Genomic DNA, 144,179 nt, shown 5'->3' with positions numbered 1-144,179 from the left:
TGCAATAACCTAATACATGCAGATAGTTGTCATTTAAAAGCATGGAAAGACAACATCCCATATGGACAAACCTTACGTATTAAAAGAAACTGTTCTAGAGCTGAGGACTATGAAAATCAGGTAGTTATCCTAGCAGAGAAATTTGAAGATAGAGGATACGAAAAAGCAATAATTAACAATGCAATTGAAAAAGCTCGACTAACCAATAGGAAAAATCTATTAGAATATAAAATTAAAGAAAAAGAGACCAATGATAAAATTAAAATTCCTTTCATTACAGACTTTAATGCTGACCATATCCTTATTATGGCCTAGATTTGGAGTTCGGCGGTAGCCGCCAAAACCAGCGTTAGGAGCCTCTAACGCTGGTTTTGACGGCCGCTGGTATTTGGAGTCAGTGATTAAAGGGTCTAACGCTCACTTTTCAGCCGCGACTTTTCCATACCGCAGATCCCCCTACGCCATTTGCGTATCCTATCTTTTCAATGGGATCTTTCTAACGCCGGTATTTAGAGTCGTTTCTGAAGTGAGCGTTAGAGCTCTAACGACAAAACTCCAGCCGCCTGAAAATAGCAGGAGTTAAGAGCTTTCTGGCTAACGCCGGTTCATAAAGCTCTTAACTACTGTACCCTAAAGTACACTAACACCCATAAACTACCTATGTACCCCTAAACCGAGGTCCCCCCACATCGCCGCCACTCGATTAAAATTTTTAACCCCTAATCTGCCGACCGCCACCTACGTTATACTTATGTACCCCTAATCTGCTGCCCCTAACCCCGCCGACCCCTATATTACATTTATTAACCCCTAACCTGCCCCCACAACGACGCCGCCAGCTACTTAAAATAATTAACCCCTAATCTTCCGACCGCAAAGCGCCGCCACCTACGTTATCCCTATGTACCCCTAATCTGCTGCCCTAACACCGCCGACCCCTATATTATATTTATTAACCCCTAATCTGCCCCCCTCAACATCGCCGACACCTGCCTACACTTATTAACCCCTAATCTGCCGAGCGGACCTGAGCGCTACTATAATAAGTTATTAACCCCTAACCCGCCTCACTAACCCTATAATAAATAGTATTAACCCCCTAATCTGCCCTCCCTAACATCGCCGACACCTAACTTCAATTATTAACCCCTAATCTGACGACCGGAGCTCACCGCTATTCTAATAAATGTATTAACCCCTAAAGCTAAGTCTAACCCTAACACTAACACCCCCCTAACTTAAATATAATTTACATCTAACGAAATAAATTAACTCTTATTAAATAAATAATTCCTATTTAAAGCTAAATACTTACCTGTAAAATAAATCCTAATATAGCTACAATATAATTTATAATTATATTATAGCTATTTTAGGATTAATATTTATTTTACAGGCAACTTTGTAATTATTTTAACCAGGTACAATAGCTATTAAATAGTTAAGAACTATTTAATAGTTACCTAGTTAAAATAATAACAAATTTACCTGTAAAATAAATCCTAACCTAAGATATAATTAAACCTAACACTACCCTATCAATAAATAATTAAATAAACTACCTACAATTACCTACAATTAACCTAACACTACACTATCAATAAATTAATTAAACACAATTCCTACAAATAAATACAATTAAATAAACTAGCTAAAGTACAAAAAATAAAAAAGAACTAAGTTACAAAAAATAAAAAAATATTTACAAACATAAGAAAAATATTACAACAATTTTAAACTAATTACACCTACTCTAAGCCCCCTAATAAAACAACAAAGCCCCCCAAAATAAAAAATTCCCTACCCTATTCTAAATTAAAAAAGTTACAAGCTCTTTTACCTTACCAGCCCTGAACAGGGCCCTTTGCGGGGCATGCCCCAAGAATTTCAGCTCTTTTGCCTGTAAAAGAATAAATACAATACCCCCCCCCAACATTACAACCCACCACCCACATACCCCTAATCTAACCCAACCCCCCTTAAATAAACCTAACACTAAGCCCCTGAAGATCTTCCTACCTTGTCTTCACCATCCAGGTTCACCGATCCGTCCTGAAGAGCTCCTCCGATGTCCTGATCCAAGCCCAAGCGGGGGGCTGAAGAGGTCCATGATCGGTCAAAGTCTTCATCCAAGCGGGGCAGAAGAGGATCTTCCATCCGATTGAAGTCATCATCCAGGCGGCATCTTCTATGGTCTTCCATCCGGAGCGAAGCGGCAGGATCCTGAAGACCTCCAGCGCGGAACATCCATCCGGACCGACGACTGAACGACGAATGACTGTTCCTTTAAGGGACGTCATCCAAGATGGCGTCCCTCGAATTCCGATTGGCTGATAGGATTCTATCAGCCAATCGGAATTAAGGTATGAATTTTCTGATTGGCTGATGGAATCAGCCAATCAGAATCAAGTTCAATCCGATTGGCTGATCCAATCAGCCAATCAGATTGAGCTCGCATTCTATTGGCTGTTCCGATCAGCCAATAGAATGCGAGCTCAATCTGATTGGCTGATTGGATCAGCCAATCGGATTGAACTAGATTCTGATTGGCTGATTCCATCAGCCAATCAGAAAATTCCTACCTTAATTCCGATTGGCTGATAGAATCCTATCAGCCAATCGGAATTCGAGGGACGCCATCTTGGATGACGTCCCTTAAAGGAACAGTCATTCGTCGTTCAGTCGTCGGTCCGGATGGATGTTCCGCGCTGGAGGTCTTCAGGATCCTGCCGCTTCGCTCCGGATGGAAGATCCTCTTCTGCCCTGCTTGGATGAAGACTTTGACCGGATCATGGACCTCTTCAGCCCCCCGCTTGGGCTTGGATCAGGACATCGGAGGAGCTCTTTAGGACGGATCGGTGAACCTGGATGGTGAAGACAAGGTAGGAAGATCTTCAGGGGCTTAGTGTTAGGTTTATTTAAGGGGGGTTTGGGTTAGATTAGGGGTATGTGGGTGGTGGGTTGTAATGTTGGGGGGGGGGTATTGTATTTATTCTTTTATAGGCAAAAGAGCTGAAATTCTTGGGGCATGCCCCGCAAAGGGCCCTGTTCAGGGCTGGTAAGGTAAAAGAGCTTGTAACTTTTTTAATTTAGAATAGGGTAGGGAATTTTTTATTTTGGGGGTGTTTGTTATTTTATTAGGGGGCTTAGAGTAGGTGTAATTAGTTTAAAATTGTTGTAATATTTTTCTTATGTTTGTAAATATTTTTTTATTTTTTGTAACTTAGTTCTTTTTTATTTTTTGTACTTTAGCTAGTTTATTTAATTGTATTTATTTGTAGGAATTGTGTTTAATTAATTTATTGATAGTGTAGTGTTAGGTTAATTGTAGGTAATTGTAGGTAATTTTTTAATTATTTTATTGATAGGGTAGTGTTAGGTTTAATTATATCTTAGGTTAGGATTTATTTTACAGGTAAATTTGTTATTATTTTAACTAGGTAACTATTAAATAGTTCTTAACTATTTAATAGCTATTGTACCTGGTTGAAATAATTACAAAGTTGCCTGTAAAATAAATATTAATCCTAAAATAGCTATAAATAATTATAATTTATATTGTAGCTATATTAGGGTTTATTTTACAGGTAAGTATTTAGCTTTAAATAGGAATAAGTTATTTAATAAGAGTTAATTTATTTCGTTAGATGTAAATTATATTTAAGTTAGGGGGGTGTTAGTGTTAGGGTTAGACTTAGCTTTAGGGAGTTAATACATTTATTAGAATAGCGGTGTGGTCCGCTCGGCAGATTAGGGGTTAATAATGAAGGTAGGTGTCGGCGATGTTAGGGAGGGCAGATTAGGGGTTAATACTATTTATGATAGGGTTAGTGAGGCGGGTTAGGGGTTAATAACTTTTATTATAGTAGCGGTGCGGTCCCGCTCGGCAGGATTAGGGGTTAATAAGTGTAGGCAGGTGTCGGCGACATGAGGGGGGCAGATTAGGGGTTAATAAATATAATATAGGGTCGGCGATGTTAGGGCAGCAGATTAGGGGTACATAGGGATAACGTAGGTTGCGGCGGTTTACGGAGCGGCAGATTAGGGGTTAAAAAAAATATGCAGGGGGTCAGCGATAGCGGGGGCGGCAGAATAGGGGTTATAAGTGTAAGGTTAGGGGTGTTTAGACTCGGGTACATGTTAGAGTGTTAGGTGCAGACGTAGGAAGTGTTTCCCCCATAGGAAACAATGGGGCTGCGTTTAGGAGCTGAACGCTGCTTTTTTGCAGGTGTTAGGTTTTTTTTCTGCTCAAACAGCCCCATTGTTTCCTATGGGAGATCGTGCACGAGCACGTTTTTGAGGCTGGCCGCGTCCGTAAGCAACTCTGGGTATCGAGAGTTGCATTTGCGGAAAAAATTGCTCTACGCTCCTTTTTTGGAGCTAACGCAGCATTTGTTTGAACTCTCGATATCAGAGTTAAATTTATGGTGCGGCCCAGAAAAAAGCACCGCGGAGCGTTAACAGCCCTTTTTACCGCCAAACTCCAAATCTAGGCCCTAAGAGAATAATAAGAAAACACTGGTCACCCTCCCTTAAGGAGGACAATATAATGAAGATAAACTTGCAGAAAAACCAACTTTCATTTTCAAAAAAGCAAGAAACTTTAGATCCATGCTAGCTCCCAGTGAACTGAAGGTAAAAAATAGGGACAAAAAATCCAGACAGATATGGATGGAAGAATCCCAACAGGTTCCTTCCCTTGTTATACATGCAAGGCATGCAATCACAGGCTCTAAGATAAAGACCCTACAGTTCTGAGAACAATTTTAATATAAAGGAAGTAAATAAGATGCACGCATAGAAACATTATTTATAGCCCTAAAATGCTCGTGCAATCTGTTCTATTTTGGTGAGACTACCAGATGTCTCAAAAATAGGATTAGAGAACACCTTTTGCGTATAGAAAAAGGTAGAGAAGATACATCATTATACAAGCACTTTAAAGAGATACATCACGGTAATACCAAAGCTTTGAAGCTATTGGGGAATACAAAAAATCAAGGGACACTGGAGAGGGGGTAAACACAGAAAAGACACTTTTAATAAAGAAGCTGAATTAATTTACAAGTATGACCACTCTATTTCCAAAAGGTCTTAACTCAGAACTAGACCTATCACCCCTTTTTATTTGAATAGACACTTTTTCATGACATTCTTACTCCTCTATGTTTTATATTTATATTTATTTTTTATCTCTATTTATCTTTCTTTTTATTATTTATTTTTTATTATTTTTTAGTTTTAAACACATTGATAAACAGTGCACCAACCCCTAAATCAGGGGAGAATGTATTAAACATATATATGGTTCTTTTACACAATCTAATAAAGAAAAATATTTTCTTTTGCTCTTTCCTGTGCATACTATTATCACGTTCCTAAAGGGATCCAATAGGACCAACTCCCTTCCAAAACTATTATGGAGTTAGAATTACAACGTTTCACATGATCAGAGAATATAATTAGAATTGTATGTATTAATAAATACTTGACACATCAGTTCTGCATCTTTAATTAACTACCTAAATTTTCCTTTATATTTCACTTCCATTTATTTTCTCTTCAAAGGGAGATTCACAATATATATCGGTATACACCAAAAACCTCACTAATGTCAAATGCCAAGGTATTAAGAAAATGATGAAATATGAACTTTTAAACCGTATGTGACTTAACACTCAAGGATTTTTTACAGTAATTATGAGACAGATGGTAAGATTTTCTTAAAAGAAGGAAAAGTGAACATTAATTACTTTCGTACCAACATTTCTCACTAATGTCAAATACAATGTTTTTAGCAAGTGAAGATATATGAACTTTTATCCGTATGTGACATAAAACTCAAGGATACTTTTCAGTAATTATGAGACAGAGGGTAAGATTTTCCAAAGAAGGAATATATACCACCTTAAGAGATCCAAAGTCTGCAGTCACACAAGATTATAACATATATATGGGACTGTGTCTGCATGTCAGAAACCATCTTGATAAAGCCCAAGGAAGGGCGAAATGCTTCGCCTTGTTTATGTAACACTGCAGCTTTATAACCTAGTACCTATAATCCAGCTTTTTTTAACCCAGGTTAATTTTCATCAGAAAATTGGAAGTGAGGAGGAATTATGTATACCCCACTTTATGTGAGCCTGAGTGTACGACACAGTGGCTGAAACATACATCATCGGACATCTGATCTATCACTTTGAAATTCTCTAGACAGCTGATTGCTAGCGCGCCTGCTCATCTCTTTCACTTTGAAGAACAACGGACAAGGCGTGACGTCAGACGCCATCTAACACGTGTGAAGGTTGGCAGAGCGCACCCTAGGAGAGCGGCTGTGGTCGCTTCAGTGGTCCAAACTCTGACCGACACAGGACACCCAGGATAATTGGTAAAGTACTACGATACATTCCTATTCGAGACTTTTACAATTGTTAATGAGTGAGTATCAAATGAACTATCAGCATATACATTACTCACACACGCCTCTTAGAACTTTAATGAGATTGGATCCTATACTCCACGCAAGATCACTGTCTGACAGTGTGCTAACGAACTGTTTTGTATCTGTCACATACGGTTCCTCCCCTATTTGTACATTTTTATGTGCTCTATCTACTTCTAATCAAGGTGTTTTTACCATATCTCTATAGAGCCTTGCTATTTGTTTTTATACATATATTAACGACACTCCTTGGCATAAGTATACTCCAAATGTTTTTTAATCTGTATGAATACATAGGGAGACGTCCCATATTAAGTTTGTTATATTATTGTATCTTAATAAATATATCTTTTATATATTTTAAACAATTGGTGGTTTGATACTTTTGGCTCCACGGCGCCCTTTCTTCTTTAGCCTAAAGCTTAGTATTTGTTCATTCTACAAGGTCAGTTGCCACTTATTGGGCGTTTAAGAATGAGGCTTTGCTGTTGTCCAAATTTGCAAGGCAGCTACTTGATCTTTTTATGCATATTTTTTACTAAATTCTACCATTTTGATGTTTTTTTCTGCTTCTGAGACAGGCCTTTGGCTGTTGTCTCAGCTTGATTATTTTTGGCTGTTGATTCAGTTTTTAAGTGCACCTAAAAAAAATCCCCTTTTGGTTTCTTGTGGTTTTGTGGATATAGTTTTTCAGTGAAAAAAATATCCTCATATAAATTAGGGCAAATAAAAACCACATTTACTCACACCAGTAATCACTACTAACACAGTGATAACCCTGGTTATTAAACTTATATACAGTAGGTGCTTTGTTTTAAAGAGGGGCTTCTGCACTTAAAAAAAGGGTTTTTGGGGTATCTAGGACTTTTTGATAGCTATTATAAGAGGCCCCTTTTATTTAAAAAAATGCATTTAAAAATTATAAACAAAGTTTAAAAAAAATGTGTGTGATGTTTTCCTTAAACTCTATTTGGAAAGAAGAAAACGTTATCCTCATATAAATATAATAAAATGTGGACCTTTTGGTATATTATATAAACTAATTCGAATAGACAATATAACAAATGTGCGCTCCATAAAATCTATATGTAATCAGGTGCAGTCGCACAATTAAAGGTAGACACACATTCCAGCAGCACTCCAATCACCAGTGTACAGATATTCACAGACCAAAAAGGAAAAAAACAGAGGCGCCGTTTTGTACAGAACTACCAATCCCCAAATGATACTGTTTTGGGTTTGGAAGTTCTGTACAACATAAAGCAAAAGAAGCAATAGGGTATCTACTATGATATATAAATAATAGAGGGTAATACCTAATAGCTAGTGAGTTCAAATGTGGTTATTTGTTATATCAAATAGTGAACATATAATAAACAATTATAGTATGCAAAGAATATAAATGAACTATAAAACAATTGAGTATTGGTAAGAGAATGAGTTTATTCTTAACAATACTTTCTCACAATAAAATATTACAATAAAACAATGATCCTCTACACATAAAAATGACACTATTGCAGTAGTCTATGATGGACCAAGTGGTATAAAATATATAAGCTATCTAAAAATCTTATATATTTAAAAAAAAAGAAAAAAAAAAAAAGATTTTTTTTGTAATTTTAGAAAATCCTAAAAATATCAGATATCAGATCTGCTTTGATGTTGGCAAGCCACTAGTTTTATGGACACTATGGTTGGGAAGTTTTTTTTTTAGATTCCCTCAAATGCTCTCCCCATCTTTTTTTGAGGGGGTCTACCAGGTCCCTACCTACGTACTGTAACCACAAATTGAAGATCACATGCAAAATGATTGAGATGTCAAAAGATTCATTAGTGGGCGAAGGATGTGAAAGTCATTCTAGTACCAAAAGTATAAGAGCAAAGACCACAATTAGTCCTCTTACATTTATAAAATTCTGCAACACCCAATAGATTCAAATATTTGGCCTTATTTCTATATTTTAGATTATCGCCTGATAGTTTTAGTTTGCTCATAACTATTTTACTTGGAGCCAACCTATTTTTTATAGTAGGCTGCTCCCCCTAAAAGTACATATTGGACTAGGACCCACTAGGTCTCTAAGAATTCGGGACACCTCTAATAATATGCCAATATTTGTTAAGGATCTTAGATATATCTCTATGGTTTTTAAATTAAGTAATACACCTCAAATTGCCACCTACTGGGTGGTCTCCACTAGTCATAAACTGAATTTTTGTCTTTATGTAAAATAAACTTCCCCTTTCCATTTCTATAGCTCTATTTTTACTCTTAGTTAGCAAAGCTAAGGGATACATTTTTTCACTAAATCTTTCATAAAGAACCTTAGCCTGATCCTCAAAATCTTTTAAATCTGTACAATTTATGCATTATCTACAGAATTGATTAAAAGGTATGTTTGTTTTTACAGGGTTTATGGTTGTTAGCTATGGTAATTCAAATAGCTGTTGGTATCCACCGTTTTAAAGAAAGTTTTAGTTGCAATATTACCTTCAGTGTCCCAAGAAAGATTTAAATCCAAAAATTCTATGGATTCAAGCCCACATTAGAAGTTTATGCCCATATCATTAATATTAATGTAGGCTACAAACAATAAAGCTTCAGGTTCAGATCCCTCCCATATAAAGAGAAGATTGTCTATATACGCGACCATAAGAAGACCAGATTTTCCCAAAACCCAGACCGGAATAGAAGTATCTATCGTCAAATACCCCATTAAAAGGTCTGCAAAGCTCAGGGCAAATCTGGTCCCCATGGCCGTTCCCCTGATTTGAAGAAAAAAATTGTTCCTGGTATACACAAATAATTGTGTTTGAGTACAAAGGCTATGGCTTTCAAAAGGAAAGACTTTTGTTTGTCCGGCAGAAAAATATCAAGATCTAAAAAGAATTTACCTGGCTTCTAAACCTAAATGATGGTGTCACAAGTGAGCCCAAATTCGATTTCTCCACTGATTTCTTGATGCTTTTCTAATTTAAATAATCAGCAGAATCTTTGATACAAGATTGGAGGGTCACAACCATTTTTTTCAGAACACCGACTTGCACGTTAAGTTGCCCATTTCCCAAACTAATTGATCAACCCAATCTAGTCTTCCTGGGGGGATCAATAAGGGATTTATGCACCTTAGGTAGGTGATAGTAATTTGCTAGATTGGGTGATCGAGGCATCAAAAATGTATTTTCTTTTTTATTTACAATTCCTTCATATAACCTTCATCCACCAATTTTATTAGTTTTTTGGTGGAAATTCAGTGTGGGATTAAAAGTCAATCTCCTATAATATGTCTTGTCTAGAAGAATTCTATCTGCCTCCCTGAGGTAGTCTGTTCTATCCTGTATGACCACACCCCCACCCTTATCTGCTTGCCTAATGATAATATTTTTTTTAGATGCCAATTTGGAGAGAGCTCTCAACTCATAGGGTTTAAATTATTTTTTTCAGGGAGCGCCAGTAGGTTAGTTTCCCAAACTCCTCCAAAACCAAGTTTTGAAACAATTGTGTTTAAATTGTTAGTTTGGGGGTTTCAATCTGAGGGTAATCTCAGATCGGTATGGATATAATCCTCAAACATATGGTCCAACAAATCTTCAGGTTCAAAACATATCAAATCTGAACGAGGTCTTTCCTCCATAGTGTTTGTTAAAATGGGATTACTTCCCGTACATTTAAATTTTTTCTCACAAAAATATTTCAGCATATTTAACTTCCCTACATATCTATTCAAATCCACAAACAGAACGAAGAGATTGTGATTGTTTGAAGGACCGTATGATAGTCCTCTATTTAAAACACAAATCTCCTCATTGTTAAGGACATGGCTTGATAGATTGAAAATACCCCTTCTCATTCTCTCAAGTTTTGTCTTTTTTGTGCTCTTTGCTCTTCCCCTGCTGCCACGTTTGTGTAAGATCTCCCCCCCCCCCCCCCCCGTTCTCTCCTTTCTCCCTCTGCAAAATTTCTCTCTGGTATTTTCTGACAGAACGGGGCATGGCGGAATTGCGGATTGTGGGGTGCTGTATACCAGTCCCCCTGAAAATCCTGAGAGTAATTCCAATTATTCCCCCTGGGTGATCTAACCTCATAATGATGGGACAGTTGTGGCTAAAACTTATGTTTGTGATCTCTATGTGGCTCTTGGGTTCTCCTATTTGGATATCTATCATTCTGATTGTTTTCGGACCATAGGCCCCCTATTAGGCTCATTATGTGATTTACCGTAAGTAATTGGTACTAGACTCTTTTTATAGGATCATTTCAAGCATATCTAGGGTGAGTCCTGATACCTTACCATCCTAACTTGATTTTTTCTCTTTTATCTTTTTGTTTGTATAACTTTGGTCCATCCTTGGTCTACAGGAGAGCCATTTATAAAGGTCTTATTTTCTCTAGTAGAGGGAGTCCCCCTACTAGGCTATTGGTTAGCCCTACAATTGGTCTTTTTCTTTTTGTAGTCATACATATTCCCCTCTTGATAATCTTTGTCATAACAAACTAACTTTTTATTTTTAGTTTGTATGATTTTATTTTGTAACTGTCTGTTTTTTTTCTGAATCTGTTTACTTAGTCTTTGATATTCAATATTATTTTCATGGCTTTTTAAGCAGTTTGGAGTTCATCAATCTCTTTGCTCACTTCCTCTAGAACTCTGTTAAAATCCCTTGCCCAATTTGACAGAAGTGTATTGTCTTGGCTGAATGAGTATACTTAAAGATTCTCAAACCCCTTGGGATTTGTTTTTTTATTTTTATATTTCTTCAAGCTATCCACATCCCATCAATGGTGATGTTCCTTTTTAACTGCTTCCTCTAATTTATAGAACAGCTGTGTCATAGAAAAATCTTGTTCTGTTTTACCATCTATTTTAATAGGTTCATGGCTCAGAAGAGCTTGATGATGTTGTGAAAATAAATAAAAATATAGAAAAATCGAATAGTGTATATACTTTTTAACACATATATTGTGGTGCAAACTATCTGTGAATAAATTCTAGTAGTACTAGAATCCCCCCCCAAAAAAAATTGATCCAATCAGAATACCCTGAAGGGTTTTTAAATGCAGTGCTGTTCAGTGTTTATTATTCACCTGAGGAAGCAGTCCATGTGTAGACTGGGAAATGCGTTTGTGAACTTTTTAATGTTTTAAAACTTTTATTAAAGCCATTTAATAAAAGTTTTAAATCATTTTATTAAAGTATTTAGACACTCAATGGCACGCCTTTGTTTAATGCTTACTAATACCTTCTGGCATTTGACAATATTGTTATCCCTAGCTTTGTTCTAGCAGTTTGCCATATTCAATTCAAGTACACCTGCGCTTGTGGCGGGATCATTTCTGAGATGCAACAGAAGCGAATACGCCTGTGAAAGCTTTCTGAACAGCTAGTGATAGTTCAGCACGCCTATCTGGCACTTTTTAAGTGTTCTGGAGAGTGTGAGTATAATGTTATTACTCTTGTACATACCTCTCATGCATCTGAATGATATTGCACCATTGTGGCGCCTTCTCTTTTTGTTCTTCTTTGCTATCACAGTTCTTTTGGCTCTGGTCCTGTTGCAGTTTGGAGAAGCAAGCAGCCGCATAGAGACACTGTCCATAAGTCCGACATTTTGGGGACTTTGTTCTGATCTCTACCCTTTATGTTCCCGATTTTTGCTTGTCTGTTATTTGCAATACCGGTGACTTTTAATATAACACGTTTTTTTATACATATATTTTTGTATGTTCTGTATATTTTGATTATGGTGATTTACATATATATCTATTTTAAAACACAGTATTATCATAGTATTTTCACCAATTTTTGGCACTAGGAGGCGTTTTTTTGTAAATCAATTTCTTGCGCTAGAAGTAAACTTTTTGTATGCGTCGGGTTGCACTCGTATTATGAGTTGAAAGTAAAAAGTTATCATTCTCGCGTTAACCTGACATGTATAAAAAGCGAAATTTAGAATATTTCGTGCGCAATAATCTATTTCGTTCGAGTCAGTGAAGAAAAAAAAATGAAAAAAACCTAATACCCCACTCTTGCGCTAAGCCGAACGCATATTCTTGTGTGCTAACCCAACATAAAAATATGAATATTTCACATTCCAATGTTCTGCACATAGAAGAAATATTGTTGTTTCAAATTAATGATATAAATGGTTTGGATATGACCATTTACTAATCGGTCCTTGTTTGGATTTCATAATGATTTTCAATACTATTGGAGCATGGTCAGATATAGACGCTGATTCAATGCTTGTGTCTGTAATTTTAGGGCCTAGTGTTGTAGAGACAAAAAATTTGTCAATAAGTGAAAGTGTATAAAAAATAGTCAATAAGTGAAAGTGTATCCTTGGCAGGTGTAACACATGTATAATCTTTCACCTCTGGGTTTCAATCCTTCCAAATATCAGCTAACGCAATCGTTTTTCTAAATTTAGTAAGCATTACGGATTCTCTCTTTGCATTAGTGGGAGATTTTACTTTAGTTTTGGACTCATTGGGATTTTTAAATCTGTCGGCCGTAGTTTGCGGAGCTATCTTAAAGTCTCCAACTAGAATGATAGGAGCATCATCAAAAGTGTAGTGATAAAAGTACTCTGGAATTTTTTTTTAATGGGTATGTGGACCATAAACTCCCCCAACAATGGTGGATAGTTGTCTAGCATTATCTTAGTTACTTTCTTGATCTAAAATACTGTTCACAATTTTGTAGTTTAGATTTTTTAGGGAAGAGGAGAGACACTTTTTATTTTCATATTGGTATAGACTACTCTCTCTCACCCAGCCCTGTTTTAGCTTTAAATGTTCACTAGGAGGTAGGTGCATTTCTTCCAATATCGCTACATCTGTTATGTTATTGTTAAGATATCTCAGAATAGTTTTTCTTTCTGTGCGTGATGCTATGCCATCCTAATTTATATTATGCCTACTGTATCAAGAGCTGGGGTAAACAAAAAGTGAGGTCAACAGCAAAACAGTTAGAGTAACTTATAGTTGCAAAGCGGATGCAACCCAATCCCCCCTCCACCCCCCTTTAAAAAAGGATATTAAAACATGAGTGAATCTCCAAACTTCTTGGATTAAAGTTACTCCACATGTTCTACCTCTACTGACAATGGCCTAGTTTTCATTGAGGTGGTAACGTTTGGAAACTGGTGGTAACATAAAAATTCTCCATAGACTTTAATGGAGATAAATGTTTTTATCACCAGTTTCCACAATGTATCACCTCAATGGAAATTAGGCCAATGTTTTTAGGGATTCTTGTGTTTTAAGAAACATTTGAAAGTGCTTTGATGTGTTTCTGTCTGTCTGTTTATTGCAAATAGTATAGTATTTTTGCATACAGGATTGGAGAGCAAAGGGGAACTCTGAAAACGACTTCTCTTTGGGCAGTTAACACACTAGATGAGAGTGGTATAGTGCATACTCCTTGGAGACTGTATAGTAGGGAACAGGACAAGGAGGGGTTCTTTTACTGACACATAACACTCATTTTAATCCACTCTCTCATCCTTTCACGCCTCGATTACTGCAACTCTGTCCTCTCTGGTCTCCCCAGCTGCCGCCTAACTCCTTTACAATCCATAATGAATGCCTCTGCCAGGCTCATCTTCCTTACACGTCGCTCTTCATCTGCTGCACCTCTCTGTCAATCCCTTTACTGGCTTCCTCTTGCCTCTAGAATTAAACACAAAATTCTCACTCTGACGTACAAAGCCCTCAACTGCACTGCTCCCCCTATATCTCAGACTTTGTCTCCAGATACTCTCCCTCCCGTCCCCTTCACTCTGCTCATGACCTCCTACTCTCCTCCTCTCTTGTTACCGCCTCACACTCCCGTTTACAGGACTTCTCGAGACTGGTCCCATCTTGTGGAACTCTCTGCCTCACTCCACAAGACTCTCCCCTAGTTTTGAAAGCTTCAAGCGCTCCCTAAAGACTCTACTGTTCAGGGATGCATACAACCTACACTAATCTTTCTTTATACCAGTTCCTTTCCTCTATTGCTATCCCCTGAACCCCCTTAGCATGTAAGCCTAAGAGTCCAGCTGTTTGTAGATCACCTTCTTAAGAGCTGACTACAACAGTGCAACTGTTGGCAGGGCCCTCTACGCTCTTGATCCATATAAATGTTTTGTTGTACTCCGTCTTTGTTTATAGCACTGCAGAATCTGTTGGCGCTCTACAAATAACCGATAATAATAATAATAATAATAATAAATTATGCCTTTATGAAATAAAAAAGAAAACCAAATGAGCAATCCAGTATACATGAACACTGAGCAGGGTATATGTTACTGTAGAGCAGAAACAAATTCTTCATGAGAGATTAATATAAAGGAACTGTAGATGATGCTTGTGCTATGGTAGTTGATAATGTATGCAGTTCACCTCTTAACATATGAAAACCAAGCTTAGGTTAGGTAATCCTGTTAACCTAGTGGACCTCAAATTCCTTACAGATCTCCCTTTTACACTTACCTGGTGTGTAATTTCCCTTCCTGCTGGTGTCCCTTGAAAAGTGCAGCAGATATAACTCAATTTCTGTTTTAAATATTGTCATGAGATGCAGGACACATGCAGGACACAGCAAAGATGGTACAACTCTATTTTACTGTAGAGCATGGAAACACACATCTGGTAACATTGATTTCACTAAGTAACTGCGACACAGACAAAACTGACCTAAGCCCCGTCCCCAATCTGGTGACGTCACTTCCTACTCTCATCACATCTTCCCCCTTTTCAAAGGACGAAGCATACTTTTTATTTTAATTTGAATATAACAAACAACAAAGTATACAGCAACAGTTTTGTATAGTATATAACAAATAACAAGTTACAGAAAATATAAACAACATGAATTACATCCTGACTTGAACATCGGGGTAGACTACCCTAGTCCACAGTGACCATGGGATTATTCTGCCCATACTTCCAGTCACTGTTCTAACTAAAGTTAATCCCGATATCGGGCCGGAAGTTTCACCACTCTTCCGCTTGATGTAACTCTACATGAACTGTCCTCTGATACAGAAGAAGGTGATTGAGAGTCTGCTGGAGGCAAAGACATATCCCCGCTGTGATCTTGCTGAGGGGAAGGCACCTCTTTTAAAACAGAGAAGAGCGTTGCGCTGATAGGTCTTAGTCAAGTACTGCTTAAGTTCAGATCTAGCTTGGGTGAGGTTCTGTCTGACATTATAATTATTAAGGTCTGCTTTATGTTTGTTCCAATGTGTTGATTCTTGTTAGTAAATTTGTATATAGTTCTCTAGACTGTTTGTTTATTTTTGCCTTAAGTTTAATTAGTGTCCCTCGTATTACCGATTTATGGGCCTCCCATTCTATTATAGGTGAGGAGGTGGTATTTTCGTTAAGTGAGAAGTATTCTGTTAGACTTTTTTCCAGTTCTTCTATTATTTGGGGGGTTTTCAAGAAGAGTATCGTCTAGTCTCCATGTTCTAGACACTATGGGGAGGTCTGGCCAAGTGATAGAGCAAGTAATAGGGGCATGGTCTGACCATGTAATGTTTCCTATGTCGCAGTGGTCTATGAGAGAAAGGCCAGTGGAGTCTGAAAATATGTAGTCAATTTGTGTGTAGCAGTCATGGGGGAAAGAGTAAAAAGTGTAATCTTTCGCTTTAGGATTTAGGGTTCTCCAGGTATCGTGTAGTGACACTGCGGACAAAGCGTTTCTGACCGATTTAAGGGTAGCTTTGGGAACATTGGTGATGCCTCTAGAGGCGTCCATCAGTGGGTCAAGTGAGATATTAAAGTCACCAGCCAGGAGTATCACTCCTTTAGAGTGATCGAGAAGCAGGTTTGCAATTTTTTTGAAGAAAATACCTTGGTTTTGGTTTGGTGCATAGATATTGAGAAGTGTAATGTGTTGTCCGAAAAGTAAGCCAACTAGTAGTACATAGCGACCCTCTGGGTCTTTGAGTGTGTGTGAGATTTGGAGCGGCAATGACTTGTGAATTAGTATACCCACCCCCCCCTTTTGCATGATCCCGAGGCAAAGCAGGTTAATGGATAAGATTGAGGGGTCCAACGGGGCTCCCTACCTTTTCTAAAGTGAGTTTCCTGAATCATTAGTATCTGACTGTTAAGTTTATTCAATTCTTTGAGCACTATAGATCGTTTGCCCGGACTGTTGAGTCCCTTTGCATTAATTGATGTTAACCTAAATGAGTGTTCCTGGAGTCTACTAAGCCTCGCCGACATTCCGACGGTTATGAGAGGGGGGAGTCAAGGAGGGAGAGAAAGGAAAAAAAAAAAAGAAAAAAAAAAGGGGGAAAGAAAGAAGAGGGAGGGGAAGTGGAAGGGTGAGGAGATTGGGAGAAGAAAGTTGGAGAGTAAGAAAAAAGTGAAATTATAAAGGTCAGAGAGGGCTCCAGAAAGGAGAGCAGAAGAGAGGGTTGAAGTAAAAAAGAATGTTATTCTTCAAACAAGTCTATCTTTAGATAAACTGATCGTAAGGAGAAATTCAAATAGGGGAAGTATCCCCAGCATCGACATTAAATATTTTTATCAAAAAACAGATCAATATTTCTTCCGAGAGCAGGTCGGGGAAGGGGGCGGGTGGGAGGAAAGGGGAGGTGGCAGGGGAAATAGGGGATTTATGGGGGGGGGTAAGAGTCAAGGGAAAGAAGTGAGAGGGAAGGGAGGGGGGATCGGGAGAGAGGGGAGCACCCTGTTAAACACTATATGTGGGTATGGGTCTTGAAACACAAAATGACATAATCAGATTATACAGAGAACAGGTAGGTATCTCCTTGGTCCAATATAATACATATAATCAAATTTTAAAGGCTAATAAGAGACCTATAAGAAAGCACATATATGCGTTACATAATGATTTGCTTTAATCATTGGCTTTACATGCTCACAGGCAGCAGTCGCATATTTAAGTCCTGAGCTCATCTGAAGGGAGAACTATGCAGGTGTGGTGCAAAAAGCAGGACATGATGTGCAAAGTCAGGTAGCAAGTTCAGAACACCAAACTGTTTAAAACATGTAATAAACACAGCAATTAACTATTGCAACTCAAACATTAATAAACCATAATGAGTAACAGAGTATTAACATTATAAAAGGATACGTCTTCTGTTTGGTTAGGTTCTAATAGACCCAGGGTGGGGCCCGATTGGACACCTTGATTCTGACCCCAGGGTACTATAGACAAGTGAGTCCAGTATATAGCTGAATGAGGTCCAGTGGTTGACCAGGTAATCAGAGAGAAAAGTTCCTCCCAAGAAAGATTGATGGAAAGTCAATAGAAAGGACTGTTCAGAGTTGTGTATCACCAAGCAGTGAGGCCCCTCTGCTGTGTGTCCCCGCCATAGGGTCTTGAAAGGGAGAGTCGCTGTCCTCCATCCACGGTAAGGAGAGTTCTTTGAAGAAGAGGTTAGGGTCTGAACCCGGCCGGAAAATAGCTGATTTGTTGTTGTGTGTTGCTATTAGGGAGACTGGAAAACCCCATCTGTATTGCACTTTGTTGTTTTTCAGAGTGGAGGTGATGTGGGAAAGGTATCTCCTCTTTTGTAAGGTGATAGGAGATAGATCTGAAAATAATTGGATTTCTTCTCCCGCATGTAGTATAGGATTCTTTTCTCTTACACAGCGTAAGAGTTCTTCTCTATCTTTGAACCTAAAAAATTTAACAATTATGTCACGTGGAGGAGCCTTAGGAGGTGGTTTGGCTCTTAGAGCTCTGTGAGCCCTTTCTATTTGGATTTCCTCCGCTGAGGGGCTATTTTTTTCACCCTAAAAAGGGCTTGGAGGTATCCTTTGATTGCAGGAGGATGGATAGCTTCGGAAACACCTCTAATCCTGAGATTGTTTCGACGGCATTGATTCTCCAGATCTTCCATTTTATCATATAGCTCATGTATCTTTCTATCCTGCTTTTGAATGGTGGAGGAACTGGATTGGATCGCTGCTTGGTTGGATTTTTGATTTACTTCAAGGGAAGAAACTCTCTTGTCCATCACTCCTAGATCTTTTTTAAGATCCCCAAATAATGTTCTCATTTCGTGTAGTACTACTTTGATATCATCTTTTGATGAAAGGTGCATAATGTCATTCTTGGTAACAAAGGGGTTAATATTGGGGTCTTTGGATTGAGCTGTGCTAGACATTTCTGGTTGTGTAACAGGAGATTCTACAATGCTCACTGTGTCTGGTACCTCACAAGGTTTAAGAAACTGATTCAGTGTCTTTGAGGTTAACGCTTTTTCGCTCTTATTTTGTTTCTTGCAAGGCATCACCTATGAGTTTAGTTTAAGAATACTATCACAGTGCCGTGAAAAAAAAAACAGTCAATAGGAGCGTGTTCCTTTCCCCTTCAATATGTGATGAAATCACACTATAAAAGCTTCTGAGTGAATAGTCAGTGCAAATTATTGTGAGATAGCAGTTTTGCCCCGCTGTGTCACTTTCTCTGGTTTAAACACTTTATTGCATGTCAGCTTTATGATATGGCAAATGGAGTTCACTTCACCCCTACCTTCTCTGCTGCCTCTTTAACCCAATATGATTGCTATAGACAATAACTGAGGCCTGTCAGCTAGTGAGATTTACAATAAAGGGATGATATGTTTTGCTGCCAATGTGCTTCCCAACCTGACAACTTATTGAAAGTGGTAAATGCGCTTATGAAAGGGTTGACAGATGGAGATAAATTGCATGGGCACAGGCTGTGTGTTCATATGCTCAGCCATAGCGTGTACCTGGATGCGAAGCCGGTGAGTAGGTTGGCGTTGTGTGAGAGAGTTCCTCTGCACCCACGTGGTATCTCCGTCGGCCGGTGCCCTTCTAAGTCTTGATCCCAGCACTAGCGTGTTGGTGCGGGAGGAACCGGGTACATCCCAGTACTGCAGGGTCAATGGAGGGACTGCAGGCTGTGTCGGCAAACAGGCTTAGAGAGTGGCGAGTGTTTTTTAGTTTTCCAGAGCCAGCCGTCCGGTGCGCAAACTTTTCAGGCCTCCTCCTCCGCACTGATACAAACCCCCGCTCCTTAATGGGTTCGTAGGTAGATTGCGGTTGTCAGATGGTTACCGCTTGAGTCAGGGTATGTCTGGGATGTGACAGGAGATAGAGGGAAGAGGGAAAGGGGAATCCTGCTCTCAAAATTAGTGATTTGTCGATGCTGGAGATGGGAGCCCTTCTAACTAGTGGCCATCTTCCAGCGTGGCCAGACTCCGCCCCCCGAGGACTATGGACTTTTGTTGTAATTTTCACCAGCTGGGGCTGTCGAGGCAGTTTCATGAATGCTGCAAGAGACATTACAGTGATGTCCGCTCCTGTGTTAATCTTAAAGGCAACTTTGGCTCCCATTAAAGTAAGAGGAACCCTCCAATCATCTTCTGAACCCGGCCGTTCAACAACAGACCCCACAAAGGACACTTCTTGACCCTCCTGGTCGCTATCCACCTGCAGTCTTACACACCACTTCAAAATGGCCCATCCTGTTACATTTTCTACATCTTTTGTCTTTAGCAGGGCATATGACACTTTGATCATGGGCACCGTGTGCATCGGGCATGCTGCGCCCATGCACTTCTGGGCCTATCTGCTTCCCTTGATCTACCGCTAACACTGTGACTTTCACTAGCAGCTCTCCTGAACTGCTGCTCTTCATCCACAATACTCTCAGACCTCAGATCAGCACTTTGCTTTTTCACCAGTTCACTCTGGCGGGCCATTATTATAGCCCCATCTAATGTTAAATCAGTCTCTAACTGTAGCTTTAGTGAGACTTCAGCATCTGCAATTCCTATGACTATTCTGTCTCTGATTTGCTGTTCTTAAGCAACACCAAACTCACAGAATTCAGCTAGTTCATACAGGCTGCGCACAAATGACTCCACAGATTCTCCCACACGCTGATTACGTTTGTGAAAACAAGCTCTCTCATGAATCACATTTCTTTTGGGCACAAAGTGGGCACTGAGTTTATTCATAACTATTTCAAAGTCAAATTCTTCCCCTTCTTGGAAAGTAAAGGCATTGAACACTGGCTCCACATCTTTCCCCATAGAGTATAAAAGAGAATTAACTTGTACTTCACCACTCTCCTTGTCCAGCTTGGAAGCAATCCTGAAGCGCTGAAACCGCTGACACCATGTGGGCCAAGCTGCAGGCTGAGAGAAATCAAAAGGCTCAGGTGGGGTAAACTTTGATATCGTCATTGATCAGGAAACAGAAGCGCAGGCAAGAACTTCTGACACCATGTCATGAGATGCAGGACACAGCAAAGATGGTACAACTCTATTTTATTGTAGAGCATGGAAACACACATCTGGTAGCATTGATTTCACTAAGTAACTGCGACACAGACAAACGGACCTAAGCCCCGCCCCCAATCTGGTGATGTCACTTCCCACTCTCATCACAAATATGTCCCCCCTTTTTCTCTTTTTTATGTAAAGAGTAATAAATTCCACAATGCGGTCTTTATTTGCTGTGCTATATTGGTCTCTCTGTGTTATTATAGGGTGTTTAGAAGGTGATTGCTGTCTGCTCTTAGTCACAAGGACCTGAACTTTATTTAATAGCAGTGGAGAGAAGATGACGGTATTTCCACAAAAGCACTCACCGGCCCTGTACTACATAGCTGACAGTTGTGTTTATGTCACCGGTTAATGTGTTGTCTCTCCAGTGCAGAATGGATCCTACTTGTCGTGGTCACTTGCGTCATAGCCGGGGGATCAGGCAATGACTCCTTGCTAACTCTTGCTCCAGATAGGAAGAGGGATTCCCCTACCAAGAATTTAAACTTTTGGGCTTTACAAAGTGGGCAATTTTTGCCTTTTTAGTAAGTCGGTGGACAGAGCTCCTCTATCCGGCTGCCGCTTTGGTTGCACGCCCCCTGGAAGTCCTAGAGCAGACATCCTCAAACTTGGCCCTCCAGAGGTTTTGGAACTACATTTCCCATGATTCACGGCCAGCATATCAGCTGGCCGAGCATCATTAGAAATGTAGTTCCAAAACCTCTGGAGGGCCAAGTTTGAGGATATCTGTTCTAGAGCATACAATTTTAAACAAATTTCCAATGTACTTCTATTATCACATTGTCTTTGTTATCTTGTTATCCTTTGTTGAAAAGCAGGAAGGTAAGTTCAGGAGTGTTCACATAACAGCACTATATGGCCACAGTTTTGCAACAATGTTAAACATTAGAAAGTGCACTAGATGGCAGCACTATTTCCTGTAATGTAGTACTCCAGTAGTTCTTGCTACCTACCTAGGTATCTCTTCAACAAAGAATAAAATAGGAATGAAGCAAATTCAATAATAGAAGTAAAATGTAATCTTTTTAAAAAAAAATTGTATGCTCTGCCTGAATCACGAAAGAAAACGTTTGGGTTTCATGTTTAGATTGGTTGGGTTTAATGGCCAGAGAGTTTGAGGCTCTTCATTTAATTCTTAGATCTAGGCAGCATACTGTCTTGGCTGGCCCTGTATTGTTTAAAGGGACAGTAAAGTAAAAATAAAAACTTTCATGATTTAAATAGGGCATGTAATTTTAAACAACTTTCCAATTTACTTTTATTACCAATTTTGCTTTGTACTCTTGGTATTCTTAGTTGAAAGCTAAATCTAGGAGGTATGTATGCTAATTTCTTAGACCTTGAAGGCCACCTCTAACCTGAAAGCATTTTGACAGTTTTTCACCACTAAAGGGCGTTAGTTCATGTGTTTCATATAGATAACATTGAGCTCAGGCACGTGAAGCTCCTAAGAGCAAGCACTGATTGGCTAAAAATGCAAGTCTGTCAAAAGAACTGAAATAAGAGGGCAGTTTGCAGAGCCATAGATACAAGGAAATCACAGAGGTAAAAAGTACATTATTATAACTGTGTTGGTTATGCAAAATTGGGGAATTGGTAATAAAGGGATTATCTACCTTTTTAAACAACAAAAATTCTTGTGTTTACTGTCCCTTTAAATACTGCCTCTAATCTGAAAGCATTTTGACAGTTTTTCACCACTAGAGGGTGTTAGTTCATGTGTTTCACATAGATAACATTGAGCTCAAGCACGTGAAGCAACTAGGAGTCAGCACTGATTGGCTAAAAATGCAAGTCTGTCAAAAGTACTGAAATAAGGGGCAGTTTGCAAAGGCTTAGATACAAGGTAATCACAGAGGTAAAAAGTATATTAATATAACTCTGTTGGTTATGCAAAATTGGGGAATGGGTAATAAAGGGATTATCTATCTTTTTAAACAACAACAATTCTGGTGTTTACTGTCCCTTTAAGTATTCTAAAAAAATACACCATTTAGTTACAATCAAGTTAAAAAACAGAAAAGTGAAAAGGGGAGATCAATGGAAGAAGAAAAAGGCCAGTTAAAAATGTAGTTTCATCTTGCTGTCTGAATGAATAACAGATAACAGTAGCTAAACCAGTAAACTGTAGGATTAAAATGTTGGGGCCCTAAAATATGTGAGATTGTTTTAAATAAATAAAAATTCCCCTGATGAGAGGACACAATAGTATGGGATAATACAACAAACTAGAACTTGATGTAAAAAACATAATTTATGTAAGAACTTACCTGATAAATTCATTTCTTTCATATTAGCAATAGTCCATGAGCTAGTGACGTATGGGATATACATTCCTACCAGGAGGGGCAAAGTTTCCCAAACCTTAAAATGCCTATAAATACACGCCTCACCACACCCACAATTCAGTTTAACGAATAGCCAAGAAGTGAGATGATAAAAAAGTTGCGAAAGCATATAAAATAAGGAATTGGAATAATTGTGCTTTATACAAAAAAATCATAACCACCACAAAAAGGGTGGGCCTCATGGACTCTTGCTAATATGAAAGAAATGAATTTATCAGGTAAGTTCTTACATAAATTATGTTTTCTTTCATGTAATTAGCAAGAGTCCATGAGCTAGTGACGTATGGGATAATGATTACCCAAGATGTGGATCTTTCCACACAAGAGTCACTAGAGAGGGAGGGATAAAATAAAGACAGCCAATTCCTGCTGAAAATAATCCACACCCAAAATAAAGTTTAATAAAAAACATAAGCAGAAGATTCAGACTGAAACCGCTGCCTGAAGTACTTTTCTACCAAAAATTGCTTCAGAAGAAGAAAATACATCAAAATGGTAGAATTGAAAAAGTATGCAAAGAGGACCAAGTTGCTGCTTTGCAAATCTGATCAACCGAAGCTTCATTCCTAAACGCCCAGGAAGTAGAAACTGACCTGGTAGAATGAGCTGTAATCCTCTGAGGCGGAGTTTTACCCGACTCAACATAGGCAAGATGAATTAAAGATTTCAACCAAGATGCCAAAGAAATGGCAGAAGCTTTCTGGCCTTTTCTAGAACCGGAAAAGATAACAAATAGACTAGAAGTCTTTCGGAAAGACTTAGTAGCTTCAACATAATATTTCAAAGCTCTAACAACATCCAAAGAATGCAATGCTTTCTCCTTAGAATTCTTAAGATTAGGACATAATGAAGGAACCACAATTTCTCTACTAATGTTGTTGGAAATCACAACTTTAGGTAAAAATTCAAAAGAAGTTCGCAACACCGCCTTATCCTGATGAAAAATCAGAAAAGGAGACTCACAAGAAAAGAGCAGATAATTCAGAAACTCTTCTGGCAGAAGAGATGGCCAAAAGGAACAAAACTTTCCAAGAAAGTAATTTAATGACCAATGAATGCATAGGTTCAAAGGGAGGAGCTTGAAGAGCTCCCAGAACCAAAATCAAACTCCAAGGAGGAGAAATTGACTTAATGACAGGTTTTATACGAACCAAAGCTTGTACAAAACAATGAATATCAGGAAGAATAGCAATCTTTCTGTGAAAAAGAACAGAAAGAGCAGAGATTTGTCCTTTCAAGGAACTTGCAGACAAACCCTTATCTAAACCATCCTGAAGAAACTGAAAAAAATTCTCGGCATTCTAAAAGAATGCCAAGAAAAATGATGAGAAAGACACCAAAAAATATAAGTCTTCCAGACTCTATAATATATCTCTCTAGATACAGATTTACGAGCCTGTAACATAGTATTAATCACAGAGTCAGAGAAACCTCTTTGACCAAGAATCAAGCGTTCAATCTCCATACCTAAAAATTTAAGGATTTCAGATCCTGATGGAAAAAAGGACCTTGCGACATAAAGTCTGGTCTAACGGAAGAGTCCATGGTTGGCAAGAGGCCATCCGGACAAGATCCGCATACCAAACCTGTGAGGCCATGCCGGAGCTACCAGCAGAACAAACGAGCATTCCTTCAGAATCTTGGAGATTACTCTTGGAAGAAGAACTAGAGGCGGAAAGATATAGGCAGGATGATACTTCCAAGGAAGTGATAATGCATCCACTGCCTCCGCCTGAGGATCCCGGGATCTGGACAGATATCTGGGAAGTTTCTTGTTGAGATGAGACGCCATCAGATCTATTTCTGGAAGTTCCCACATTTGAACAATCTGAAGAAATACCTCTGGGTGAAGAGACCATTCGCCCGGATGGAACATTTGGCGGCTGAGATAATCCGCTTCCCAATTGTCTACACCTGGGATATAAACCGCAGAGATTAGACAGGAGCTGGATTCCGCCCAAACCAAAAAAATTTGAGATACTTCTTTCATAGCCAGAGGACTGTGAGTCCCTCCTTGATGATTGATGTATGCCACAGTTGTGACATTGTCTGTCTGAAAACAAATGAACGATTCTCTTTACAGAAGAGGCCAAACTGAAGAGCTCTGAAAATTGCACGGAGTTCCAAAATATTGATCGGTAATCTCACCTCCTGAGATTCCCAAACTCCTTGTGCCGTCAGAGATCCCCACACAGCTCCCCAACCTGTGAGACTTGTATCTGTTGAAATTACAGTCCAGGTCGGAAGCACAAAAAGAAGCCCCCTGAATTAAACAATGGTGATCTGTCCACCACGTTAGAGAGTGTCGAACAATCGGTTTGAAAGATATAAATTGAGATATCTTTGTGTAATCCTTGCACCATTGATTCAGCATACAGAGCTGAAGAGGTCGCATGTGAAAACGAGCAAAGGGGATCGCGTCCGATGCAGCAGTCATAAGACCTAGAATTTCCATGCATAAGGTTACCGAAGGGAATGATTGTGACTGAAGGTTTCGACAAGCTGAAATCAATTTTAGACGTCTTTTGTCTGTTAAAGACAGAGTCATGGACACTGAATCTATCTGGAAACCCAGAAAGGTTACCCTTGACTGAGGAATCAATGAACTTTTTGGTAAATTGATCCTCCAACCATGATCTTGAAGAAACAACACAAATCGATTCGCATGAGATTCTTCGAATGAGAAGACTGAGCAAATACCAAGATAATCGTCCAAATAAGGAAATACCAAAACCCCGTTCTCTGAATACAGAAAGAAGGGCACCGAGAATCTTTGAAAAAAATTCTTGGAACTGAGGCTAGGCCAAACGGTAGAGCCACAAAACTGGTAATGCTTGTCTAAAAAGAGAATCTCAGACACTAAAAATGATCTGTATGAATCGGAATATGCAGATACACATCCTGTAAATCTATTGTAGACATATAATGCCCTTGCTAAACAAAAGGCAGAATAGTCCTACAGTAACCATCTTGAATGTTGGTATCCTTACATAACGATTCAATATTGATAGATCCGGAACTGGTCTGAAGGAATTGACCTTCTTTGGTACAATGAAGAGATAAAATAAAACCCTAGTCCCTGTTCCAGAACTGGAACTGGCATAATTACTCCAGCCAACTCTAGATCTGAAACACATTTCAGAAATGCTGAGCCTTGCTGTGTTAACTGGGACACAGGAAAGAAAAAAAAAATCTCTTAGCAGGAGGCCTTAACTTGAAGCCAATTCTGTACCTTTCTGAAACAATGTTCTGAAACCAGAGATTGAGAACGGAATTGATCCAAATTCCTTTGAAGAAAACGTAATCTGCCCCATACCAGCTGAACTGGAAAAAGGGCCGCACCTTCATGGGTACTTAGGAGCTGACTATAGGTTTCTATAAGGCTTGGATATATTCCAAACTGGAAATAGTTTCCAAACTGATACCGCTCCTGAGGATGAAGGATCAGGCTTTTGTTCCTTATTATGAAAAAAAGAACGAAAAAATGAATATTACCCTGGACAGAAAGGGAAAACAAAGTTGACTTAGAAGACATATCAGCATTCCAAGTTTAATCCATAAAGCTTTTCTAGCTAAAATAGCTAGAGACATATACCTGACATCAACTCTAATGATATCAAAAGATGGTATCACCAATAAAATTATTAGCATGTTATAGAATAATAATAATGCTATAAAATTATGATCTGTTACTTGTTGTGCTAAAACTTCTAACCAAAAAGTTGAAGCTGCAGCAACATCCGGTAAAAATATAGCAGGTCTAAGAAGATTACCTGAACATAAGTAAACTTTTCTTAGAAAGGATTCAATTTTCTTATCTAAAGGATCCTTAAATTTAGTACTATCTGCCGTAGGAATAGTAGTACATTTTAGCAGGAATAGAGACAGCCCCAAACCTTAGGGATTTTGTCCCAAAAAACTCTAATCTGTCAGATGGCACAGGATATAATTGCTTAAACGTTTAGAAGGAGTAAAAGAATTACCCAAATTATTCCATTCCCTGGAAATTACTTCAGAAAAAACATCAGGGAGATTAAACACTTCTGGAATAACTACAGGAGATTTAAAAACCCTATTTAAACGTTTGGATTCAGTATCAAGAGGACCAGAATCCTCTATATCTAAAGCAATTAATACTTCTTTAAAATAAAGAACGAATAAATTCCATCTTGAACAAATACAAAGTTTTATCAGCATCAACCTCTGAGACAGAAACCTCTGAACCAGAAGAACCATTATCAGTATCAGAATGATGATGTTCATTTAAAAATTCATCTGAAAAAAAGAGAAGTTTTAAAAGACTTTTATGTAAACTAGAAGGAGAAATAACAGACATAGCCTTCTAAATGGATTTAAAAAATAAAATCTCTTATGTTTATCAGGAACACTCTGAAAATTAGATGTTGACGGAACAGCAACAGGTAATATAACAGTACTAAAGGAAATTTTATCTGCATTAATAAGTTTGTCATGACATGCAATACAAACAACAGCTGGAGAAACAGATACCAAAAATTTATAGCAGATACACTTAGCTTGGTAGCTCCAGCCCCGGCAGTGATTTTCCTGAAGTATCTTCTGACTCAGTTGCAACGTGGAACATCTTGCAATATGTAATAGAAAAAACAACATATAAAGCAAATTGAACAAAATCCTTAAATGACAGTTTCAGGAATGGGAAAAAAATGCCAGTGAACAAGCTTCTAGCAACCAGAAGCAATAAATAATGAGACTTAAATAATGTGGAGACAAAAGCGACACCCATATTTTTTTAGCGCCAAACAAGACGCCCACATTATTTGGCGCCTAAATGCTTTTGGCGCCAAAAATGACGCCACATCCGGAACGCCGACATTTTTGGCACAAAATAACGTCAAAAAAATGACGCAACTTCCGGCGACACGTATGACGCCGGAAACGGAAAAGAATTTTTGCGCCAAAAAAATCCGCGCCAAGAATGACGCAATAAAATGAAGCATTTTCAGCCCCCGCGAGCCTAACAGCCCACAGGGAAAAAAGAGTCAAATTTTTGAAAGGTAAGAAAAAATGATTAATTCAAATGCATTATCCCAAATATGAAACTGATTGTCTGAAAAATAAGGAAAGTTGAACATTCTGAGTCAAGGCAAATAAATGTTTGAATACATATATTTAGAACTTTATAAACAAAGTGCCCAACCATAGCTTAGAGTGTCACAGAAAATAAGATTTACTTACCCCAGGACACTCATCTACATGTTTGTAGAAAGCCAAACCAGTACTGAAACGAGAATCAGCAGAGGTAATGGTATATATAAGAGTATATCGTCGATCTGAAAAGGGAGGTAAGAGATGAATCTCTATGACCGATAACAGAGAACCTATGAAATAGACCCCGTAGAAGGAGATCACTGCATTCAAATAGGCAATACTCTCCTCACATCCCTCTGACATTCACTGCACGCTGAGAGGAAAACCGGGCTCCAACTTGCTGCGGAGCGCATATCAACGTAGAATCTAGCACAAACTTACTTCACCACCTCCATCGGAGGCAAAGTTTGTAAAAACTGAATTGTGGGTGTGGTGAGGGGTGTATTTATAGGCATTTTAAGGTTTGGGAAACTTTGCCCCTCCTGGTAGGAATGTATATCCCATACGTCACTAGCTCATGGACTCTTGCTAATTACATGAAAGAAAGAAACTTGATTATATTAAGGCCAGTGCGGATCAGGTCCGACAGACATCGCTGAATGGGGAGAGCAATACGATCTCTGCATTCAGCATTGCACCAGCAGCTCTTGTGAGCTGCTGGTGCAACGCCGCCCCCTGCAGACTCGCGGCCAATCAGCCGCCAGCAGGGGGGTGTCAATCAACCGATCTTACTCGATCGGGTTGAATTCCAGCGATTCCTGTCCGCCTCATCAGAGCAGGTGGACAGGGTTATGGAGCAGCGGTCTCGCCAAAAACACGGGCCCTCAAGCTCCGTACGGATAGATATGCCCCCCAGGACTAGATAGCATGAATAGGCAAATTGAAGGAGCAATGTGCTTCTGGGAGCTAAACTCATTGTGCAGCCACCAACCAGCAGATAGCAAATAGTAGTGCATCCTAAACATACAAAGACATGCTTTTCAACAAAGGATACCAAGTGAACAATTCAAATTAGTTGATAGAAGAACATAAGAAAGCTCTTTAAAAAGTTCTATCTATAGCATTAAAAAATGACAATCATGTCCCTTTAAATAAATTGGGTCTGTTTTCTCTAGAGAAGTTGATAAGTGATATGATTACCTTATTTAAATATACAAGGGCTGTATAGGAAATTAAAATGGTCATATGACAAGAAGTCACCTTTTAAAGTGAGAGGAAATTGTATTTTGTTGTGTTAATGCAGTGGCATTTTTTAATGAGATTAAAAGGAAAGTGGAAGACCTATTTAGGCATGTAACAATTTAAGGGTTCATTTATTGAAAGGAAGGAGAAAATGGGATTGTGTTAAAAGGAAGTGTTCCTATCAGGGCAGGGGGGAGGGAGCTTTAGGAGGAGGAGATTCAGAGCTGATAATAGAGCTGCAGAACTGAAAGTAAAACCACTAACCTGTTTCTTGTCTTCCCTCCCAGCCCTCCCTGGTTTTTTGTTGTTCGTTGTGGTTCCTTTACGGGTTCTGAAGCGGATGGAGGTGTGCAGTTCTAAGGCAGCTGGCTTAGTTTCCTTTGGTGGGGGGCTACATAGTCATGTGGACCTTTGTAAGCCCAGAGGAGGTAATTGGTAGTATGGGGTCTCCCTTCGGGACTAACAGTCTTTTGGCTGGGGGACCGTTGACTATCCAGTGTTGGAGACTCCTTTAACCCTAAATTGTTAGGTTGGGGGTCTGCATGGCGGCATGCGTTGCGGAAAGGGGTGTGGCATAAAATTCCAATTGGCCGGTAGCATCATAGAAGGAAAGTACAGCGGGCGTTCAGGACCCTAGTCACGAGGGGCTAGGGATAGGTTGGCTCACTGGTTTACTTATTTAATAAAGCAACCCCTGCCCCCCGTTGGGGAGGTGGATTTTTCTCCCAACCCTGAGTGTTGTGTCTTTATTGCATATATGTAAGTTTGGTATTGTGTAGGGTTGGTATTATGTTGACTGAATTTAGCTAAAAAATGTAATCCCTTAGACGTGAAGGTTGAACAAAATGATTTTTGTCTTTCAACCTAATGCACTTTTGTTACTATTCTAATGTGAAGCATGTAGAAGGGTCATACAAACTGCAGCATACTTAAATATGCTATATGTACTCCTTCCTCTCTGGGAGAATAGATCATGGACAGCTCTCAGAGGTGGAATATACAAAAAGCAGACAAAATAAACAATGTATATTGCATATTTATTTATTTTTATATACAAGAGATTTGATTTTGTATTTTAAAAAGCAATCACTTTGCAATCTTGAGAAACATTTTTTTTCCTTATTAAATAATGGCACCCAAACTAAACCCCTCTAATGTTTTTTGTGAGGCTGTTAGCATCACTGAAAAGAAAACAGACATCAGCTCTAAATAAGGGGCCTTGCTTTTGGGCAGAAACCCACCCTGCAAGATCTTTGGAATTTCCTAGAATTTCCCGCTTCTTTGCACCAACTGAAACCTGCCCCATAGTCAGTCCCAATAGATATCCAAGAGGTCGTCAATTAACCCTTTAACGACGCATGTCGTACAGGGTACGTCGCACACAACCTGGTCTTTAAAGACCAGCGACGTACCCTGTATGACATCAGGGTTTAAAGTGGCTGGAAGGGATCCTGATCGCTTCCAGTTGCTTTCAAGGTATTGCTGTGATGCCTTGATATTGAGGCATCACTGCAATACCTTTTTTCCAAAACCGATACAGAGAGAGCCACTCTGTGGCCCTCTCTGCACCGGTAGCGAAGGGGCCCGATCGTTGGTGGGTGGGAGCAGCTGCAGGGAGGCGGGTGGGTGGCCCATCGCTACCCGGCATCCGGTTCCTGAATGTGCAATGTGCACGCCGGGTGCCGGGAGCGTGCGGAGGCCTGCAGGGAGCGCGCGTGTGCACGATTGCGTAACAGCCACTGCCACCAATGAATGAATGAATGAATGGGAGAGAGGGAGAGAAATAACTGTCAAAAGGATCTGGGAGGGATAGAGGGAGGAGGGTATTGAGGGGGGGGCAGCTACACTACAGAAAAAATGTAATTACATTAAAAAAAATATAAAAAAAAGTTTTTGGGAGGCAAATTGGGTACTGGCAGACAGTACCTAAGATGGCAGCAAATAGGTTGTGGGCAAGGGTTATAGAGCTGTTTGGGGGGGGGATCAGAGAGGTTGGGGGCTAAGGAGGGGGTCCATCACAGCTAAACAGATATTTAAAAAAAAAAAAATTCATAAAAAAAAAAGCCTTTTATATTAGTACTGGCAGACTTTCTGCCAGTACTTAAGATGGTGGGGACAATTGTGGGATGGGGGAGGGAAGAGAGCTGTTTGTGAGGGATCAGGGGGTGGGATGTCTCAGGTGGGAGGCTGATCTCTACACTAAAGCTAAAATTAACCCTGCAAGCTCCCTACAAGCTATCTAATTAACCCCTGCACTGCTGGGCATAATACACGTGTGATGCGCAGAAGCATTTAGCGGCCTTCTAATTACCAAAAAGCAACACAAAAGCCATAAATGTCTGCTATTTCTGAACAAAGGGGATCCCAGAGAAGCATTTACAGCCATTTATGCCATAATTGCACAAGTTGTTTGAAAATAATTTCAGTGAGAAACCTAAAATTGTGAAAATTTTACATTTTTTTTTATTTGATCGCATTTGGCGGTGAAATGGTGGCATGAAATATACCAAGATGGGTCTAGATCAATACTTGGGGTTGTCTACTACACTAAAGCTAAAATTAACCATAGAAGCTCCCTACATGCTCCCTAATTAACCCCTTCACTGCTGGGCATAATACATGTGTGGTGCGCAGTGGCATTTAGCGGCCTTCTAATTACCAAAAAGCAAAGCCAAAGCCATATATGTCTGCTATTTATGAACAAAGGGGATCCCAGAGAAGCGTTTACAACCATTTATGCAATAATTGCACAAGTTGTTTGCAAATAATTTCAGTGAGAAACCTAAAGTTTGTGAAAAACATTATGAAAAAGTGAATTTTTTTTAATTTGATCTCATTTGGCGGTGAAATGGGGGCATGAAATATACCAAAATGGGCCTAGATCAATACTTTGAGATGTCTTCTAAAAAAAAATACATACATGTCAAGGGATATTCAGGGATTTCTGACAGATATCAGTGTCCCAATGTAACTAGCGCTAATTTTTTAAAAAAGTGGTTTGGAAATAGCAAAGTGCTACTTGTACTTATTGTCCTATAACTTGCAAAAAAAGCAAAGAACCTGTAAATATTGGGTATTTCTAAACTCAGGACAAAATTTAGAAACTATTTAGCATGGGTGTTTTTTGGTGGTTGTAGATGTGTAACAGATTTTGGGGGTCAAAGTTAGAAAAAGTGTGTTTTTTTCCATTTTTTCCTCATATTTTGTAACAATTTTTTATAGTAAATTATAAGATATGATGAAAATAATGGTATCTTTAGAAAGTCCATTTAATGGCGAGAAAAACGGTATATAATATGTGTGGGTACAGTAAATGAGTAAGAGGAAAATTACAGCTAAACACAAACACCGCAGAAATGTAAAAATAGCCCTGGTCCTCAAGGGAAAGAAATTGAAAAATGGCCTTGTCCTTAAGGGGTTAAAGCTTTTTTTCCATGTGTTTCAAGATTAAAGGGCCACTGTAAGTAAATATTTTCTATGCCTGTTACTAACTAACTACCCCAAATACGCTTTTTATCAATAGCATTTCATTAACATATCTCTACCGTATATCAGAAATCTTGTCTGCAAATTTAATTGTTTTCCAAACCTACTCCGTGGGTATCCTTTGTTCTGTACCAATCCGTTTACAATACCTAGGTTTCAAAATGGCGCTTTAAACACAAAGTTATTGGTTTAAGTATTTTGAACATGCAGTGCTGAAAATAGTGGGCAGGATAACGTGACATCATCGGCGAATAAAAGATATAACTTTTAGAACGTTATGAAACTTCATTTTGGAGAAAATATAGGTTAGTAGGTTTTAATTAATGTTTATTAACTTTAATATGTTAGTTGTTTTGCTTAAAAATTATAACAGAAAGTAATCCTTTAAGGTAAATGTGCAAAAAAAGAATATCAGTAGATTCCTGTGTCATCCAAGTATGTAAGCTTAAATTTCGAGTTAATGCATTAATTCCCCATAAGAAACAGCAGACAAATAAAGGGACTTAAAACCCAATCTTTTTCTTTCATGATTTTGATAGAACAATACCTATCTCTTTCACAAAATTGTATTCTCTACCTGAATCATGAAAGGACAATTTTGGGTTTCATGTCCCTTTAACAAACAAATTCTGAATTACCCAATGGGCCAATATAGAATAAAACTAAAGAAATTATTTTTTATTACAAACAATTAGTCTGAATTTATCTTTGGCAAACTGAGAAATGGATTCCCTATAAATGGTTTCATTGGTTGAAAAATCTTTCCAATACACCTTTTCTGTCATTTAAATCTGGAATTTGAACAATTTCGGAATAAATTGTTCATCACACAAAAAAAAAAAAAGCGTTAGTTTTGTCCTATACTAACGCTTGTGGTTGTTTGAATTAATTTTTTTTTTTTACAAAAATCTGTTAGTTTGCTATTTTCTATAGGGAACATTTTCAGGCTATTAGTTAAAGTAGCTAGTACTACTGTTACAAGCCAGCAGCAGAAGAAAAAGTTTTTGTGTTTTTTTGTTTCTTTTTACAAATGGAGTCAGGATTATCAAGAAGAAAAGTGAAGCTTACATAATTGGAAGGGCATTGCTGGATTGCTATTAGATAGTATAAAACTGCACATTTGAAGCCTTTCCTGCCTTTACAGTAATATTTTTAACAAACCAATTTTGTTGTTGCATGCATTTGTTCATTGACCTTCATTAAAGAGACAATTGTTTTTCATCTGTCTGAGTCTGCATACATATATCTTGTGCGTTCTATGGGATTCATAACCCTGGCCCTTCAACATGCTGCACAGTGATTGCTTTATCAGTGTGGGAGCTCATTTATACATCTGCCCCTAACTTGCCATGGCCAAAACGAGAAACAAAGCAAATTCTGACATTAAAATTACACTTGGTAACTCCTTCAAAACAGCCACTCAGTCCACTCTACCCCCAACCTTTATTCTTTTTATCTATGGGGAAACATAACTTAAAATAATTACGCAAAATGCCAAAGGCCTAAATTCCTCCACTAAGCGCGCAGTAGCCCTGACTTGGTTTAAAAAGGCAAAGCAAGACATCATCTTCGTCCAAGAAACACACTCCCCCAAAGAGCACCCAACATTTTTCAAAAGGGACTTCCCAACAGGATAGTTTGCATCTAATAAGGGGAAACGTGGAAGGGTTGGAATCAGGAATACTCTACCATAGAACGATAACACTAGCCAATATCTATGCTCCTAATACCAAACAAACCAAGTTCTTTCAAAGGGTCACCCACAAAATACTTAAAATCCAAAAGAGCTCTCTAATACTAGCAGGTGATTTTAACATTGCCATGAAACCCATCTTGAACTACTCCACAAGCCGCAGTTGTATCTCCCCTAAATCCTTATCAGACAGAGGAGCTAACCATCATAATCTATCCCTAATAGACGCTTGGCGTGCCAATCACCCAGGGCAGACAAGTTATACCTTCTATTCCAATCCCCACAAAAGTTACTCTAGCATCGACTACATATTTGTAGACCAACTCAGTTATAGCTTACTTAGAGATTCTGATATAGAACCTATATGCTGGTCGGATCATGCTATAGTCAGCATTACCATGAATTGTAATGACTTCCCCCTGTACCCCTTTGTGTAAAGATTAGATGAATCCTTACTAAAGAATCCCATAATCTCCTCGAAAATATCTGAGGCCATAAAGGAATATTACACCCTCAATGACACACCTGGCATATCCCCACATACCCTATGGGAGGCACTCAAATCAGTGATACAGGGAGAATTTATTAAGCACAAATCGACCCTAACCAAACAATAACGAGTGGCCTATATGGCCACACTAAATAGAATATGCGACATAGAAAGCTAACATATATCTAACCCCCTAAATAATACTCGTATTTTGCAATTGAGAAAGGCAAGGAATGAACTTAATCATTTATTATATAGGGAAGACCAAAAAAAAACACTTTATCTTAAGAAAACATTTCACAGACTCCAATAAAATAGGAGCCACACTCGCTAGAATTCGTAAAAGAGCGGAAATGTAATTAATATATTCACATGCTAGTACATCCCGAGGGGCATCATCTTTTAGGAAGTTGTCAGATAGCAGATCAATTTAAGCCTTTTTACAGTAAGTTATATAATTTTCCCGCTCCGCCAGCTGCAGAAACACCTACAGCATGCAAACAGTATATAATAGATGCCAACCTCCCTGTACTACCAGACGAAATGGCTGATTCCTTAGATGAACCGATCTCCACCCAAGAAATTCATACAGCCATTAAATCCATACCCCTCCATAAAAGTCCAGGTCCAGATGGCTTCTCCAATTTATATTACAAACAATATGCATACATTCTGGCGCCCTACCTCACTTCCATGTTTCACTCTATTGACGATAGCGAATCTTGGTCCAGACAAATTCTAGAATCCCAGTGTCTATCAAAAGCAGACAAAGACCCTACCAAAGTGGAGAACAATCAACCTATTTCATTACTTAATACTAAACTATATGCCAATGTGTTGGCCTTTGGTCTCAATAAAGTCCTTCCTCAATTAATACGTTGATCAGACAGGCTTTATGCCATGGAGAGAGGCACAGGACATTACGATCTGGGTTATTTAATTGATTGGCCATGCCAGCCGGTCGAAACAACCTTCAATACTAATTTCCACTGATGCTGAAAAGGCTTTCGACCTGCTGGATTGGAACTTTCTTAGAATTTGCCTGGCTAACTTTGGATTTGGGAATAAGATGAAACACAGAATTTTAAGTATATATTTACACCCATCCGCAAAGGTTAAAACCAATGGTTTGTTATCGAACAGTTTCAACATAAGGCATGTACACGGCAGGGTTGCTCGTTGTCCCACGCTCCTTTTTTACACTAACCACGGAAGTGCTGGTGTCACATGTTAGGAACAGCTGTGATATTATGGGATTGCAATTGGGTCCGAATACTTACAAAATTACTGTCTATGCGAATGATGTCCTTGGGGGGGGGGACGACTTCCGGGCAGCGGCCATGTTCAGTCGCACAACTGCATGCTGATCCAGCTTTTTAGAATTACTATCATAATATCACCTTACAATAGCACCATCCATACAAATACTACACAGAACTGAAGTCTATTGCAAACAACGCATTGAATGAGCCCGATATTGACAAGATTGCCGTTAGCATCAATGCAAAAGTACCCCTTTTGCCAACCTGATCGGCCCTTTCATTACCTCATCTCAGGATTGATAAGGGGCCATTTGGCCGGATTCATAATGGACTTGTGATGGGGACTCTTACCAGCATTATTCATAACCCCTGATGATATATTTGTACACTGAACTAGGTCATATAATGGACCACTTGCTTCATGTAAGTACTTTTGCCATTACATCATTTTCTCCTGTTGTACTGACCTATGCCTACAATAACAATTTCAAAACTGGAAAAAGAAAAAAAAATGACACTGGTTTATTTGTTTGATGCCTACATAACAATGGCAACAATGCAACTTTAACCTCCAAGAAGAAGATTATATCCATGAAAATGTTTGGTTATTTACTAAACGTTATGGAACTATGAAGCTATTTACTTTGTTATCCTTACATGCAGCTTAGTTGTATGGTATATATAGTTTTTCTGATTTTTACTGTCTGTATTTTGCTTATGTCAATCATAGCTTGTTTAAACAGTGCCCTGGTGCACAAGTCTTTTCCATTTAACAATTTTTTTATGCAAACTATTTTTTATTAATTAGCCCTTTTAGGATATGCACCAATCTCAACCTGTTATGTCCCTTTAATAATAACAAATTGTTTAAATTCTCTGAATGACAATCTGTGCAAGTGCGCCCTCTGCTGATTTTTTACATTATAGGTCCCAAAGAGTGAATGCTCGGTACCCCTGTTTAACAAAAACCTCTAGAACATAACCTAATAAAAAACTCAACTGAAAAGATACAGCCTATAAACCCCATACAGATTCCATTGTTTATCCAAAATATTTACCTGTTAAACATTCATTGTCTCTGCTGTTGTAATTGATGTCTTAAAACTTCTTATGTTTGATATACATTGGACACTTTTCACTTTATGTCTCTGATTCAATGAAACCTGTTTGTAAAGTGAATATTCCATGTAAAAAAATGACCAACATCTCAACCCCTAAACCGCCATTAATCCACGTCGCAATTAACATAATAAATCTATTAACCCCTAAACCGCCAAACCCCACAATGCAAATAACTAATCACTAAGCCCCCTAGCCTAACACCCCCTAAATTAACCCCATTACATAAATTAAAATAATCCTAAAATACGGGGGCGGTGCGAGCTAAAAAACTGATCGGTCACATATTACTTCAGCTCTGCTGAAATTGTACATAAAACCTACTTTTTCGACCATCAGATTCAGCTAAAATCCACTCCAGATATCCTACCAACTTTTGAGACTACCAGCGACTACTTTTGAGCTCAGACAAATATGCTGCAAAGTAGATAATCAAGACTCTTTGGATAACCTGGTACACAGACTACGTATAAACGGCCATCTTCCCAACCACGCGGTAATCCACTAACGCAGAGACGAAACTACAGAGTACCCCTCAAACTTAGACCGGAGATACCAGTCAACAGAAGTGTGATCGGCACTTATCCCTAAATATACCTGCGATATCTAATGTGGAGAGTCTACTACATATCACAGGTACTTTAAGCTACATAACTTCCACTGCTTAGTCCCATACTACTCAATATGGAGGACAATCTAAAGACCATACAGGCTCTCTTTTCGGACATTAAGGGGACTCTGCTCAGGGACCTGGACAGCTGGCTCGTATCATATACAGCTAGGAGGGCAAGGACCCTTACTCTTCTAACTCTCACTTCTTCAATATCTTTACCCACAGGCAGCCAGAGGGAAGGTAGGGAGCAGCACTTAAACCATGTTGAACCGGGTCACTACCTCTTAATATGTGGGGGAATTTGGAGGTGAAGAGCCCTAACACTTTGACTGCACATTCACAGTTAGCCAGGAAAGAGACATCATTACTCTTCTATGTGTGGGGGAAGGTGGATGAGAAGAGCCCTAACACTTTGGCCGCATATGCTGCACTGTCTCTTTGGCAGTTCGCCAGGAAAGAGACACTAACACCAGTTTTCCAGCTCACAAACTTGGAATAGGTTGACTTTACTAACTCTACCAGCCATGAATATAAGATCTTGATATAGTTTAAGTTTTGGACTTTATACTCTTTATTTAGTTTTCCATGTTTTTATTGCCACTATTTAGTTATGTAACAGTGTCTCCAGGTTCATATATATGACTCTAATTAGAGATAATGCTAATATTATGGCTATTCGTTTCATTTTTTTAGTTATTGCCTTTTTTCTGTTTTGATAATATATCCTGTTTGTGGTCAGTCACTCAGCCCTAGGTTGCATAGCTCTAGCCCTTGGCAGTATACTAGAAGCTTTCTGTTAATCAATACCTATGCATTGTTAACGGCACGCTGCTTGGGTATAGGGCCCATACTCAAGTAATATGACCGGTTACTGAACCGACGTTAATAGCTGTTTTGCAGTAATTGAAAGCGACAGTATTCAACCATACTTCTGAGATCATAATGGTATTCTGATATATAGAAAGTTAATTTATATATGTAACAAGTTCTATTTGAGCTGTTTAGTGAAAACATAACAGTATGCTTCTTTCCACTAGAATATAGTTGTGACACATAGGACAGAGATTGCATATCCTATCCTATGCTTGATAGTCTGTAATAAGAATTTTTCCCAAAGCTGTCTGAGATATTTCTTCAAATGTCTTAAAGGGACATTAAACACTTTGGGATGGTAATATAAAATGATAAATTGTATATAATAAAACAACTCTGCAATATACTTTCATTATTTATTTTGTCCTCTTTGCCTGTAATTCCATTCTGAAATTGTGAGCTTTTCAGTTCCTGTTAGAAATGGAAGTGCAGAACACTGTTAAATCCAGCACAACCATTGGCTGCACACTCTAATGACCTATTTATAACTGACCCTAATTGGCCACAGCAGAGAAGGTAACACAAGTTACAACATGGCAGCTCCCAGTGTTTTATAGACACTAAAACTTTACACTTATTTTGTCACTTTTTAAACAACTAATGAAACTTTAAAAAACACATCTACATGTTAGTCATGGACTAATCTTTTCTTTATATGCATCATTCTATCTAGCATGTATTTAGTGTTTAATGTCCCTTTAAGTCGCAGAACTTGGATTATAAAATTTTTATCTGGCGATAAAATGTAGATTCCAATTTTCACCACTAGATGGGAGTCAAGGACTAGTTGAAGTCAGATCTATACAGCAGACTTCATTTAGCTATGTGTGTTTACGAGCTTGATATATTGAGCTACCTCTCATCCCCCAGGTTTACCAGCCATTTAACACTAGATTGACCCCCCCCCCCCACTCCACAACAGTTTACTTTATAAACAAAAGGAAATTATATCCTTAGACCACTATCCCTAAACGATTATAATCTGCACAGATTTCTTATAGAGGCAATTACCTAATTTTTGTGTTTGTTTCTTTGAGGGACTTGGCGAGGAAGGAGTATTATCTCACTTCAAGTGCTATATTGTGTTAAGTCCCATAAGAATATAACTTTGCCTCTATACATACAAATATGTACCCTACCCTAAATTCTTCATATATATGTTTTCTACCTTCTAATAATTATTTCACAAGTTGTCAGGGGTCCGAGAGTGTCTCAATTTGTAGCAAATTGAGGTATATATAAAAAGAAAAAAATCTGAGGTTTCATATAAATTCTCATGTCAGGATTTAGATAGTTTTAAATGATGCTTCCGTATATACCTGACTATACTTATGTAATTTGTATGCAATGTTCTTTTCTTTACTATGTATGACTAAGAACCTCAATAAAAATCTTTAAAAAAAAAAAAAAAAAATCCTAAAAAAAACCCCTAACATTACTTTAAAAATAAACGGCTAGATTACGAGTCTTGGGATATGAGTAAAAAAGCAGCGTTAAGGCTCATAACGCTGCTTTTTTACTACCGCTGCTATTACGAGTCTTGCAGGTTTAGGGGCACCGCACACTTTTTTTGGCCTTACCACAAATCAATTTACGCAATTTGCGTATAGTCTATTTTAAATGGGACTTTCATAGCGCCGGTATTACAAGATTGTTCTGGGAGGCCAAAAAGTGAGTGGTACAGCCTATCCCGCAAGATTCGTAACGCATTCTAAAGTCAGTAGTTATGAGTTTTACACTACAAAGCCGTAGCATAAAACTCATAACTAAAGTGCTAAAAAGTACACTAACACCCATAAACTACCTATTAACCCCTAAACCGAGGCCCTCCCGCATCACAAACACTAAAATAAAATTATTAACCCCCTAATCTGCCGCTCCGGGCATCGCCACCACTATAATAAACATTAACCCCTAAACTCCCGCCTCGAAAACAGTTAAATATTATTAATCCCTAATCTGCTGTCCCTAACATCGCCGCCACCTACCTACATTTATTAACCCCTAATCTGCCGCCCCCAATGTCGCTGCCATTCTATTAAATTTTATTAACCCCTAAACTAAGTCTAACCCTAACACCCCCTAACTTAACTTAATTAAAATAAATATAAATAAAAATGACTCTCATTACCTAAATAATTCCTATTTAAAACTAAATACTTACCTATAAAATAAACCCTAAGATAGCTACAATATAACTAATATTTACATTGTATCTAGCTTAGGTTTTATTTTTATTTTACAGGCAAGTTTGTATTTATTTTAACTAGGTAGAAAAGTTACTAAATAGTTATTAACTAATTACTAACTACCTAGCTAAAATACAAATTTACCTGTAAAATAAAACCTAACCTAACTTATACTAACACCTAACACCACACTACAATTAAATAAATTACCTAAATTAAATACAATTAACTAAAGTAAATACAATTAGCTAAATTACAAAAACAAACAAACACTAAATTACAGAAAATAAAAAACAAATTACAAGATCTTTAAACTAATTACACCTAATCTAATAGCTCTATCAAAATAAAAAAGCCCACCCAAAATAAAAAAAAACCCTAGCCTAAACTACCAATAGCCCTTAAAAGGGCCTTTTGCGGGGCATTGCCCCAAAGAAATCAGCTCTTTTACCTGAAAAAAAAAAATACAAAACAACCCCCCAACAGTAAAACCTACCACCCACACAACCAACCCCCCAAATAAAACCCTAACTAAAAAAACCTAAGCTCCCCTTTGCCCTGAAAAGGGCACTTGGATGGGCATTACATTTAAAAAGGGCATTTAGCTCTATTGCAGCCCAAAGCCCTAACCTAAAAATAAAACCCACCGAATAAACCCTTAAAAAAACCCCTAACACAACCCCCTGAAGATCCACTTACAGTTTTGAAGATCCGAATTTCATCCTCAACGAAGCTGGGAGAAGTCCTCATCGAAGCCGGGAGAAGTGACGTCATCCAAGATGGCGTCTCTTAGATTCCGATTGGTTGTTCCAATCAGCCAATAGAATGCGAGCTCAATCCTATTGGCTGATTGGATAAGCCAATAGGATTGAAGTTCAATCCTATTGGCTGACTGCATCAGCCAATAGGATTTTTTCAACCTTAATTCCGATTGGGGATATATTCTCCTTCCCAACAGGAAGTTGCAAGAGGATCACCCAAGCAGAGCTGCTATATAGCTCCTCCCCTCACATGTCATATCCAGTCATTCGAACGAAACAAGACGAGAAAGGAGAAACTATAAGGTGCAGTGGTGACTGGAGTTATAATTTTAAAATTTAGAACCTGCCTTAAAAAGACAGGGTGGGCCGTGGACTGAACACACAAGAGAAATAAATTTATCAGGTAAGCATAAATTATGTTTTCTCTTGTTAAGTGTGTTCAGTCCACGGGTCATCCATTACTTATGGGATACCCATACCAAAGCTAAGTACACGGATGATGGGAGGGACAAGGCAGGAACATTAAACAGAAGGAACCACTGCCTGTAGAACCTTTCTCCCAAAACCAGCCTCCGAAGAAGCGAAAGTGTCAAATTTGTAAAATTTGTAAAAAGTATGAAGTGAAGACCAAGTTGCAGCCTTGCAAATCTGTTCAACAGAGGCCTCATTCTTAAAGGCCCAGGTGGAAGCCACAGCTCTAGTGGAATGAGCTGTAATTCTTTCAGGAGGCTGCTGTCCAGCAGTCTCATAGGCTAAACGTATTATGCTACGAAGCCAAAAAGAGAGAGAGGTAGCCAAAGCCTTTTGACCTCTCCTCTGTCCAGAGTAAACGACAAACAGAGAAGAAGTTTGTCTAAAATCCTTAGTTGCCTGTAAGTAGAACTTCAGAGCACGGACCACGTCTAGATTATGCAAAAGACTTTTCTGGTCACAGGTTTCCGAGCCTGTATTAATGTATCAATAACCGAATCCGAAAACCCACGCTTTGATAGGATCAAGCGTTCAATTTCCAGGCAGTCAGCCTCAGAGAAATTAGGTTTGGATGGTTGAAAGGACTCTGAATTAGAAGGTCCTGCCTCAGAGGAAGAGACCATGGTAGACAGGACGACATGTCCACTAGGTCTGCATACCAGGTCCTGCGTGGCCACGCAGGCGCTATCAGAATTACCGATGCCCTCTCCTGTTTGATCCTGGCAATCAGTCGAGGTAGCAACGGAAATGGTGGAAACACATAAGCTATGTTGAAAACCCAAGGGGCTGCTAGTGCATCTACCAGCACCGCTCCCGGGTCCCTGGACCTGGATCCGTAACAAGGAAGCTTCGCGTTCTGGCGAGATGCCATGAGATCCAGATCCGGTTTGCCCCAAAGACGAATCAGTTGAGCAAATACCTCTGGGATGAAAAGTCTGGCGACTTAGGAAATCCGCCTCCCAGTTCTCTACGCCCGGGATGTAAATCGCTGACAGGTGGCAAGAGTGAGACTCTGCCCAGCGAATTATCTTCGAGACTTCCAACATCGCTAGGGAACTGGTTCCCCCTTGATGATTGATGTAAGCCACAGTCGTGATATTGTCCGACTGAAATCTGATGAACCTCAGTTTTGCTAACTGAGGCCAAGCTAGAAGAGCATTGAATATTGCTCTTAATTCTAGAATGTTTATTGGAAGGAGTTTCTCCTCCTGAGTCCACGATCCCTGAGCCTTCAGGGAATTCCAGACTGCTCCCCAGCCTAGAAGGCTGGCATCTGTTGTTACAATCGTCCAATCTGGTCTGCGAAAGGTCATTCCTTTGGACAGATGAACCGGTGACAACCACCAGAGAAGAGAATCTCTGGTCTCCTGGTCCAGATTTAGCAAAGGGGACAGATCTGAGTAATCCCCGTTCCATTGACTGAGCATGCATAGTTGCAGCGGTCTGAGATGCAGGCGCGCAAATGGCACTATGTCCATTGCCGCGACCATTAAGCCGATTACCTCCATGCACTGAGCTACTGATGGGCTTGGAACGGAATGAAGGACACGGCAAGCATGGAGAATCTTTGATAACCTGGACTCCGTCAGGTAAATCTTCATCTCTACAGAATCTATAAGAGTCCCTAGAAAAGGAACCCTTGTGAGTGGTAACAGAGAACTCTTTTCCACGTTCACTTTCCACCCATGCGACCTCAGAAATGCTAGAACTATCTCTGTATGAGACTTTGCATTCTGAAAACTTGACGCTTGTATCAGAATGTCGTCTAGGTACGGAGCCACCGCTATGACTCGTGGTCTTAGTACCGCCAGAAGTGAGCCCAGAACCTTCGTAAAAATTCTCGGGGCCGTGGCTAACCCGAAGGGAAGAGCCACAAACTGGTAATGCCTGTCTAGAAAGGCAAACCTTAGGTACCGATAATGATCTTTGTGAATCGGTATATGAAGGTAAGCATCCTTTAAGTCCACTGTGGTCATATATTGACCCTCTTGGATCATGGGTAGGATGGTTCGAATGGTTTCCATCTTGAACGATGGTACCCTTAGGAATTTGTTTAAGATCTTTAAATCCAAGATTGGTCTGAAGGTTCCCTCTTTTTTGGGAACCACAAATAGATTTGAGTAAAATCCTTGTCCCTGTTCCGATCGCGGAACTGAGTGGATCACTCCCATGATTAAGAGGTCTTGTACACATTGTAGAAATGCCTCTCTCTTTACTAGGTTTGTTGATAACCTCGAAAGATGGAACCTCCCTTGTGGAGGAGAGGTTTTGAAATCCAGAAGGTATCCCTGAGATATAATCTTTAACGTCCAGGGATCCTGCACATCTCTTGCCCAAGCCTGGGCGAAGAGAGAAAGTCTGCCCCCCACTAAATCCGTCTCCGGATAGGGGGCCCTGTCTTCATGCTGTCTTAGGGACGGGAGTAGGCTTTTTGGCCTGCTTGCCCTTGTTCCATGACTGGTTGCCTTTCCAACCCTGTCTGTAACGAGCAGTAGTTCCTTCCTGTTTTGGAGCGGAGGAAGTCGATGCTGCTCCTGCCTTGAAGTTACGAAAGGCACGAAAATTAGACAGTTTGGCCTTTGGTTTGGCCCTGTCCTGAGGAAGGGCGTGGCCCTTACCTCCCGTAATGTCAGCAATAATTTCCTTCAAGCCGGGCCCGAATAAGGTCTGCCCTTTGAAAGGAATGTTAAGTAGCTTAGACTTGGAAGTTACATCCGCTGACCAGGATTTAAGCCAGAGCGCTCTGCGCGCCTGTATGGCGAATCCGGAATTTTTAGCCGTAAGTTTGGTTAGAAGTACTACGGCATCTGAAACCAACGCATTAGCTTGCTTAAGGGTTCTAACTTTGCTCAAAGCCTCATCCAATGGCTCTGTGCGAATCGCCTCTTCCAGAGACTCAAACCAGAATGCTGCTGCAGCCGTGACAGGCGCAATGCATGCAAGAGGCTGCAATATAAAACCCTGTTGAACAAACATTTTCTTAAGATAACCCTCTAATTTTTTATCCATTGGATCTGAGAAAGCACAGCTATCCTCCACCGGGATAGTGGTACGCTTGGCTAACGTAGAAACTGCTCCCTCCACCTTAGGGACCGTCTGCCATAAGTCTCGTGTGGTGGCGTCTATAGGGAACATTTTTCTAAATATCGGGGGAGGGGAAAAAGGCACACCGGGTCTATCCCACTCCTTACTAATAATTTCTGTAAGTCTTTTTGGTATAGGAAAGACGTCAGTACACACCGGTACCGCATAGTATCTATCCAACCTACACAATTTCTCTGGAATTGCCACCGTGTCGCAATCATTCAGAGCCGCTAATACCTCCCCTAGTAACACACGGAGGTTCTCAAGCTTAAATTTAAAATTTGAAATTTCTGAATCCGGTCTCCCCGGATCAGAACCGTCACCGACAGAATGAAGCTCACCGTCCTCATGTTCTGCAAATTGTGACGCAGTATCAGACATGGCTCTTGTGTCATCAGCGCGCTCTGTCCTTAACCCAGAGCTATCGCGTTTGCCCCTTAATTCGGGCATATTATATAAGACTTCTTTCATAACATTAGCCATATCATGCAAAGTGATTTGTAAGGGCCTAGATGTACTTGGCGTCTCAATCCTACGCATCTCCCGAGCGGGAGACGCAGGTACTGACACGTGAGGAGAGTTAGGCGGCATAACTTCCCCCTCGTTGTCTGGTGATAGTTTCTTTATCGGTACGGATTGACTTTTATTCAAAGCAATATCAATACAATTGGTACACATCGTTCTATTGGGCTCCACATTGGCTTTTGAACATGATGAACAAACAGTTTCCTCTGAATCAGACATGTTTAAACAGACTTAGCAATGAAACTAGCAAGCTTGGAAATCACTTTCAATAAGTTTACAAGCAATATAAAAAACACTGCAGCGCTTCAAATAATACAGATATAATTAAACAATTCTTAACAAGAAGTGTATTATTAGCAGAGGATTGCACGCATTAGCAAAAGGATGATTAACCCCTCAATACCCAAAAAGGATAAAACGGATATCAATTAAGATTTAACGCTTTTAATCACAGTCAAGCACACTGTCACAGATCTGCTGTGACTGATTACCTTCCTCACAAATGAATTTTGCAGACCCCTGAGCTCTCTAGAGACGTCCTGGATCAAGGAGGAAGAAGCAGGAAGACTGTGCTAGAATTTTAACTGCGCAACAAGGCGCCAAAACAAGGTCCCTCCCACTCCTATCACAACAGTGGGAGCCCTGATATAACGGTTTCCATGCAGAAAAAAATGTTAGCCATGTGGAAAAAAATCATGCCCAAAGAGATTTATCACCAAAGTACCTAAAAAAAAAAAACGAATAACATGCCAGTAAACGTTTTATTAAAAAGCAACATTTTCCAATGTCATGCAAAGTTATCACGAAGCCTGCTACCAGTCGCTACCACTGCAGATAAGGCTTAAGTATTATTTCAGTTTCAACAGTATTTCCCCAGTCAAATTCTAGTCCCTAGAAAATAACTCGACTGCGCATACATTTATCAGCCTGATACCAGTTGCCACTACTGCATTTAAGGCTGTACTTACATCATACGGTAACAGCAGTATTTTCTTAGTCAATTCCATTCCCAGAAAATAAAGTACTGCACATAACTCATTTGCGGAGGACCCTGCATGCTATTCCCAGTTTCTGAAGTTACCCCACTCCTCAGAATGTCGAGAACAGACAGTGGATCTTAGTTACGCCTGCTAAGATCATAGAAAAAATGCAGGCAGTTTCTTCTTCCAAATACTGCCTGAGATTTGCGTATAGTCTATTTTCAATGGGACTTTCATAGCGCCGGTATTACAAGATTGTCCTGGGAGGCCAAAAAGTGAGTGGTACAGCCTATCCCGCAAGATTCGTAACGCATTCTAAAGTCAGTAGTTATGAGTTTTACACTACAAAGCCGTAGCATAAAACTCATAACTAAAGTGCTAAAAAGTACACTAACACCCATAAACTACCTATTAACCCCTAAACCGAGGCCCTCCCGCATCACAAACACTAAAATAAATTTATTAACCCCTAAATCTGCCGCTCCGGGCATCGCCACCACTATAATAAACATTAACCCCTAAACTCCCGCCTCGCAAACAGTTAAATATTATTAATCCCTAATCTGCTGTCCCTAACATCGCCGCCACCTACCTACATTTATTAACCCCTAATCTGCCGCCCCCAACGTCGCTGCCACTCTATTAAATTTATTAACCCCTAAATCTAAGTCTAACCCTAACACCCCCTAACAACTTAATTAAAATAAATATAAATAAAAATGACTATCATTACCTAAATAATTCCTATTTAAAACTAAATACTTACCTATAAAATAAACCCTAAGATAGCTACAATATAACTAATATTTACATTGTATCTAGCTTAGGTTTTATTTTTATTTTACAGGCAAGTTTGTATTTATTTTAACTAGGTAGAAAAGTTACTAAATAGTTATTAACTAATTACTAACTACCTAGCTAAAATAAATACAAATTTACCTGTAAAATAAAACCTAACCTAACTTACACTAACACCTAACACCACACTACAATTAAATAAATTACCTAAACTAAATACAATTAACTAAAGTAAATACAATTAGCTAAATTACAAAAACAAACAAACACTAAATTACAGAAAATAAAAAACAAATGACAAGATCTTTAAACTAATTACACCTAATCTAATAGCTCTATCAAAATAAAAAAGCCCACCCAAAATAAAAAAAAAACCCTAGCCTAAACTAAACTACCAATAGCCCTTAAAAGGGCCTTTTGCGGGGCATTGCCCCAAAGAAATCAGCTCTTTTACCTGAAAAAAAAAAAAAAATACAAAACATCCCCCCAACAGTAAAACCTACCACCCACACAACCAACCCCCCAAATAAAACCCTAACTAAAAAAACCTAAGCTCCCCATTGCCCTGAAAAGGGCACTTGGATGGGCATTGCATTTAAAAAGGGCATTTAGCTCTATTGCAGCCCAAAGCCCTAACCTAAAAATAAAACCCACCCAATAAACCCTTAAAAAAAACCTAACACAACCCCCTGAAGATCCACTTACAGTTTTGAAGATCCGAATTCCATCCTCAACGAAGCCGGGAGAAGTCCTCATCAAAGCCGGGAGAAGTGACGTCATCCAAGATGGCGTCTCTTAGATTCCGATTGGTTGTTCCAATCAGCCAATAGAATGCGAGCTCAATCCTATTGGCTGATTGGATAAGCCAATAGGATTGAAGTTCAATCCTATTGGCTGACTGCATCAGCCAATAGGATTTTTTCAACCTTAATTCCGATTGGCTGATAGAATTCTATCAGCCAATCGGAATCTAAGGGACGCCATCTTGAATGACGTCACTTAAAGGTACCTTCATTCGTCGGGTAGTCGTTGTTGGAAGAGGATGCTCCGTGCCGGATGTCTTGAAGATGGACCCGGTCTGCGCCGGATGGATGAAGATAGAAGATGCCGTCTGGATGAAGACTTCTGCCCGTCTGGAGGACCACTTCTCCCGGCTTCGTTGAGGATGGATGTCAGATCTTCAAAACTGTAAGTGGATCTTCAGGGGGTTAGTGTTAGTTTTTTTAAGGGTTTATTGGGTGGGTTTTAGTTTTAGATTAGGGTTTGGGCAGCAATAGCGCTAAATGCCCTTTTAAGGGCAATGCCCATCCAAATGCTCTTTTCAGGGCAATGGGGAGCTTAGTTTTTTTTAGTTAGGGTTTTATTTGGGGGGTTGGTTGTGTGGGTAGTGGGTTTTATTGTTGGGGGGGTTGTTTGTATTTTTTTTGGCAGGTAAAAGAGCCGATTTCTTTGGGGCAATACCCTGCAAAAGGCCCTTTTAAGGGCTATTGGTAGTGTAGTTTAGGCTAGAGGGGGGGTATTTTGGGTGGGCTTTTTTTTATTTTGTTAGCGCTATTAGATTAGGTGTAATTAGTTTAAAGATCTTGTAATTTGTTTTTTATTTTCTGTAATTTATTGGTTTTTTTTGTAATTTAGCTAATTGTATTTAATTTAGGTAATTTATTTAATTGTAGTGTAATGTTAGGTGTTAGTGTAACTTAGGTTGGGTTTTATTTTACAGGTCAATTTGTATTTATTTTAGCTAGGTAGTTATTATAGTTAATAACTATTCTACCTAGTTAAAATAAATACAAACTTGCCTGTAAAATAAAAATAAACCCTAAGCTAGCTACAATGTAACTATTAGTTATATTGTAGCTAGCTTAGGGTTTATTTTATAGGTATTTAGTTTTAAATAGGAATAATTTAGGTAATGATAGGAATTTTTATTTAGATTTATTTTAATAATATTTAAGTTAGGGGTTAGACTTAGGTTTAGGGATTAATAAATGTAGTATAGTGGCGGAGATGTTAGGGGCGTCAGATAAGGGGTTAATAATATTTAACTAGTGTTTGCGATGTGGGAGTACGGCGGTTTAGGGGTTAATATGTTTATTATAGTGACGGCAGAGTAGGGGTTAATAACATTATGTAGGTGTCGGCAATGTTGTGGGCAGCAGATTAGGGGTTAATAAATATAATGTAGGTGTCGGCGATGTTGGTGGCAGCAGATTAGGGTTTCATAAGTATAATGTAGGTGGCGGCGATGTCCGGAGCGGCAATTAGGGGTTAATAAGTATAATGTAGGTGTTGGGGGCGGAAGATTAGGGGTATTTAGACTCGGGGCTCATGTTAGGTGTAAACATAAAAAAATTTTCACCATAGGAATCAATGGGGCTGCATTACTAAGCTTTACGCTGGTTGATGTCTATGGGGAAATCGTGCACGAGCACGTACAACCAGCTCACCGCTGACTTAAGCAGCGCTGGTATTGTAGTGCGGTATGGAGCACAATTTTGCTCTACGCTCACTTCTTGTCTTTTAACGCTGGGTTTATAAAAACCTGTAAATACCAGCGCTGTAGGAAAGTGAGCGGTGACAATAACGTGCAAGTTAATACCTCACCCCTCATAACGCAAACCTCGTAATCTAGCCGAAAGAAAACTAAGTTTAAACTAATCTAAAATTACACAAAATAATAAACAAACTATCCAAAATAAAAACACCCCCTAATCTAAGAATAAACTACCAAAAGCCCTTTAAAGGGCTTTTTAGAGGGCATTTCCCTAAAGAAATCAGCTCTTTTACATTAAAAGTAAATCAAACCCCCAAAATAAAAAAAACACTAAAAAAACCTAAACTACCCATTGCCCCTAAAGGGGCATTTGTATAAGAATTGCCCTTAAAAGGGCATTCATCTATTTTACTGCCCTTAAAAGGGCATTTAGCACTTTTACAGCGCCCAAATCCCTAATCTTAAAAATAAAAAAAAAACCTAACACTAAGCTCTAAAAAGGTACTCACGGTTCCTGACGTTCTTCTATCTTCATCCAAAGCGAAGGCGGTGCGGACTTCCCAGATATGGCAATCTTCGGCGGCGTGGAGGCTCCTCTTCATGCGATCGTCCAGGGCACACTGAAGATTGAATGCAAGGTATCCCATATTTATTGGGGTATCTTGCATTCCTATTGGCTGATATTTTAAAATTAGCCAATAGGATAAGAGCTAATAAAATCTTATTGGCTGATATGAACAGCCAATAGGATTTCAGTAGCTCTAATCCTATTGGCTGATTTCAAAATTTCAGCCAATAGGAATGCAAAGTACCCCAAATTGGTTGCGGTACCTTGCATTCAATCTTCAGTCTACGACAGACATCAGATGAAGTGGAGCCTCCATGCCGCTGAGGAACGCCTCCGCCGATGACCGCCGCTGAGGATCCAGGCATCGGTAACACAGCTCCGCACTCCTGCTCCGCCTCCACTCCGGATGAAGCTAGATGATGGATCCATCTGGAAGACGACCTCTGCCGGACTTCAGGAATAGTGAGTACCTATTTGGAGCTTAGGTTTAAGCTTTTTTATTTTAAATTTTTGGGGTGTTTTTTTTTTTTATATTACGTTTTTTTTGGGCTTGAAAAAGAGCTGATTGCTCTTTTAAGGGCAGTAAAAAAGCTGAATGCTCTTTTAAAGGCAATGTCCATACAAATGCACCTTTAGAGCCAATGGGTAGTTTAGTTTTTTTTAGTGTTAGTTTTTTTATTTTGGGGGGTTTGGTGGGTGAGGTTTTTTTACTGTTAGGGGGGACTTAGTATTTTTTAGAGGTAAAAGAGCTGGTAAACTTAGGGAAATGCCATACAAAAGGCCCTTTTAAGGGCTATTGGTAGTATAGCATTAGATTAGGGGGTGTTTTTATTTTGGGGGGGGATTTTTTATTTTTATAGGAGTATTAGTTTAAGTTTACTTTTCTTATTTTGGATACCTTTGTTATTTTTTTCTGTAATTTGTGTCACTTTAGCTTGGGGGGTTGTGTAGTTTTTAAACATAGACTGCCCTCTGGGAAGGCTTGTCACCTAGTATTACTGTAACCATGCTTGTTATGCAAAACTGTGAAATGCTAATAATGGGATTACCTATCCTTTTAAACAAAAAACAATCTGGAGTATAGTGTTGTGTGTGTAATTTTTACACATCGCTAGCTGTTGGCCTTTGCAGTGCAAGATATTATGTATTGGGCACCTTATGCTGCTATTTATGTTAAAGGCAGAGAATATAGGTTAAGTGAAGCATGATGTTGGGAACGCATGTGCAAAGCCCCCCCCTCCCTTTTTTTTTTCAATTCAAACATGCCAAAATGCCACAAATCTGATTGGAGAACAGCGAAAACATCACAGGGGAAAACAGCTCAGTGTCGGAGCTGCCAGAACATGCCATAGAATCAGAGCGGTTTTACTATAGTAATTTTGAAATGTTACATTTTTCAGCAATGAAACTCATATTATTTTTTAGATTTTGAACGTTTGCCAGTAAGCAGCCCTTTTGAATTTACTATAACTTCAATGAAGTAACTCATTTTCTGACAATAACCAAGCAAGAAGGGCTTTCAAGCAGAGTGGGTAATGTAACGGTGTAAGTAAACCACTATTCTTTTCAGTCCCCTTTTGTGGAGGCTTTCCCATAATTCAACAAGTGCCCTGAATCACTGTAATAGTACATGAAGAACGCGTCAGAGGCATTAGTTATTAGGGAGACTGAAAAAACAATACATTCTTATAATATATTTTATTAAAGTTGCGATGGCTTTAAACTTCTTGAAGTATGTGGTAATGCTTTGTAAAGGAATTCCATGGTTTCAAACACCACTTGCATGCAGATATCTCCACGTTCCCTTCAGCTCAGAGACCTTATGTGGGTTTCTAAGACAGATATTGGTCCCCTTAGGACATGAAAATTGCAAACAGACAGAAATTTCCAAAAATTTATTTTTTTAGGTTTTAGTTATTTCACACATTCTAATTTGTCGCCTCTCTGTGCTGAATTCTCATATTACTATCAGGAGCTTAAAACACTGCGGTTTATCTTTTACACCAGAGATAAAATTATTTAAAGGCATCAACTAGATTTCACTTTGCTGAATATATTTTCTGTTCTATTGCTGGATATGATTCTAGAAACAAATTACCAAAATATAGCATATCTCCTGTCCAGCATTTCTGTCCATCTATGTTGTCATTGGGTATTTTTCACATTTAGTTGTTCTAGTATGTAAATAATTTAAAAGCCTAGTCCTGCACTCTGCAACTGTATCCTCGTTTGTAGACTGAAAAGCTTATCTTGGTTAATTAAAATACAAATCAGCCCCCTTTGACAAAGATAACCAAAAAGCTAAATAATTAAAACACATATTGAGGGGTGGGGTTGAAGTCTGGTTTTGTGTCTAAATGTAAACGAAAAAGGAGCAGTGTATACAGGAAAGTTTATCTGGAACACTTCAGTGGGATGAAGTGTGATTACCGCAATATACATAATTGAACATGTATGTTTAGTATAGAAAACCAATAAATAACAAAAGGAGACTCTAGCTGGTTGCCTTAAATAAATTCTGTAGATGTCACTGGGGGCTAGAGCTAGTCATAAAGAGATGTGGAAACATTTAAAGCCCCTGTTCTAGTCTCACACGGAAAAGGGAGTTAGGACATACAATGTAACACTATCTGGGAGACCCTTTCCCTGAATGGACTTGTAGACTTGGACATATAGAAGAAATGAAGAAAACTGCATTAAGAGGGTAAAAAAAAAAAAGACGTAATATAAACATAATAAAACAGTCACAACTGCAGTGTTTGTTGTAATCATGGAAATCCATCATCGTCATCCTCTGCCATTTCTTTTGCAAATTCTAGATCTTGCTGCTCTCGCTCACGGCGTTCCTGAAGGAGGAGAGAAAAAAAAAAGTTAGTGATCAGGCCAAATGCAATTTTGAATTCTAGTTAAAGGGACAGTCTACACTAAAATTGTTATTGTTTAAAAAGATAGATAATGCCTTTACTACCCATTCCCTAGCTTTGCAAAACAAATATTGAAATATTATTATACTTTATAGTGGCTTAGAAATAGGCAGAAATGTAGAGGTTTGAATGTTATAAACAGCCTCTTATCACATGCTTTTTTTATTTGCTTTTCACAATAGGAGACTGCTAGTTCATGTGGGCCATATAGATAACATTGTGTTCACATCAGAGGAGTTACTTAACCTTTTGCCGCCGTTATATTCCATCAAAACGGCGCTGGGTTTTAGCGCCGTTATGACGGAATACAACGTCATAGCCAATGGCTGTCCTGAAGCCTACTGCGCTTCCTGGATTTGATCGCGGTCTGGAGGGCGTTCTAGGGATGCCCCCCCAGACCCGATCCAATAATTGAAATCTTGCGATTGTGTGCACGATCACGTGATTTCAATTTGTCTACATCGGGAACAGTTGTTCCGATGTAGACACTTTAACCCCGGCAGGAAAGGGTTAAGATTTAGCACAACACAGTACTAAATGAAAGTCAATAGATAATAAATATAAAGTCATGGGATCAGGGGGTTGTCAGTAGATGCTTGAATACAAGGCAATCACAGAGATAAAAAGTATATTAACCCCTTAATGACCAAGGACGTGCTAGATACGTCCTCCAAAAAACGCCCTTAACGACTGTGGACGTATCTAGCATGCCCTTGGTCAAAATGAGCGCTGGAAGCGATTGCGATCCCTTCCTGCCGCTCTCAGGTAATTGCAGCGATGCCTCCAGTTAGTAACCAATGCAGAGAGGGCCAGCGATGATGCTGATAGTTGGTGGCGTGGGAGGGTTAGGACGGAGGCGGGTGGGCGGCCAATTGCTGGAGGGAGCTTGAGGAGGGTGGGAGCGCTACACTACGGAAAAGAAAAAAAATGGCAATGAGTGGGAAGAGGGGGAGGAAGGGGATCCTATGTGGGAAAGGGATCTTGGAGGGGGGTAGGGTAATGAGGGGGGGCATCCACACGGTAGCAAAAAAATGTTTTATTGATTTAAAAAAAAAAAAAAAAAGGTAAAAAATATAGGAAACATGGCAGCTAATATGTAGAGGGGGAGGGTTAGAGAGCTGTTTGGGGGGATCCTACATTGCAGAAAATATATTTAAAACAAAAATGTATGCTTACCTGATAAATGTCTTTCTTTCCGGATATGGAGAGTCCACAACATCATTCAATTACTAGTGGAAATATCACTCCTGGCCAGCAGGAGGAGGCAAAGAGCACAGCAAAGCTGTTAAGTGTCATTCCTCTACCCATAATTCCCAGTCATTCGACCGAAGGGAAATGGAAAAGAAATAACACAAAAAGGTGTAGAGGTGCCTGAGGTTTAGTAAAAAAAATAACTGTCTTAATAAAGGGTGGAGTTGTGGACTCTCCATATACAGAAATAAATAAAAATTATCATGCAAGCATAAATTTTGTTTTCATTCCTAAAATATGGAGAGTCCACAACGTCATTCAATTACTAGTGGGAACCAAGACCCAAGCTAGAGGACACAGAATAAACAGGGAGGGAACACAAGACAGGCAGACCTAAACAGAAGGCACTACCCCTTGAAGAACCTTTCTCCCAAAAGAGGCCTCTGCCGAGGCAAAATTATCAAATTTGGAAAAAGTATGCAGAGAGGACCAAGTTGCAGCCTTGCAAATCTGTTCCACAGAAGCTTAATTTTTGAAAGCCCAAGGAGACAGCCCTAGTGGAATGAGCTGTAATTCTCTCAGGAGGATGCTGTCCAGCAGTCTCATAAGCAAAACCAATTATACTTCTCAACCAGAGGGAAAGAGAAGTAGCAGTAGCCTTTTGACCCTTATGCTTTCCTGAGAAACAAACAAACAAACAGGGCAGAAGACTGGCGAAAATCCTTAGTAGTCTGTAGGTAGAATTTTAGAGCATGCACAACATCCAAGTTGTGCAACAGACGTTCTTTATGAGAAGGAGGATTGGGACTGAGAGAAGGAACAACAATTTCCTTATTAATATTTCTATCCAAAACCACTTTAGGAAGAAACCCCAATTTAGTACGAAGAACCGCCATATCCGCATGAAAGATAAGGTAAGGCGAATCACACTGCAAAGCCAAGAGTTCCGAAAGTCTCCGAGCAGAAGAGATTGCAATGAGAAACAAAACCTTCCAAGATAGCAACTTAATATCTATGGAATGCATTGGCTCAAACGGAGCCTGCTGCAAAACTTTAAAAGGGACAGTCTACCATAGAATTCTTATTGTTTTAAAAGATAGATAATCCCTTTATTACCCATTCCACAGTTTTGCATAACCAACACAGTTATATTAATATACTTTTTACCTCTGTGATTACCTTGTATCTAGGAACCTTCTTCCAGCCCCCTGATCAAATGACTGTGACTGTTTATTATCTATTGTCTTAAATTTAGCATTGTTTTGTGTCAAATCTTAAATAATCTCCTGTGCCTGAACACAGTGTTATCTATATGGCCCACGTGTACTTTCTGTCTGTTTGTGTTGAAAAGAGATTTAAAAAGCATGTGATAAGAGGCAGCACTCAAAGGTTTAGAAATTAGCATATGAGCCTACCTATGTTTAGTTTAAACTAAGAATACCAAGAGAAAAAAGCAAATTTGATGATCAAAGTAAATTGGAAAGTTGATTAAAATTAAAAGTCCTATCTGAATAATGAAAGTTTAATTTATACTAGACTGTCCCTTTAAGAACAAGATTAAGGCTCCAAGTAGGAGCAACAGGTTTAAACACAGGCCTGATTCTGACCAGGGCCTTTAACGAGTCCCAGACTGCTCCCCAGCCTAGTAGGCTGGCGTCCATGGTCACAATCACCCAAGAAGGTCTCTGGAAGCATGTGCCCTGAGACAGATGGTTCTAAGAAAGTCACCACGGGAGAGTGTCTTGTCGACTGGTCTAGATCTATCCTCCGAGACAGATCCGAATGGTCTCCGTTCCATTGTCTGAGCATGCATAATTGCAGAGCTCTCAAATGGAATCGAGCATCAGACCAATTACCACCATACATTGAGCCACTGATGGCCGAACAGTAGACTCTAGAGAGGCAAGAGGAGAGAATTCTGGATTTTCTGACCTCAGTCAGAAAAATTTTCATAGATAGGGAATCTATTACGGTCTCTAAGAAAACCACCCTTGTAGCTGGAACAAGGGAACTCTTTTTCCAGATTCACTTTCCAACCGTGGGAACGTAGAAAAGACAACAAGATCTCTGTATGAGAGTTTGCTTGTTGAAAAGATGGTGTCTGAACCAATATGTCGTCCAGGTAGGGCGCCACTGCAGTTCCTCGAGGAACTGCAGGGCACTGTGTGACGCCATAGAGGCTTGGGTTGTTTGAGGAGAAAGCTGTGGCATTGCCTGAACAGCAGCATCCTGAAAGACATTGGGCTCAGCGGACAACAATTTATCTTTAAATTGAAGTGTTCTAGCTAAGCATGCAGCACAGAATTGCATAGGCAAAACATATTGTGCCTCTAGGCATAACAAGCATTTGTCAAAAGGCACAGAGTCTTCCATGTCCATAATACTAAATAAAAAATTCCTCACCAAATTGTAGAAATTTTTTAAATACACTGTCACTTTATGAATTTTTAAAGGGACAGTCAACACCCAACACAACTGGATTCCATATGTTTGTAACACAAACGAAGATCCGCCTGCACCGGCTCCCTTTTCTATTACCTCTATCCTTGTCCTAGGAATCCTTCCAAATACATACGTTACTCTAGTCGAAATATGGCAGCCAAACTCCTCCCCCTCCTTCCCCATCTCACTTCCAAATCAGGCTCGTTCATGAAGGGATTGATGATGCGCACAATATGTCACTGCGCATTTGCATTTGTAAATCAGTCAGATGGTACACAGAAATCGGACTTGACGCATCCAATTAATTAGATCAGTGTTAATTAATACGGTACTGTTAAAAATATAATACGTCGGAAACTATTGGGGAGAATAAAGTTCCGCTTTTTTGGTTCCTATTGAATTGCGCATGCGAGAAACACCGTGAACGAGTTTGAAGATTCTGACTGAGGATTCCATTCTGAATGGAGGATGGATTGAAAGAAAAAATTAGTACATAACCGTGGGGGGAGTTTGGCGGCAATATTTCGACTACATTAACATATGTATTTGGAAGGATTCCTAGGACAAGGATAGAGGTAATAGGAGAAGGGAGCTGGTGGTTCTTCGTTTGCGTTACAAACATATGGAATCCGGTTGTGTCGGGTGTTGACTGTCCCTTTAATACCACAGTTGCTTAAAGTTATCCAAAAATTGTTTAAAATAATAAACCAATCAGGCCCCCTACACCTCAGATAGGCTGAGGTGCCTTACCGTAACACTTATACACAATTTGGCTGTCCGAAGTCTCTAAAACGATCATATAGTAGATCGACATTGAAGAGACTGAAATTCAATGACGCCGCTCTGAATATCCCACAGCAGAGAGAAGTTACATGACCGGCAGAGAGAGGATTCTACGCAGCAAGTTAAAGGTGCACGTTTCCCTCTGCTTACAACACCGGAGCTAAATTTACACAAACGCTCAAGCAGTCTGTCAGTTGGCCTGTTCTAGCTAAGCAAGCAAAGAAAAGCAACAGCCAAATTTTAAGTTTATACATAAATCCCTGTATAAAACATAAGTCACACACATACTAATAAAGTATTTCAACAAAATTAGCCCACAGAGGAAAAACATCCCAATAAAGGGAAGTTTAACCCCTAGTCTCAACATACATAACGTGCCTGCCCACTGCCAAAGAGAATCCTGTAAGGATTTTAAAAATGTCCCCATCTACTGCATATGAAATATTCTTCTGAAGTGCAAGTCTCCAAGACCTAGAAGACAAAAGCACTTACCTGCAGTCTAGCTGTCCGGCAAGAAGACAGCTCACAAGATGTGAAAGGACACATACTCCTTACAGAGACCTGTAGAAAAAGAAAGAACAGAGTAACCAACTCTGGCTTTCTGTACCATGGGCAGCAATGTGTTAGGAAGTTGTGAGGTAGTCATTGCTATGTTTCCTAACTGCTTAAAAGCCACCACTACTCTACTGAAGAGATTGACATGGACTCAGCTTAACCCAAATCCTTGCTTGCAGGGAAAAGTACCCGAAAAAAGGAATTAATTTCTTCAGACACCAAACTTCACCTCCTCCATTGACAGAGGCAAAGAGAATGACTGGGGATTATGGGTAGGGGAGTGACACTGAACAGCTTTGCTGTGGTGCTCTTTGCCTCCTCCTGCTGGCCAGGAGTGATATTCCCACTAGTAATTGAATGACGTTGTGGACTCTCCTTATTTTAGGAAAGAAAAAACTTATTTTCACACTGGTAGACTTTATGCCAGTACTTCAGATGGGGTGACCCTTGGGGGGAGAGAGCTGTTTGAGAAAGATCAGGGAGGGATTAGGGGGTGGGACGTGTCAGGTGGGAGGGTAAGTTATACACTAAAGCTAAAATTAACCCTACAAGCTACCTAATTAACCCCTTAACTGCTGGGCATTATACAAGTGTGGTGTGCAGCGGCCTTCTAATTACCAAAAAGCAATACCAAAGCCATATATGTCTGCTATTTCTGAACAAAGCGGATCACAGAGAAGCATTTACAACCATTTGTGCCATGATTGCACAAGCTATTTGTAAATTTCAGTGATAACCCTAAAATTGTGAAAAAGTTAAACACAAACACCACAGAAATGTAAAAGCAGCCCTGGTCCTTAACGGTAAGACAATTGAAAAATCGTCTGGTCACTAAGGGGTTAATATAACTGTTTATGTAAAACTGGGAAATGGGTAATAAAGGGATTATCTACCTTTTAAAACAATACAAATTCTATTGTAGACTGTCCCTTTAAAGGCCTTTTTCTAAAGCAGCATATTGTTTACAATGATGAAGAGTAGTGTGTTGCTGCACCCAGTAAGTACAATCAGCATCACAGTATACCAAATAGAGCAGAGTGTGAAAATGGAACACATTCCAACTTTATAAGGGGAAGTAAAATGTATCATCTCTGCACGCTGTATATTGTTTCATCCGATTTTCTACAGTGTAACGCAGTTTAAAAGAAACAGTCTACACCTTAGTCATCTAGGCACTCTGTTAAATAGCATTGACAGTCTGCTGAATACAACTAGTGAGCCTTTTGTGATTGGACGCCATATGCAGTCCAGATTGTGATGTCATTAGTGGGTGGAGCTTGGCAGCCATTTCAAAGTGGCCAGAAACAATATTCATTTTAAAATAAACTTTTTTTACTGCTCCTGCTGCATGATACAGAAAGAGTGCAGAAGGCTATTTGCAGCTTAATCTAAGGTAAGACTTTAATTAAGATGACCAAGGTGTAGAATGTCCCTTTAAATAAAGATGCAACACTGGCAAGGGAATTAAATTATTTATTTTCATCCTATTTAAATATGTTCTAAAAAGTTTCACATTACCACTGTTATCCTTAAATGAGGTTGCCATTAAGCCTTATGTAACCACAGCAACTCTTGCTATTTTTTTAAATGTATTTATTAATATATTGAAGTATTACAACAAAGCAAAAATCACAGAAATTCAAAAGTAGTCTGTGAGAACGTCACTAAAATGACCATACCAAGTACACCTGGGCAGAGCTATTTATCTTAAAGGGATATTCCAGCCAAAATTTAAATCCACATGGATGCATTTCAGTTTTGAATAGAAGCATTTTTGTAATATACTTGTATTTGCAAAAACGCTTCTTAAAGCGACATTAAACACTTTGAAATGGTAATATAAAATGATAAATTGTATATATAAAACAACTCTGCAATATACTTTCATTATTTATTTTGTCCTCTTTGCCTGTAATTCTATTCTGAAATTGTGAGCTTTTCAGTTCCTGTTAGAAATGGAAGTGCAGAACACTGTTAAATCCAGCACAACCATTGGCTGCACACTCTAGTGACCTATTTATAACTGACCCTAATTGGCCACAGCAGAGAAGGTAACATGGCAGCTCCCAGTGTTTTATAGACACTAAAACTTTACACTTATTTTGTCACTTTTTACACAACTAATGAAACTTTAAAAAATACATCTACATGTTACTCATGGACTAATCTTTTCTTTGAATGCATCATTCTATCTAGCATTTATTTAGTGTTTAATGTCCCTTTAAATACACTTTTGAAACAGTTACAGCTTTTATAAGTATGCATTACTGCAAAAGCAGAGGCTTAATAAAGTATTTTAGAAGTTTGTATTTATCTTTTTGCTGCTGTCACTGACCTACAGGTGTTTGCAGTAATAGGGAGGCACAAAATGTAATCAATTACAAAAATCTGAAAGTACAGTAGGAAAGGTACTGTAACTGATGGTATATCCATTACAACGTATTAAACAAACAGATACAAATAAACAATGGATCTGAGAAATGGTTAACCTTATGCACTTTTTACCCGATTTGTCAATTACTTTCTTATAATTCAGTGTTCTTTTTTATACACACACAATACAAATACCCACAGTATTAGCAAAGTATTTTAATCCTGAATATCGAACCCTGAATATCAATCTAGGAAGAATGTACAATAAAAAAAATAAAAAAAAAGTTTATTAAAGTCACATGCAGGTAGAAAACCCTTTATGTTGTTTGTGACTGGAAAAAGGTTTGGATTTGGAATATTTGCATCTTTAAAATGGGACAGTTGGGAGAAGGGATGGAACCAATTGTACACAACAATATATCATGTCATTTAGACAATATTTAAAGTGATGGTAAAGTCATCTGTTGTGCAGTATATAATCCTTTTTCTTTTACCTTAACTAGCACATCGATGTGCTTATATAAATAAAAAACAATTTATTCACGCTGTAATGATGATTTTATTTCCCCTCCGTAGAGTTTTTTAAACAGCCTCTCTATAATTTTTTCACCGGTGCAGCTTTGATTGACAACGCTTTAAGCCAATCATCAGCTCACCATGCGCCCTATGTAAAATATGAACCGCACGCTCCCGACATCTACACTCTTTGCTACTTAGTGCGCATGCGCACTTCTTACGCTAACTGCGCATTGCTATCTGAGAATACTCAGCTCCTGGTTTTAGCCGATGTAAGTAAACAGTAAATCATTCCTTTCGTAATGATTCACTGTTTGCTTTCATTTCTCTCATCAGCCAGATATTTTTCGATGTCTATATGTTTCAATGTTTGCTTTAATTTCTACCATCAATAATTTCTCTCTTCATATATAAAATAATTGTAAGTATTTTTTGGGCAAAAAATACTTACAATTATTTTATATATAGACTTTACCATCACTTTAAATTTCATAATACAGTTTATACATGTAACCTAAAGTTAGTTTTATAGAATTATTTAATACTTTTGTGACTTACAGGCAGGGAAAAAAAGTAAATTTTGATCATTTTATTTAATAAAAAAAAAAAATATTAGTGAAAAAGTTTGGATTTTGGAATTCCGGATATAGGAATATGTTCCTGTAATATATTATAAGATAGAATACAAGTGGAGAAGGGAGAGACAAATAAAAATGGTATTGAATAGGTTGGAAACATTAAAGTTGTCATGAATATACCTTAACTCAAGTAGCACTTCTTTACAAATACATATTATCCTAAACATGAAGTATTGGAGAAAAAGATTACTTAAAGGGACAGTCAAGTCCAAAAATAACTTTCAAGATTTAAATACGGCATGCAATTTTAAACAACTTCCCAAATTACTTTTATCACCAATTTTGCATTTTTCTGTTGGTATTCTTAGTTGAAAGCTAAACCTAAGAGGTTCATATGCTAATTTCTTAGACCTTGAAGACTACCTTTAATCTAAATACATTTTGACCACTAGAGGGCATTAGTTCATGCGTTTCATATAGACAACATTGAGCTCAAGCACGTGAAGTGACATAGGAGTGAGCACTGATTGGCTAAACTGCATGTCTGTCAAAAGAACTGAAATAAGGGGGAAGTCAGCAGAAGCTTAGATACAAGGTTATTACAAAGGTAAAACCTCTATTATTATAACTGTGTTGGTTATGCAAAACTGGGGAATGGGTAATAAAGGGATTATCTTTAATTTTAAACAGCAAATAATATTCTGGTGTTGACTGTCTCTTTAAAAGGGTTGTCTACTCAAACATTGTTATTGTTTAAAAAGATAGATAACACCTCTACTACCCATTTCCCAGCTTTGCACAACCAACATTGTTATATTAATATACTTTATAACCTTTAAACCTCTAAATTTCTGGCTGTTTCTAAGCCCCTGCAGGCCGCCTTTATTTCAGGGCATTTTTATATCTTTTCACAGCAAGACACTGCTTGTTCATGCGGGCCATATAGATAACATTGTGCTCACTCTCGTGGAGTTATTCATGAGTCAGCACTGATTGGCTAAAATGCAAGTCTGCAAATAGCACTGAGATAAGGAGACAGTCTGCAGAGGCTTAGATACAAGATAATTACAGAGGTAAAACGTGTATTAATATAAACGTGTTGGTTGTGCAAAACTGGGGAGTGGGTAATAAAGGGATTATCTATCTTTTTAAACAATAACAATGTTAGAGTAGGCTGTCCCTTTAACAAGCCTGCACTTATGTTATTCAATTTTTTTAAATTTTAACCTACCAAGATAATGCTTTACCCATCTGCATAGTTTATACATGGAAATTTCGGCACTTGAGATATTTTTTGTATCATGCTAGATGCTATTTACACATAGATATGTGAATTAATGAGGAGTATAATAAAACAATAAACCAGATCCAGAAAAACAGAAGACCTGACAAAAAGCCAGTTTATGAACCAGGACGTCCAGGATTTTTGTTAATCCTATAAAAAAAAAAAAAAAACTACCTCAACCAAAAAGGTATAGGTTTGTATAACCCTCCCCCCAAAAAATATAATAGATTTTAGGAATTGTGGATTCCTGGCTCCGACAGGTTTTGTTGCAATTGTACTTAGGATATACCGTACATGCTTTTTCATTCTGGGATAATGATAAAAAAAAAACATTTTGAAGAGGACAAAGCACACTACACCTCTTCATGATACGTAGTCCGTACCATGTTCTTTTTTCCCCCACTGTGTTTTAACAATATTAAATATTGTGATTTCAGAAGAATGTATTGACTGCCATCTCACAACTTTAATGTAGGGGCAAAATAATACGGTAATAACCGAAAAGCAGGAGAGCCTGTATTTGACAAGTTTCAAAAACTGCATGCAAGTTAAAAATAAAAAACTCAATAGAAAACATTGCAACATTTGATTAACACTTTCACACTGACATAGTGACAAGTATTTTGCTGGATTTTTCTGATAAGAAATGGTTAAAACAAATGTAATTTATGGGCGTTTACAGCAAACTACAACCTGGAAACATTCTATTTCCTTTCACACTCTTTCTGGCCCACCAAATGCATGTTACACCTATACCAGTAACACAATGCTGAATGTCCTTTTATTAAAATCATATGGTTTCAAGTCTCACCTCTGCCGATTCCAGATCTTTGTTGTAGGACTTGGGGGGGAATCTCATAGCCTGGGAAAAAAGAAAGGAGAAAACAATGTTATCAATCTTTGAAACAAAATTTCATATTGTTTTTGCTTAAAGATATTTTATTTAGACCATTGTGGGGAATGGTATATTATACAAACGGGTGGTAATGTGCATTATTTAAAGGCACATGAATGTCAAAATTAAAAATTATAATCAAATTTTACTTCAATCTCTTGGAATATCTTGTTGAAAAGCATATCTAGGTAAGCTTAAGAGCAGCAATGCACTACTGGGAATTAGCTGGTGGCTATGGACACATGCCTCTTAGAACTGGCTCACCAGGTGTGTTCCGCTAACTCCCAGTAGCGCACTGCTACCCTGGAGCTGACTATGTATGGGTTAAACACATAGTACCTGATCACCAAAACCTCGCCAGCATAGAGAAAAATCATACAAGAACTTTGAGGTTATTTTGAGCATTATATTGTAATGTAAGTGTCCCCTCTTCACGTGGATAACAAGGTAAACAGCTACCAAGCTAAAATTTGCCTTTCTAAAACCTCACAGTACTCATCTCGGCAGAGCAGAGAGATTTAGATGATAGAGCCCATTGTTATAAGCACTCAACAGTGCAATAATAAAATGCTATACCATACAATATCTTTTTGCACTTTTATGTCCCTTTAAAAAAAAAAGGGCTGATTAAGCCTCATTGCTCATACCTTAACAGACATATTGTGAATGTCCAAGCAGAATGAGATACGCTGGTGGAAGGCCAACTGTGGCTCTCGTGTGGAGTAGATGTCAATCATTTCTTTGGACTGGACACAGCCCTTCTCATGATTAATACTGGCTTCAATTACCCCATCACGGATAGCCTAAAAACACAGAGTGAAATCATCATATAGAGAAAAAGAAATCTCTTACACCTTTATAACATTTCATGATATAAACTGCCAGTGTTCTACAAACAAAATTGTAAGCTGGGTGGCATTATTAAGTTGCCAGGGGGTGGCAATGCAATACTTTCTAATATTATATCAGTTTCTGACATTTATAAATATTACTCAAGCTATCCAAAGCACAAATTTCATAATTGAACAAATTTATTAAATGATAATTTCAGCAATAAACATTAGTTAATATTAAATATTTTCAAAGTTAGCTTAAAGGGACACTGAAAACACATTTTTTCTTTTGTGATTGAGATAGAGCATGAATTGTTAAAGGGACACTGTACCCAAAATTTTTCTTTCGTGATTCAGACTGAGCATGAAATTTTAAGCAACTTTCTAATTTACTCCTATTATCAAATTCATTCTCTTGGTATCTTTATTTGAAATGCAAGAATGTAAGTTTAAATGCCGGCCCATTTTTGGTGAACAACCTGGGTTGTCCTAGCTAAATTCATCCACCAATAAAAAAGTGCTGTCCAGAGTACTGAAACCAAAAAAAAGCTTAGATGCCTTCTTTTTCAAATAATGATAGCAAGAGAACGAAGAAAAATTGATAATAGGAGTAAATTAGAAAGTTGTTTAAAATGTCATGCTCAATCTGAATCACGAAAGAAATATATTGGGTACAGTGTCCCTTTAAGCAACTTTCAAATTTACTCCTATTATCAAACTTTTTTCATTCTCTTGGTATATTTATTTGAAATGCAAGAATGTAAGTTTGGATGCCGGCCCATTTCTAGTGAACAAGCTGGGTTGTCCTTGCTGATTGGTGGATAAATTCACAATAAAAAAGTGCTGTCCAGAGTACTGAACCAAAAAAAACAACAAAAAAAAAAAAACAACTTAGGTGCCTTTTTTTCAAAAAAAGATAGCAAGAGAACGAAGACAAATTGATAATCGGAGTAAATTAGAAATGTGCTTAAAATTGCATGCTCTATCTGAATCACAAAAGAAAATATTTGGGTTCAGTGTCCCTTTAATATTGGCTTAAATTTTAGCCGGATGGCAAGTAAAATCAGCCAGGTGGTGCATACCCTATAAAGGCTCTGAGGAGAACTCTGACTACTGTCCCAGTAACTAATTTAATGGTCATGTATGAGATACAAATCTGTTACAATTATTGTACATTGATCTAATAATATTAATATGAAGACTTGCATTGGTAACTATTTACGTCACATAAAAATATACTTGTAATTCAAAGTCAATTTATATGAATTTGCAAAAAAAGGTCATATCTAAATCATGGGTAAGCAATATTGCTTTTGGGGTCCCAGCAGGCCAGGAAATCAGATTCTCTCTCCCTGGGCATACTTTAAATAAAGCCAGAATTGAGATGTTTATATAAAGTGTTTAGTTATACATAAACAACTTTGCAATATACTTTCATTGTTTATTTTGCCTGCTTTTCATGTAATTTAGCTCTGAAAATAGGAGGATTTTCTAATTCTAAGAATTTGAAATGCATCCTGTGGATTTCTTAAGGCTTCCTCTGCTACATACCTTTCCATTATTGGCTTTTACTGAACATCTGGCTATTTTCGACACCGGATTTATAAGTGTTAAAATGCAACACAAATACCTAGATTTGTATAGATATTTGTGTCTAACACCAATGAATCCAGAGCAAAAATAGCCAAATGCTGGTGCCCATGGCCCTATTCTGCATTTGTTTTTAACCCCTTAACGACCAAGGACGTACGCCACACGTCCTCAAAAAAAAGTCAGTTAATGACCGAGGACGTGTGGCGTACGTCCTTGGTCTGGAAAGCAGCTGGAAGCGATCCTGCTCGCTTCCAGCTGCTTTCCGGTTATTGCAGTGATGCCTCGATATGGAGGCATCCTGCAATAACCCCCCTTGGCCATCCGATGCAGAGAGAGCCACTCTGTGGCCCTCTCTGCACCGGACATCGATGGCCGGTATCGTTGGTGGGTGGGAGCTTACGTGGGAGGCGGGTGGCGGCCATCGGTGCGCTATGTGAAGTGGAGGGGGGCGGGATCGGGGGCGCGCACGGGGGCGCGCGCGTGCACGGGGGTGGTGGGCGGGCGCGTGCACGGGGCGGGAGCGGGTGGGAACCGCTACACTACAGAAAAAAAAAAAAGTTGAAAAGTTGAAACCCCCCCCCCACTAAAATGCAATCTAAGGGTCCTGGAAGGGGTTGGGGGTTGGTCTCGGTGGGGGGGGGAAAGCTACACTACAGAAAAGGGAATTTAAAAAAAAAAAAGGCACATTTTGTTACAAAACTGGGTACTGGCAGACAGCTGCCAGTACCCAAGATGGCGCCCATTATTGCAGAGGGGAAGGGTTAGAGAGCAGTTTGGTGGGGGATCAGTGAGGTTGGGGTCTAAGGGGGGATCCTACACATCAGCATATGTAAATATGCTTTTTTTTTTTTTTTTTTAAAAAGGGCCAAATACCTTTTATTTTAGTACTGGCAGAGTTTCTGCCAGTACTTAAGATGGCGGGGACAATTGTGGGGTGGGGGAGGGAAGAGAGCTGTTTGGGAGGGATCAGGGGGTCTGATGTTTCAGGTGGGAGGCTGAGCTCTACACTAAAGCTAAAATTAACCCTGCAAGCTCCCTACAAGCTACATAATTAACCCCTTCACTGCTAGCCATAATACACGTGTGATGCGCAGCAGCATTTAGAGGCCTTCTAATTACCAAAAAGCAATGCCAAAGCCATATATGTCTGCTATTTCTGAACAAAGGGGATCCCAGAGAAGCATTTACAACCATTTGTGCCATAATTGCAGAAGGTGTTTGTAAATAATTTCAGTGAGAAACCTAAAATTGAGAAAAAAATAACGTTTTTTTTTAATTTGATCGCATTTAGCGGTGAAATGGTGGCATGAAATATACCAAAATTGGCCTAGATCAATACTTGGGGTTGTCTACTACACTACACTAAAGCTAAAACTACCCCAAAAAGCTCCCTACATGCTCCCTAATTAACCCCTTCACTGCTGGGCATAATACACGTGTGGTGCGCAGTGGCATTTAGCGGCCTTCTAATTACCAAAAAGCAACACCAAAGTCATATATGTCTGCTATTTCTGAACAAAGGGGATCCCAGAGAAGAATTTACAACCATTTATGCCATAATTGCACAAGCTGTTTGTAAATAATTTAAGTTAGAAACCAAAAGTTTGTGGAAAAAAATTTGTGAAAAGTGAACGATTTTTTCTATTTGATTGCATTTGGCGGTGAAATGGTGGCATGAAATATACCAAAATGGGCCTAGATCAATACTTTGGGTTGTCTACTAAAAAAAAATATATACATGTCAATGGATATTCAGAGATTCCTGAAAGATATCAGTGCTCTAATGTAACTAGAGCTAATTTTGAAAAGAAATGGTTTGGAAATAGCAAAGTGCTACTTGTATTTATGGCCCTATAGTTTACAAAAAAAGCAAAGAACATGTAAACATTGGGTATTTCTAAACTCAGGACAACATTTAGAAACTATTTAGCATGGGTGTTTTTTGGTGGTTGTAGATGTGTAACAGATTTTGGGGGTCAAAGTTAGAAAAAGTGTGTTTTTTTCCATTTTTTCCTCATATTTTATAATTTTTTTTATAGTAAGTTATAAGATATGATGAAAATAATGGTATCTTTAGAAAGTCCATTTAATGGCGAGAAAAACGGTATATAATATGTGTGCGTACAGTAAATGAGTAAGAGGAAAATTACAGCTAAACACAAACACCTCAAAAATTTAAAAATAGCCTTGGTCCCAAACGGACAGAAAATGGAAAAGTGCTGTGGTCATTAAGGGGTTAAAGCAAATCTCAGAATAATGAAACATACACATGCTTACTGATCACAACTGCAAACCAATGCATTTTATACTAACATTATGACCTTGGTTATCCTTGTTGTCTGTAGGCTAAAGTCTAGATTGGCTATTACAAATAAGGCAAATACTAGGTGGAGTTTGGCTATTGAAAAATTAACTACATTAAAAAGAATTTCAAATTGTTTTGAAAACATTTAGATTTGGCTTATACGTTATTCTACTGCAACACAACATAAATATCTTGCAATTACCAGGTGTTTACTGTCCCTTTAACAGCACTCAGAAAATACCCTGAAATATAGATCAGACTGTCTCTTTAAAAGGGACAGTAAGGTCAAAATAAAACTTAGATAGAGAATGCAGTCCTAAACAACTTCCATCTAATTTGCTTTTTTAGATCCTTTGTTGAAAAGCATACCCAGGAAGGCTCAATGGCAGGTGCCGATTGGTGGCTTCTGGTCATTGGCTCATCCTATGTGTTCAGTAGTGCACTGCTCCTCATTAAACAAAGGATACCAAGAGAATAAAGCAAATGTGAGAATAGAAGTAAAATGGAAAGTTGTTTAAAACTGTATGCTTTATCTGAGCCATGAAAGTAAAAAACTGGGTTTTATGTAACGCCAGATTAAAAGCCCTTACTCTGTGCCAACATGAAGTGGAACCACCAAGTGTTAAGGAATTGGGCAAAGGCTAAATTATGAGTAAAAGAAAAAAAAAAAAAAGTGTTGTATTAGACCATAAAAACCATTATTAAATAACGGGTATGGAAAGTACATCCCCATAGGCAGAGACTTCATACAATTCTGTAATAAAAATAGGTGCTGAATCTTCAAGTCCCAGCAAGTGGCGAGCTGCCTCCCACAGAAAGACGCTCTCTGGAATGGTTCTTTCAATACAGACTTAAAGGGACATTAAACACTAAATACATGCTAGATAGAATGATGCATTCAAAGAAAAGATTAGTCCATGACTAACATGTAGATGTATTTTTTAAAGTTTCATCAGTTGTTTAAAAAGTGACAAAATAAGTAAAGTTTTAGTGTCTATAAAACACTGGGAGCTGCCATGTTGTAACTTATGTTACCTTCTCTGCTGTGGCCAATTAGAGACAGTTATAAATAGGTCACTAGAGTGTGCAGCCAATGGTTGTGCTGGATTTAACAGTGTTCTGCACTTCCATTTCTAACAGGAACTGAAAAGCTCACAATTTCAGAATGGAATTACAGGCAAAGAGGACAAAATAAATAATGAAAGTATATTGCAGAGTTGTTTTATATATACAATTTATCATTTTATATTACCATCTCAAAGTGTTTAATGTCCCTTTAAGCACGACAGTATAAAGTATGTGTCTTGCCTTTGCACAAAGAAATCTAGTTGTTATAGGTTAAAAATAAACATATAGGATAATGTAGTTCTACGTGAAGTATCATCCTTAAATTTTCATGCTCTCTCTTGCACATTTTCCAATAGTTTTAACTCACTTTGGCCACTATAAACTCTGCATCCTCTGGGCTGTCCAACTGTAGCTTCAGTGCAATGTCAGGCAACGAGATCCGAGAGTACGAGAGGCTTATCATGCGCACACCTGGAGCAGGAAGAGAGTAACATAAAATACTACAGCTATGGAAGTTACCATTGTCTACTCATTGTAACAAATTGTAGGATAACAAGCTCCGAGGATGTAGCCACCGCTACCAATAAAGCATTTTTTTTAAATAAGATTTGGATTTACATTATTTCAAATGAGTGTCTCTAAGCAACAGAACACATAATAACATGCAGCTCCTTTCCCCTACCTGTTTTGATTACATTGTGCCTGAGACGTATGATAAGTGTGTAGGTGCCATCAGCTTGGAACTTCTCACAAAACTGGTCCAGTACCTGATTGAACTTAGACAAGTTACCAGTACGAACAGCTGAAAAAGAAGTCAATTGCAATGATAGGCTACATTATGTGAGGTTTAATTATATGGATACTGTCCAGTGAACCATACTGCATAAACAAAATTTATGTCAAGCATATTTTAGCATCCCCCCCCCCCCCCCCCCAAAAAAAAAACTCTCTTACATTTTTGCTACTTTGTATATATGTCTTTATAGATATTCTAGGCTGAAAGAAAAAAGATGGGTGGAAAATGCGTGGGTGGAAACTGAGTTCTACTGCACATAGAAAAGCCCTTGAATCAGGCTGACTTTTTACCGTTACCTCTATAACTATGAATTCCTATTTTGAAAGAGTGCAAACTTTGAGCAGAAGGAAATGACAAAATACATCCAGTCACAGGTTCATTTACCAGGCAGGAGATGCAGGAAATGCTGTGTCTATTGGATGCTGGCACTTTGATAAAAGGTCTCTGGGTAAATGTTAATTAATATTATGCAGAAACCCCCCCCCAGCTTTTAAATGCTATGCTAAAGAGACTGGAAGTGATGCATAAAACGTAACATACAACTTCCATGTAGGTAAAAAGTAAGTAAAAGACACACAGTATATACATACATAGAAAAAACAACCAATTCACTAATTTAGTGGTTAGTATGTGCAGTGATAAATAACCGAATGCCGTACAACCACAGCTGCATGTTTTTCAAGACTATCGGCTAGATTACGAGTTGTGCGTTAGGGTAAAAAAGCAGCGTTAATAGGTCCTAACGCTGCTTTTTTTTTTACGGCCGCTGGTATTACGAGTCTTGCAGGTTTAGGGGCCCCGCACACTTTTTTGGCCTTACCGCAAAACGACTTACGTAAACTTTGTAAAGTCTTTTTTCCATTGTACTTCCATAGCGCCGGTATTACGAGTCTGTCCTGGGAGGCCAAAAAGTGAGCGGTACACCCTCTACCTCCAAGATCCCTAACGCATTCTAAAGTCAGTAGTTATGAGTTTTACACTACAACGCTGTAGCATAAAACTCACAACTAAAGTGCTAAAAAGTACACTAACACCCATAAACTACCTATCAACCCCTAAACCGAGGCCCTCCCGCATTGCAAATACTAAAATAAAATTTATAACACATAATCAGCCGCTCCGGTCATCGCCGCCACTATAATAAACATATTAACCCCTAAACCGCCACACTCCCGCCTCACCATCACTAGTTAAATATTAACCCCTAATCTGCTATCCCCAACATCGCCGCCACCTACCTACATTTATTAACTCCTAATCTGCCGTCCCCAACGTCGCCACCACTATATTAAATGTATTAACCCCTAAATCTAAGTCTAACCCTAACACCCCCTAACTTAAATATAATTTAAATAAATCTAAATAAAATTCCTCTCATTAACTAAATTATTCCTATTTAAAACTAAATACTTACCTATAAAAGAAACATTAAGATAGCTACAATATAACTAATAGTTACATTGTAGCTAGCTTAGGATTTATTTTTATTTTACAGGCAACTTTGTATTTATTTTAACTAGGTAGAATAGTTACTAAATAGTTATTAACTATTTAATAACTACCTAGCTAAAATAAAGACAAAAATACCTGTAAAATAAAACCTAACCTAAGTTACACTAACACCCAACACTACACTACAATTAAATAAATGACCTAAATTAAATACAATTAAATAACTTAAATACTAGAGCTGCAACAACTATACGTCATAATCGATAATAATTGATTATGAAAATAGTTGTCAACGAATCTCAATCGATAAGTTGGTTTGCAATTTGTTGGTCTGTGCACAACACCAGCTGATTTACTCCAATGAGTTTATGCACATGGTATTGTGTTTTTTTGGTTGTGCCCCAGGTGATTTTGAACTATGCTTTTCATGATATAGTGCCAAGCTTGTTATTTACACCTAGCTACTAGATTGATGGGAGTTATTTAAATTGATGTCACTATTATCTGTTTGCACAATTATTAGCGTATTGCTTGCCATGGCTGATTATATGTACTGTATAAATAAATGTGTAAGGCTTTGTCCTGTTATTGATATAAAGTCCTTAGAGCTTTTGATTTGTTTTTTATTGTTTTTTTTTATATTTTTAATAAATTGTGATAATATGTACCAGATTCAACCTTTATAAGTATATATCTGTTATTTTTAGAGCAGTCTAGATCAGTGGTTTTCAACCTTTTTTTTGCCGTGGCACACTTTTATATTAAAAAATACTGCAGCACACCACCATCCCAACATTTTACAAAATCACGCATTGTAGCCTAATACAGCATACACATATATATATATATATATATATATATATATACACACACACACATATATATACATATACACACACACACACTGTACTGTGCTGTCATGCCTCCTACAAATTAAGTGTTGCGTGGTGCTGCGTGTAGAGCCAGCACTAGGCACGTGTTGTGGTGGGTGGGGGTTCCTTCCAAGTGTGAACATGGGTTGGGGAGGCGAGCTGCCGCTGCGCAGTTACCCTCAGTCATCATCTCACCCAAAATAAAAAACGGCCCAGAATAAAAAACAAGCACAATTTCAAAAATATGTCACACTGTTGTCAGTCTGCCGCGGCACACCTGAGGATCTCTTGCGGCACACTGGTTGAAAAACACTGGTCTAGATATTTCCCCTAACCGTATAGCTGGTTATTTACCATTGCATATAGATATTCAAGATATGTTTTATGTTAGAATGAAGTCAAGGGTTACTTTATTGAGAGGCTCTTTGCCAAGGTGGAAAACACGTTGCATTGGTGAAGAGCTAACAAAGATAAATATCCCACTTTGGTGAAATTGGCAAAACCCTACTTATGCATCTCAAGCACCTCAACACCATCTGAGTGCCTCTTCTCTGCTGCAGGAAATATAGCTGCAAACAGAGAACCAGCCTTAGCCAGAAGCATGTGTTCATGTTGAGATTTTTGCATTTCAATGGAAAGTTTCTGAAAGAGTGAATAACAGAATGTTATTAACAGTGATAGTCTAACTCTTTCTAGTTCTACCTCTTTTCAAACAGGACAAACAATTGTGTTAATGTAAAGTTTTAGTCTGAAGTTTATATTTGTAACACTCAGTATGGGGATTTTTTTTTTAAAATAAAGGAAACAATTATTGATAATTTTTTTTATCCGATTAGTCGAAAAAATAATCGGCCGATTAATCGATTATGAAAATAATCGTTAGTTGAAGCCCTATTAAATACAATTAGCTAAAGTACAAACCCCCCCCACTAAATTACAGAAAATAAACAAATTACAAGATATTTAAACTAATTACACCTAATCTAATAGACCGATCAAAATAAAAAAGCCCCCCCCCCCCCCAAATTAAAAAAAAAACGTAGCCTAAACTAAACTACCAATAGCCCTTAAAAGGGCCTTTTGCGGGGCATTGCCCCAAAGAAATCAGCTTTTACCTGTAAAAAAAAAACAAACCCTGAAGATCGACTTACTGTTCTGAAAACCGGACATCCATCCTCAAGGAAGCGGCAGACGTCTTCATCCAACCGGGCCGAAGTCCTCAACGAAGTCGGGAGAAGTCTTCATCCAAGCCGGGCGAAGTGGTCCTCCAGACGGGCAGAAGTCTTCATCCAGACGGCATCTTCTATCTTCATCCACCCGACGCGGAGCGGCTCCATCTTCAAGACATCCGACGCAGATCAGCTAATAGGATTGAGCTCGCATTCTATTGGCTGATTGCATCAGCCAGTAGGATTTTTTCTACCTTAATTCCGATTGGCTGATAGAATTCTATCAGCCAATCGGAATCTAAGGGACGCCATCTTGGATGACGTCATTTAAAGGAACCTTCATTCAGTAAGAAGACTCCGGATGAAGGGGATGCTCCGCGTCGGATGTCTTGAAGATGGAGCCGCTACGCGTCGGATGGATGAAGATAGAAGATGCCGTCTGGAGGACCACTTCGCCCGGCTTGGATGAAGACTTCTCCCGGCTTCGTTGAGGATGGATGTCCGGTCTTCAGAACAGTAAGACGATCTTCAGGGGGTTAGTGTTGGGAGGGTTTTATTTTTAGGTTAGAGCTTTGGGCCTGCAAAAGAGCTAACTGCCCTTTTCAGGGCAATGCCCATCCAAATGCCCTTTTCAGGGCAATGGGGAGATTAGGTTTTTTTAGTTAGGTTTTTATTTGGGGGGTTTGTTGTGTGGGTGGTGGGTTTTATTGTTGGGGGGTGTTTGTATTTTTTTTTTTTTACAGGTAAAAGAACTGATTTCTTTGGGGCAATGCCCCACAAAAGGCCCTTTTAAGGGCTATTGGTAGTTTAGTTTAGGCTAGGTTTTTTTTTTTTAATTTTGGAGGGGGGCTTTTTTATTTTGATAGGGCTATTAGATTAGGTGTAATTTGTTTATTATTTTCTGTAATTTAGTGTTTTGTTTTTTTTGTACTTTAGCTAATTATATTTAAATTTATTTAATTGTATTTTATTTAAGTCATTTATTTAATTGTACTGTAGTGTTAGTGTAACTTAGGTTAGGTTTTATTTTACAGGTACTTTTGTCTTTATTTTAGCTAGGTAGTTATTAAATAGTTAATAACTATTCTACCTAGTTAAAATTAATACAAAGTTGCCTGTAAAATAAAAATAAAGCCTAAACTAGCTACAATGTAACTATTAGTTATATTGTAGCTATCTTAGGGTTTATTTTATAGGCAAGAATTTAGTTTTAAATAGGAATAATTTAGTTAATGATAGGAATTTTATTTATATTTAAATTATATTTAAGTTAGGGGGTGTTAGGGTTAGACTTAGATTTAGGGGTTAATACATTAATATAGTGGCGGCGACGTTGGGGACGGCAGATTAGGGGTTAATAAATGTAGGTAGGTGGCGGCGATGTAAGGGATAGCAGATTAGGGGTTAATATTATTTAACTAGTGTTTGCGAGGCGGGAGTGCGGCGGTTTAGTGGTTAATATGTTTATTATAGCGGCGGCGATGTCCAGAGCGGTAGATTAGGGGTTAATAAGTGTAAGATTAGGGGTGCGTTACTGAGTTTTACGCTGCTTTTTTGCAGGTGTTAGACTTTTTCTCAGCCGGCTCTCCCCATTGATGTCTATTGGGAAATCATGCACGAGCACGTACGACCAGCTCACCGCTGACTTAAGCAGCGCTGGTATTGAAGTGCGGTAAGGAGCACAATTTTGCTCAACGCTCACTTCTTGCATTTTAACGCCGGGTTTGTAAAAACCCGTAAAACTAGGGCTGTAGGTAAGTGAGCGGTGAGACAAAACTGCTTGTTAGCACCGCACAGCTCATAACGAAAAACTCGTAATCTGGCAGTATGAAAACAAAAATGAAAGAAAGAAAAATGGCAATAGAACACTACGATTTCCTGGTTCACAAGAAAAGCACACAGAGTGCAAGTCTCAGAGATAAACCGGTGGTTTGCTAACAGACAGAATCATTACAATAGGAATGGGCAGAGTAGTGGTAATGATAATTTTAAATGAATGGCAAAGTCTAGAAATGTTTCCACTGTGCATACAGCTAAGCTCAGCCCGTATGAATTCTGTTGGTATGAATGTTGCAAAGAAAATATTTTAAAGAAGAAACCATAAACAATGATATTGTGGTATTATTATTATTTTTTATTTTTTTAAAGTTCTTTACTGCAGTGCTACAAGAATTAAAAAAAAGCCCTCCAATCCCTCGCCAATTCAACCCATCATCTCTTTACTCTTGGTTCTACCTAATATGCGGATTCATGGATGGAGACAGGTAGAGTTTGCTTATCTAAAGGATTTCTACCTGAATGACCACCTGCTTACTTATCAGGATATGGTGACATTCGCCGCATACCTAACCCTACTGATTATGCATTTAAACCAGATAGGTATGTTGCAGTATCTTTATTTTAGTAGATGTCAAGTAGAAGGCTACAGAAAAACGTATCTTGTCATTATACAATTACAAATTGTTAAGAAAGCCATGTTTACTATGCAAAGAATGTACAGGCGTATATTTATGTGATGTCTTTGGATGATTATCTGTTTTCTCTATCACTGTTACTGCAATCTTTACCTACAAAAAAGTTATTTTTTTTTGGGGGGGGGGGGGAGAATTAAAAAAAAAAATATTTTTTGAGAGTATACCCAAACTGGTGACATTTTTCTAAAACATTGTTTTGAAGATATTAGCAACACTGCATGTCATGTCAACAAAATGTTTTTATTTTTATCAGTCTAAGGTTTACTGTGTTAGCTGCTGGGACAACTACAATGCAATGCCTTAGTAATATGCCTGCTTTCCTTATTTAACCATTTTTATCACGTTTTTAGTAAAAATCTGAGATTCTGCAATTTAGTTTATGTTTCTGGAAAGAACATAATAATGGACAACAGTAAATAATTGTCAGGCAATGAGATCAACACATTTTTCAGTTATAAAACAAAACACAGATGAAGGGTCCCCACCAAAAACATTCCTTGCTAAACCAGATGTATCAAAATAATATATGTTCAGCAAAAATACATAAAGAAAGAAGAAAAAAAAAAATCACATACAAAAGAAAATTATATCACCAAATATTGCCAAAGTGAGCATTTTACTTTTGTTTCATATGTAAATGTTAGTGTATTGGTGATATAAAACTTGATTATTTTCATTCAGCTAAACATATTTTTAGAGGGGATCTTCTCACTTTCTCTTCACAAATGGATCAAATTATTATTTTTTTTCACTTTGTATCTTGTTTTTATATTGTGTTTTTAGTATTTTTCAGTTAAAGGGATAGCAAACATACAATTTTAAACAACTTTCCAATTTACTTTAATTATCAAATTTACTTCATTCTCTTGTTAGCCATTGCTGAAGGAACAGCATTGCACAACTGGCAGAAAGCTGAACACATCTAGTTAGCCAATCAAAAGACAAATGTATGCAGGCACCAATTAGCAGTAGCTCCCACTAGTGTATGATATGTGCGTATTATTTTTCAACAAGGGATACTAAGAGAACGAAGCACATTTAAAAATAGAAGTGAATTTAAAAAGTGTCTTAAAATGACATGTTCTATCTGAATCATGCAAGTTTAATTTTGACTTTCCTATACCTTTAAGGAACAGTTTCTCAAGTTTTACTTTGATATTTTCAAAGTAAAACAGATTATTCCCCAGACAAGTCTTGTAAAGTTTGATGTCCAGTAATATTTTTAATAGTGGCTAATCTCATAAGTTTAGAACTCAATGTGCAAGGAATATTTCAGAATAAAATCAGCATTTTCTATGAGAATGTTATTATTTAGTCATGAATGTTTACATCTGAAATAGTCACATATCTGTGATACCATTTTTAACTATAAACAAACTAAATACAAAGTGATAAGTGGGCAAGAAGAGCTCACCTTGGGTAAGCAGGAAGTAGGGCATTAGCGACCTCTTTAGGGAGTGCTGTCTGAACTGAAGGCGGTCTGGGATTTCTCCAAGCAACAGTTCCACGACAATGAGAAGTTTGTGAACCTGATGAAGACAAGTGTAGCATATGTTGAGTTATTTATGCAACCATTTTGTTCTTAGGAGTATACAATAAATACCACTATTATGTGATAGCAATGTTCTTCCACTCCAGAATTTAAACAACATGTCATGAGAAGTTGGTGGAATATTTAATGCCTGTGAATTTCACTTTGATGGAGCATATATATTTTTTCTGTATAATAATAATAAAAAAACTTCTTATGAGGCTTGTACCTATCCACCAGTAAAGCACCAGGAATACTGCTTTGCAGCAGGTGAGCAATCAATCTTTCCTTGCATCTAGTCCTTGGCCAATACCTCTCATTTCTAACCTAAAAAATCTTCCCCAAAATTAAAGAGATGGTAAACTTAGCTTTCCTCGAAATAGCGATTGTCAAGAAAATCCGAAAAAAATGTCACTTTCATTCATGAAATGTTCCGATTCGCTATATTTATTTAAATATCTTTGATTATAATTTAGAAATTCTAACTGCCATCTCCCTCCCGTGCAAAGACCACCATTGATTTTCTCCTGTCACATTTTTTTTTTAACCAATGACAGGGCAGGCCTGTCGGCGACACTCCTACAAAGAAAACGCCCTTCAAGAGATATGCGCATGCGCTAGCACTTTTTTTCCTTGCCTGATAGTGCTATATCGCAGAAACGCATGCTCTTAGCTAAGTGTGAAGATTGACAAGCCAGTGCTCTGACGTAGAGAGGGGAGATACAGCTCTCTCTCTCCGGGAATAGAATATTAACAGGAAGTAAGGCTGGGGGAGGAGCAAGGAGTGGCAACGCTCTGAAAGTAAATTATAATTTTATTATATATTGGAACAACCTAATAAACAAATTAATGAGGCGATTTAGGTTAATAATGGTAGAGTATTAAAATTATAACGTTTAATCATTAAAAATTTACCATCACTTTAAAAGCTTCATCACACAGGAAACTACTAAGATTTAAAGGGAAAGTCTACTCTAGAATTGTCATTGTTTAATAATTTTTTTAGATAATGCCTTTATTACCCATTTCCCAGTTTTGCATAACCAACAGTTATATTAATACACTTTTTACCTCTGTGATTACCTTGTGTCTAAGCCTTTGCAGACTGCCCCCTTATTTCAGTTCTTTTGAGACTTGCATTTTAGCCAATCAGTGCCCTCTTATAAGTAACTCCACAGGAGAGAGCACAATGTTATCTATATGGCACACATAAACTAGCGCTGTTTAGCTATGAAAAACTGTCAAAATGCACAGAGATAAGAGACAGCCTTCAAGGGCTTAGAAATTAGCATATGAGCCTACCTAGGTTTAGCTTTCAACAAAGAACACCAATAAAACAAAGAAAATATGATGAATAATAATCATTTTCAAGGCCCTGAATAAAACTGCAGCCTCCTATATCTCTGCCATTTCCCATCTTGTTGGCCTCTCTGCCTTGCTCTACGCTACATTTTCTTACCCCTGTTCCTCACCCATCTTCACCAACTCCACTTGCAACCCCTTGGCATGTAAGCTCATGAGCCCAGTGTAAATCACCTTTATGCAAAGTGATCTACAACTATTTGTAACTCACAGGCAGGGCCCTTTACCTATTAAAGGGCCATTATACACTCATTTTTTCTTTGCATAAATGTTTTGTAGATGATCTATTTATATAGCCTATAAAGTTTTTTGTTTTTTTAAAAATGTATAATTTTGCTTATTTTTAAATAACATTGCTCTGATTTTCAGACTCCTAACCAAGCCCCAAAGTTTTATTTGAATACCGTCAGCTACCTTCTCCAGCTTGCTCCTGTTTGTGTAAAGGGTCTTTTCATATGCAAAAGAAGGGGGAGGGGAGGGAGTGTCTTATTTCCCACTTGCAGTGGGCTTTCCAGCTACCTTTTCAACAAAGCTAAACTGAGAGCTTCTAAGTAAGTTTTTAAACCATTTTATACTGGATTTTTATATCAGTATCTGTGCATCTTATTCTTTATAGTAGTGTCTATTACATGCAGTTATATGAAAATGAGTGTATACTGTCCCTTTAATCTGGTCTATTATCGCCTCTTATGTTAGAATCTGGTGCAAAATACAATGCTGTTGGTCTTCTACAAATAACTCAGAAAAATAATGAAAAGAAGAAGAATAAAGACTATTTGTAAACAGAAGTTACAATCAAAACAGTTTTAATTAAAAAGGGACATTAAACACCTTGCGATTACATAACTATTACCCTACAATAGATTAGCATATCAGCAGAGTTAGTTTCTGCAACTGTTTTTCAAAGGCCAAACTCCACTCACCACTTGCCTTAGTTGTAGGAAGTTAGGATGCAAAGCTTCTCATGTTTATTTGCAATTTTCTCAGAAAAGGGGTGCAAAATAACTAAACAAATGTATAAGGCAAAGATATTTTACTACACATATGTACCGCATTACTAGGAATCATTTAAAATAGACAAGGTTCATTCATGGAGATTATACATCAAACGTTCCCTATTCTTGCAGCCTCCAGCCAGATGGATTAAAAAAATAACAACTGCGTGCACCAGAGACCATAGTGGATAGATACACACAAAGCAAGAAGCACTTGGGAGTGTGCTGCTATTAACAATAAAGGCATGGACATAGCATCTGAAAACAGTGCAACTCAGACAGACTGCAAGAATACGATTATGCAGTACTATTGTGAAACTGGAAGAAGATACAGGCTCCAATTAAATAATTGTAATAAAACGTTAAGTTCCTTGAATAAATCTGCATTGAAATGAAAGGAACAAGTAAGGGTGTGTTCCAGCACTTACCGTCTGTTTGAAGCCTACAGCTGCATGCTGGGGAGCTTTCCTCAGAGCATTAGTCAGTGTTCTTCTGGCTTCTGAATATTCAAGCTGAATTGCTTTAATCCGACCTTAAAAAAAACAACAGCTGTGTAATTACCCTCTTATAAGGATATAAAAGCTGTAAAAAGTTGGAGCATTTTATTATTGCGCTGTTGCTAGTATATAAACTGTGTATTTATCCTCTACAACAGTGTTTCTCAACTGCGGTCCTCAAGTACCCCCAACAGGCCAGGTTTTCATTATAGCTTAACCAGTGCACAGGTGAAATAATCAGCTCATCACCCGATTATTTCACCTGTGTCAGGTTCAGCTTTAATGAAAACCTGGCCTGTTGGGCGTACTTGAGGACCGTGGTTGAGAAACATTGCTCTACAAAGTCAGCTCTAGAGCAGAAATGCACTATTGGGAGGTAGCCGACATATATAATGAGCCAATGACAAGATACAAATGTGTAGTCACCAATTGCCAGCTAGTTCCCAGTAGTGTATGTATGTGCATATTCTTTTCAACAAAAGATACCAAGATAAAGTAAATTTGATGATATTAGATGTGAATTTAAAGGGGTCTTAAAATTACAAGATCTATCGGAATCACGGACATTTAATTTTGACTTTCCTAACTTTTGAGAGATAAACAAAGCTCAGAACTATTCCCTGGATTACACCTGTAGCATAACCACTATACACTTTTGCTTTCCTAAACTAACTGGCTATAAGGTTATACATTGTTATAATATCAGACTTTCCGGATATGCCTCTGAATATGTACTAGAATTATTACTGAAATTGCACAGATTTAAAGTCTTACCTGTATAGTACAGATATCTGGCCCATTCATTATTATTCGCCAGCTCTGGGAACACCGACTTGGATACAAGTTTTTCAGCCTGATCATACAAGTTGTACTGCAGGTAGTTTCTTAGCAGCAAATTAAGTAGTGTTGCCTGTCCATCTGCATCGTGCCTTAGTGTTGCTGTTCGCAGCCTTGCATGCAGGAAACTGAGAACAAAAAGAGTTCACGTGGTCAGATAAAACATTATGGCTACTCAGTGAGCATGAAAGAGACTTTGGGGCCCATTTATCAAGCTCCGTACGGGGCTTGTGGGCCCCTGTTTCTGGCGAATCTTCAGACTCTCCAGAAACAGTTATGTAGCAGCGGTCTAAAAAGCTGCTGGTGCAATGCTGAATACGGAGAGCGTATTGCTCTCCGCATTCAGCGAGGTCTGGCGGACCTGATCCACAGTCGGATCAGGTCCGCCAGACTTTGATAAATAGAGGCCTTTATCTGCACTGCTCTGTGTACATAATATAATGTCATCTTATTCATCATTACTGCAGGATATAACGCTGAATGCTGGATAGTAAAAAGCCAGTTACAAAGGGACATAAAACCTTAAAAATATATTTTATTAATCTGATAGAGCGTAAATATATATATATATATATATATATATATATATATATATATATATTAAAAAAAATCCAATTTACTTCCATAATCAAATGTACTTCATTCATTTGCTATCCTTTTTTGAAAAGCAGGTAGGAAGAAGTAATATATGGCAGCAGTTTTATTGCAAGAACAGTAGGTGGCAGCAGTGTTTCCTGTCATGTACTGCTCCAGAAATGTGCATGCTATCTATATAGATATTACTTCAACAAAGAATACTAGAAGAACAAATTAAATCCGATAATAAAAGTAAATTGAAAAAGTTTCTAAAATTGTATGCTCTGTCTGAATCACAAAAGAAATTTGGGGTTTCATGTCCCTTTAAATCTAGGTCATGAACAAGGGAGGCATAGTACAGACATTCACCTTCTAATTCCATCCAGTTTGTTTAGGAACTCATAAACACGGGAGTGGTAATAGTAACATTTGGCAACCACCAGGTCCAGTGCCCTACGATTCTGGGGCGTAATCTTCAGCATCAAGTCATCCGATACCTTCTGGGCCTGGACAGAAACAAAGTTGACAGAACGTACAACAGTTAGATGCTATACAGGCACTCTAGTGCACACAATGATTTATGTTGGTTAGAATGGCTTTTATATAGAATATTTCTTCCTAACAGCAAAATATTAAAATTAGCTTGGTTACTAAAATACCATATAAAGCAGACTATCAAGACTCCTCAAAGCCCTAAAGCTGCTCTGGGCAATACGAATGTACAGATAAAAAGTGCTACTAGCAACAGTAGCACTTGTTTTGCAAGCTAAAATAGAGTATAAAGCAGCTGCAATGAAGAATATCTGAAACACCAGGCTTATGTGCACATGCACTGATTGGTTGGTATACACAGCATACTTACTGATCAGTGCCAGTGTTAGCATGGAGATTAGTACTGCAAGCTTGTCTCTGGTGTCAAGTAGACTATTTTGTTTACCCTGGCATTAAAGCAGCTGCAATTTACTAGTATTTACTAGTATGCTGGGACATACTCCTTCGGCATAATACCAACCTATTATATCCATTTAATACAGTTGTTTTGGATCAAAAGCTTGCTAACTAGGTATTAATGCCACAAGGACACGACAGGCACCCTGGCGCATAGGTTTGCCAAGCCCTGAACTACTAACGCGCATGTTTGTTTTGTTAAGTTTAAAGAAGCCACCTATTGTTAAAGACAGATTGTGTCGGTTTACTTATCCTATTCCTCCTTGCAATCAAAACATTAAAGTGAATGTAAACTTGAGCGTACTCGCTCAAGTCATAGGATAGAATTTAAAAAATGAGTGAGACTTTCATTCATCAATTTGGTACTATATACTGATCTTCTGAGATTTTTACCTTTTTAATGCTATAAAGATAAGCGCCTTTGTTTCCCCCCCGGGGTGTGACATTTGTGCAAAGGGGCTGAAACAACAATTAGCGGATTGCAAATTCGGCATCTGTAAATCAATTGAGCAATATGACGGGCAGAGGAACGGCGCTTTTCCTTATAGCATTAAAAAGGTAAAAAAACTCAGAAGAAGATCAGTATATAGTACCAATTTGATGAATGAAAGCCTCACTCATTTTTTAAATTCTATCCTATGACTTGAGCGAGTTCGCTCAAGTTTACATTTACTTTAACTATCCACTTTATCAGACATGTATTGGTGAATCGAGCACATTTAACTAATTTGAACTAGCACTGGGTAGAATAATTACAAGATTTAGGAGCCAGAAGTAAATTTTAGGAATCACGATTCCCTATCAAGCTCACATTTTTAATAAAACTGTATTATTCCATTAACTTTATTTTGTTGCAGCACAGACACAAGCAAGAGGTATAAAAATATATTATTTACCTGGACGGAGGCATCCCCCACCTTATCAAAATGTACAACTAACTACTAATGTGGATTATTAATTATGGCAGGGTGTACAAAGACAAGTACACTCTCTTGCACTGCCATAAAAAGAAGATGTATCAACCCCAACACAGTAATTTCTAGAATATCGAATTTACCTCTGCATAGCGTTTGCTGTTCATAAGATGAATCACCAGCAGTAGTTGTAGATATGCTTCTACCTCTGGCAACAGGGGAGTAGAAGCAGCCTTTCCTGTGCGAGGTCGAAACTGAACATCTCCTTCTGTGTCCATGAGCTGTCAAATAAGGTGATAAAATGTAAACAATCATTTCATTTTCCCATGGAGAAGTATGGCTATTGAAGAATTCTCTCACCTCTTCCAGAAACCCCAGCAAAAAGTCACGTGTGGCAGCATTCGAGGTGAAAAAGCCATTGAATGCTTTGTGTAGGACATTGGGATTAAGTCTACGGGATGTGGAAGGCAGAGCTCGAAGGGGACGCAGTACAAATCTTGGCTCCTTGCCTGACACAGCTTTCTCAATTTGCCTTACATGCTCCTTAATGTCTACAGAGACCATATAGAAAATTATAATATAAGAAGAAAAAAAACCTATATAAAAACATATAAATTATTTATTAATAAAGCACTGCCAAATTCTGTAGCAATAGGCTCATAATACAGATTTGATACAGAGTACACAATAAGATGGATTCATGTAAAACATACTAAACAAAAATAAAAACATGACATTGAGGGCACAACTCTAAAGATCTTACAATCTACAGGGCATAAATATAAATTACACACTCTATATTACATAAAACATATCTATATCTACACACACCTGACAGGCCAGTAAATGCAAAACATAGCAACATGACACAATCAACTGTTAACAACTCAAGTCATAACACACACACACATTAAAATCTCAACAGAGGAAGTATGTATAGAATGTTCCTACAATAAACAGATTCATGGTAAGGTTTACCAGATTTTTGCCAATAGCGTTTGATAGCATGAACAACCCTATATCTTCAATAATTTGAATAATAAACATGGGCACAATCAACATTGCATTTTCCTAAACACCACAGCTAATGATTTCTCTCTTTATGGCCTTGTAAGTAATGCTAGATTAGGGTTTAAAATACAAACTCAAGGTCACGCAATCCCAACAATCTCATCTCCATTAACCCACAGCGCTTATCCCCTCTCTTTTCTTGTGTCCTCTGGAATGCACGCTCTGTCTGTAACAAACTTTCAACTGTTCACGACCTGTTTGTTTCTAACGCTTTCAATCTTCTAGCAATTACTGAAACCTGGCTTTCTTCCTCTGACACTGCTTCCATTGCTGCTCTAACGCACGGCGGTCTCCACTTTAGCCACACACCTAGGCCAGGTGAGAGACATGGTGGCGGTGTTGGAATCTTACTGTCCCCTTCCTGCTCCTATCAGCACCTCCATCCTCATCCATCTCTCTCCTTCTCCTCCTTTGAAATCCATTGCATTCGCATTTTCTCCCCCCTCTCCCTCAAGGTGGCAGTTATCTATCGCCCCCCTGGACCAACCTCCCAATTCCTCGACAACTTTGCTGCCTGGCTTTCTCACTTTCTCTCTACAAATACACCTGCTCTAATCTTAGGGGACTTCAACATCCCCATTGATAACCCATCTACCCCTGCTGCCTCTAAACTTCTCTCACTCACAAACTCCTTTAGTCTTTCACAATCCACCCTATTCCCTACTCACCGTGACGGACACTCTCTTGATCTGGTATTCTCCTACCTCTGCTCTCCTTCTGAAGTCACCTGTCGCTCATTTCCCATCTCAGACCACCATCTGCTCACCTATAATCTCAATGTACAGGCTAAACCTATTTCTACCCCCCGCCTCCGCACCTGTAGATCCTCTCCAACTTTCTAACCTTATTCAAAAACGCCTTCCCCACACTTCCACGGTATCCTGCCCTGACATTGCTACAAACCACTATAACAATACTCTTTCCTCTGCACTCGACACCTCACGTCGTCAGCTCCAGCCCTGGCACTCTCAGCAAACACGCTATCTACAAAAATGCTCCCGTGCTGCTGAACGTGCCTGGAGGAAATCCCGCTCTGAACACGGTTTCCTACACTATAAGTTCATTCTTTATTCTTACTCCTCTGACCTTCACTTAGCCAAGCAAAACTACTTCTCTTCTCTCATATCTTCTCACTCATCAAACCCTAAACGTCTCTTCTCCACTTTCAACACACTCCTCTATCCACCTGCACCACCCCCCTCATCTGACTTTAGTGCTCAAGACTTGGCAGATTACTTTTTCAACAAAACACTTACCATCAGAAGCAACATCCCTCCACAAGACTGTAACCTTTCATCTGCGCCCCCGGTCACCCCCTCCGACACTCTCAGTTCCTTCCCCCCAACCACTGAGAATGAAGCGAGTTCCCCAATATCTTCCTCACACCTCACTACATGCCCCCTTGACCCTATCCCTTCACATCTAATACCATCTCTGTCCTCTACCCTCACCCCAGCTCTTACTCACATATTCAACCGATCCCGTACTACTGGTTCATTTCCATCATCCTTCAAACATGCAAAGGTCACCCCCATCCTCAAAAAACCCTCCCTCAACCCCAATTCTCCTGCAAACTACCGCCCCATATCACTACTTCCGCTTGCTTCTAAAGTCCTGGAAAAACTAGTTTTCGATCGCCTAACACACTTCCTATCCTCCAACTCATTGCTTGACCCCCTGCAATCTGGCTTCCGTCCCCAACACTCAACTGAGACTGCCCTCACAAAGGTTACTAACGATCTTCTTTCTGCTAAAAACAATGGCTACTATTCTATACTTATCTTACTTGACCTGTCTGCTGCCTTTGACACTGTTGACCATCCCCTCCTCTTACGGACTCTCAGCTCCCTTGGGCTCTTTGACATTGCCCTCTCCTGGATCAACTCTTATCTCTCTAATAGGTCCTTTTCTGTCTCATTTGCTGGTGACTCATCCTCTCCACTGCCTCTGTCTGTTGGAGTACCTCAAGGCTCTGTTCTAGGCCCTCTACTCTTCTCTATTTATACTTCCTCACTGGGTAAACTTATTAGTAGCTATGGCTTCAACTATCACCTCTATGCTGATGATACTCAGATCTACCTATCCACCCCTGCACTCTCTCCGTCTGTCCTTTCCCACATCAGCGGCTGCTTATCTGGCATTTCTTCATGGATGGCCTCTCACCACCTAAAAATCAACATGTCCCAAGACTGAGCTTCTTCTAATCCCCCCAACTAATTCTACTCCAGTTTCTAACTTTACTATCACTGTCGGTGACACCACTATCTCCCCATCACCCCAAGTCCGCTGCCTTGGAGTTACACTCGACTCCAATCTGTCCTTCATACCCCACATCCAATCGCTCTCTTCATCCTGTCGCAACCACCTACGCAATATCTCCAAAATTCGTCCTTTTCTGAGTGCTGAAACTACTAAACAGCTAATCCATTCCCTAGTAATTTCCCGGCTTGACTACTGTAACAACCTACTAACTGGCCTTCCTCTCTCCTGCCTCTCCCCCCCATCAATCCATCCTAAATGCCTCTGCTAGGCTAATCCACCTCTCCCGACGCTCTGTATCTGCCGCACCCCTCTGAGAGTCCCTTCACTGGCTCCCCATTCACAGCAGAATTAAATTCAAAATTCTCACTTTGACCTACAAAGCCCTTACCAATGCAGCTCCCCCATACCTGTCCTCACTCATCAACAAATATACTCCAGCCCGTCCCCTAAGATCCAACAACGATCTACTCCTTGGCTCTTCTACCATCACCTCCTCTCATGCTAGACTACAGGACTTCTCTCGTGCGGCACCAACCCTCTGGAACGCATTTCCTCGTGCTGTCAGACTTTCCCCCAACCTCTCCTCCTTTAAACGCTCCCTAAAGACCTTCTTGTTCAGGTAAGCCTATAACCAAATCAGTAACTAATGAATTCCACTTGCCTAATACTTGTCCTCATCTAACTTCACACTAACATCATTCCCACCTTTGCAGTCCCCACCTCCTGTTTCTCACCCTCCTACCCATTTAGATTGTAAGTTCCCACGGGAACAGGGCTCCCAATTCCTCCTGTATTTGTTTGTTAAATTTTGTCTGGTGTCTCATATTGTACTGTCCTTTTATCTTTGTTACCTATGAACAGCGCTGCGGAATCTGTTGGCGCTCTATAAATAAAGAATAATAATATGTTGTAACGGGTGCCAGGAAGAATATTGGCAAGGCACTCCTACACTACAAAAAAGTGTATTTGTATAAACATACATGTAGAATAATAAAAACTTAGTAGCCAGAAATAAAATTGTAGCTAAAGCTGTAGGGGCCATGCTTTGTCAAGGTGATTGTTAGATTACCAAATATTTTGGTTATTTTGATAGCATGTTATTCATACCTCGTGTAATAAGGTTTAAAAGGTACATAAAACCCAAAAGTTTTCTTTCATGATTCAGATAGTTCCCATCATCTTAAACAAATTTCCAATTTACTTCTATTATAAAATGTGCTTTGTTTTCTTGGTATCCTTTGTTGAAGGAGCAGTAATACACTACTGGGAGCTAGCTGAACACATCAAGTAAGCCAATGACAAGAGGCATATATGTGCAACCAACAGCTAACTCCTAGTAGTACTTTGCTGCTCCTGAGCCTACCTAGGTTTTATTTTTAATAAATGATAGCAAGAGAAGAGACCAAAGCAAATTAGATATGAGAAGTAAATTGGAATGTTGTTTAAAATTGAATTCTCTACATGAAAGATATTTTTTTTTAGTTTCACATCCCTTTAAAGTTTGCACCCGATTGGGAATCACATACTAAGTAAGATTTAACTGTTTTGAACACTTCATTTGTTCATAACCAAATATTTAAATTTACCATAAATAATTAATACAATATCTTGTGAATGAACACCAGAAATGACAGTGACCAATGTAATGAAGATTAGACATTGCATGGCCATAATATTGTGCAAAGATGTATAGACATTGCAAAAAAATAAAATAAAGAACAGCTAAATATACCTTCAAAACAAAAGGGCTATATTATAGCTATAAATGACATGATCTAATTCATTAGATGCCATTATCACTAGTGATGATAATACTGCACTGAACCCAAGGAGCACTGCTTGTCAAGTGAAAAATGCCACTTTTTTTTTATCAGCATCACTAAGTCAGTTTATCACTATACTGGCTCGTTAATTACACCAGTGATTAAATTTTGTGGAGTTAAAAAAAGCATTACATACAGTGGCACATCTTTACAAATTATTTAAACTAGTATGTATTAACTATAGCAGTCTAAGAGGATCTGAATAAATTCAATATTTGCAGAGGTTTGTCTACACTCATTTAAAACGTCAGGTCACAAGTCAATTTGTCCTGTCTAATCTTATGGTTTACAGCTAACAGTGAGTTACCTCCCCTACCCATCATAACGTACATAACATTATTTTAGTTTATTGTATGCCACAATTTGATTCCTACTGTGACAGCGTTGTGAACTATGTAGGTGCTTTGTAATTAATAATAATGTTTTATGTATATACATAAAGACAGATATTCATACACACGTCCATCTCAATGCATAAAACCATGTGTAATTATATAGTAATAAAGCAGCACAACACAATAGATATAAACTGCATTATGCACCCTCAAGAGTGACGCTGTCCAGCTCTTTCTTCCCTCCCTCCGCATTTACTGCTGCAGGTTCCTCTTCTTTCATCTCCACGTCCTCCGGTTCACGTCGCTTAGCTACAGCCTCCTTCATGGTTCGGTCCCGGTGCTCACCGTGCTAAACTTCCGCTTCCGGGATGACTAGCAACACAGGCCTTGGTAAGAGCCACAGCGGATCATGGGGGACTGAACGCAGGTGGAAGAATCGAATACAGATAGAATCAAGCTACCCGCTGAGTCACGCTCATAACAAGCTGTGCTTTGGCTGCCATATTAGTTATTGGTTAAAGTATTGGCTACGGCTGCTGTCCATGTAAATTGTGTCACTGTATTTGAATAACTTCCTTCTTTTAAGATTTTCATAAGCCACGAGCATATATAGCTGTTTTAATTCTTTATTATTACATCAAAATAATTACAATGTTTTTATGTCTTTACTCCAAAACAAGAAGTGTTTGTATTATTCTGGCTTCCAGTAACTAACAAGTGATTTTAACATACACATTGAAATACCAGACCGTCCCCTTAAAGGGATACTAAACCCAATTATTTTTTTCTTCAATGATTCAGATTGAGCATGCAATTTTAAGCAACTTTCTAATTTACTCCTATTATTAATTTTTCTTTGTTCTCTTGCTACCTTTATTTAAAAGCAGGAATGTAAAGCATAGGAGCCAGCCCATTTTTGGTTCAGAACCTGAGTTATGCTTGCTTATTGGTGGCTAAATATAAGCCACCAATAAGCAAGCGCTATCCATAGCGTTGAAACCAAAATGGGCCGGCTGCTACATTTAAAATTCCTGCTTTTTAAATAAAGATAGCAAGAGAACAAAGACAGTTTATAATAGGAGTAAATTAGAAAGTTGCTTAAATTGCATGTTCTTTCTGAATAATGAAAGAAAATTATTGGGTGTAGTATCCCTTTAAATACTGTACAGGCACTCACAACAAACCTAATCACGAACAAATAAGATTTAATCTTTCTGTTTCTTTAATAATTCTACTGAACTGAGCACTTCATAGAAATAGATATTCATGGTTAAATGCTCATGCATCACATACAGAAATAGGCAACCATGCTTTACCACATTTTCCCACAGGCATTTCCAGGACCATTTTTTTGAATGTGTCATTGAAACTGGTAATAAAAAAAAAAACCCCAGTGTATACAAACTATATCAATGAGTCAGTTTTCCTGAGAATTGTCTGGTAATGCTCCCCCATTGGCATTCTTTGGCATTGCAAATGGGAAATCCAGAATTTGCAATACTTATAAAGTGGTCTGTAAAGAAGCAAACGGCAGCAATGAAAGAATTGAAGTGCAGGGAAGAGACTGGAATACTGATTCAATTTTTGTTGATCATAAAAATTATTAGTGGTCACATTGAATGGTAAAATTGTAATCTAGGCACTGTCTTATTTTCTAGTAACAACAATTACCTGTATATAACATAATAATACCATAACAGGACAATTATAGAAAACTATGTATTTCATGAGAAAATGGTACATTTTGTTGAGAAAAGTCTTCATATGATTTGCTTTATTTGACTGTACCCCTAAATGACTAAAAGTAACTCCTTCCACAGTGAATATGGCAGAACATTTCCAGATCTATTAGACTGGATGTATTACAATTCAAAGAAAATAAAAAAGACAAACAAACATTACTTAAAGGGACAGTATACACTCATTTTCATATAACTGCATGTAATAGACACTTCTATAAAGAATAAGATGCACAGATTCTGATATAAAAATTCAGTATAAAACTGTTTAAAAACTTTCTTAGAAGCTGTCAGTTTGGCTCTGTTGAAAAGGTAGCTGGAAAGCCCACTGCAAGTGGCAAATAAGACACTCCCCCCCCTTCTTTTGCATATGAAAAGACTCTTTACACAAACAGGAGCAAGCTGGAGAAGGTAGCTGACAGTATTCACATAAAACTTTGGGGCTTGGTTAGGAGTCTGAAAATCAGAGCAATGTTATTTAAAAATAAGCAAAACTATACATTTTTTTTAAAAAAAACTTTATAGGCTATATAAATAGATCATCTACAAAACATTTATGCAAAGAAAAAATGAGTGTATAATGTCCCTTTAAAGGGACACTGAACCCAAAAATTTTCTTTTGTGATTCAGATAGAGCATTAAATTTTAAGCAACTTTCTAATTTACTTCTATTATCAAATTTTCTTCATTCTCTTGGTATCTTTATTTGAAATGCAAGAATGTAAGTTTAGATGCCAGCCCATTTTTGGTGAACAACTTGGGTTGTTCTTGCTGATTGGTGGATAAATTCATCCACCAATAAAAAAGTGCTGTCCAGAGTACTGAACTAAAAAAAAAGCTTAGATGCCTTCTTTTTAAATTAAAGATAGCAAGAGAACGAAGAAAAATTGATAATAGGAGTAAATTAGAAAGTTGCTTAAAAATGCATGCTCTATCTGAACCACAAAAGAAAAAAATTGGTTTCAGTGTCCCTTTAAATGAACACAATTTATTTAAAACTAGTAAACGGCAACCTTTTGCCTTGTCATACACGTGACATATTTTTTAAAATACATTAACCCCCTCCAGGTTATTTCATTAACCCCTTAAGGTGATTAATACTTCCACAAGAAGGTAAGATTTTTTTTTTAGGTATGAATCACATAACTGATTTTAAAGGGACATCAAATTTTAAAGGGGCATAAAACTCCAACATTTTCTTTCATGATTCAGATAGAGAATACAATTTTAACAACTTTCCAATTTACTTCTATTTTTTTATTTGCTTCCTTCTCTTGTTATCTTTTGCTGAAAGGTTTATTTAGGAAAGCTCAGGACCTAGGTTCTAGCTGCTGATTGGTGGCTGCGTATATATATCAATTGCCATTAGCTCACCCATGTGTTCAGTCAGAAACCAGAAGGGCATTGCTGCTCCTTCAACAAATGATACTAAGAGAATGAAACAAATTTGATAATTGAAGTAAACTGGAAAGTTGTTTAAAATTGTATGTTCTAGCTAAATCATGGAAGAAAAAAATGTGTGTTTAATGTCCCTTTAAATTTGCCATTAATCAACTACAACTTTTAACATATTCAATATTTAACATATTGTGTTATCCTGTTGTACGTATTTAAATAATCACTGATTGCCTTTAGCCTTATTGTCTATGAGACCTTCACATTTCTATTGATACCCTGGTTGAGAAGTACTGATCTAAAGCTTCCCATGACTAGCAAAGCAAACAGTATTGACCTTACGCACAGAAATATTTTTTTTAAGACTTTGACATAAGCCTAAATAGGACTTATTTTGCCAGCAAAGCTGTTCAGAACAATATAATAATATGTAAAAGACTTACACAGAGCACAAGTCTATGAAATATTATTATAGTGTTTCTTTGTGTTTTACAAAATATGTATGTTATTCAATTTAGGTTTACGGTAAATGCTAACAGTTTGACTACTATTTGTGCCCTTTGCCTTCTCTTCCCCATAATATTTTTCTATTTAAACCTATTTCCATCATCGTCTAACGTTTATTCCCTTTCTCTAAATAATATAAAAAATATATGGTATACATTTAACTGCTTATTACAATGGTTTAACACATACATTGAGACAGAATACAGACTATACTTAATTTCTATTAACACTGGGGTTCAGAGTAAGGAACACAAGCCCATATATAACCATAGGTTACTTTCACAACTGGGTATCCTTATCTCAGCTACTTTTTAGTACAAAAACAATATTTACTAGTTTCTGTCTTAAAGGGACAGCCAGGTCAAAATTAAACTTTCTTGATTCAGGTAGAGCACACAATTTTAAAGGAATACTTAACCCAAATGATACCTTTTATGATTCAGATGGAGCATTCAATTTCAAGCAACTTTCTAATTTAATCCTATTATACAATTTTCTTCGTTATCTTGCTATCTTTATTTTAAAAAGCAGGAATGTAAGCTTAGGACCCAGACAATTTTTGGTTCAGCACCTGGGTAGCGCTTGCTGTTTGGTGGCTAAATGTATCCTAATCATGAAAGAAAAAAATTGGGTTTAGTATCCCTTTAAACAACTTTCCAATTCACTTCCATTATCTAAATGTGCACAATCTTTTTATATGCTCACTTTCTAAGGCACCCATTTCTACTGAGCATGTGCAAGATTCACAGGATATACGTATAAGCATTTAGTGATTGGCTGATAGCTGTCATGATTCATTAGGAAGGGAAATTTAAAGGGACATTAAACCCATTTTTTTCTTTCATGATTCAGATAGCGAATGCCATTTTAAACAACTTTCTAATGTACTTCTATTATCTAATGTTCTTGATATTCTGTGCTGAAAAGCATATCTAGATAGGCTCAGTAGCTTCTGATTGGTTGCTGCACATATTTGCCTTGTGATTGGCTCACCCATGTGGATTGCTATTTATTTAACAAAGGATATCTAAAGAATGAAGCAAATTCGATAATAGAAGTAAATTGGAATGTTGTTTAAAATTGTATTCTCTGTCTGAATCATGAAATATTTTTTTGCGGTTTACTGTCCCTTTAACTAACTGACATTTGTCAGAAAAAAAAAACTGCTACTCATTTGAAATTCATACTAAGTGCTTTTGTATTGTCTTTTTATTATGCATTTATTGATTATGCAATTATACTGTATTTAGTGGTCCTTTAATTTGAATGTGTCACAATAGTGGTCAACCTAGTGTAACATGATTATGCTGTAGACTGCCAAATCTCTGTTAAATTCCTTAAAGGCACCAATATAAGAAACATTAAAGGGCCATTATAGTGTTAAAATTACATGCTCTAATCGGTTAGCACATGTCATTTTAACACTAGCAACACTGTAATGCTAAGAGCTAGATTACAAGTGGTGCGCTAACGTTAGCGTGGGCGCGGAGTTGGAATATTGCGGCTGAACTGACTTGTGAGCGTATTACAAGTTGATAGTAAATGCATACCACTGAGCGCAATTGAAATTTGTGCTTGTCGTGTTAGTACGACTGAAGACCTCACGTAAAGGGTTAGAGCTAAAAATAAATGTGCACCAAACACAACATATATACATTAAAATAATGTGTTATACACATATATACTCTATTAAATAAAAAATATTCATATAAATATTAATAAAGATATTATATATAAAGGTTAAAATGTAAATATTTTATGACAAGGTGTTTGAATGGAAAGGGCTATATTACATATATATATATATATATATATATATATATATATATATATATATATATATATATTTGTGTGTGTGTATTTATATATGTGTATATATATATGCATATATACACATATAAACCCCCCCACACACACACATTACATTTCATTCCAATGTTCTTCACATACAATAAAATGTTCTTTATATTTGTAAATATATATTCCTATATAGATCTGTATATATATACATATATCACATGCGCTTCATCAGAGATCTAATGGTGTTCACCTGCTGTCAGGTTAAATACTGGTATTAGCCAATAGTGTGTGAGCAAAGCCTAATTGGTGTTGTGTGAACAAACATTGTGTGCAAATATTGGGTGCAAAAAAGGGATCATGAATGTGAGACTCTCAAAAGGAAAAAGTGTCATTAAGCAGTGATTTGATAGGCTATGCATGTAAATCAAAAAATTGACGTGGTTATATATTTCTTACGATTAGGTTTGGAAATAGTGAAATATTACTAAGAACTAAATGCTAAAATTTGATTGTTATGTTGTGCATAAAGATGTAAGCACAACTAGGTTCAAAGTCACCACAGTGATAAGCTAAATTATGCTATAGGAGTGATGGAAAAAAACAAACAAATATTATCAAAGATCACATTATACATGAAAAACATGTAGCTGGGCACAAAAATAAGAATAAGAATAAAAATACAAACTGAAAAGGATAAAAATAGCAACATTGTTGTTTGAGAAAGAATGGGCTTTTTTTTTTTTGCTAATGACTGATACTTAACACTATCCAAGACCGAGCAGTTATTATTATATGTTTTAAATTTATGGTAAATATTTATTTATTTGTTTATTAGTTTGTTTATTTAGTTGCCGCCTAAGTATGTTGGTTGTTTATTTCAGTTTAATTGGGAATTTGACATGGTCTATTGGGATTGGGATAAACTGGCACTACACTAATATTTAGTAAGAAAAAGAATCCATGGATTCCGGTGCTACCCCTTAGAAACCGTTAGTTATCACAGAAAAGGAAGAGAAAGATAGGGGCTATTATAGCACTCATACTTACTTATATGGGTATGAAGTTAGTTAAAGAACTATACTTTAATTAATTATTAAAAAGACATGGGGTAACAACCCCTACCGTTAAACACAAACCACTACCAAATATCAAAGAAACTAAAAACAAGCCAACAGTCACTTCTCTGTTTCCTGGCCGATAGCAGGAAACGTCGGCATCAGGTGGCTGAAGTGACTGAACGGCAAGATTCAAAATATTAAGAGCAAACGCGTTTCGGCTATGACCTAGCCTTTCTCAATGCTATATTTTTACTGACAGTAAACCCGAGGCTGCCGGGTGCGCGGACTTTTATACACATTCTCAAACCGAGAGTTAGCCAATTGCGTGAGTTTCCAGGAAAACGCCTTCTTAATATCCAATGGTTACGCTTGGTGGAAGACGCCTACTAACCGGATTGGGCTATGTGGCTGAGAAGTGCAAATGATGTGTCGCGCATGCGCATTAATCCACAGATAGCATGTTAAAATATATATCTATCAATTGAACGGATAAATATCCTATTCAATCGTGAACTCTTCAAAACGTGAATACCATAAAGTTATAAGATATTGTACTCGATCGGTTCAAATATAACGATTATCCATATACCAATGCTCAATAGTGTTGTAACGTTATAAAACTTACACCGCACCAATATTATTTACAACCATATATCAAACCAAATTACGCTAAACACTGCACACAGGAAGCTGTACTATTGTGATAAGGGATTTTCACATAAGTATCTAGCAAAACTTCTATCTTGGTTATCATCATTATGTTTTGTTACGTACTGGATTATTATGGATCCCAAAATAAAAGCCTTTTTAAATGGTGCTAGAATATTAGACAATTCCTGTTGATTAAATTACCACTTTAAATAGTATCTATGTGTAATCTGTCCCAATCATATAAGCATAATATTAAGTCTGAATCCTAATCAGATTGGATTCGTTATTCCACATATATTAAATAATAATGGGCATAAATATATATACACATACATACATGCTGGTAAAAATCTTTAAAACACCATGTTCAAAACTCTAGGATAAAAAGCTAAAGAAATCCCCATATATTTCTAAAAAATATATGCTAGAAGTTTGTTAATACACAATGGACAAAAAAAAAAAAAAAAAAAAAGTCCTATAACTGCAAAAAAAAACTTATATTACAGATATGGGGCTATCATTAGATTTATTAGGATTTCTATGGATATGATCCAATATATAACTCTCCATGTGTAGCGATACTGATTAGTGTAAAAGGTAAGTCTTAAGCTTAACCCTCACTAATAATGTGTCTACCTTATAAATCACATATTATCTGCTTAAAAATGTACAAGTGACGCAATGGTATTAAATCTATGGTTATAATATAGGTTTTCAATTCCACTATTAACAGCATCAATATAATACTTAATAAATCAATGACTTTGAATCCAACGGTAAATACCTTTTTAGTGATTGTTAAATATTAAATTTATGGTCTAAAAAGAAAAGTATTACTTAGATATATATTTTTTCTGGGTCCCAATCTACAAACATATGATATTGACCAGAATTCTAGAGCATAAGGATCCTGGTTAGACATATATTATATGTAGACTGGGACCAGTAAGACGTGCTATAAACCACATCAGTGTGTACTCATATAGATGAAGGTGTTACTAGTGTCTTTATATATTAACACCAATTCACCAAATTATAAGATTAAATACAGTTGGTTATGTCACTTCATATAAGGAATGATCTCTTGCTGCTATAAATCACATCAGATATATACCCAGTAATTGTTATATTCATTCATACCATGAGGCATGACGGTATTCAGATTGAAAACCCATTTGGTTTCCATCTGTAACAATTTGTCCTCAGTGCTGGTGGCAGCATTGATGGACATGATTGGTATGGTACTTGGGAAAGTGTGAAGTGTGGTGTTCCTGCCAACCTAGGTAGCAAGGTAATTGCTACGGGCTCCAACTATCCTATAAAGAGGGATCTGACTGGTTGTTGGGTTCCTAGGTGGTAGCGAAATGGCCTGAATAAATGTAGGAAGGTGTGTAATGAGGGTAAGTGTTATTGGGGACAATATTCATTTGGCATATATATAGTGAATACTTGTAGACTGCCTATTGTGCTCCAATCCTAGGTGATCCTATCTGTAAGGCACCCAGGTGGTTACCCAGATTGTACATCACACACTTATTGGGCCTATGATGGTGGTAACATCCTATAGGTCCAATATATATAATTTGAGATTTATATATGCAAGGATAGTTGCTATTAAGGGAGGGAGTCACAAAGATGTGCAATGATGTTATAAAGAATGTAGTGAACTGATAATAATAAAATAATAAAATATATTATAATGGGTGGTGTAACCTAAAATAAACCTATATACTTAAAGAAATTAAGATAAAACACATTATTTTTTTGTATATAAAACCGATGAACACTCATTGGTTATTGTTTGTTATATTTTTATGTGTGCCAAGGGGCAATAGGATTGCCTACAATACTTGGTAGGGAGAGAATAATGTACTCTGTACATATGATGCTATTCTAGTGGCAGTAAACAGAGAACTTGTAAATTAATCTATAAATAAGTCAAGGTCTTGCCTCATATTCATGCCTTTTGGACTTTTGGTCTGTAAAGTGAAGATCCAAAAGGCTTCTTTCCTCTGCAATTTGCTGGTTCTGTCACCTCCTCTGATGTCCTTACCTATATGATCAATACCTATAAATGAGAATAAATGTTTGATGTGTACGCCATGAGTTTGAAAATGTTTGGCTACTGGTGTTCTGTGGACTTCCTCTTCAAGTGATAATAGGTGTTGTCTAATACGGTCCTTGAGGGGACGTGTGGTAAGGCCTACATATTGCAGGAGACACTGTTGGCATGTGATTAAGTAAATTACAAATTGACTAGTACAATCTATTCTTTGTTTAATTGGGAAAGTTCTACCTGTATTTGAAGATGTAAACTGATCACTCTTCTTAGTGTAATTACAACTTTTACAAATGCGTCCACACTTGAAGAAGCCTGAATGTGGAGTTAACCAGTTGGTGTTATGTTGGGGTTTCGAGGTAAAGCTTTTTCTAACTTTGTCTCCTACTGTAGGGGCTCTTTTGGCTACACATTTTATTTGCTGTCTAGTTATGTCTTTAAGTTTGTTGTCACTTTGTAAGATGGGTAAATATTTATGTATTATTTTGCAAATTTCATCATACTGTCTACTGTACTGGGTGGAAAAGACAATTTCTCTAGTCGGTGTATTCTGTCTGTCACTAGTGCATTTATTTTTATTTTTCCTATTTGGGCTGGCAAATAGTGTACGTCTGTCTAATTTTCCAACCTCTTTTGCTGTTTTTGCCAAAGTGGCCTTATTGTATCCTCTCTCCACAAGCCGGGCAGTAATTTGATCAGCTTGATCTTGGTACTGTTGGATTTGGAGCAATTCCTCCAGGCTCTTATATATTGGCCCTTCGGTATGCCTCTTATGGTATGTTTTACATGGCATGAATCTGCCCTCAAGATTGTGTTACGTGCTAGTGCCTTCCTGTAGATAGAGGATACAATGTTGTTATTAGTATCTATAGTCAGCTGTAAATCTAAATAGGCAAAGGATCTAGGGTGGACATTGTATGTAAAGCTCAGATTGAAGGGGTTGGCATTTAGTAAATCAACTAAATTTTGGGCTTCTCTTTGGTTAATGGGGTTCCAAACGATTATCAGGTCGTCTATGAAACGCCCATACACTACTACATTTTCTCTGAGAGGGAAATCATCGGCATAAATGGTGTTAATTTCCAGCCAACCCATGTATAAGTTAGCATAGGCCGGGGCAAACTTTGCCCCCATGGCTGTGCCGCAGTTTTGTAAATAGAATTCCCCCCCAGAGACAAAGTAGTTGTGGGTCAATAAGAATTTAGCTGTAGACACTACAAATTCTATAAAGTTATCAGAGAAGTCAGTGTACCGTCTTAGCATATTTCCCAAGGCCTCCAGGCCTTTTTGGTGGGGTATGCTCGAGTATAGAGCTGTCACGTCGATGGTCAGCCATTGGAAAGTGGGTTGCCAATGTATCTTCTCCATTTGAAGGAGTAGGTGGGCACTGTCTCTAATGTAGCCAGGAAGGGCCATTACAATAGGCTGGAGTACTGAATCCAGCCAGGCTCCAAGTCGCTCACACAGGGACCCTATGCTGGCTACAATGGGCCTCCCAGGAGGTTTTGTGAGGGTTTTGTGAATTTTGGGCACAACCCTGAAGGTGGGGACTAGAGGGTCTCTAATGGACAAATATTCCTTTACCTCCTGAGAGATATGCCTCTTTTCCAGTGCCGTGTCCAAAAATGAGAGTAGTTCCTGGCTGAACATTAGTGTGGGGTCATGGCTGAGTTTGGTGTAGGTGTTAGAATTATCAAGGTGTATTTTTAGTTCTTCCACATAATCTGAGGTGTTTAAAATAACCACCGCCCCTCCCTTGTCCGCCTGGGTCACTACTATATCAGGGGTTTCTTCTAATTCTACAAGTGCATTTTTTTCTTGTAGTGTGATATTGTGTTTCAATGTGTTTGTCCCTTTCAAGGAGTCATTTAATGCAAGAATATCTCTCAGTACTGTTTCCTGATATAATTCTATGCTAGTGCTTCTAGCCTGGACTGGATAAAAATAGGACCTATCTTTATGATTGAAATTATGTGTAGGGATAGTGTTCCCTGGAATTGTGTGCTGTAGAGTTAACAAAGTGATAAAGTCACACTGGTCTTTGAATAACAGGCCTGTGTGGGTGTTTTCTGTTTGTGTAGGTGAGGTGTGGGTGTTTTCTGTTTGTGTAGGTGAGGTGGGAAGAGTGAAATAGGGGTCAGTATCAATTCCAGTAAAGTGCTTTCTTAAGGTAAGCTTACGAACTAACCTATTTACATCTATCACTGTAGAAAAAACATCAAAGTTAGTGGAAAGTGCAAAAGTGAGACCTTTATTCAGAATAGATACTTGTGCAGGTGATAATTGGGTACTAGACAGATTTATAACATTGCCTATTTCTTTTTGTTTTTTGAGGCTGTCCTGCTGGGGTATCTATGTGGTTGGCTAGTGCTTTTGGGAGTGCTGGTTTGGTTGGTTTTTTTTTACCAGGGCAGCTAATGTAGTTCTAGGTGAAGCAGTAGTGCCTGGTGAGGCTGTAGTGCCTATGTCTGTATCTATAGGTGGTTCTGCCAATTCAGCAGTTGAGGAACTGGCTGATTGAGGGAGAGAGCTCTCAGAGTCCACTGTTTCTATACTTGAAAAAGTGACTTTCTTGTTAGATTGTGTTCTGCGTTTGTTGTGTTTGGCTTTAGAAGGGTTCGGGTTTCCCTTGCCCCTAGCAGGTCTGTGTTGCTGCCAGGAATAAACTATATTAAGGTCATAGTCTTTAGTATCCCGGTTATACTTAGATACTTTTCTGCTTGACAACTCAATGTCCAATTTATTAATGGTTTCCTCCAATTGTAGTGTATAATCCTTATGCTGGCTAGTTTCCTCAAAGGCTTTAATGCTGTCAGTTATGGTATTAATTTCTGTCAGAATAGATTCTCTCTCTTGTCTCTTATGCCTGAGTAGCTGATTCATCAGGGTAAGAGAACACCTAGTTAGAGTATGGTTCCATTCTTCCATAAACTCAGGTATTTGCTGGGCAAAGGAGGGGAACTTTTTCATTCTCAGGCCACGTGGCACTTTGCCCTCTTTGATGTATAAGTCCAGGAATTCTGTGTCCCACCAAAGATTGGTTTCCTTATACCTGAGTTTTTCTAGGTTTGAAAATAACATCGGCAGGTTGTCTTCCCTTGGCACTATAGGAAGAGTGTTAGTCCCTTGCAGAGCTGTGGCTAGAATGAGTCTACGTTTATCCTCATTCAAACCCCCTGTGGGGGTGGTGTCTACTGATTCTAGTGGATCAGTCATTCTGCTCATATATGATAATGGTATGTCCTGTAGGGTACTGATTGTTTGAGCAAACAAGGCAGTTGAAGCAAATAGAAGGGGGGTATCAGACCCTATGGTGACTAAATACTCCTGTTTGGGATATGTGAGATAAGCGTCCTTGTGTTTCTAATATAGAGATGTTTCCAGTCACAAGGATCAAGCAGTCACTGAGGTTACTGAGGTCACCCAATAGGCTTAAGTATGTTGCTTAGTCAAAAATACCTTACATACAGTGTGTCTGCCCCCTATAGCAGTTTAGGCCAGCAAGCGTAAGAGTTATTACTCAAAAATGAAATGTATGCACTGTCTTGTTGAGATACACAATAAAAAGTGCAAGTGAAACAACAGTTGTGCAGAAATGCTGGCTAGGCTGTGCAGACGTGCTATACGTGAGAACTGGGGCAGTATTTGTAAGTTAAGGGCTGTCAGTAATTGCGGACTAAGTAGGTGTGCTATTGCATAGTTACTATGTTGCTGATTCTTCTTACCGGTCCTGGTTTGGGCTGTCTTCCGAGCTGGAGGGGTGCCAGAATGTGCAGGATCCCAATCTGTGTGGGGCACTTCGTTTCCAGCGGGCCCAGGGTGGCCTTTCTGACAAGCCGTGTCCGTGCGGTGTGAGTGGCAAGGCGGCGCACTTGATGACGTCACTCGTTAACGTGCGTCGCGCCAATGTCCCACTTTGTTGATGCTGGGGCTCCGCTGAGTGAAACTGGCTGTTAGGATGTGGGTCCCCAATTCAATAGCCCTCCAGGGGGCAAGTGCGGGGGAAGTCTCCTCCTGGCTCATGAAAACGTCCCCTCCAGCAGCTGCCGTAAGTGAGGCAAGGACGATCAGAGTGGCGTCCCCAATTGAAAGTCCTCTTACCAGGTGAGTCCGGTGGGTGAGCAGTTGCTCATAGATAGTAGAGTTGCAATAGTCTCTTGTCAGTATAATCAGCTGGTTGCAAGTGCAGTGGCAAACAGGAGATAAAGAGTATTAGTGATTCGAGTTGCAGTCCTCAGGGCAAGCTCTGCCGTATGCAGTATTAGAAGAAAGAAAGACGAGGAACTGCAAACTCTATTCCAAAGTGGTTAGTTTAATGAACAGACAAGTAAAAGACACAGTCACAGTGTGCAGGGCTGGATCTGACGCGTTTCCCGCATGCTCACATGCGCTTCATCAGAGATCTAATGGTGTTCACCTGCTGTCAGGTTAAATACTGGTATTAGCCAATAGTGTGTGAGCAAAGCCTAATTGGTGTTGTGTGAACAAACATTGTGTGCAAATATTGGGTGCAAAAAAGGGATCATGAATGTGAGACTCTCAAAAGGAAAAAGTGTCATTAAGCAGTGATTTGATAGGCTATGCATGTAAATCAAAAAATTGACGTGGTTATATATTTCTTATGATTAGGTTTGGAAATAGTGAATTATTACTAAGAACTAAATGCTAAAATTTGATTGTTATGTTGTGCATAAAGATGTAAGCACAACTAGGTTCAAAGTCACCACAGTGATAAGCTAAATTATGCTATAGGAGTGATGGAAAAAAACAAACAAATATTATCAAAGCTCACATTATACATGAAAAACATGTAGCTGGGCACAAAAATAAGAATAAGAATAAAAATACAAACTGAAAAGGATAAAAATAGCAACATTGTTGTTTGAGAAAGAATGGGCTTTTTTTTTTTTTGCTAATGACTGATACTTAACACTATCCAAGACCGAGCAGTTATTATTATATGTTTTAAATTTATGGTAAATATTTATTTATTTGTTTATTAGTTTGTTTATTTAGTTGCCGCCTAAGTATGTTGGTTGTTTATTTCACATTAATTTGAATGTGTCACAATAGTGGTCAACCTAGTGTAACATGATTATGCTGTAGACTGCCAAATCTCTGTTAAATTCCTTAAAGGCACCAATATAAGAAACATTAAAGGGCCATTATAGTGTTAAAATTACATGCTCTAATCGGTTAGCACATGTCATTTTAACACTAGCAACACTGTAATGCTAAGAGCTAGATTACAAGTGGTGCGCTAACGTTAGCGTGGGCGCAGAGTTGGAATATTGCGGCTGAACTGACTTGTGAGCGTATTACAAGTTGATAGTAAATGCATACCACTGAGCGCAATTGAAATTTGTGCTTGTCGTGTTAGTACGACTGAAGACCTCACGTAAAGGGTTAGAGCTAAAAATAAATGTGCACCAAACACAACATATATACATTAAAATAATGTGTTATACACATATATACTCTATTAAATAAAAAATATTCATATAAATATTAACAAAGATATTTTATATAAAGGTTAAAATGTAAATATTTTATGACAAGGTGTTTGAATGGAAAGGGCTATATTATATACATATATATATATATATATATATATATATATATATATATATATATATATATATATATATATATGTGTGTGTGTGTATTTATATATGTGTATATATATATGCATATATACACATATAAACCCCCCCACACACACACATTACATTTCATTCCAATGTTCTTCACATACAATAAAATGTTCTTTATATTTGTAAATATATATTCCTATATAGATCTATATATATATATATATATATATATATATATATATATATATATATATATATATATATATATATATATATATTATTTATATAGGGATGTATATATATATATATATATATATATATATATATATATATATATTTACAGAGTGTCATATAATTAAAAATATGATACTTAAAAACGAAAGTAGAATAAGAACACTTGTTAAGTGTGAATAGCAGAAATACAATGTATCAGTGCGAGAACAATAATAGTAGATTAAAGAGACATTTATCGTGTGTGGATAGCAGGAAAAAAGAACGTTATTAGAGATCGTTGCTGAAAAATACACTTCTAATGTGCAGATTACTTCTAATGTGCAAAATATAAAGTGAAATGAGCTAATTGGTGTAACGAATAGGAGTAAAGCATGAAAACTATTGAGTAACTTGCTTACGATATATATTGGCCCTTTTACGATCAATACCTAAAAACACCCTAAAAGACTGTTTTTTCGTTCATGAATATGCAATGAGATAGGAGATATATATTAAGAATATTCTTAAAGACCATTCCCTCCTCTTGCATACTAACTGTGATATGCAACTTTTATAACCTGTCTTTATGGGCAATATATTCAACACCTGTAACTTACCTATCGTAGCAATGTACCATTTTGGGCTGCAGTCTAAAATTACTATCTAAATATAATACATAAACAACAAACTAATAGCAAATCTTGTAAATCATAGATAGTAATACTAATGTATATCTAAATCAGTTAAACAATCAAACTTTGCCCACACTGGCGCCCTTATCCAATATGGCCGCCAAACAATCAAAAAATGGTGCAATTCTAAGCCACACCCCTTACAAGCTATAGGTTGTGGATAACTATAAATTCTAGCATATCAAAGGAGTTGGTATTAGTCTTGATAAAGACCTCGTTTAGAGGTTGAAACGCGTTGACGAACCCTGACAGACCAGCCCGAATATTTGCTATAGATAGGTAAGCATAACTCCTATTTTTTGTTTGAAATATTGTTCGCTTTGCCAGTCGTTTTTTCTTTCTCTTGTTTCCAAACAGGTTAACAAGAGACATTTTGCCTTTATACACCCTTGGCTAAATATTCTACTAAAATTTGCCTGTTGAAGTTGGATATCGGCCGTTTGGATATCTGATGTATGGATCCATTTCAGTTTTGACTGTCTTTTAAAATCAGCAACTCTTTGGATACACATGATTCTATATAGGACTTTATTCAGAACTTCTATTTTCTAAAAAGCCTTAAATTTGGGGTTTTATATTGCTATCACAAATTTTGCCCCAATAAGGCAGTCTCTATCTATGTGTTTATAGTCAAATATATATATATATATATATTGTTATTTTTTTTTGTTATTCGTATTTTTATTGTGGTTTTAATATCTCATTGTATAACATAGTCTACAGTTTGTTTTTTGATATCATATGTTTGTATCGGATTGGCCAATCCATTCATATATTGTTGTCATATTTTGTATATTCACTTGAAGAGCGCTGTCTCTTCTATATTTTATTTTAACAAGAAACTATTTACTATACACGTTAACACACTGATCTTTCGCACACTATACTTTGTCTTCTTAGTTACCTACCATATACATTATATATATATTGATCAAAATATCCATTATTTCCAATAATATTAGAAATAAACTCTTCTCTCTTCACGCAGTTACACTATTGTAATGCTTTTTACTTATATAGTCAAAATAAGCATCTACTCTAAGCAAGTTACTCAATAGTTTTCATGCTTTACTCCTATTCGCTACGATGCTCATTTCACTTTATATTTTGCACACTAGAAGTAATCTGCACATTAGAAGTGTATTTTTCAGCAACATTCTCTAATAACGTTCTTTTTTCCTGCTATCCACACAAGTGTCTCTTTAATCTACTATTATTGTTCTCGCACTGATACATTGTATTTCTACTATTCACACTTAACAAGTGTTCTTATTCTACTTTCGTTTTTACACTGATACACTGTATCACTATATTTATTGACTTTCCAAAATACGCTATATGTTACTATTGCTCTATTAGATGCCCTCCGAGTGGATGTACTAGTCTAACAGATATCACAAGATCATTTAAAATTGTGCTTTAGGCTTTTTAAATTGTGTTTTGCGCTCAAAGGGACATGCGCAGATGTTTTCCTAATTTATGTATCTAATTTGTGTTTGATAACCTGAGAATATGTATATGTGTGTATATATATATACATTATTTCTATCCGAACTCATCGTTTATTGTATCAAATATATTTTTAAAAAAACGTATACTTCTGAGTGATTCATTCATTTCTTAGCGAACTAGTGGCTAATCCATTAACTACTTATTATCACATTTAAACAACTTAACAACAGACACTCAAATAATAGTAAAGTAGATAGCCAAACCAGTACTGAAACATATCAGCAGAGGTTATGTAATAGGAGTATATTGTAGATCCATAAGAGCAGGCAAAAGACAAGTCCCTGCAACTACTTTGGAAGGTTTGTGACAACATTTTCCATGAGGTGAGAAAAATCCATACCCCGAATACATCCCTCTGACAAACACTGTACTCTGAGAGGAAAACGGGCCTCAACATAGACTTAAAGTCCCTCTCACTGAAGAATCAAATGCACATCTTTATTCTTCTACCACTTCCAGAGGAGGCAAAGACATGACTGAGGTATCTGTGAGATGGGAAGGGTTTTATAGAGCTCTTGGGGTTTTGGAATCCTTGCCTCCTCCTAGTGGTAGGGAAGAGTAATTTCTTGTAGTAATGGATCGTCGACTCTCACTATCTGTATGAAATAAATATATTTAAAAATAAAAAGAACATTTTCTTCTGTGTGAAGTACATGGTAATGTAAAATATGCATAACTACCTTCAGGTTGAGTGCACTTGTTCTAACGCGGTGTTGGGTTAGCGTGCGAGCGATGTGTTCCTTTTTTCCATCAGCGCACTCCAATAAAGTCAATGGAGAGAAGAAGTTAACTTGGTGGAGATATCCAAAGTTATATTCAACTATACACACACTCGCAATTAAAACTGCTTCGTTGCACAGCATTGAACTTAAAGGGACATGAAACCCAAAAATATTCTTTCATGATTCAGATAGAGAATACATTTTTAAACAACTTTCTATTTTACTTCTATAAGCTAATCTGTTTTATTCTCTTGGTATCATTTGTTGAAGGAGCAGCAATGCACTACTGGCTTCTAACTGAACACATGGGTGAGCCAATGACAATCAGTTTATATATGCAGCAACCTATCAACAGCTAGAACCTAGGTTCTCTGCTGCACATGAACTTACCTAGATAAACATTTCAGCAAAGTATAACAAGAAAAAGAAGAAAATTAAATAATAGAAGTAAATTGGAAAGTTGTTTGAAATAGCATACTCTATCTGAATCATGAAAACATTTTTTTGGGTTTCATGTCCCTTTAACAGATAAATGACAGCTGGAAAAATGTAGTTAACACCTATCTCAGTGGTACTAATCTTTTGGCAACAAAAATTATTTAAAGGGACAATGTTGCAAAAATGTCTTGCACTAATTCTTCATAGCATTTAATTTTTGCTTTACTGACCGTGGCTATGTGTTTAACTCTCGCAGAGGGTTTAAAAGCATAGTTAAAGTCCTTCTGTGCAAACAATAAGGAACAGCAATTGCAAGCAGCCACCAGTCAACAGTGGTCTCCTTCTTGAGAGCTACAAGACTCAGGGATCATGAGCAGGACTTTACTTGTGTATTTAACCCATTTGTTGTGGTTAAATATATATGGCCAGATTACGAGTTTTGTGGTAAGAGGGGTGCAGTACTAACTTGCACGTTAGTGTCACAGCTCACTTTCCTACAGCGTTGGTATTACAGGTTTTTATAAACCCGGCGTTAAAAGGCAAGAAGTGAGCATAGAGCAAAATTGTGCTCCATACCGCACTCCAATACCAGCGCTGCTTAAGTCAACGGTGAGCTGGTTGTACGTGCTTGTGCATGATTTCCCCATAGACATCAATGGGGAGAACCGGCTGAAAAAAAAGTCTAACACCTGCAATAAAGCAGCGTAAAGCTCCGTAACGCAGCCCCATTGACTCCTATGGGGAAACACATTTTATGTTTACACCTAACACCCTAACATGAACCCCGAGTCTAAACACCCCTAATCTTACACTTATTAACCCCTAATCTGCCGCCCCTGACATTGCCGACACCTACATTATACTTATTAACCCCTAATCTGCCGCTCCGGACATCACCGCCACTATAATAAACATATTAACCCCTAAACCGCCGTACTCCTGCATTGCAAACACTAGTTAAATATTATTAACCCCTAATCTGCTGTCCCTAACATCGCCGCCACCTTCCTACATTTATTAACCCCTAATCTGCCGCCCCAACGTCGCTGCCACTATACTATATTTATTAACCCCTAAACCTAAGTCTAACCCTAACTCTAACACCCCCTAACTTAAATATAATTAAAATAAATCTAAATAAAACTTACAATTAATAACTAAATAATTCCTATTTAAAACTAAATACTTACTTGTAAAATAAACCCTAAGCTAGCTACAATATAACTAATAGTTACATTGTAGCTATCTTAGGGTTTATTTTTATTTTACAGGCAAGTTTGTATTTATTTTAACTAGGTAGAATAGTTACTAAATAGTTATTAATTATTTAATAACTACCTAGCTAAAATAAATACAAATTTACCTGTAAAATAAAACCTAACCTAAGTTACACTAACACCTAAAACTACACTATAATTAAATAAATTACCTAAATTAAATACAATTATCTAAATTACAAAAAAACAAACAAACAACCAATAGAATGCAAGCTCAATCATATTGGCTGATTGGATCAGCCAATAGGATTGAAGTTCAATCCTATTTGCTGATTGCATCAGCCAATAGGATTTTTTCAACCTTAATTCCGATTGGCTGATAGAATTCTATCAGCCAATCGGAATCTAAGGGACGCCATCTTGGATGACGTCACTTAAAGGAACCTTCATTCGTCGTTAGTCGTCGGCAGAAGAGGATGCTCCGCGTCGGATGTCTTGAAGATGGACCCGCTCCTCGCCGGATGGATGAAGATAGAAGATGCCATCTGGATGAAGACTTCTGCCCGTCTGGCGGACCAAGACTTCTCCCGGCTTCGTTGAGGACTTATTTCTGCTTCGTTAAGGATGGATGAAGGCTCTTCAAAACTGTAAGTGGATCTTCAGGGGTTAGTGTTAGTTTTTTTTAAGGGTTTATTGGGTGGGTTTTATTTTTAGGTTAGGGCTTTGGGCTGCAATAGAGCTAAATGCCCTTTTAAGGGCAATGCCCATCCAAATGCCCTTTACAGGGCAATGGGGAGCTTAGTTTTTTTTAGTTAGGTTTTTATTTGGGGGGTTTGGTTGTGTGGGTGGTGGGGTTTACTGTTGGGGGGTGTTTGTATTTTTTTTTTACAGGTAAAAGAGCTGATTTCTTTGGGACAATGCCCCGCAAAAGGCCCTTTTAATGGCTATTGGTAGTTTAGTTTAGGCTAGGGTTTTTTTTTATTTTGGGGGGGCTATTAGATTAGGTGTAATTAGTTTAAATCTCTTGTAATTTGTTTTTTATTTTGTGTAATTTAGTGTTTGTTTTTTGTTGTTGTAATTTAGTTAATTGTATTTAATTTAGGTAATTTATTTAATTGTATTGTAAGGTTAGGTGTTAGTGTAACTTAGGTTAGGTTTTATTTTACAGGTAAATTTGTGTTTATTTTAGCCAGGTAGTTATTAAATAGTTAATAACGATTTAATAACTATTCTACCTAGTTAAAATAAATACAAACTTGCCTGTAAAATAAAAATAAACCCTAAGCTGGATACCATATAACTATTAGTTATATTGTAGCTATCTTAGGGTTTATTTTACAGGTAAGTTTTTAGTTTTAAATAGGAATTATTTAGTTATTAATTGTAGGTTTTATTTAGATTTATTTTAATTATATTTAAGTTAGGGGGTGTTAGGGTTCGGGTTAGACTTAGGATTAGGGGTTAATAAATATAGTATAGTGGTGGCGACGTTGGGGCGGCAGATTAGGGGTTAATAATATTTAACTAGTGTTTGCGAGACGGGAGTGCGGCGGTTTAGGGGTTAATATGTTTATTATAGTGGCGGCGATGTCGGGAGCGGCAGATTAGGGGTTAATAATATTTAACTAGTGTTTGCGAGGCGGGAGTGCGGCGGTTTAGGGGTTAATATGTTTATTATAGTGGCGGCGATGTCGGGAGCGGCAGATTAGGAGTCATTAATTTTATTTTAGTGTTTGCGATGCGGGAGGGCCTCGGTTTAGGGGTTAATAGGTAGTTTATGGGTGTTAGTGTACTTTTTAGCACTTTAGTTATGAGTTTTATGCTACAGATTTGTAGTGTAAAACTCATAACTACTGACTTTAGAATGCGTTACGAATCTTGCGGGATAGGCTGTGCCACTCACTTTTTGGCCTAAAAAAAAACTTGTAATACCGGCGCAATGGAAGTCCCATTGAAAAAAGACTATACACAAATTGCATAAGTTGATTTGCGGTAAGGCCAAAAAAGTGTGCGGGACAGCTGTACCTACAAGACTCATAATAGCAGCGGTAGTAAAAAACCAGCGTTATGAGCCTTAATGCTGCTTTTTAACTCATAACGCAAAACTCGTAATCTAGCCGATAGTTATCTAGAATCAGTAATGCAATAATTATATTCTCTAACAAATTAGAGCATGTCATTTTTTGCATTAGGATGTCCCATTTGAGCTGAGTTGGCTAATCCTGAAATTTGAATTTGCAACATTGAAGTTTGAAAATGTACTGTAGGGGACCATTTAGCCAACTTAGCTGTAACACTAGCCAGTAAACCAACTGAGCCATCTTACCAGAATGTCCTTAGCCCCAGTGAAACATTTTTTCCAGGCTTCTCAGAAAACTGGATTATCCCAAATACGGAACAATGCTGCTATAACAGTGCATTCTATGATACAGTTATTGCCTTATGCAATTGATTTGAAAGGGATGTTAAACAGTCAGTATGATTGTTGTATTAAAAAAGCACTAATCCGTGTCTTATCATTGCAACATGTATTATTCATCTATTTAAATTAATTTTACTGTTCATTTATTTTTTGTACACTACATTTGTGCTTCCCGTCACAGCCCTACAAGGAGGAGGAGGCCTTTGCAGGAAGTTTTATCTTAGCCTGATGTCATAAAACTTCTAGGCTAGTGAATAGACTAGATAACAGGGAGTCAGATTTGCTCATGGCCAAAACTGACAGAATAAAAACTTACGCCTAGATTTAGAGTTCTGCGTTAGCCGTCAAAAGCAGCGTTAAGGGGTCCTAACGCTGCTTTTTACCGCCCGCTGGTATTTAGAGTCAGTCAGGAAAGGGTCTAACGCTCACTTTCCAGCTGCGACTTTTCCATACCGCAGATCCCCTTATGCCAATTGCGTATCCTATCTTTTCAATGAGATCTTCCTAATGCCGGTATTTAGAGTCTTGGCTGAAGTGAGCGTTAGAACTCTAACGACAAAACTCCAGCCGCAGAAATAAGTCAGGAGTTAAGAGCTTTATGGGCTAACGCCGGTTTATAAAGCTCTTAACTACTGTGCTCCAAAATAAACTAACACCCATAAACTACCTATGTACCCCTAAACCGAGGACCCCCCACATCGCCGCCACTCTAATAAAATTTTTTAACCCCCTAATCTGCCGACAGCACACCGCCGCCACATACATTATCCCTATGTACCCCTAATCTGCTGCCCCTAACATCGCCGACACCTACATAATATTTATTAACCCCTAATCTGCCCCCATCAACGTCGCCGCTACCTACCTACACTTATTAACCCCTAATCTGCCGACCAGACCTTGCCGCTACTCTATTAACCACTAAACCGCCTCACTCCCGCCTCGCAAACCCTATAATAAATAGTATTAACCCCTAATCTGCCCTCCCTAACATCGCCGACACCTAACTTCAAGTATTAACCCCTAATCTGCCAACCGTACCTCACCACTACTCTAATAAATGTATTAACCCCTAAAGCTAACCCTAACCCTAACACCCCCCTAAATTAAATATAATTTTAATCTAACGAAATAAATTATTTCTTATTAAATAAATTAATCCTTTTTAAAGCTAAATACTTGTACCTAATATAGCTTGTAACCCTAATATAGCTACAATATAACGAATAATTATATTGTAGTTATTTTAGAATTTATATTTATTTTACAGGCAACTTTGTATTTATTTTAACTAGGTACAATAGCTATTAAATAGTTAATAACTATTTAATAGCTACCTAGTTAAAATAATTACCAAATTACCTGTAAAATAAATCCTAACCTAAGTTACAATTAAACCTAACACTACACTAGCCTTTAGCGGGGCATGCCCCAAAGAAATCAGCTCTTTTGCCTGAAAAAAAACCATACAATACCCCCCCAACATTACAACCCACCACCCACATACCCCTAATCTAACCCAAACCCCCCTTAAAAAACCTAACATTAAGCCCCTGAAGATCTCCCTACCTTGTCTTCACCCAGCCGGGTATCACCGATCCGTCCAGAAGAGGGTCCGAAGTCTTCATCCTATCCGGCCAGAAGAGGTCCTCCAGAGGGTCCGAAGTCTTCATCCAGGCGGCATCTTCTATCTTCTTCCATCCGGAGCGGAGCGGGTCCATCTTGAAGCAGCCGACGCGGAGCCATCCTTCCTCACCGATGGACTAACGACGAATGAAGGTTCCTTTAAATGACGTCATCCAAGATGGCGTCCCTCGAATTCCGATTGGCTGATAGGATTCTATAAGTCAATCGGAATTAAGGTAGGAAAAATCTGATTGGCTGATTGAATCAGCCAATCAGATTCAAGTTCAATCCGATTGGCTGATCCAATCAGCCAATCAGATTGAGCTCGCATTCTATTGGCTGATCGGAACAGCCAATAGAATGCAAGCTCAATCTGATTGGCTGATCCAATCAGCCAATCGGATTGAACTTGAATCTGATTGGCTGATTCAATCAGCCAATCAGATTTTTCCTACCTTAATTCCGATTGGCTGATAGAATCCTATCAGCCAATCGGAATTCGAGGGACGCTATTTTGGATGACGTCATTTAAAGGAACCTTCATTCGTCATTAGTCCGTCGGTGAGGAAGGATGGCTCCGCGTCGGCTGCTTCAAGATGGACCCGCTCCGCTCTGGATGGAAGAAGATAGAAGATGCCGCCTGGATGAAGACTTCCAACCCTCTGGAGGACCTCTTCTGGCCGGATAGGATGAAGACTTCGGACCCTCTGGAGGACCTCTTCTGGCCGGATAGGATGAAGACTTCGGACCCTCTTCTGGACGGATCGGTGATACCCGGCTGGGTGAAGACAAGGTAGGGAGATCTTCAGGGGCTTAATGTTAGGTTTTTTAAGGGGGGTTTGGGTTAGATTAGGGGTATGTGGGTGGTGGGTTGTAATGTTGGGGGGGTATTGTATGTTTTTTTTTCAGGCAAAAGAGTTGATTTCTTTGTGGCATGGCCCGCAAAAGGCCCTTTTAAGGGCTGCAAAGGTAATAGAGCTGTTAACTTTTTATTTTAGAATAGGGTAGGGCATTTTTTTATTTTGGGAGGGCTTTGTTATTTTTTTAGGGGGCTTAGAGTAGGTGTAATTAGTTTAAAATTCTTGTAATTTTTTTTTTTTTGTAATTTAGTGTTTTGTTTTTTTTGTAATTTAATTTAGTTGATTTAATTGTAGGTAATTGTAGATAATTTATTTAATTTATTTATTGCTAATGTAGTGTTAGGTTTAATTGTAACTTAGGTTAGGATTTATTTTACAGGTAATTTGGTAATTCTTTTAACTAGGTAGCTATTAAATAGTTATTAACTATTTAATAGCTATTGTACCTAGTTAAAATAAATACAAAGTTGCCTGTAAAATAAATATAAATCCTAAAATAGCTACAATATTATTATTTGTTATATTGTAGCTATATTAGGGTTTATTTTACAGGTAAGTATTTAGCTTTAAATAGGATTAATTTATTTAATAAGAAATAATTTATTTCGGTAGATTAAAATTATATTTAACTTAGGGGGGTGTTGGGGTTAGGGTTAGACTTAGCTTTAGGGGGTTAATACATTTATTAGAGTAGCGGCGAGGTCCGGTCGGCAGATTAGGGGTTAATACTTGAAGTTAGGTGTCGGCGATGTTAGGGAGGGCAGATTAGGGGTTAATACTATTTATTATAGGGTTTGCGAGGCGGGAGTGAGGCGGTTTAGGGGTTAATACATTTATTAGAGTAGCGGCGAGGTCCGGTCGGCATATTGGGGGTTAATAAATATAATATAGGGGTCGGCGGTGTTAGGGGCAGCAGATTAGGGGTACATAGGTATAATGTAGGTTGCGGCGGTGTCCGGAGCGGCAGATTAGGGGTTAATAATAATATGCAGGGGTCAGCGATAGCGGGGGCAGCAGATTAGGGGTTAATAAGTGTAAGGTTAGGGGTGTTTAGACTCGGGGTTCATGTTAGGGTGTTAGGTGCAGACTTAGGAAGTGTTTCCCCATAGGAAACAATGGGGCTGCGTTAGGAGCTGAACGCTGCTTTTTTGCAGGTGTTAGGTTTTTTTGCAGCTCAAACTGCCAAATTGTTTCCTATGGGGGAATCGTGCACAAGCACGTTTTTCCAGCAGGCCGCTACCGTAAGCAACGCTGGTATTTAGAGTTTAAGTGGCGGTAAATATGCCTCTACGCTCCCTTTTTGGAGCCTAACGCAGCCCTTCAGAGAACTCTAAATACCAGTGTTATTTAAAAGGTGCGGGGGGAAAAAAACACGCGTAGCTAACGCACCCCTTTGGCCGCAAAACTCTAAATCTAGCCGTTAGGCTTTCAAAATTCTCCACTCTAAATCACACTGAGGGCTACACTGAAAAATCTAAATGACATTTTTCAAGAAATCAAGTACCAGTTGTTTGCTGTTTATTCACACAAGCCATTCCTTTTATGTTTACTTTGATTTCACATATGTGTTTTTATTTAAGCACTGTTTAAAATCCCTTTAAAGGGCCATTATAGTGGGGAAATGACATGCTGTACTAATGACTGTGCAAATCTGCCTGTTTAACCCTTGCAAAGGTAGAGTACCGCTCAGGTGCCCCAGAGAACTGCTGGTCCAGTGCGGAAATTGCCAGGTAGACAATTATTATTATTGTTTATTTATAAAGCACCAACATATTATGCAGAGGTGTAACATTAAGAGCCAGATTATGAGTGGAGCGCAACCATTTGCACTCAGGTTAAATTGTGCTGGTATTACAAGTTGAAAGTAAACGCGATCGATTGAGTGCAATTCAAGCTAACGCTCATCGGGATTGCACTTCCTCAGAGCTGTGATAAACTGTTTCGCAAAACAAAAAAGTCTCACAAAACACATTAATAATACATTACAAAGTACAGTTACACTCATAATAACACGATCTTATAAAAATTATTTAAAAAAAATTGCATAAAAAAATTACAAGGGCTCAAAGATATGAGGTCTCAGGTGTTAGAAAAAAAAAATACAAATGGCTTTAACATTGAGATACATACAGATACATTTCTAAAGCTATATATAGATATAGATAGAGATAGATATAGATATAGATAGATACAGCAGGGCTCAAAATTTCTACTGGCCCACTAGCCATTGGTGAGTGGAAATTTAACAGGGGTGAGTGAAAGTAGTGGGTGAGATCAAAAGTGGAGAGTAACATTTTGGGATGGCTAGTACCTTAGGGCTTGAAATTTTAAGCCCTGTATACAGTGTGTGTGTGTGTGTGTATATATATATATATATATGTATATAGATGTATTTTTGTATCTATATGTGTATATATGTATGTGAACGATTACCTATTCCCCCATAGAAAAAAAGAAAAAAGTTTACTTCTAGTGCAATTAGCGCTCTTGCGAAAGTGCTAAATATTGCTCCACTCGTGAGCTGGCCCTAAGTGTACAGTTATGGAGTAAAATAATTATACATTTACATAAATCATAAGGGAAGAGGGCCCTGCCCTTGAGTCACTGTAATGTAAACCGTTTTTACATAAAATGATTAACAGAACAGATGGACTCGTGAGCTTACATAAAAATACTGGAGGAGATATTGCTCTCCCTACTGGCTATTAAGGGGCAATGCATTATTAACGCAAAACATCAGATAAAATAAAGAACTGCGATGAAATAATTTCATCTGCAGTAGTTGCCCAGCTGGGTTGTGTGACTACTGTGTCAATGGCCATTTGCACTCAGGACTAGCAGTTCTTTTCAGCTTCGGACCAGAACTTTCACTGTGTTTTGAATCCCTTTTTTGCAGGAGTTATACGCTCAGAATTACCGGGTTGCTAGAGCTAAAATGACATATACTATCAAATAGAGCATATATATGTTTTCACTGTAATGGTCCTTTATGTGCTCCTCTGACTCTCAAACAATGTTTCAGTTGTTTTAATATAAACCACTATTGAAATGATTGCATCACAATTCTTTATTTTATCTGTTTTGTGTAAGTGATGCATTGCCTCTTACTATCCAGTAGGGGGAGCAATATCTGCTCCTGTATTTCTCAGCACATAATTGAATAGTGCTTTGATCTTTATTTCATTGATAGTCTGTGATAGACACAACTTAAAAAATGGCTTAAAATGTTATTTTAAAACAGACTGAAGCTGAAGTTAGTAATAGATATTCTCTGTAGCAGAGCAAAATATTTACTTTTCTAGACGTAATAATATTACAAGTTATGGTATCACTTAATATAAACCGTCATGTTTTGGTTTGTGACATCGAATCATATAAATGCAGTGTTAATGCGTTTACATTATCTCATGGCTCCAGAATACCAAAACATTAATGTTGTCCTTATTGCATTATTACCTGCATCAGGGTTTGCAACAAACAAAAATGTTATCCTATTTGCACCATATACAAAGTGGAGAGCTGGTATACATTTATGTATATATAACAAGCAATACAAGGTAGAGCTGGAATACATCTATGTATATATAGCAAGCAATACAAGGTAGAGATGGAATACATCTATGTATATATAGCAAGCAATACAAGGTAGAGATGGAATACATCTATGTATATATAGCAAGCAATACAAGGTAGAGCTGGTATACATTTATGTATATATAACAAGCAATACAAGGTAGAGCTGGTATACATTTATGTATATATAGCAAGCAATACAAGGTAGAGCTGGTATACATTTATGTATATATAACAAGCAATACAAGGTAGAGATGAAATACATCTATGTATATATAGCAAGCAATACAAGGTAGAGCTGGTATACATTTATGTATATATAGCAAGCAATACAAGGTAGAGCTGGAATACATCTATGTATATATAGCAAGCAATACAAGGTAGAGATGGAATAAATCTATGTATATATAGCAAGCAATACAAGGTAGAGATGGAATACATCTATTTATATATAGCAAGCAATACAAGGTAGAGCTGGAATACATCTATGTATATATAGCAAGCAATACAAGGTAGAGCTGGAATACATTTATGTATATATAGCAAGCAATACAAGGTAGAGCTGGAATACATTTATGTATATATAGCAAGCAATACAAGGTAGAGCTGGTATACATTTATGTATATATAGCAAGCAATACAAAGGTAGAGCTGGAATACATCTATGTATATATAGCAAGCAATACAAGGTAGAGCTGGAATACATCTATGTATATATAGCAAGCAATACAAGGTAGAGCTGGAATACATCTATGTATATATAACAAGCAATACAAGGTAGAGCTGGTATACATTTATGTATATATAGCAAGCAATACAAGGTAGAGCTGGAATACATCTATGTATATATAGCAAGCAATACAAGGTAGAGATGGAATACATCTATGTGTATATAGCAAGCAATACAAGGTAGAGATGGAATACATCTATGTATATATAACAAGCAATACAAGGTAGAGCTGGTATACATTTATGTATATATAGCAAGCAATACAAGGTAGAGATGGAATACATCTATGTATATATAGCAAGCAATACAAGGTAGAGATGGAATACATCTATGTGTATATAGCAAGGAATACAAGGTAGAGATGGAATACATCTATGTATATATAGCAAGCAATACAAGGTAGAGATGGAATACATCTATGTATATATAGCAAGCAATACAAGGTAGAGATGGAATACATCTATGTATATATAGCAAGCAATACAAGATAGAGATGGAATACATCTATGTATATATAGCAAGCAATACAAGGTAGAGCTGGAATACATCTATGTATATATAGCAAGCAATTCAAGGTAGAGCCGGAATACATCTATGTGTATATAGCAAACAAGGTAGAGCTGGAATACAACTAATTATATATAACAAGCAATACAAGTTAGCGCTGGAATACATCTATGTATATATAGCAAATAATACAAGGTTGTGCTGGAATACATGTGTGTGTGTGTGTGTGTATATATATATATATATATATATATATATATATATATATATATATATATATATATATATATATATATATATATATATATATATATATAGTGTAGCATATAAGGGCCTGCACTCCAAATCTCAAGTCTTGAGAGACATCCACCAGGGTGCTATGTTAGAAGCAAACACAATCCAGTAATAAGACAGCACTCACTGGATTTATAGTAAAACTTAGCATTTGTTGAAGAATTTCAATGATAAAAAGGTCCCATGACGTTTCGGTGCCTGACAGGCACCTTTATCAAATGGATCAGCAGTTCATCAGGCAGATGGCATAGCCTTGACATCCAAAAAAAAACGAGTTAAAAACATGATGCCACTGCAGCCTTAAATATCCTCCATGTAGCTTAATTGCCTGTTAGCGAAAAATGCTTGTTTGCACGTCCGTGCGCACGTCACTTAGGCCACGCCCCTTTCCAGTATATGTAGCAATCTATCATTGGTGCAACCAGAACCGTCATAGATGTAGATATCCGAGTTGGGACCTAGCACATGGCTAATTAGCATATATGATGCTGTATGTGACGTAGAAAGGTAGCAAGAGCGTCTCTGTGTAAGGCTGCAGCGATACTGACAGAGGATAAAAGTTCACTATGCACAATGGACATGATTCAAGTGGAACAAAAAATGTGTGAATGTGCATATCGAAAAATATATATAACGATACAGGTTAGGAGGGTAGAACAATGTATAAATATATGTGTGTATATATATATATATATATATATGTGTGTGTATATATATATATATATATATATATATATATATATACACATGCGCTAGGCGCAAAACCTGCACAAATAGGTCTTATAAAGAAGTTAGATCACTTGAACCAGTTAGATTGAAAAAAGACACGTCTGGGTATAAGTGTAAGAAAAGCAGCACAATGAGGCCAGTCACATATGATATCAGTGATCATCCTATGAAGGGGCCATAATCCAATTGTATGTTAAGACCCCTAGGTTCCACTATATCTAAGATATAGATCCATTTTGTCTTCTCAAGATCTCAAGATCCATTTTGTCTTCACTGCTTGAAGCAGTGAACAAGTGCGCATGCGCACGAAACGCGCCTGCTTGAGGATCAGTTCAGCTACCTGATTGAAATAGTCACTGCTGGCTTTTCTATTTGGATGTTTTACACATCTTTTTTAAATATTTTGAAATAAAGTTTGGATACTTTTTTTTACAAGTCTTTGCCTTGGGACTTTCTGTACTACATGCAAGATTTTGGAATCTATGTGCCATACTCTGAGCTGGATTACATCTATGTATATATAGCAAGCAATACAAGGTAGAGCTGGAATACATCTATGTATATATAACAAGCAATACAAGGTAGAGCTGGAATACATCTATTTATATATAGCAAGCAATTCAAGGTAGAGCTGGAATACATCTATGTATATATAACAAGCAATACAAGGTAGAGCTGGAATGCATCAATGTATGTGTGTATATATATATATATATATATATATATATATATATATATATCAAGCAATACAAGGTAGAGCTGGAATACATCAATGTGTATATATAGCTAACAATACAAGGTAGAGCTGGAATACATTTATGTATATATAGCAAGCAATACAAGGTAGAGCTGGAATACATCTACTATATATAGCAAGCAAATATTACATTATGTTCAGCTACGTGTCTGGATAAGATCAGAAAACCTCAGTGACTCAGATGTAATATTGTTAGTGTTAATAATATGCTATGAAGATGTCAGAGTTTTTTTCCCTGTTTAGTTTGCCATGTGCTGCTGGCAGCCATTTTACTGACCTCTCTTGCTGACTATGGTGCATTGTGAGGGATGCTGCTCATTTCCTGCACTTCCTTTTATGGCCAGACTGGTGTGCATCATCTGTGTGAGACAGGATGCAGTCTCAGAATTGTGATGTCATCACTTATTATTTAAAGGCCCTCTGTTCAGTATGCTTTGCCTTTGCGTTGTCTCAGACCTGTTTGTGAGAGTTCCTGTGTACTACCTGGCTGTCTGACGTCCTTCCCGGTTCCTGATCCCTGGCTTGTTCCTGACTCTGCTGTTTTCCTTGTTCCTGATTCTGGCTCATCTGACTACTCGCTTTGGCTCCTGACTCGGCTCGTCTGACTACCAGCTCTGGTTTTGACTCCTGGCTTGTTATTTGACTTCTGGACTTTTTATTATTTTTTTTGTTATTAATAAAGGTGTGATTATTTTTGCAATTCTCATTTCAGTTTGATTCCTGGCACCCTGACATTACGCAAAGGCCATGAATCCTGATGGTGCTAATAATCCACCTTTACCTGCCATCATTTCTAGGATGGATGAACAGGATCACTGCTTGGATCAATTTGCACTAGCCCTGCAAACCCTGCTGACTCGCACTGCACATTTGGACCAAAGTGTCCCACAAGTTATGGCTGCTCCTGTTTCCGCTGCTGCACCTAGTCCTACCAGGAGCATGTCCGGTTCTGCACCTCCACCTCACTGATATGGAGGCGATCCTATTCAGTGCAGAGGGTTTTTGAACCAGGTGGGCATTTACTTTGAGATGTTACCTCAGGCGTTTCCCTCTGACAGAGCTAAGGTGGGATTTCTCATCTCGTTACTCTCTGACACAGCTCTTGCCTGGGCTAATCCCTTGTGGGAGACTAATAAACCTGGGATTTCAAATTACCCTGAATTTGTGGCCTCCTTTCGTAGAGTATTTGATTTTCCGGCTTGTTCCTCCTCTGCTGCTAAACGACTCGTGTCCATTCAGCAAGGTACAAGATCTGTTGTTCAGTATGCCATTGAGTTCCGTACACTTGCCGCAGAGGTTGGTTGGAACAATGAAGCCCTTGTTGCCGCCTTCTTTCATGGGCTTTCTGATGCGATTAAAGACGAAGTTGCTGCCAGAGATTTACCAGAGGATCTCGAGGCATTGGTGTCTTTTTTGATCCTAATTGACATCAGACTCAGAGAGAGGCCCTCTTTCAAGGAGCGCTTGCGGAAGCCTCCTGTTCAATTGTCTCCTATGTGTTCATTCCCACCCATGCCTCCCTCTCCTCCCATGCCTCCTGGTCCTGAGTCACCAGGTACTGCTGAGCTGATGCAGTTGGGATTCACGCGTCTCTCCACGGCAGAGAGGGCCTTTAGGAGGAGGGAGGGGCTCTGCCTCTATTGTGGGTTACAGGGCCACCTTTTGAAGTCTTGTCCTACACGGAAGGGGAAACGCTCACACCTAAGGTCCTGTCGGGAGCAGAGCTTGGGTGGTTTATCCTCGTCCCCGAAACCGCTTAAGGAGAAACCTTTGGTCACGGTTGTCCTTTCCTGGGTGGACTCCTCCATAGTCACCCAGGCTCTTGTTGACTCCGGTGCTGCTGGCTATTTCATTGACAGTGCTTTTGTAGCAAAGCACTCCATTCCTGTTTTGCCTCAGTTCGTTACGCTTGCTATTGAGGCCATTGATGGCAGGCCCCTTCAGCCCGCACTCGTTACTCACGAAACTGCTCCGTTGTCCATGGCTGTTGGGGCTCTCCATTTTGAAACCCTCCAGTTCCAGGTGATAAACTCTCTGCATTTTCCGGTTGTTCTGGGTTATCCCTGGCTCCAAAAGCACAATCCCAGTCTCGACTGGCGCAGGTCTGAAATTTTGTTGTGGTCCCCGCAATGTATTTCCACTTGTCTTCCTAAACCAGTTAAAGTCTTCTGCACTTCTTCGGTATCTCAATTGCCAGTGGAGTACCGAGAGTTCCTAGACGTTTTTGACAAGGTGTGTGCCAGTACGTTGCCTCCTTACCGGTCTTACGATTGTGCCATAGACCTGCAACCCGGAGCCATTCCTCCTCAGGGCCGGGTTTACCCTCTGTCTGTTGCAGAGAATTGTGCTATGGAGGAGTATGTTGCCGATGCTCTGTCGTGGGGGATCATCCGCAAATCCTGCTCTCCTGCAGGGGCTGGCTTCTTCTTTGTGAAGAAAAAGGGTGGCGAGTAAAGACCATGCATCAATTATAGGGGTCTTAATCATCTTACCATTAAGAATGCTTACCCTATTCCGCTAATTTCGGAACTCTTTGACCGCCTCAAGGGAACTACGGTCTTTACTAAACTTGATTTGAGAGGAGCATACAATCTCGTTAGGATCAAGGAGGGCCACGACTGGAAAACAGCATTTAACACCAGGAGCAGGCATTATGAGTATCTTGTAATGCCCTTTGGCCTATGTAATGCTCCTGCTGTTTTCCTGGAATTAATTTATGATGTCCTACGAGATATGTTGCAACAGTGTGTTGTGGTGTACTTAGACGACATCTTCATACACTTACCCACACTTGAGGCTCATCGTTCTGATTTTACACGGGTTCTTCAGAGACTACATGAGAACGGCTTGTTTTGTAAACTTGAGAAATGTGAGTTTCATCAGACTCAAGTAACCTTCCTAGGTTATGTTATCTCCGTTACAGGGTTCTCCATGGATCCTGACAAGTTATCTGCAGTTCTGCAGTGGCCTCGCCCAGTTGGTCTTCGGTCTATTCAAAGTTTTTTGGGGTTCGCCAATTACTGTAGAAAGTTTATTAAAAACTTTTCTTCCTTGGTCAAACCTATCACAGACATGACCCGTAAAGAGAATGATCCACTCCATTGGTCACCTACTGCCATTAAGTCCTTTGATAGTCTTAAGACTGCCTTTGCTGCCGCTCCAGTTCTGGCTCATCCTAGCCCTGTCCTGCCTTTCGTTCTTGAGGTCGATGCATCTGAGACTGGAGTAGGTGCCCTCTTGTTTCAACGTCCTATGCCTGACAGTTCCTTGCATCCATGTGGTTTCTTCTGTAAGAAATTGTCTCCAGCGGAGTGCAATTATGAAATTGGCGACAGGGAATTACTGGCCATTTTGGCACTCAAGGAATGGAGGCATCTTCTCGAGGGTACTAGCGTGCCAGTGCTCATTCTTACTGCTAAATTATATGAAAAGAGGGCAAGATAAATAATAAATAATACATGTATATTGAAGTGGTTTCATTATGCATAACTAAACATTTTATATAAAAATATATTGTTTTTTTTATTTTTATCAGCTTTATTGAATTATAATAACACTAGTCCTAAAGCCTGTTCACACGGGCCATTTTTTGCAGTACAGCGGTCCCACCCCTTGCGCTCTCTCCCTCCCCCTCTCTTTTGCTCTCTCTCTCTCTCCCCCCTCTCTTTTGCTCTCTCTCTCCCCCCTCTCTTTTGCTCTCTCTCTCCCCCCTCTCTTTTGCTCTCTCTCTCCCCCCTCTCTTTTGCTCTCTCTCTCCCCCCTCTCTTTTGCTCTCTCTCTCCCCCTCTCTTTTGCGCTCTCTCCCCCTCTCTTTTGCGCTCTCTCCCCCTCTCTTTTGCGCTCTCTCCCCCTCTCTTTTGCACTCTCTCTCTCCCCCTCTCTTTTGTGCTCTCTCTCTCCCCCTCTCTTTTGTGCTCTCTCTCTCCCCCTCTCTTTTGCGCTCTCTCTCTCCCCCTCTCGTTTGTGCTCTCTCTCTCCCCCTCTCTTTTGCCCTCTCTCCCCCCTCTCTTTTGCGCTCTCTCCCCCCTCTCTTTTGCGCTCTCTCTCCCCCCTCTCTTTTGCACTCTCCCCCCTCTCTTTTCCGCTCTCTCTCTCCCCTGTCTTTTGTGCTCTCTCTCCCCCCCTCTCTTTTGTGCTCTCTCTCCCCTCTCTTTTGTGCGCTCTCTCTCTCCCCCTCTCTTTTGTGCTCTCTAACTCTCTCTCTCTCCCTCGCTCTCTCTATCCCCTCTATCTTGCGTGAGTGACAGCGCCCAGCCACGCCCCTTTTACACTCGGCTACGCCCCTTTCATGGGCCTCCGTGCTCGGCCACCGCCTCCTCCATGTCCGGCCACGCCCACTTCTGCCACAGATCAGGTAGGGACTCAAAGGCCAGGTGTGTTTGTCCTCGTGCTGTCTCTACTGCGCGTGACAGCTTCGGACAAACACACTTGGCCTTTTATATAATAGGATATAAATTCAAAAAAGAAAAAAATAGAAACAAGTTAACATTGAGTGTCCATACAAGTCTGGCACATTTCCATCTTTAGAATTAAACAAGATCACAATACCTCACTACCATTGTGATTTTAAAATGATACTGATTTGGGGCCCGATCCGATATGCAGCGTCGCCCGCAAAAGCCGTCAAGGCCAAATTTTGCGCTGGTTTGGTATCCTATATACGGCGTAACATAGAAGTTATGCTCGTATATTTCACCCTTCGGCCGTAGTTTTTCCCCCCATAGACGGACATAGAAAACCCGCGCAGTTTGGTATCCAATATACAGCGTAAGGACTTACGTGGCGAAAATTGAGAAATCTTACTCCATTTTCAACTCACCACAAAATGCAGGCGTAGCAAGCCTTACGCTGTGTATTGGAGCACCGTAACTCCCTAAAATGCCTGCAAAATAAAACCTAACGCATGAGCAATGTCTATCTACCTGTCAACCGCAATCCCCCACCGCAATAACTAATAAAGTGTTTAACCCCTAAACCATCGCTCCCGGACCCCGCCGCCACCTATATTAAATATATTACCCCCTAATCTGACCCCCCTACACTGCCGCCACCTATATTAAATATATTACCCCCTAATCTGATCCCCCTACACCGCCGCCACCTATATTAAATATATTACCCCCTAATCTGATCCCCCTACAACGCCGCCACCTATATTAAATATATTAACCCCTAATCTGATCCCCCTGCACCGCTGCCACCTATATTAAATATATTACCCCCTAAACCTAAGTCTAACCCTAACACCCCCTAACTTAATTATTATTTAAATAAATCTAAATAATATTAATGTTATTAACTAAATTATTCCTATTTAAAACTAAATACTTACCTATAAAATAAACCCTAAGATAGCTACAATATAATTAATAATTACATTGTAGCTATTTTAGGGTTTATATTTATTTTACAGGTAACTTTGTATTTATTTTAACTAGGTACAATAGCTATTAAATAGTTATTAACTATTTAATAGCTACCTAGTTAAAATAATTACAAAATTACCTGTAAAATAAATCCTAACCGAAGTTACAAATACACCTAACACTACACTATCAATAAATTAATTATATAAACTACAATTATCTAAACTAAAATACAATTAAATAAACTAAACTATATTACAAAAAAAAACAAACACCAAATTACAAAAATAAAAAAATATTACAAGAATTTTAATCTAATTACACCTAATCTAAGCCCCCTAATAAAATAAAAAAGCCCCCCAAAATAATAAAATTTCCCTACCCTAAACTAAATTACAAAAGTAATTGGCTCTATTACAGTGGCGGCTGGTGAATTTTTAAGATGGTGGTGCACAAGACCACGCCCCTTTGAGAAAGCCCCACCCATTTAGGATGGACTAAGACCAGCCACGGCCCCCGGGCAAAAGTGTGGCAGGGCCCCCCACCCCCTTTTAGCTCCACCTACCTACCTCCTCTGCCCAAAGACACACTCACACACGCATTATCATACATACACACACACACACAGTACATATATACACACATTCACAAACACTCACACACATATTCACAAACACACACTCACACACATATTCACAAACACACACATACTGCTTATCATAACTAAATGTTTTTTTTTTTTTAAAAGCGTGTTTGTAAAGTTTAAGGAATTGAAGTGCCCCTATTTTTATGGGTATTTTTAGATACTCTAGGCTTTAACTCCTTAAACTTTACAATAACTTTAAAGTAAATCCTAGTGCATGCTTGTTATACTGACTTTTCTGAGGCAGTCATAAATGGGGAACATTCCACAAAAGAGACTGTCTGTATCTCAAAGCTTTTGTGTCTTATTCTTTCAATCTGTATATGGTTCTACAGATTAGACAAAATTCACAAATTAACCTCCACCTGGAGAAACATGGAATGGTCTATGACATATCTGCACTTGCAAGAAAACTTGTATTTCTGCCGTGACAAGATCTCCTTTCATTAACACTATATTTTCATGATTCTCAGCAAAGCAATTCCTGTGTCATTCTCACCCTTAGTGCGTTTAATGTTGCTTAAATTGCTTTATATATACTGCATAAAGGGTATTTACTATCATATGATCTTTAGAATATAGCATGCTTTTTTTTCTGTATAAAAAGATCATATGATAGTAAATATCCTTTATGCAGTTACAGTATATATAAAGCAATTTAAGCAACATTAAACGCACTAAGGGTGAGAATGACACAGGAATTGCTTTGCTGGGAATCATGAAAAATGGCAATTCTGACAAACAAAAATAATCTAGTCACTAGATTCTTATGTTTTTACAGTACCCTGCAGCAGCTTTCTTTCTCTCACCTCTTCCAATCCCACTCCGTGCGTGACTCACTCTGGACTGCAGCTTTCTTCCCTCAAGTTTCCTCCACGCCACGGTACTAGGTGCAGGTTGGGCAGCTGTCCCAATACCAGAAGCAGCCTTGTCTGGGGGTCCGCATCCCCGGCACTCGCCTTAAACTCCAGGTCGGGCCCAACTGCCCAAGCAGGACAGAGTGCAGCTACCTATTTCCTCTGCTGGCGTGGTCCCTAGTACTCACCCAAGCTCTCTTTCTCTCAGCGATAGAGGGTGACCATGAGAAGAGACCGCGTATGCAGAGGGAACAGGTCAGGAACAGAGAAGGGAAGGGAGACTGAAGGATCAGGAGAGTGCCCGGTGTTTACCGTACCGGTAACCAGTTGCAGAGTGATAACAACTCTTACTTACACGGCCTCGCCTTGCGTCATGCTCCCTCCGTCCTGACTAGGGTCACAGGGTCACCAACTTACACTTGCGGCACATGTCTGCAGCTAGCCACATGAGTAGTCACTCACTACTAGTACAACTAACAGGCTCAGCATGATGAGCAGATACAACACCAGCCCAAAAACTACAATGCAGCAAGCCCAATATAAAAACATAATATAAAAATAAAAAATCTTAACTCTGCTGCTGCATTGTACAGGCGGGGGCCCCTCTCAGTCTAAGGTGATGGGCCCTTGGACAAGGGCCGATTTGCCCAACTTCAGCTCCATCTCTGAGACCACAATGCTCCTCCTCCCTCCCTCACACACACACACACACACACACACACACACAGCTCTTAGTGTGCGAGTGTCACGTAACAGCTGGCTCTCGCACACTAAGAGCTCTGCGGTTAGGAGACCTATGGGCTGGCCTGTAGGTGGTGCTGCAGTCAATGCAGTTTTAAAGTGGAAAGTGCTTTTGCCTATACTTCTATCTATCGCACTGCACAGCATGTGCGATAGATAGAAGTATTAGGCAAAAGCCCATTCCACACTTTAGCCTAAACAAATTAAAAACTGCAATTTTAATGTGTTTTAATCAAAACTACAGTGGAGCCTGGAGGATTTTTTTATTTTATCGACAAATAAAGTTTAAAAATGTAATTAGTTTTTTTTTTTCTAACTTTTTTTTTTTTCATCAGTGGTCAGGGGGTTCTGGTCAGGGGGTTCACATGCTCAAGTGCTCCTATAGAGGAGCCTCCACTGCTCTATTACCAGCCCTTAAAAGGGCCTTTTGCAGGGCATTGGCCCAAAGTAATCAGCTCTTTTACCTGTAAAAAAAAGAACAATCCCCCCCCCACATTACAACCCACCACCCACACACCCCTACTCTAAAACTCTATATAATCCAAATTCTTAAACAATTTATTTTTGTCTATATAACAGTTGAATCCTTATATAGCATTCCCATTCACTTAAAGAGATAGGAAAGTCAAAATGAAACTTGCATTATTCTGAAAGAGCATGTAATCTTAAAACACTTTTAAATTCACTTCTATTTTCAAATATGCTTTGTTCTCTTGGTATCCCTTGTTGAAAAAGAATACACACATATACTACACTAGTGGGAACAAGCTGTTGATTGGTGCCTGCACATATTTGTCTCCTGTGATTCGCTAACTAGTTGTGTTCATCTAGCTGCCAGTAATGCAATGCTGTTCCTTCAGCAAAGGATTACAAGAGAATTACAATTAAAAGAAGTAAATTGGAAAGTTGTTTAAAATTGTATAATCTATCCAAATCATGAATTACATTTTTTGAGGTTTCCTGTCCCTTTAAGCATTATTTTATTTTGTTTTCAGAATCAATTTGCATATCCAACTGTTCCAATCCTAGATAATAGCTTAATAATTCCATAAAGGCTATAAATCTTGGAAGGCGTATCGATTTCTATGTTTAAAAAATAACCTTTCTAGCCACTGGTATGGCTAGAGTGAGGAAATCACATTCCCCCCTCCCTTATTATAATCAAATAATAATATTTGACTGATTTCACATTTTAACTTAACATTGCAAATTTTATTTAACCAAAATAAAACTAAACCAAAATTTCTGTTAGAACTGTGGACTACGCATGTCCTGGCTGTTGTACCTGTGCTTTTCCTCCTGAACTACTGGAGGATTCAGGTTCTGCATTAGAACTGCTTATTCTACTTCCTGCTCTGGCTGGCTCTCTGGCTCCACCTGCCTGCCAGCTGCAGGTAGTTACCCAATCAACACCCTATATAAGCAGCTTCCTGTGTTTGTATCTATTATTATTATTATTATCAAGTATTTGTAGAGCGCCAACAGGTTCCGCAGCGCTTTGAACATAAGTGGTATATAAAAAACAATTACAGGGATCAAATGGGTAGGGGGTCCTGCCGAGAGCTGCACTGTTGTAGTCGGCTCTTATGAAGGTGAACTACAAACAGCTGGGCTCGTAGGCTTACATGCTATGGGGTTTAAGGGGATAGAAGTGGAGATAGGTTAGTGCAGGTTGTAAGCGTCCCTGAATAGTAGAGTCTTCAGGGAGCACTTGAAGCTTTTAAAACTAGGGCAGATTCTTGTGGAGCGAGGCAGAGAGTTCCACAAGATGGGAGCCAGTCTGGAGAAACCTTGTAAACAGGAATGTGAGGCGGTAACAAGAGAGGAGGAGATTGTGAGCGGAGCGAAGGGAACGGGAGGGAGAGTATCTGGAGACAAGGTCTGAGATGTAGGAGGGAGAAAAGCAGTTAAGGGCTTTGTGTGTCAGAGTGAGAATTTTGTGTTTAATCCTGGAGGCAAGAGAAAGCCAGTGAAGGGATTGGCAGAGAGGTGCGGCAGATAAAGAGCGACATGTAGGGAAGATGAGCCTGGCAGAGGCATTCATTATGGATTGTAAAGGAGCTAGTCGGCAGATAGGGAGACCAGAAGGAATAGAGTTGCAGTAGTCGAGGTGGAAAAGGATGAGAGAGTGGATTAAAATCTTAGTTGTGTCTTGTGTAAGGAAATGTCTAATTTTAGCAATGTTTTTAATGTGAAAGCAGCAGGCTTTAGCCAAGGACTGAATGTGAGGAGTCAAAGAAAGATCTGAGCCAAGTGTGACCCCAAGACATCAGGCATGTGAGGTTGTGTTATGATGGAGTTATCAACAGTTATAGAGATATGGGGGGGGGGAGATTTTGAAAGAAAGGTGGAAAATAAGGAGCTCAGTTTTGCAGAAATTTAGCTTGAGAGGACATCCAAGATGAGATGTGAGAGAGACAGTTACTGACTTGGGTTAGCAAGGAAGGAGATAGTTCTGGTGCAGAGAGGTAGATTTGGGTATCGTCGGCATACAAATGATAATGAAACCTGTGGGACTTAATTAAGAAACCTAATGAGGATGTGTAGATTGAGAAGAAAAGGAGACAGAGGAAAGAGCCTTGCGGTACCCCAACAGAAAGAGGTATCGGGGTAGAGGATGCCCCAGAGAAGGCTACACTAAAGGTACGGTTAGACAGATCGGTAGAGAACGAAGAGTGAGCTGTGTCACAGATGCCGAAGGATTGGAGGGTATGGAGCAAAATAGGGTGGTCGACAGTATCAAAGGCTGCAGACAGATCAAGGAGGATAAGTAGAGAGAAGTGACCTTTGGATTTTGATGTAAATAGGTCATTGGTAACCTTAACAATTGCTGCCTCTGTTGAGTGAAGGGGGCGAAAATCCAGATTACAGTGGGTCAAGGAGGGAGTTTAATGTAAGGAAATGGGATAGACGTGCATATACTAGCTTTTCAAGAAGCTTTAAGAAAAGAGGGAGTAGGGAAATAGGGCAGTAGTTGGATGGGGAGGTTGGATCGAGAGAAGGTTTTTTGAGAATAGGTGTGACTAATGCATGTTTAAGAGATGTGGGAACTATACCAGTGCTGAGGGAGAGGTTGAAGATGTGTGTGAGTATAGGGATAAGGGTAGAATAAAGGGAGGGGAGTAGTTGTAAGGGGATGGGGTCGAGGGAACAGGTAGTGAGGTGAGAGGATAGTATAAGGGCAGAAACTTCTTCCTCTGTAACAGGGGCAAAAGAGCTAAATTTATGGCTATGTGGGTTTTGGATGATTGTGAGCTTTTGAGGGGGTGGGAGACTGGTAGTATGTTGAGAGCTGATTTCATTTCTGATGGAGTATATAGGATAATTTCTGATGGAGTATATAGGATCTTTTCCTGGGTGTGCTTCTCCTGAGAGATTTCCTTTGTGGAGCTTTGTTGCTGACCTTGCTTGTTTTTACCTTGACTTTGGATCAGGAGTCTGCCTGCCTTTGCCTGGAAGTGTATTGGCCTTTTGCCTGGACTCTGTAACTCTTTGCCTACCAATTCTGTACTGTCTTTTGCCCACTCGTTGCTGACCTCTGGTCTGGATATCGACTCTACTATTTTGGTCACGTCCTGGGTTTCATCCTCTGTGCTGGGACAGTGTTATTAATAGTACTTCCAACCTTTGGGTCGCTTCTTGGACAGACAATATACTACCCGTGATAATTTCCTAATTTGGGACATGCTCAAAAAACAATTAATTACATTTTGTTTGTTATAATTACATTTAAGACAGTTTATATCTTCTATGGTGGTCCATTTTTCAAATGCAAAGTAGTTGTGACAACAGCTCTCCGTGCTAACAACTTAGGATAATTGATCAGAATCCATACCAATGGGAAAGGGGTGGTACTAAGGGTAATTAGCTGTATTAACAATGTCAATATGTTTGGTAACAAAAGTCACTTGTCTCCAACCTGATAGCCTGTGTCAGCATTAAGTGTTAACAACGCCATACTTTCACTGTACCGAGCTGTCATATGCGGAAATGGCTCCCTCCTCTGCTGGTCCATGGGAACAAGCAAGCCATATACTCATACACAATCAGGACCCAGTAGGTAACTGTCCTCTTGTGGGAATGGCTTACTCCTCGGTTGGCTATTGTAAGGGAGACCTCCCAGATACTAATCCACAACAGTGCATTCAAACTTGTCTCAATACTTAACTTTAAAGGGACATTAAACCCAAACATTTTCTTTAATGATTCAGATAGAGAATATAATTTTTTTTTTTAAATATAATTTTTTATTTATTTTCAAACTTATAGAAGTAACAATGAGGGACACGCAGGTCCCAAACACAAACATCAATGGCATACAGGAGTATATGGTTACAATTAGAGCCAGGGGTCCCAAAGATGAGAAACAATAAAATATTAATAAGATTAGATGGACTCCCCTGGTGGAGAGATGACATCTCACATTAGTCTGAGGACAAATGGGATATCTGAAAAGGAACCTATATAACACAACACATGTCTTGGAGTCAGAACAAAGTCTAGGGAGGGGGAGGGGGAAGGAGGGGGGGGAGTACAGAAGAGGAGAGGGAAAAAATGAGGAAGATGGTAGATAGATCAAGAAGAGTCAGGCTGTAGGCTTTAGGACGTGACAGGAGGGCTCCAGGAAGTATCAAACTTGTCTTTCCAATCGGCCCAAGCAAGTTCGAATATATCCAGTTTGTTTAAGTCAAAATATATAGTCTTTTCCATGGTGTATAAGAAGGCCATGGTTTTCTCAATCTCGTTCCATGAAGGGGGTTTTTCTTTTTTCCAGGACCTAGCCAGATTAGTCTTAATAGAGGCCAATTAGTAGGTACTGAAGATAGCTTGATGCTTAGGTAGATCCTGTAAGCCCAGGTGGAGCAAAGCAGTAGTCGGGCCAGGCGGAATTCTGATTCCAAAATCAGTAAGGGCGCGGAAACCTTGAGACCATAAGAAAGTAATTTTAGGGCATTCCCACCAAATGTGGAGCATGGTGCCCTGCAAACCACAGTTCCTCCAGCAAAGAGGCGACACACCTGGGTACATCCTTGCTAGGCGTGTGGGAACCAGGTACCAGTGAGAAATCACCTTGTAATAAGTTTCGAACATAGTGATGCAATGGAGGGTTTTTTTCGTCAGAAGGATGGCCCTTTGCCAGGCGTCTACCGAGATTTGAGAATGCAATAAAGCATCCCAGATCTGCAAGTGCGGGGAAATTTCAGGCGGGACAGTGCCATCGAGAGTCCCGTAATGGAACGATAATGGCCGGATAAGTCTGTGACCCGTCTTCCAGACAGACTCCCATGGGGTGGACTGACGAGAGGTGGTGGGGAGAAAACCCCAACTTCTCAGGAGACTTTTAATCCTGATAGTTTCAAAAAAGAGGACCGGAGGAATATCCCCAGGGGAGCCCAGGAGAGTTGGGTCTATAAAGCCATCGGGCTGTGATGCGGACCAGAAGTCCGAGACCCGCCGAATCCCTAGTCTGGCCCATATATTCGGGTGAGTATCCGCCAACCCAGAGAGCAGACCAGCCACCGAAGTGATAGGGGAAGGGTGGGGGGCAATTAGTTGGCGATGCCGGATCTTGTCCCAGACCTGAAGGCATTCTGTGATGACTAGATTGCCGATACCTAAAATTCTGCGACTGTGCGGAGGAGTCCAAATAATATCCTTGAGCAGGACATTATGGGGTAAAGAGGCCTGTTCAATCTCGCGCCATTTATCACGGGACTGAAGAACTCCCCACTGGGAAATGTGGGTAAGCATGGCCCCCTCGTAGTATTTTACCACAGAAGGGGAAGCCAGGCCTCCTAGATGTATAGGAAATTTCAGATTTTTTTGAGCTATCCTGGGGGTCAAGCCCTTCCAAATAAACTTTGTTATTTCACTCTGGAACTGTAGCAAGAGTGACATGGGGACTCTGATGGGAAGGCACCTAAACAAGTAGGTGAGCTTAGGGAGGAAAGACATTTTAATAGAGGCTATACGCCCCATCCATGAGATGGACTTGTGATCCCAAGCATTTTTTAAGGATCTCAGTTCTGACAGCAAGGGGATATAATTATCCTTGACCATTTTTGAGGCATTGTTAGATATTCTAACCCCCAGGTGTGTGACCTGCTCCTGTGACCATTTGAAGTTATACCTTTTCTTTAAACTGTTAATGTAATTGTGGGGGTATCCCCACCAATATATCTCTGTCTTTTGAGTGTTCAATTTATAAAATGAGAGGTCACCAAAAGTCTTCAGAACATCCAACAGTCTGGGGACAGCTCTCCCGGGGTCCGCAGTGAAGATTGTGATATCATCTGCGAATAGCGCAATTTTTTGCAGAGTGCCTGAGAGCATTATCCCTGGAAGGGAGGCATCGTCCCGGATATGGGCAGCCAAGGGCTCGATCGCAAGGGCAAACAACAGCGGAGACAGGGGGCACCCCTGTCTAGTACCATTGGAGATGTTGAAAGGGTCAGACTGAAAGCCAAGACCCCTAACAGCGGCCGACGGGGCAGAATATAGCGCCTGGATAGCCCTGCATGTGGACTGAGGGAAGTTAAAGGTTTTGAGGGTTTCCCACAAGTAGGACCAGCGGATGCGGTCAAAAGCCTTCTCGGCATCCAAAGAGATAACCGAGAAAGGCTTCTGCATTCTGGTAGATTCACACACAATATTAACAAGACGCCTAGTATTGTCCGGCCCCTCGCGCCTGTGAATGAACCCTACTTGATCCGGACCTATAAGGTGCGGAAGAAGCCTGCTAATACGGTTGGCAAGAATTTTAGAGTAAACCTTCACGTCCACGTTAATTAAAGAAATTGGCCTGTAGCTTGCACAGGACGAAGGGTCCTTATCTGGTTTTGGCAGAGTGACTATGGCTGCTTTTAAGAATTCCTCCTTCAAGGAACCTTCATCACTTGCTAAGGTAAAAAACCTCTGCAAGTAGGGGGATAGTTCATTGACAAATACCTTATAAAACTGGGCAGAAAAGCCATCAGGCCCTGGAGCCTTGAAGGGTTTTAGATTTTTTATCGTTAGCTTAATCTCCGCCAAAGAGAAAGGGGCTGTGAGAGAGTCTTGTTGCTCTGTAGTAAGAGTAGGGAGGTTAGCAGAGGCCAGGAAGTCTCTGATATCCTGGCTAGTAGTTGGGGTGAGAGTCTCCGAATTTTCGATATTGTAAAGTTTGGAGTAAAAGTCAGCAAAACATTCTCCAATCTGAGAGGGCCTCTTATGCAACTTGCCATTATAATTGATCTGGGAAATGCGGGAGTTACTATGCTTATGCCTGAGCCTATTAGCAAGCATAGTGTCAGGTCTATTACCTTTGTAATAGTATAACTGTTTTAGTTTGCTGAGATTAGTTTGTGTGCGGCGGAGCTCTAGGAGGTTGATATGCTCCTTAACTGTAGCAATCTGCGCAGCTACATCGAGGCTAATGGAAGCGCGATTTAGGGATTCCAAGGATCTGAGTTTTGCGTGTGCCTGCGCAAGGGTAAGGCCCGCTTGCTTTCTCAGTGCTCCTTGTTTGCGAATGATAAGGCCCCTGATAGTTGCTTTGATCGCGCCCCAGAGAATATCGTCTGAGGTCTGGCCGTTGTCATTACAAACTAACAGTTCAGTCAGGTCCCGTCTTAATTCCTCTCTGAACGGGATGTCAGCCAAAATGTGCCTAGGGAGGCACCAATTGGATTTACTAGGCATTCTATCTGAGAGAAACAGCCCTGCCGTTACAAGGTCATGATCTGACCAGGAACAGAGGGGAATACTGGAGCAGGAGACCGAGTCCAAAGACCCAGCCTGACAAAAGATGTAGTCCAGCCGGGAGTAAGTTTTGTGGGGGATAGAGAAATGGGTGAAGTCCCTATCGTTGGGATGTAAACTTCTCCAAATGTCGAAGTATTCAAATTATGACATTACTGCCCTAAATTGGGCAGAGACATATGTCTCTTGTGAAGGTTTACTGCCAGCTTGAAGCTGTTTGCGGTCGAGAGTTGGCTCCCATGTCATGTTGAAGTCTCCCGCGACCAAGACCCTCCCTTGCTTGATCGTATCAAGCGTCTGCAAAATAGTATGAAGAGATGCAGGCTGCCGGGAGTTGGGGAGATAAACGGAGACCAATGTATGAAGAACATGGTCCAGTTTACAAACCAGAATTGTATATCTGGCTTGAGGGTCAGTAAGTGCGTAAATTTGCTCGTAGGCGATCCTGTTGTGAAGCAGGATGGCCGTCCCTCTAGCTTTTTTGGAGAAGGGTGAGTGTTCCAGGACTTTATAGGAACGGGAGTGATAATATTGAGTGGCGCCCGACTGCCAGTGAGTCTCCTGCAGGAAGACTACGTCGGGATTGTGAAATTTAAGTTCACGAGACAAAAGACTCCTTTTAAAGGGGGAGTTAAGCCCCCTGACATTGTGTGTGAGCACCTTTAAAGAGTGCACCATCTCTCGGCCTTGGCCTGGGGACAGGAGATAGAATGGAAAACGAAAGGAGGGGGTTAGGGGGGGAAATTAGGATAAGAAGTCAGTTCAGAGGTGTTGTGATAGGAAATGAGGTGAAAATAGTTCACCTATGTGGAACCCTGGCGTGGGCTACCTATGTGGGGGGGGAGCTAGGAATAGGAACAGAGAGAGAGCCGAAACTATCGGCCCCCCTCTGTGCACACGGGAAGGATACAAAGAAATCTATAAACATAAATTAAACCTGTGAAATCAGCAATGGAAATGTACATACAACCATAACAAACCTGAGTAAGGTACGAAGCATCCAGACTAGGTAAGTATAAAGTCAGTCATAGCATGTTGAGAAAAAATAAATTCTTGTGCTATCTAAAGGGTGGAGGTAATACTATGCCTATTCATTTAGAGATGAATGACCTGTGCTGGGTTGACCACATATAGAATTAGAAAGCATGCATAAACACTGATAATGCAAACCTGCACATGAAATACAAGAAGGAATAAATAATAATATTAACTGTAACTTTAGACCCAACGTGGGCCGACCTATGCTGGGTTGATCCCATATAGTATTAGAAGACATATATAAACACTGGTAATGTAGATATGCACATAAAGTAGGACCCTCCATAAAGAATGGGCCCTATGTTAGGTCATGATGACAGGTTAATGCTGTTGTTGACCAATGGTGCCATACATTCAAGAGGAGGGGTCTTGAGGACCCAGAGAGTCCTGTGTCTGCTGCGTTTTTTGCCTTTTGGAGCGCTGATCCTTAGCAGTCCATTCTGGGGCAGTAGCCCTCAATTTTGCCTTAATGGGAATGGGTTCCGTCGTGTCTCCTTTGGTAAGACCCCACTGTGCCAGCAATACAGTGCCCTGGGCCAGTGAAGAAATTATGTGGGTTTGATTGTCCCTTGCAATTAACAACTTGGACGGGTATCCCCATCTGTATCTGATGCCAGCATTTCTGAGAGCCAGTGTGACTGGTTGGTACTGCCTTCTGAATTGTAGGGTGTGAGCCGACAAGTCGGGGAGAAGCTGGATGGTTTGAAACTTTTCCGGCAACTGAGGCTTACGGGAGGCGGCCTGCATCAGCTTGTCTCTAAAGATGAAACTGTGGAAACATGCTATAACGTCTCTTGGCTTTTCTTGCGAGACGGACCTGGGGCGTAGAGCTCTGTGAACTCTTTCAATAGTGGAAGTTAGGCCCTCCATAGGACCCAACAGGCTACCAAAGAGCTCTTGGAGAAAACCCTGTAAGTCTGTTGGTGTAATGTCCTCCGGTATACCCCGAAATCTTATATTATTTCTGCGGGCCCTATCCTCAACATCCGCCAGTTTAAACTCGAGCTGACTCAGTTGGTCAGCCAAAGATTCAGAGTAGGCCAAGAGGTTGGATTGATCCGTAACGATATCATCCTGCCGCCTTTCCAGAGAGTCCACCCTTTCACCTATTTCTGAAATGTCTTTTTTGAGCTCGGCGTGATTTTTTTGAATTTCTTTGGTGATGGAGCGAGTTTGGTTAATGAGCATCTTCTGAAGGGTATCCTCAGTAATGAAGTGCTGAGACCTGGGGTTTGACAAAGCATCATGCTGAGAACCATCTCCCAGAGATTCTGACCCACTTAGGCCATCATTGGAGTCATCTTCCAGCTCCTTGCGTGGTAGAGAGAAGTGATCTATCACCGTTTTTTTCACCGAACCAGGTGTTTTAGTGGTTCGTCTGATCGTATGAGGCATTTTGAGATTGTGGCAAAAGGGGAATCCGTGAGGCAACAGCGGACACAGGGCAGGTAAGTTAGTGGTGGCACCAGAGGTTGGATTCACAGGGGGTTACAAAAATAAGAACATGAGCAAGTAATCACATTAGATAGTGCACAGAGAGGGGCCCAGACGGCCTCCCCGACCCCTACCCCTCCATGACGGCCACCCTACTAGGGATTAAATGACCACAGGTCCAGTTTGCAAAAAAGGATAGGCCGCCACCGGGGGGCGAGGGCCGGCGAGACCCCCCAGACACAGGTCAAAGGCAAATACACTCCAAAATTTATGGGTAAAATTGTGGTAAGTCCCCTTCTGGCCCGGGAATAGGGGGTACGACCTTACGGAAGGGAAAAGGGGAGAGGGAAGTGACCAGCCCAGACAAGCAGGGCCGGAAAGGGGGGGCCAGTTGGGGTTCACCTATTGAATGTAAACCAATATAATGCAATACAAAAATGGCCAAAATGGGCCTCAACAAGTAGTCTGGTGTTTCTCTTAAATCACGTGTGTGAGAAATGGGGCGAGTTACAGTCTGCGCTAATGAAAGTGCAGTGTGGTGTAGCCTAAGTGTGCGTGAGGAGTGTGTGTCAGTATATTGGAGGGTAGAGAGGTAAGTTCTATGTGAATGTGTAGTAAAGGAGAGTGTTCTAGTTCTAGGCTGGCTTAGATGTGTTTGGCCAGGGGTATGTTGTGCTGGCGTGATAGGCAAACCTGGAAGTTAGTCAGTATGTTATACAAATCCTGATAAGTATCTTGTTGTCTAGAAAAGGCAAAAGTAAATAGTATAACTATCTCATATGTTCAGTATTCATAGACCAAAGAGCGGCACACACCAGTAGCAACTCAGTAAAAATAAATACACTCCACTCTGTTTACAACAGAGAACATTTGGCTGACGCAGCAGCTAAATAGAAAACAAAGGGTAAAGCACTTAGTGTCCTAAGTCATTACTCAGAGCATGGGATTGAGGTATTTAAGGCTAATTCGTAATGGAGCAAATCTGCAGAAAAGATTATTAATGAGCCTGTATGATTAAAGACCACAGAAGGGGTCAGACGGGGCTCCTGGTATATGATAGGGTCCGGTTCTGGCTTATAGTGAGTGTTTCAAGATCCCAAGAAGATGGAGAGCCCAGCTTATCTCTATCATGCACCCAGACCTGTGGGCAGATGGGGGTAGTAGCTGTGACAGTCTCTGGGACACAGATAGGCTATTGTCCGGTTTATTGCAGGGTTAACAGTGCTGGGATATGTACTGGGGAATGTTAAGGCTAGATCTATTTTTCTCCTCAGGCTAGATGCTTGTGCAAAGGGGGCCACCTAAATACTCCGTTATGAAATAGCAGCGGATTCCCAATGTTATATCTGTCCTGGTATTGTGAGGCCTCAGAGATAATGGGGGGAGACCAAATATGTAGGTGGCCCACACAGATAAACCCCAAGCAGGTTGTACCCTTAGTATGTCAGACTTGCCCTCCTTATCTTACCCCACCTCAGGCCGGATGTAGAGGCCTCCGCTTCGGATGTGTAGGTCGTGGTTCTTGTGCCTCGTCAGCCGGAGAGAAATCAAGAGGCAGCTTCGGCTTGATCAGGGGGCTGCAATCAGGCAAAAGCCGCGGGCGGCGGCGCTCACCGGACTTCCTCCTCACTCAAAACAAGGCCGCACCGCTCCGCGATAGGAGGGCCTCCAGAAAGATGGCCGAACTTCGCGCCACAAGTGTGAGAGGTGCGTGAGGACTCGGGAACGCCGGGAGGGAAGGTAGGAGTCCGCTTGCTGCAATCTGTGCTGGGTCCTGTGGCTGCTCGGCGTGGCAAACTATGTGGCCATAGACGATGCTTCAGCGGGGAGGTGGGGCACAGGCGGAGTGGGGTTGGAGGGTGTGGGGACGAAGACCCCGGACGAATACGCAGGAGGCAAACCAACCTCTTGGCTTGTAGAAAGGCAGTAATCTTCTGCTCCGGAGCGGATCCCCGACCCTCCGGAGCACTTGTAGGGCCTTATAGAAATGCCGAGTGATGGCCAAGCGACAGCCGAGTCTATACAGGCGTCCGGGGTCAAAAAATAGTTGCAAAACTCCCCTCTCTTGGTCTATCAGTGAAGGGTCACTTCCCCAGCAGGGTGTCCAGTGAAATTACCCCAAAATGTAGGCAGTCAGTACTCTTAAAATGCACTTTTATATCCAAAGTGTCAGGAGCTTCCCTTCTGCACGTCTGCTCTTGATGGCGGTTAGCTCCGCCCCCCAGAGAATATAATTTTAAACAACATTTCAATTTACTTCTATTATCTAATTAGCTGTATTCTTTAGATATCATTTGTTGAAGATATAGCAATTCACATGGATGAGCCAATCACACAAAGCATCTATGTGCAGCCACCAATCAGCAGCTACTGAGTCTATCTAGATATGCTTTTTAGCAAAGGATATAAAAGAGAATGAAGCAAATTAGATAATAGAAGTAAATTAGAAAGTTGTTTAAAATTCCATGCTCTTTCTAAATAATGAAATAATTTGAGTTTCATGTCCCTTTAAGAGACCACTCACAGCCACGCCCACACCCCTCATGACCTGGTGTATAATTAATCCGTCTGTGTAATTATCAGAAGGTGCCCAGGCTGTAGGAACTACTTAGATATGCAAAAACAAAAAATTCCAAAAAGCTTTATTTTCCCATGTAAACATTAAAGCAATGGACAAGACAGTCATGGCAATTTTTGTTTTTACAGTCCATTTTTCAAACCATTGAGTATAATATGCCATGTGCAATAGTTTAGTGCACTGTTTTTGAAACCTGTCCTCCCTAGCAGGCCAGATTTTCCGGATTACCTCGGGTAAGAGCAGGTAAAATAACAATGTTTATTAATCAGCTAAATATTTCCCCTGTGCTTTAGTTACTCAAAATATGGCCTGTTAGTTAGTTTAGTTTGAGATTCTTTCAATTCAGCCGTTACAGTTGCTGATTTGACTTTCTTAATGCTGTTGAGAATTATTCCCTCATTGCATATTTTCTTAATAATTTGGACCGTTTTAAAGCAATACCTTCCAGATGTTTAGTAGAATCATTTGCTACTAATAAATTATATATCAGAGATGCTTTTTATCCCTCTTCTCCATATTCCATTTTAATTAATAAGTGGATTTTAATTAACTGATATAATGATTCACCTGAAGATATGCAAAGAAGTTGTTGTTTTCAAATTAAAATTCTAATTTTTACACTATGAAACATCTTAATATTACCAATTACCATCTTCATCCATTAATTGCTTTACTAATTTTAAACCTTTATTCTTACATATTTTAAATATATTAGTATACCCTTGAATAGGGAGAATTTATTAAACTTCCTTACACATCTCTAGATTGGGTCAAATATTTGTCCATAGAAGTAAAGGATTAAAAATCAGGTTTATCTCTTTAATTTGTAATAAAAAAATTAGCAAATCTAGGAAAAAAAGTACCTATACTAATTGTTAATTAAATATAAATTTCAAAGTAATTATAATAGTGCAGACCCTTTATATAGAATAAATATACCGAAAAGGAGCGAAGACACATAGGAATGCAATACTACTCGGCCTGATCGCAATTCCTCTGGAATGGTCATAAAGCACGTATACCGATTTCTAAAAGTGAATGGTGGTTTAGCCTTTCCTGACATCAAACTCTATAACCTTACTACTTTAGTTAAAATTGCTCTGGACTGGCTCACAAAATTAAATAAAGTTTCTTCTTTAGAGACAGAGAGTATGTTTATCTTCCATTTTTCTTTAAAATCTATCCTTCATTGCCCCGTAAAAAAGCTTCCGGCGAACGTTTCCAATTTACTGTCCTTTAAAAATATTATTATTGCATGGAAAAAAATGTTTAGTACTTTTGATATAGTTTATAGATTCTCCTTCTTCTTACCTATGCAAGGGAATCCAGAATTTACATCCGAAATTCAATCTGCAGTATTCGACCTCTGGGCTCTCAAAGGGCTTAAATATATTCATCAAATACTTTCTTCTTCTGGACAGATTGTTTCCTTTAATAATTTAATCAGCACTTTTGAACTTACTAGATCTAATTTATTTGCATATTTCCAACTACGTCATTTCATCAACTCCCAGAATTGGAACTTTGGTTCCATGTATCTATGGTTTGAAATTAATGAATGTATTAAAAAATTTGCAGCAGGTAAATTCTCAATTTCCCTTTTATATAATTTTATCTTAGCCAAACAGGGACAAATACATTTATATAAAATGTTTACTCATTGGTCTCACCAGTTTCCTTTTTTGGAACTATCTAATATTAAATATAATTTTTCTGCTTTAGAGAAATTAACGGCCAGATTATGAGTTTTGCGTTATGAGCTGTGCAGTTGTGTGAGTTTTTTCTCACCGCTCACTTACCTGCAGCACTGGTATTACGGGTTTTTACAAACCCGGCGTTAAAAGACAAGAAGTGAGCGTAGAGCAAAATTGAGCTCCATACCGCACTTCAATACCAGTGCTGCTTAAGTCAGCGGTGAGCTGGTCGTACGTGCTCGTGCACGATTTCTCTATAGACGTCAATGGGGAGAGCCGGCTGAGTAAAAGAATAACACCTGCCAAAAAGCAGCGTAAATCTCAGTAACGCAGCCCCATTGATTCCTATGGGGAAACTAAAGTTATGTTTACACCTAACACCCTAACATGAACCCCGAGTCTAAACACCCCTAATCTTACACTTATTAACCCCTAATCTGCCGCCCCCAACATCGCCGACACCTACATTATATTTATTAACCCCTAATCTGCCGCCCCCAATGTCGCCGCAACCTACCTACACTTATTAACCTTGAATCTGCTGCCCCCAACATCGCAGCCACTATTCTAAATTTATCAACCCTAAACCTAAGTCTAACCCTAACCCTAACACCCCCTAACTTAAATATAATTTAAATAAATCTAAATAAAAAATACTATTATTACCTAAATAATTCCTATTTAAAACTAAATACTTACCTATAAAATAAACCCTAAGCTAGCTACAATATAACTAATAGTTACATTGCAGCTAGCTTAGGTTTTATTTTTATTTTACAGGCAAGTTTGTATTTATTTTAACTAGGTAGATTAGTTATTAAATAGTTATTAACTATTTAATAACTACCTAGCTAAAATAAATACAAATGTACCTGTAAAATAAAGCCTAACCTAAGTTACACTAACACCTAACACTACACTACAATTAAATTACTTAA

At 38.8% G+C, this 144,179-nt stretch overlaps 1 protein-coding gene across 1 annotated transcript; it reads right to left on the bottom strand.

Annotated features, from left to right (window-relative positions):
* Positions 1-52,680: 52,680 nt before the first annotated feature.
* PSMD3 (proteasome 26S subunit, non-ATPase 3) lies at positions 52,681-90,485 on the bottom strand. The gene is made up of 12 exons (XM_053698164.1): positions 90,263-90,485; positions 84,925-85,115; positions 84,708-84,845; positions 83,072-83,208; positions 82,064-82,254; positions 81,221-81,324; positions 78,319-78,433; positions 70,824-70,943; positions 70,509-70,612; positions 64,990-65,145; positions 64,259-64,309; positions 52,681-53,646 (listed from the first exon to the last, which is right to left on the bottom strand). Exons 1-12 carry the CDS (start codon positions 90,378-90,380, stop codon positions 53,569-53,571), a joined length of 1,503 nt encoding a protein of 500 aa, XP_053554139.1. The 5' UTR covers positions 90,381-90,485; the 3' UTR covers positions 52,681-53,568.
* Positions 90,486-144,179: the final 53,694 nt, after the last annotated feature.

The sequence above is a fragment of the Bombina bombina genome, chromosome 1 (genome assembly GCF_027579735.1).
Source record: "Bombina bombina isolate aBomBom1 chromosome 1, aBomBom1.pri, whole genome shotgun sequence".
NCBI classification, from domain to species: domain Eukaryota; kingdom Metazoa; phylum Chordata; class Amphibia; order Anura; family Bombinatoridae; genus Bombina; species Bombina bombina.
The sequence above is the reverse complement of the archived record's forward strand: the minus strand, read 5'-3'. Positions and strand labels throughout refer to the sequence as shown.

Bases quoted from the DNA above. Each gene is read 5' to 3' on its own strand.
- PSMD3 (XM_053698164.1), bottom strand. From the start codon at position 90,380: ATGAAGGAGGCTGTAGCTAAGCGACGTGAACCGGAGGACGTGGAGATG. The intron at 85,116-90,262 runs GTGCATAATGCA...TGGTCTCTGTAG, and splicing joins GGACAGCGTCACTCTTGAGG to ACATTAAGGAGCATGTAAGG. The intron at 84,846-84,924 runs GTGAGAGAATTC...CTTATTTGACAG, and splicing joins TGCTGGGGTTTCTGGAAGAG to CTCATGGACACAGAAGGAGA.